This window comes from Convolutriloba macropyga, chromosome 1, assembly GCF_964194025.1.
Source record: "Convolutriloba macropyga chromosome 1, txConMacr16.3, whole genome shotgun sequence".
Taxonomy (NCBI): domain Eukaryota; kingdom Metazoa; phylum Xenacoelomorpha; order Acoela; family Convolutidae; genus Convolutriloba; species Convolutriloba macropyga.
Window position 1 is genome coordinate 59,412,029 of NC_134468.1, and position 144,179 is coordinate 59,556,207.

The window sequence follows — 144,179 nt, forward strand, 5'->3', positions numbered from 1 at the left end:
GAACATAAGAATTGCCTATCTGAAAGACCGCAGTGATTTCGCGATTTGGCAAGACACCTTAAACAACTCCATCACCCCTCACAAAAGAACAAACGACAACAGGCCGTATGATGTAGAGGAGTTGGTTGCCTTTTTACAACGTCATTCGGATAGAATCAAGGCGACAGTTCACTGTCAAAGTTACGGCGCAAAAAAAAAACATTTTAAAACAGCTGTTAAAATCGGGAATTTTAGTGATCCAGTCAACGAAGCATTTGGTGTCAAGACGGAAGCAAATGAAAACCAACATCATCAGCAGATAATTCCAACTATATCAGGACCCCGCAATTGAGCTTAAATCACTGGGGTTAGTTTTGAAATATCAATTTAATCTACGGAAACTGCTGAAAAAGAACAGGGGGAAAAAGAAACTGCGCAAAAATCAACGGAAGGCAAAGAAAAAGCAAATGCTCAGTGGTAAGTGATAGCCTCTCTTGGTGTTTGCTCACTGGAGCTCTTTCACAAACATTCAGCTATGCTTAAACTGCCAAGATATTGGTTGAAAAAAATTTTGCAAAAAAGAGACTGTTGGAAACCATACTTGGACTATGAAAACAATGTGTGTAAGTATAAAAGTAGCAGATGCAGAATAAATTTTCTTAAAAAATACCTTAGCAGAGATATAATACCGGATTTTTCGGAATTTCGTGTTCCGAAAACAGATGTTTTTTCGGATCAAGCGGTGCATAGTTTTCAACTAAAATTGCTAAGGTAGGAAATTTCCATAGCAGCTGACACGCATCATAAATGTGACCAAAAGAGAGCTGCTACTCAAAAAGTTCTCCTTAAGAATTTATATAACCTCCTATTGCCCTCCGTAATTTTTGTTTAGCGCAACTGAGTTTGCAACCATGTAGTTAGTTCTGAACGAAGATTGCAGGGAAAACTTGCCAGACTTTCGGAAAGGCAAGAAAAACCGCTAAGAGCATCTAATGAGAAGACTGTAGCGGTTCTAGATAATATCATTTTGCCGGGATTCGTCAGGGACTTGCTCGTTGTTGGTTCAAAGCATCCAATAAGGGACAAGTTTAAAGAGTTGCATTTTTTGGCGGACATAGACAGTTTGATAAGAAATCTGCGTGAGAACAATCTACCAGGTGAAAAACTGTTCGAAATTGAAGCGGCAGCAAAATGGTACTCAAAAAAAACGTCAGAGAAACACCTTTAGATAGAGCGTTAGCAAAAGTGCAAAAATATCTCCATGACATTGCCCTGATTGCTGTTTGTTTGATAAGGGTGTAGGGTTTTGTGTTATGGAAAAGAGCACGTACGCAGAAGAACTGGAAAAAGTTTTAGATTGCGAACAGTTCAGAAAACTTGAAAAGAGTTGTAATAATATCGTAACGAAAAATGAAAAAGAACTAAACAAAGAACTTTTGGTTATGAGGAAAAAAGGGAAGATACCGATTAAGGTTTACGAAGACTTAAGGTCCACTGGAACACAACCGGCAAGGTTCTATGGATTAGCTGAAGTACACAAAAAAGAAACCCCTCTGAGACCTGCTTTCTCTATCCCGGGAAGTTGTTACCATAAACATAACAAGTTTCCAACACACTTTTTCCAAAAGATTGAAGGAGCAAACATAGAAACTAACATCAAAGACGCACAAAAGACTCTGGAGCAAATAAAATTTGAAAGAGACGAACAAATCCTATCATTAGATGTAAAACGTTTATACACCAACGTTCCCGTAAAGGAAGCCATTAACATTGCCCTGAGATCGCTTTATGCAAGGGACGATAAACCAGACATAACTAAAACAACAATGAAACGTCTGCAACAATTTGCCATCACCGACGTCCATTTCAAATGCAATGAAAGTTGGTACTGTCAGAAATACGGTTTGGCACCTTGTGCGTCCCTGGCGGTGATTTTGGCAAACCATCGGATGAAATCGTGGGAGCAACAAACGAAATTACAGACACCTAAATGTAAAACCAACACACAATCTAGCATTTGTCCCAATTGCGAACACCGTGTGACAGAACGTTCCAGGTGTGTTGAGTGTGAAGTTTGTAATAAATGGTTCCACGCGAAATGTCAGCAAATCAGTAACACAGAATGTGATAGCATGGAAAACCAGTTCTGGATGTGCTCATTCTGTCGTGAAAATGATCAGACTGACATTAACCATTCGTCCGAAATTAAAGTTTCTCTAATATAAGTCGACAATATTGTGAGAACAGTTGGAGGTGACACAAAGGAGCTGTTAGATGCGGTCAATATCCTCCATCCAAATGTCAAATTTACATTAGAAACAACAGAGTATAAAAACAGTTTGCCATTTCTGGCATTGGGTAGGGAATATTGTCATGGTTACAATTAACCAGCTGCGAATGGAAAAACAAAGAAAAGGACATAGATATAACGCGGGTGTAGCCGTAAAACAACCGGAAAATACTGAGAAACAACAATTTGTATTACAGTACAGAGGCAACATCTCTAATGAATTTGTAAAGAAGTTGAACAAAATTCATCATGTACAGACAATCTTCAGCACTCGAATCTTAAGAGCTGTTTACCTAGCCTCAAGTCTAGGTTTGATAAGGATATCAAATCCATGTTATTTATGAACTCCCTTGAAATGGATGCAAATCCATCTATGTAGGGCAGACAAGCCGACATATTACCACAAGGATTGAAGAGCATGCAAAGGTGAACTCACCGATGGGAGCACATGCAATCGAGTGCAACCGTGATAAAACAGCTTTCCAGTGGAAGATATTAGACCAATGCAGCAAGCAATCTAATTTAATGACACTAGAGGCGCTCTATATAGGAACACTGAAACCAGCCGTAAACACGCGCGACGAAAACTGAACACGAGAAATGACACTGAAAGCTTAATTTGGAGATAAAATCCAACTTGAAAGACGCGTTACGAAACGAGAATTTCAACCTTACAATTGAACAAAACCAAAGTAAGTTTAAAGCAATATATATAATTCTTTTAATGAAAAAGTTGTCAATATTGTTGTTGTTGTTGTTGTTGGGGATTTTTTTTACAGAAGGGATTTCTGCAAATCAGAACAGTTATAGAAAATTAGTCCATGTCTCACTGCAATGTTGACAGTCACATCAGATCTGCCGCGTGCAAATGTTTTCTGGTTTGTACCGCATCATGATATCATTCCACATTTGCTTTAGAATTTTGTGTTTTAGGCCGTGTTGACTTCCGAAATCAATGCTGTGATGAAGTCTGTTGGCTATCCTTTGGGTGCGAAAGAAGAATTCGCCGCGAGATTTTTCGAGTAGTTTTTTCGTTAAGTCAAAGTAATCGTCTCTTCTCATTGATCTGTGTCCAGGCAGCACCGGCTGTTTTGTATTTGTCTGTTTATTTTTTTGAAGATTTGATAGTAGTAGAAGATCATTGAGCTGACAGTACATTGGCAAGGGTAGTAGATTTGACAAACGTAGTTGTTCGATGTAACTCAGTGTCTTGCTTTTTGTTATCCAAGACACTACCTTTCGTTGAAACCGTTCCAAATTCGCATATCTCCTCGATTTAAGTTACAGCACGAGGATCCTTACATTAGAACTGGCAGAATCATCGATTTGTAAAGTCCCAGTTTGATGCGCATATTAACTTTAAAGGCTACATTTCTTATCAGGGAAAAGAAGACTCGGTTTGTTTTCTTCATTCTTTCCTCTAAGTGGATTTTCCTAGGCAAATCGGATTGAATCCGAATCCCTAAGTCCTTTACACCAGCTGAGGTTTGGAGGAGACTTCCACACAGGTAAAGGTGTCTTTATGGACCTTTGAACAAAAGTTTGGCACATTTTTCAATAGCTAGAATCATATTGTTTCGGGTTACCCAGTCTTCCAGTGCGTCGAGGTTACTCTGTACTTGGTCTGCTGGTGTTCCAATGTAGAGTATTTTTAGGTCATCCGCGAACATAAAGGGTTGGCCAAATCTGAGGGCATCTGGCAGGTCGTTGATGTATATGCAAAATAGGATCGGCCCGAGCAGTGATCCCTGTTGGACCCCACTTGTCACTGGTAAAGGTTTCGAGGATCTTTTCCGTTTGTGCCCCCCAGTACGTTATGCACCCCCAATTACAAAGCACGTGCCATTACATAGTAAATCATTATGTAAATATATTGCACGTCCGTCTGGGGGTGCAAATAATATGCGCCTACTAAGCTGCGGGGCACAAACGGAAAATATCCGGTTTCGATTTGATGTTGTCCACTCGGACAAATTGTTCTCGTCCGTTGAGATAGTCATATAAGACTTCAAGGAGACAACCTCCAATGCCAATTAGCCCTGCTTTTAATAGAAGTTCGAAGTGGGGTACACGATCGAACGGCTTAGCAAAAGCAGTATAAAATACGACAACTTCTCTCTGCACGTTTTTGTCCAGCGCTTTGTGTATTTTCTTCAAGAATAGCAGCATGTTCGTGTACACTGATCTCTGTGGAACAAAACCGTCTTGTTTCGAGGAAAGAAACTTGGTTAATTGCGCGGACAGTTCTTCGTAGATGCATTTCTCGAATATCTTGCTTTCAATGTTAAGCAACGACACTGGTCTGTAGTTTTAGACAAGTTTCCTTTCACCCTTCTTGTGGATGGGCGAAACAGCTGCTATTTTCAGGCTTTGGGTAGCTTCCTATTCCTGATATTAATCTGCTACATCAAATCGAAAATGTATTTTTACTCAGATGTAAAAATTTTGTAGATAAGATTGTAGATATGTAAAAATTCGTTTTAAATTTCCTTGAATGATTGATTTTAGTGATTTGCATTTTATTTTCTGGCTTTTCATTCTAGCATTTTGTATTGTTTTTAACCTGAAGATTAACTCAGAGTTCGAAAACGTTCGTAAGAAAGTTTTAAATTGACAATCCTTTTCAAATATTTTGAGATAGTTCTAATTTTGTCTTTTATTTCAAATTAAAAACTGATTTTGACAACTGACGAAACAGATTACGTCAGATTTCAATTTACTTGTAACGATAAAAACTTAGGATCTGAAACGATAGACATTGGATAAAAGTTCATACCAATAACAGTGAATGCAAATATCTTGGCATAATAAAAGAAGAAAACTCTCGTAAAGTTAAAAAACCTTGCAAATACTGGTTGTTGGAATGAAAACTAGAGAAACGACAATAATTCAATTTCCAGCAAAACATTTTGTAAACATCGCCAAATTAAGTGTTCCTAAAGACTTGGCGTCTTTTCCATTAATGCCACCCAGGGTGGTGGTCTGTTTACTTATAGCCCCCTCAGATATGAACCCAACATATGATATTATCGTTTAGGCGACGATTAATTTTGGGAGTCTTTCCCATCGTTATGGTATGTTTACCGTGATTATGGGGCTATAGGCGATTTTAACACTAAGCAGCAGGAGTATTAATTGGACATGCAAATTGGCGATCAAAAGCAGATCAAAATATAAAAATTCAAGTCAATGAAAATATTTGGATCTTTTCCGTTTGTGCCCCCCCCCCCCCCCAGTACGTTATGCACCCCCCAGTTACAGAGCACGTGTCATTACGTAGTAAATCGTTATGTAAAATTATTGCACGTGCGTCTGGGGGATGCAAATAATATGCGCCCACTAAGCTGGGGGGGGGGGCACAAACGGAAAAGATCCAAATATTTTAAGCATGCATCAACGATTGGACTCACGCTTAATTGTTTTTTTTTGTATTTTATAACCAACCTATAAAATTTCTTTCCAAAGGAAACTCGAAATTACTGAGTTCAAAATATATTTGAGATGGAGCAAAAATATTTTCCATGATACTCGTGTGGGTCAATAAATATTTTCGATTGGGTCAATAAATAATTGACAAAGCTGAGAACTCAAGTTATTTGTTTTTTTTTAAATCAATTTACTTAACGATTAAAAATTATTTCAAAGTTTTTTGTTAACTATGCCTTTGATTGTATGTATTCATACATTCAACAAAATTCATGAGACTTTTCTTTTTCGTCTTCATCGTCTGCCACAGAGGGTGTAAAAAAATCAAGAAATTTTTTCTCTGCCGTTGTTCACTAGGGTCAGCTGAATGTTTAATGTCTGTTTAGCTTTATAGAGGAAGGGAGGCTGCTGTCCTGTATGTCTATCAATTTATTTGAAATTTTGATTCAAAATCACCTCATCTTATATATTGATTTCTGATTCTCGTATCTATTTTGGGATTCTTTTTCGTTTGTGCTATCCGTACTATGCGACAATCCAGAACTAATAGTCACATGCCAAGTCGGTGATCAGCTCATTAAGAAACTGCCGGATCAGTTCTCTGACCACAAACCTGCTGTAACTGTGATACTGGCTGCTACTAACAGGTGAAAAAATAGATAAATTGAGAAACCACCAATACGTTTTCAAAAGAGTAGATTGAGAGGTTCTTAACGATTCATTAAGAAAATAGTGCCTTACCCCCTGATGCTTCAGCAATTTGAGTGAACTTGTCAGACAATGCTACGACTGGCTGTGGGGAAAATATCGACATTTCTGTACACAGAGTTACTGAACATCGAGCAAAGTTCCCACCCTGGATATCCAGTAGTCATGATGCATCAAAAAATTGCAATCAATGAAGCGCAAACCAAGACGTGACCTGGCTAGCTTGTTGAAAATAAAAGGCTAGAAAAAGAAATCCTGCAAGCATCTGAAGCTAACGTGGGACAATTCGAGAAAACGGTTTTCGAGGGGAAAACTGTTAGCAAAATTCAAAAGTGCGTGAAACGCGTCAACAAGTGGTAACGAAAGCGAACTCAACGAATACTTTGTAGGTGTCGTTGGCAAGAGCCCTGAAAATCATGCGATCTCTTTTGAACCCGGAGTCTTGAATCGAATCACAATAAATCACAGTCAAATCAGCGACATAATGAGACAACTAAATGTGAACAAGTGTACGGCACATTAAAAAATCGAAATCTGGTGCTAAAGGAGTGCTATCAAACACTGAGCAAATCAATGACCCTCAGCTTTGAAACGTGCCTGAACAAAGGGCTCTATCCGGACGCCTGGAAAACCAGCTAAGTGACACCGATTTTTAAGAAGCGTAACAGGGCCGATCTGAGCTGCTACAGACCGATAAGTCTACAGTGCTGCTGTTCGAAGGTTTTAGAGAAATTGATTTTTGACGCCATCTATAGAAACACCAAGGGCAGACTAGTTTACAGTCAATACTCAGCGACAATGCAACTCGTATTTTTTATCAACAGGCTCTTTGAACTATACAAATCAGAGACGGATCAACTGGCAGTCCTGTATTTAGATTTTGCTTAAGCCTTCGATATTGTTCCGCACAACCTGATACCGAAACTCGAGCAATTTGGCAATGGTAGAAACTTTCCCTCCCTTGTGCACTTCTACCTGACATACAGGCATTGAAGACAACTCATCGACCCTGAAAAGGGTGATCAGTGAGGTACCTCAAGGGGCTATGCTGGGCTCTCTTATTTCTACTGTTTATCAACGACCTTCCTGAAACTCTCACTGAAGTTAGCAGTTAACTTCAAACAAAATGCTTCTAAACAAGAAATCAACACTGGGCCTTAGAGGAAACTTACAAGCCTCCTTAATGAAGAAACCCTTGTCGACTGTTGAAAAGGAACGCCATCAGTGGCTCATCGTAACCAATAATCTCAATTAGAACAAAAACTGTGCCCGCCGTGCAAGCAAATCGATAATAGCTCTGTTCAAAATTGAGCCTTCTACAGAAATGGACAATTGAGTTTAAGCTTAATGCCTATATCGGGTATGTAATGCCCATCGCTACATAAGCCTCGCAAACATGGCAACCAAGTATAGCCAGCGCGGAGCAAGTTGAAAGAGTGCATAAGCTAGCAACTCGGTGGATTCTTGGGTCCGAAAAACTTTACTGCCAAAGACTAAAGAATCTGAAACTCCTTGCGCTAAGTCTCTATATTTAGATGCACGACATTCTGATGCTGCTTGACATACTAAACAACAACGATGATGTCCCTTTTGCAAAACTACACGCGATGCGTATAATACCACCAGGTAATTTCAAAGAGGCCAGTTGTACCAACAAGACTGATGAAGACAGACGACAAATACTTCGTGCGTACTAGTAAACTTCACAACTGCTTTATCCGTGCCTGTCTGACAATTCATCAAGGACCAGACAAATCGACTCTAGCTTTCATGTACCAAAGTTTATTCGTGAAAAAGTACAGTGAGACTAACAAATGCACATGGAGACTCTATTGCAGATGGGGAAACTGTAACATCTACTACAAACTACGAATAAGTTAAACATTGAACTGTAAAAGGGGGGAAACCACTAAGAGCTCATGTTCTGAAGTCTACTCTACTACTATACTATTCGGTTCGTAATTCTGCTGTTCACCTTTCTTGCTTTGGATGCTTTAATTTTTTCACTACTCTCACGGTCTATAAATGTATATAGGAGTTGACTTGCCGCCCCCGAGTTGACCGACTACGCTTTTAGGGGAGGAGCTTTCTCTTTATTGACCTTTTTATATATTTTTTTCTGTTATGCGTATATGCTCATTGTTTTATTTTACAATTTGGATTATCTTTTTTACTTTTTTTTACCTTTTTTTTTACCTTGGAGTATAAAGGAGTATCATGGCTTGCTTTGCATTGAGTACTGAACTTTGTCATTAGTTTGGCCTTGGTACAATTTTTTTGCTCAAATCTAGAAGTCAACATTCTCATCGTTTTCAAGTGAAGTTTTTTTCGAAATAGTGTAATTTGACTGAAAAGCCCTCATATCGAATTGATTGATCATGCGGATCTATTCTGTTTTGGCCCCCAGCTTATTGGGCTTATATTTTTATACCCCCAAGCGCACGTGCTATTTTTTTTCATAGTAACGTGCTATATGACAACATATAATTTGCAATTGGAGGCGTAAAAACACTTGGGGGCAATAGATCCGGCAGCTAATGTTACCTTTGAAGTCTATAAAACTATCAAAAAAAATCTCGCATTAGATTTTACTTTAAGTTTTTCTGAACAATGTGAGTTGCGCTTACTAAAATTGTTTGTGCATATAATCTCATGTGCGCTTTTACTCTTAAGATATAATTATTTCAAATATTTGGTGCGTATTGCATTTCCCTCACTTGAATTGCAGCAGTTTAGTTTAATGTGCGTATCTTAAATTATTTGGTAATATTAGATCTTGGCTATTTGACATGTGGATTCGTAGGGCATGCAAAACAAAAGCATCTTTTTTTCTCGAAGTTGGTTCGGAGTAAATATTGATATACAATCTTCGTTTCAGAACTGCATGTAACAGACTCATACATAAAAGTGTGTGTGTGTGTGTCAATGCATGACTCAATTACAGCCGTGGGCACGGAATTTGTAATAGTAACACATGCGCTTTTGCACTGGATTTGAAACCCACTTTTCGAATTCTTTCGAGTTCAGACTGCAGTTCTTCTTTTCCATTACTTTAAATCGCATGTTTACGTCCAATCGCTGATAAAGCGTAAGTTTAACGTCTATTGCTCCTGGCCTCAATGTTGTTTGGCGGTCTTTAAGAAGGTTATAGTCGGCGAATGTTTGAACATGGCCAACAGTGAGAAAACAGACAAGCAAATGACGGAAATTGAATTAGTTCCGGGTGGCATTAGAAGAGCGAGCATTAGCAGTAGTATCAACAGTTCAACAGCCAGCGTCAAGAGACGACTCGCTTTTCTGTGGAGATGCTGCAAGTGTTGTTTTTGTGTGCCTTCTAAGTGTTGCCGATGTTGCTGCTGTCACAAGAATCTCTGTTGTGGCTGCTGTTGTCACGAATACTATCACAGAAAAACTCAGGTGAGCGTTTTCGTTCCGACCATTCTATTTTGTATTCTCTATGCTCTGTGTAATTTTCTGCTGAGTTATTGATCCATATTGAACCTATTTAACATACTATAATGGGTTAGCGCAATCGAAAACTTCAGAAATTAATTAATTCAATTTTAGATTATTCCAGCAGTGTATAAGGTTTTCTTTAAACTTTATTTTCATTCATCGAAACGCAGTTGTTTCGATTGTCTTTATTGCAGACAAATTGTATTGGTAGAATTGAGCACAAAAGTAGCAGGTCTGATGCTTCTCCCTTGGTGAAAAATGGAAGTTCTGAAAATTAAATTTTGACGTACGTAGAGCAATTTAATTGCTCGCCAGCGAAATTTGCAGCTATTATAATAGCCCTGTTGGTATGTTTATGAAATTTTTTGTACAACTGGTTTTTCGTCGGACAATTTGCATTTTGTCAAATGTTAATTGGTTTTGATACTTATCCTTGCATTCTTTCATTGAAAAGCTGGAGTTTGTCTAAATGCGAATTCCAATAAAAACAGCGCAACCTTTAAAATATTTTTTTGTCAATTACCTGATCACTTTGAGTAATGTCTACTCTTTTCTTTTTGGTTTCTACATGCTCTGTTTTTCAGTTCAGGCTTCCATTTGGTTTCTAAAAATGATATTACCTACTACAGATCAATTAGCCTTCGTCCTATCGTTTCACTTATTTTTGATAAAGTTCCTTTCACCATTCTGACCTCATAATTGAAAATATTCGGTCTGAACAATGATTTTATCAGCTTTTTCAATTGTCACTTAGGGTAACGTCACCAATTGGTTACTTTTAACAGTCACTAATCTGCGTTACTGCCAGTTAAAAGTGGCGCACCCCATGTGTATGTCTTAGGCCCCCCGTTCATAATTTTCATTTAAATGACATAGCCTCAATTTTTCTCGATGGAATTCCATGGCTTTTTGCGAATGATCTTAAACTAGTTGTCAACTCTTTAAACTTCGAAAATGGCCTGAGCAGTTACGCTTTGGAACTTGCAAAATGGCTTGATATCGAACGAAATGTCTCTTGATTGATGGAATTTTTTTTGCATAAAATGGCGAAACGATACAATCCAAAATGTGAAAACATAAGATCTTGGAGTCTTTTTTACCTCAAATCTGAAATGAGGTGTGCATTCGCAAGATAATTTAACGAAGGATGGTAGAGCATTCTATCACCTCCAACATCATATTCTATGGAATTCAGCCACAACAAATTTTAATCTGTATCAGTTTAGTTTTATCAGTTTTAACCTACAGTTGACCTGCTGCTTCTCCCAATATAAGTTATTTTCAAATTCGAAAAGTTTCAAATTTAATGTTACTGCTGGATTTTTGGATAAACGAAATCCTATATTGAACAACTTGATTTTAGCAAAATTCTTCCGTTGTGCTACAAATTTGAACTTTTCACCTTGACCCTAGTTATAAACATCTATCCCAGAAACATTTGTCCAAACTCCTCTGGATTGCAAATCTTCAACCAATACTTTCTTGACCTGCGCTCTTACCACGCACAATTATCTTTGCTGGCACAAGTTTAATGAGCCGTTAATCGAATGTGTACTTATTATCAGGAAGTATTTACGACAGAAAACGTTGACAGACACGAGTTGGATAACTTTTGCCCTTTTTTCATACAGATATCAGCATTGAAAATATTTAGCGCGCGTAAATTAATCATGTGTCACTTTATATGCATGTTCTTATTTCGTCTTGGTTTTCGTAAATAATCGGAAACTCACCCCCTCTCTCTCTCTCTCTCTCTCTCTCTCTCTCTCTCTCTCTCTCTCTCTCTCTCTCCCTCTCTCTCTCTCTCTCTCTCTCTCTCTCTGGATTAGATATTTTTCAGGACAACTGACAGTAATCTTTTAATCTTTAGGTTGTAATTGCTCTCAAATAAATTTGGTTGCAATTTTCTTAGTCTTGTGGTCATTTTAAAGTTTGATGCCTTGAAGGGCATTTCTCAGAGGTTGGCCCCCTCTTGTGCCAGGGCCCGCTATTTCTGACCCCACTCCAACTCATTCCACCCGTAACCCAGCAGGCTCACCCCCCCCCCCCCCCCTTGTGCTCACGCGATGGACCTTCAATTAAGCTCAAGCTAGCCTCCGTAAGCCGCAGCTACTGACGAAGCCAAATCGCTCGACCGGCGTTTATGTTTAATTGCTCTCAATAGAAAATTGTAGCAATTATATTAGTACTGTGGTCTTATTTATTCGATTTTTCGCTTGACTGATTTTTGGCCTGAACCTTTTAACTTTTTGTCTGTCCTCAAAAACGGGATAAACAGGCTAAAGGAAGGCAATAAGGATAAAGGCTCGGATAAAGGGTAAAGGCTCGGAAGGCATTAAGTGGCCGAGCAGCTCCCTTAGAGCCTTAACTAGTCTAAGTTAATTCACTAGAACTGTTTTATAGAACGTGAAAAATTGTCCTTTTTAAGCATTGGAATCAATATTTCGGAGCCACTGAATTCCGCTTTCATGCTTTATGACCTTCAACTTCTCACCAAGAAGTCAGATTTTAATTTCAATGCTTTGAAATTCTTTTTCGGACCAAGAAGTCTGAATTTAAATTCAATCTGAAGAAAGTTTTCTATTATTCATTTTACTGTTCTTACTTTACTGTTCTCAGGATTTTTCATCGATGCAATACATATGAAGAACCTCCCCGGGCACCAGTCGTTTGAGAGCAATTTACTCGGAATTAGTTGGTTACGACAAAATTTACCATCCGTTTTTTCCTAATTTATTACAATTTGATAGTATTAGTTAGATTAATAGCCACTTTCAGCCTCAAAGGTAATACCTTAGGCGCTTTCTTTTTTTCACAATCCAAAGAGGGTGCACTGTCATTTTCACTACTCGGCGAGAGTAATCGGCGAAGATTTTTTTTGCTCGCACTCAAAGTTTGTAGCAATTATATTAATCCTGTGGTCTTTTTAATGCAGTTTTTTGCTTGACCAATTTTTGTCTGACTTCAACGCCTCATCACATCACACAATCTTTACCCCTGCACATTGTTCCACTGGTAAACCAACGCGCTCAAACCCCAACCCTCCGACCGCTGTGCTCGCCCCACGCCGTTCAATAAAGCTAGCCTCCACAAACAGTAGCTAGCAACTAACGAAAGCAACTGCTCACCAGAGTAATTCGCCCGACGTTAGTCGGTTATATTTAAATCTGTGACTCTAAATCTTTCGGGGGAGTGGGTAAGTCTTCACAGGATTTTGCTGTTTTAGATATGTTTCCGCCAGTTTTTTTTACGTTGTTTGTTTTAAATGTGTTGTTGTCTTCAGTGTTTTTTGATCGAAAATGGTTTTGTTAGCATTTTTTTTAAATATTGTTTGGTAGATTGATGATAATTAAGATTATGATTATTAACATGGTTTTAATAAAGGAATTTATTTAAATTAAATGTAATTTTTAATTTTAGCCCATTTTTACTGTTTTTTGATGTTTGTTATTATTGTTATTTATGAGAGTTTTCCAAGTTTTTTTCTTATCATTTTTTAAAACTAGTCAAGGGATTATTATGCTGAAGCTGTTGTAAAATGAAATCGAAGAAGGTCTTTTTTGAAGGTTTTGAACGCATATTTGGGCTGTATCTAAAGTTTGCTAGTGTGAAGTTGGCAACAGTACCGAGGTCTTAAGCAAGATATATATCTTTTCTCTTATCTGTTTTGAGGTTATAGTAATGCCAACTTAACACAATAGATTGTAATGATCATTTTTTCGAGTTTTCGAATTATTGTAAAATTTTGAATCTTTTGTTTTAGAGCATAATGCAGCTTTTCGAAAGCTCTTATATTGGTTATTTGCTATAAATAATCAGAACAAATTTGGTTGGGATGGCATTAGCTTCAGGAACGTAAGCAAGTTTCAGCCAATTTTTTTCATTCGATGACAACATTTCTGTACTCGTTTTCTTGAAGTTTTCATCGATGACTTGGTTTTCAACATGCTGGTCATAAACGATATAACTTTTTTCCTCTAAATTTGTTGGCTTTGCTGGCTCTCTCTTCGGCTCGTAATGTTTCATTGATTGGATCTATTCTGTCTTGCCCCCCTCAGCTTAGTGGGCTTATATCTTGTACGCTCCTCAGGCGCACGCGCCATTTACATAGTAACGTGCTATATAACATTTCTTTAATTGGGGTCGTAAAAAAACACTGGGGGGCAAAAGAGAATAGGTGCAATTGATCTGCTTTTCAGTTCAATGAATGTTTTGCTTTTACTTCAATTCTTCTAATTGTATTTCAGGACTTGTCCTCTTATGTTTTTTATTCGTTTTCCTTGATGTCGTTCATGTAAGTAATCAATTTGACTGACTTACCTCACGGTTTGAACTGATTCGAATTTAGATTCCATTCGGCAATTTGACGCATATACGATCAAAGTCAAAGCGCAAAATGAAAACAAACTGAATAAACAATTAAAGCGACTGCACTTAGACTGAATGTTTAAAGAGTTAGTGCGTTGAGTTATCAAAGTTCCTTAGAGCATAATACTAACTGTCTCCAATGATGGTACTTCTAACCGTTCACTGTAAAAGTATGAATCCTCTTCAAGTGAATGACCCAAAGAAAGGCTGACTTATAGGGGCACTCCTCTGCACCTTTGGAACGGGAAGTAGTAATTTGAATGGCTTTGTCGAATTTCTCTTCAAGCTATGCAGCTTGTGCACTTAGGATAAAACATATGTGTCCTAGGTAAATAATTTTTACCATTTTTTTCGAATTCGCCGTTCAATCATTTTTCAAACACAGTTCATACAATTTTTGTGTTCCTATTTTTTACAACTGAGTTAGAATTGTATTGTGGCGCTGTCTTTTACAGCTGGAAGTGAATTTGAGCAAAAAATGAAACCTGTGAAAAAAATTAGAGTCGTTTATATATTGAACAAATTTGGAGAGTGGAGCGAAAAAGGAGGTTTTTTGTTAATACTGCTGTTTTCGAGAGAGCGACATGTTGAGGTATTGGACAATTTTTCTAAGCGAGCGAAATTTTCTGATCGCGTGCGGCATTTTCAGGTTATTTTTTGATAATTATTTAATTGGTTTCAATGGACTATATTAATTGTTCTAAGATTGTTTTGATAGTGTTCTGAAAATTTTTGGTTATTAATAAAGATTTTTAGATAATTTTGAGGCTCATTCGCTGTGTTGCTTCCTTTTAAGCCATTTTGCAACTTTTTGGCCTTTGTTTTGTTTTGATGCATTCTTTGACAATTGGAAAGACGACTATTGTTCAGAGTTACAAATTGATTACACTTCATCTGCAATTTTTTCACTACATTCATGCAATTTTTTGCTTGACCAATTTTTGTCTGGATTCAACGCCTCTTTTCACATCACAATCCCCACCCCTGTACATCATTCGACTGGTAAACCAACGCGCTTAAACTCCGGCCGCCGGGCTCCCCCTACGCACTTCCATAATGCTAGCCTCCACAAACCGTAGCTAGCAACTAACTAAGGCAACTGCTCACCAGTCTTTAGTAATTCGCCCGACGTTAGTCGATTATATTTAAATTTGTTACTCTAAATCTGTGGGTAGAGGGGGTAAGTCTTCACAGGATGTAAAGTCAAGTGCTGCATGTCAAAACAAATATTTAGTGTAGGTCAATTTGAAAAAGAAGGCTCAGAATAGACAAGTTTTACAGCGATTTTTGTTTATTCAATAATCCGAGGGAGAGAGAGAGAGAGAGAGAACAAGGAAAGTTGCCGTGAAAAAATTTTCTGCCAAGCGAGCAATTTTTTTTCTAAGCAGTTTTATCGATCGAAGTCAACTTTTTTAATTATTGTAACCATTTAATTGTATGTTTGGGAGTATTTTTGACCATCTGAAGCAATTATTAGACGTTCATGTGCAATTTTGAGCTATCTTCATCATTTTGCCCTTTTAGATGCGTGTTCACCAGTTTTTGTACCCTTTTTGTCTTTTATGTGTTGTATTTAGTTTGTTCTTTTGATGGAAAATGGTTTTGTAAGCAATTTTTTAAAAATATTTTTTGGTAGATTGATGATAACTAGGATTATGATAATTAACATGTTTTTAATAAAAGAATTTGTTTAAATTAAATGTAATTTTTAATTTTCGGCCTATTTTTACCTTTTCGATGTTTTTTTGTTATTGTTATTTAACAGAGTTTTCCAACATTTTTTCTAATCCTTTTTTTAAAACTAGTCATTGACTGCTGGTAATAAGAGTAAATATTTAATTAATAAATAGGAAAAATAAGCAAAAACGTTTAGTTTTCTATATTGTTTTTTTTGTATGCCTATTTCATTTTTTTAGCGCGTTTGTCTGGGATGTTGATGTTGGGTGGGTTATTGATTGAACATCCATCGGTTGGTTTTTAACGAACGGTTTTTGTGATATTGAGACCAAGTATAGGGAGAACATACAACCATTGTAAAGATTTTCTAGGTTTACACTGTAGGTAGCTTTTATTCTTTTGTCTGTCATTTGTTTGTCGTAAGTGAACCGGAGTTAACTGCGCTTTACGGTCAGTTGAAAATCACTGTTTCGGAATCGCAATTGGTAAAAAGTTTTGGCCAATTTTATCAGATTGTTTTACTATTTTCCCTTGTATAATTGTTAGCATAATTATTGTGAGCATTTCGTTTGAGCATATGAGGTCCTAAGCTGGTGTTTCTAGTTTAGCAAGGGATTATTATGCTGAAGCTGTTGTAAAATGAAATCGAAGAAGGTCTTTTTTGAAGGTTTTGAACGCATATTTGGGCTGTATCTAAAGTTTGCTAGTGTGAAGTTGGCAACAGTACCGAGGTCTTAAGCAAGATATATATCTTTTCTCTTATCTGTTTTGAGGTTATAGTAATGCCAACTTAAACACAATAGATTATAATGTGCATTTTTTCGAGTTTTCGAATTATTGTAATATTTTGAATCTTTTATGTTTTAGAGCGTAATGCAGCTTTTCGAAAGCTCATATATTGTTTATTTGCTATAATTAATCAGAACAAATTTGGTTGGGATGGCATTTGCTTCAGGAACGTAAGCAAGTTTTAGCCAAGTTTTTCCTTCGGTGACAACATTTCTGTACTCGTTTTCTTGAAGTTTTCATCGATAACTTGGTATTCAACATCCTGGTCATAAACGATATTAACTTTTTTCCTCGAAATTTGTTGGCTTTGCTGGCTCTCTGTTTGGCTCGTAATGTTTCATTGATCGGATCTATTCTCCCTCCCCCCCCCCTCCCCCCCCCCCCCTCAGCTTAGTGGGCGTCTTGTACGCTCCTCAGGAGCTCGCCATTTACATAGTAACGTGCTATATACCAACAAATTTTTTTAATTTGGGTCGTAAAAAAGAAATTGGGAGCCAAAAGAGAATAGATGCAATTGATCTGCTTTTCAGTTTAAGGAATTAAGGAATATTTTGCTTTTACTTTAATTCTTTTGATTGTATTTCAGGACTTGTCCGCTTACGTTTTTTATTCGTTTTCCTTGATTTCGTTTATGTAAGTCACCAATTTGACTGACTTACCTCACTGTATGAACTGATTGGATTTTAGATTGCATTCGGCAAATTGAGGCATATACGATCAAAGTCAAAAGGCGACATGAAAACAAATTGGATAATCAATTAAAGCGCCTGCACTTAGACTGAATGTAAAGAGTTAGTGAGTTAAGTTATCAAAGTTCCTTAGAGCATAATGCTAACGGTCTAGATGCTGGTACTTATAACCGTCTACTGTAAAAGTATGAATCGGTCTAAAGTGAATTACCTAAAACAAGCTGACTTATAGGGGCACTCCTCTGTACCTTTGTATCGGGAAGAAATACTTTGAATGGCTTGTCGAATTTCTTTTCAGACTATGCAGCTTGTGCACTTAAGATAATGAAAACATTTGTTTTTCACAGAAAAGAAACATTTCCACTTATTTTGGTATCAGCTTTTTGATTTTATTAAAAGTAAATAATTTATTATCAGCTTTTTCAAATTGGCCATTCGATCATTTTTCAAACAGTTTATACAATTTTTGTGTTCCTATTTTTGACAGTTGAAAGAATTAGAATTGTAGTGTGGCGCTGTCTTTTACGGCTCGAAGAGGAGTATCGGGGAAGTGTCTTTCTAAATAAGTTTGATTGGAGTAAATTTTGAGCAGAAAATGAAACGTGTGAAAAAATTTGAAATTTGGAGTCGTTTGGGTATTGAACAATTTGGAGAGTGGAGCGAAAAGAGGAGTTTTTTAAAACTGCTGTTTTTGGGAGGGCGAGAAATTGATGTGTTGAAAAAATTTTCTAAGCGAGCGAAATTTTTTGGTAACGTGCGGCATTTTCAGGTAGTTTTTTGAAATTTTTTTAATTGGTTTGAATGGACTATATTAATTGTTCTATGATTGATTTGATAGTGTTCTGAATGTTTTTGGTAATTAATAAAAATTTTTTGATAATGTTGAGGCTTATCAGCTATGTTACTGCCTGTTAAGCATTTGCAACTTTGTTTTATGCACTCTTTGAAAATTGGAATGACGACTATTGTTCAGAGTTACAAATTGATTACACTTCATATGGCATAAAACAGTAATTTTGTTGTGAAATTCGACAAAATAGGGCGACTTGTAACTTTTTATAATGTCTTTTTGCACTTTTCAGTTCTTCTTCAGTTAGACAGGTTTGCGAGCCTGTTGTGGCTTTCTTATTTTTTTTTTTGTTGATTAAACACTAAGATTTTTTGTTAGTTTCTGGGGCTAAATATTTTTTTGTCGCTTATTTTCACTGAACGTTTTTTTTGACAGAGAGCGAGGGAAAAAACCCGGAAGTAAATTAAGTTTGAAGAGGGTGTTTTAATGAAAAAAATCGAAGAGCGGAGAGAAGAGGTTTGGTTATTCTGTTCTTTTAACACAGAGTGAAAAATGAAGGTGTGGAAAATCTTGTTCTAAGCGAGTGAATTTTTTTGTGCTGCTGTTCGAAGCTGTTTCTTTTTCAGATTTTCATGGTGGTTGTTTTTTTCAGAGGTTGTTATAGACTATAGTAGTAATGTTCAGGTTGATTTTATTTGCGTTTGAAACTTTTTGTTTAGTAATTTTTGTTTGGCGCTTTTTTGAAGGATTTGAACTAATTCTGTTTTTGATATTGTTTTACGATTTTTGGCCAATGTTTTTATTTTGTTGATTTTGCTGGTAACTGAACTGATGCTGCTAGACACTCTACAAATTGAATACATTAATTATTTCTTATTTCTTATAAAATTTGACAAACAATTAAAAAATCAAAATTTGCAATTTCCGAATTTTTTCATTTCGTGTCGGAATGTCGAAGGGGGGGGGGGGGGGGGGGTATTATTTCTTTCCCATTTTTTTGCGCAAATTTATAGCTTCATTTCCATGAAACAACGTTTTTCTTTTGTTTGTGTGCTGGTACTACATGGAAAATAAGTTGAAGTTTCCTAATTTTTTAGTTTAATATACTTATGACCATTTTTTCCTTTATCTAAAACATAATTGTTATTTTGTCTGGTCTCACGCCTTCTCAGCTGCCGTCAGATACTAACAATTTTAAAGCTTTTTGGGCGAAGACGAATTCGAGTGATGTTTCCGGTATTCTTCCGGCTGTGTTTTAAGATCTGTTCTCACATGTTCATGATTTTTGAAGTCAAATTAGAGAATTGATTTTTGTAACGCCGAAAACAAAAGTGGAGCAAAAAGTGAGTGATTTTGTATCGTGAATGTAGTTTTCACTCCAATTTCAAAGTAGAATGAGAAAAGTTGTTTGAATAAAAATTTGCTTTCTCGATTTTGTCTTTATTTTTGTTCACATAACGGGATAAACCCTCAAAGCCCAATTTTAGAGGCCCGCTACTTAAACTTTGTACTTATAAATATTAGTTACCATCTCTAATGCTTATTGGTTTTGATACTAGCCCTTGTATACTCTCAATAAGAAGCAGGAGCATGTGTTACAGCAAAATGAAATCAAAATAGTTCGCACTTCAAAAATATTTTTGTGAATCAATCATTTTTGCCATTTCTTCTGTCAATCCTAGTCAGGGCTATGGGAATCAATGGAGGCTATTTCCCGGCTATCTGTTTTAAAAAAGATTTGCTTGTGATACCAATTGAAGTTTTTTGTCCTCAGAAAAAATAAATTGGTAAAGCCCGAGGGCATTAAGTCGCTGTGCAGCTTCAGTAGCCTCTCAAGTGTACAGCTCACCGAAGCTGCTGAGGAGGCAAGAATTCAAGATGGGAATGGCGTTTCGGGATGGAATTAAGAAGTTCTAACAAGGTTAATAGTTCATTTTAAGTACATTACAACAGCGACTTTTAAGTACATTACAACAGCGCCATCTAAAGACATAAAATGAGAGGTAGCTAGTGGGGTGAGCCCAGGTAATCTACTACTCATTTCGTTCTGTCTATCTCTGGATTTAATAGAGCTTTTGTAATGTACCTAGAGTCAACTGTCAACCTCGTTAGCACATGCTAAACCTCGTTAGCACTTGCTAATTCTTTTTTTTGCATGCATTATTTCGCATTTAGACCGATGACTTTGGCTCTGGTTCAGTGTACCTGAAAGCGGAGAGTACACCTACACCATTGGAAAATGGGAAAGCTGTTTGTGGTAAGCCGAATGAAGACATATGGTGCCTTATTGTCTCTAATTGCATATCTCCTATGTGGCAGAAGGATGCCAATGATCTGGGCATGGAGAAGTTTCTCAGCAAGTATTCCGATGTCGTCTTGAAACCGAAAAGTCAAGTGCCAGAACCTATGTCAATGCCATACGATGAGATCGAAAGGTTGCTGAATGCTGACAAAAATCAGAAGAAAGAAAAGGGTAATTTTTTTCAATTGCTCTTGCATGCCAGTTTAATTCACTGTCAAATGTATTGACTGGGAGCTCTAATAAACATATAAAAATGTGGTTGTGTTTACAATTAACTGAAGTCAACTTATGTAAGCTCTGGGACGGACGGAATACGGTAACAGAAAGTTAAAAATTAGATCTGGGAACAATTTCATAAAGCTCTTATATTTTAAAACTGAGACAATCTAAGGAATTTTAGAATTGTGTTGATTGCTTACAAAATAGGCTATGCAGACAATTGGCGAACAATGTGAAATGATTTAGGTCCGGGTGATCTTTCTACGTTATATTTTTTTCAATGATCTCACTTTCTTCTAGTAGTTTTCGACATTAATAGGTAATATTTAAGAGGAGTCGTTTACATATTTTTGAACACTGTGTTTAGACATCCAAGTGGTATTGGAGAACCTTGAAAGCAAGTTGTCAGATAAAACATTATCCTCAGAACCTACTGAGGTCAATGAAAATTCTCTCTTAGCGAAAGAGCAAAATACTGTTGAATCGAAAAGATTTGAGCTACCTCTGAACACTAAAGTAAAAAATACAGTTGTGGCGGAAACTAACGCTTCGCCTGCCAGTCCTGAGGAACCTCTCAGCGCCAGTAGCAATAGGAACAGTCGAATATTGAGGAAGGAGTTTTTCGGTCTTGCTGATTCAGATGAGGAAGAATATGATGAAGATATTACAAAGTCTGAAGTTACTAAAACAGAACAACCTTTAACACCTCAAGAATTGCAAGATATTCTGTCCATGGTGCCTGATGATCCAGCTTTTAAAAAATCATCCTTGGAAGAAACCTTCAAAAAGGCAGTCAATTCGCCGGTTGAGGTTTTGAAGATTACAGAAATGCGCGACGATTCGCCTTCAAAAGCAGCTGAACAAAAAGAGGCTGAGCCCGAAACGATATCAAAAATTCCGAGTCAGGAAAGGGTGGCTCCTCGTGCTTCGGAGCCAGCGGAAAGCGAGGACGAAGAAGAAAGCGAGGAGGAGTCAGGGGAAGAAGACGAAGAGACAGATGATGATGATGATGATGATGAGGAAGAAAGTGAGACAATCACGACCAAGAAGATCACGCGTATTATTCGAGTGGATCCGAATGGCGAGAGGAAGGAGTTTGTGTACGAAGGCAGTGAAGTAGCAGACACCGAGAAGCTGATTGAGAAAGCATTGGCTGATTTGCCCAACGGGGCAGGGGAAAAAGCGGAACAGTTGGAGCCGGTTGTGAAGACACGACGCAGGTATTTAACTGCTCTCATTCAAAGTACTGTAATTCTGACTCCTTTTTAATCGATCATTTTTGTTTGAGATTTGGTGTAATCGGGGCATTAAGTCACTGCACAGTTCTGGTAGAGCTTTACCGGTATGTTAAGTGTGGGGTTTCACGGTACATGCTGAAGAGGCATAATTTCATGGTACGAAGGACAGTTTTTAACTGCACTTGTGCGAAGTTTAAAGTAATTATTAATTGCTCCCAAACAAATTTTCTATCATATTAGATCTTTTTTATGCGATTTTTTGTATTATATTTTGTCCGACCATTTGACTTTGCGTCCTCAAAACAGAATAAACCGGTGAAGACCGGAGGGCATTAAGTTCTCTACGGCTCACTAGTCTCATCGCCGAAAGTGTTTAAGGGACATAAATTTATGATATTACGGCCAGTTTCTAGAGTTTGGACCCTCCCACTTAACCCCCCCCCCCCCCCAACCGTGTCATGTCAGTCAGCTGCTATTGCGTTCCAATTATTGTGTCTATAGCTGTAGTGTTATTGTGGTATGCTCGAGAGTGCCTGCTTTAGTTTTCAACAGCCGCAGCATCTCAAACGGCTTTTACGCTCTCTGCTGTTTTCCAAAGTCTTTACACGTTTGAATTCTGGCTTACTACTTTCACTAGTTCAAATGAATTGAATCTAGAACTGGTTCGAAACAACCACGTAAATGCGTTCAAGGACAAAGGGGGAATGAAAAGAAATGTGATGAATCGATAGAGGCCGGTCATGACAATTTCACATCAGAATTAATGCATTAAGATATCACATTCCTCCGTTTCTGGCATTATACCGGCTGTGCATATGCTTTGCAGGTACAACTCCAAAATTCAGTACATGTTGCTATCTATATGCTACGGCGCAAGAGTCTTCGCGATTTGGACTATTCTCTGAGTGTTTTTACCACTTTAATCACGTTGAGTTTCGCTTTTCCTAATTCTGCCGATTTCTCAATATTTTCGCGTTATATCTGTTACAACGTTGAGAGAGAACAACCTAATGTAAGCGTGCTTAAGATAAGTTTGATGTAGCTTGACAAGAAGCTCTACATAATATTTTTGACTTTAAACCGTAATTGCTCGACAGACTAATGTAATGTAAAAACACGATCAATTTCAATTTATTTTCATTGCTTTGTTCTGTCCAAATCTAGCTCATGGAAATCAATTGTGCTATTTTCCAGCAACCTGACGGATATGTTCAATTGCTTTCAAACGAAGTTTGCAGCAATTATATTAGTCCTGTTGGTCTTTTTTATGCCATTTTTCGGTTGACCGATTTTTCGTCCGAACCATTTGACTTTTCGTCCTTAAACACGGGATAAACAGGTAGCGCCCAGCGGGTATTAAGTTTCATTAGAGGCCCTTAGCTGCGTTTAGTAGTCCTCCAAGTGCTTACTGTGGTGAATCTTCTGGGAAGGCCGTAGTTTTAGGTTAAAACTAGGTCATTTTTAGGTGTTTTTGAGCCCAAAATGTTGCAATTTTTTGTATTTTCCTCATTTTTCGAATTTTTTGTTGGACCAGTCTAAAATTCGGCTTGTTAAAGTTGATTAAGGTCTTCTGCAAGACATAAGTACTTTTTATGTCCATTTTAAGAGCTATATGTTTGAATACTCCCAAACAAAAACACGCAAATTTATACTAATTTTCAATTTTTAATTGCTCTCAAACGAAGTTTGTAGCAATTATATTAGTCCTGTCGGTCTTTTTTTAATGCGATTTTTCGCTTGACCGATTTTTTGTCTGACCCATTTGACTTTTCGTCCTCAAAAACGGGATTAACAGGTTGCGCCCAGCGGGCATTATGTGCTCTTAGAGCCTTTCAGCTCTGTTTCAGCTCAAACTGTTTTGGAGATTTAAACTTATGATGTGAAGGGCGGTTCTTAGAGGTTGAAGACACCCCCACTGTTGACCCCCCACTATAATCAAGCTTTTTGAAAATATTTGTCATTTTTTTGAAAATTTTGGGTTCTAGGTGTCAAGGAACCTCCTCTAGAGTTTTATAATAGGTTACTGCATAGCTTCTAGTGGTAGTGGAATGGTTTCAGCATTTTAACATCACGAAATTTAGCATTTTCTTGACAAAACGTGCAATTTTTTTTCAATTTTTTGACATTTATTTTTCATTATTCACGTCTTTCCAGACGCAGGGGCCACAAAACGTCCTTATGGGTTTGATAATAAGTTACTGAAAATTTGTTGGCCATGGTTTAGTCTTCAAGTTTTGAATGACAAACTTTAGCAATTTTTTTGATAAAACTTGCATTTTAAATTTTTTTAAGAATTTTTGTCAGTTTTTAGGTTTCTCTGACGTCACGGGCCGAGAAACCTCATCTAGGGTTTGACAATAGGTAACTGTATAGTTTCTAATTGTAATGGAATGCTTTTCAAGATTCCGAAACCACGAATTTGAGCATTTTTTTTTTACAAAAGTTGCTATTCTTTCGATATTTTGACATTTATTGTCTTTTTTCAGGTTTTCAGCCTAACAGAGAGTCTCCGTTAGGATTTGGTAATAAGTTACGGGAAAGTTTTTTTGGTCATGGACTAGATTTTCAACTTTTATAATCACAATTTTAAGCAGTTTTTTATGCAACTTGCAATTTTTTACAAGTTTTTTTGAAATTTTTGTCATTTTTAGGCTTCTCCAGCCTCAAGAGCCACATAATCTCCTCTAGGAATTGGTTATAGGCTACTTCATGGCTTCTAAATGTAATGGGATGTTTATCAAGATTTTAATATCACCATATTTTAGAAAATGTTAGCAAACTTTTTTTAAGTTTTTTAAATTTTTGTCATTTTTTCTGGCACCAGGGTCCTAGGGATAATAAGCTGTCGCATAGTTTCTAGAACTAATGGAATAGGTATCAATCTTTAACGACTCCAGCTTTAGCAGTTTTTTGATAATTTTTTTTTCAAAATTATTATTATGTTCCAAGTTTATGGTTCTTTATGAGCCAGTGAAACTATTAAATGCTTGAAATAGGGATAATGGATAATCTCTTGAGACAATGAATTGGTTTTGAAGATTTTAATATGTTGAGTTTTGAGCAACATTTTAAAATTTGCAATTGTTTTCAAAATTTTTGACTTTGTCCTTTTCCTAGTTTAACGATCATTACTGGCCAACGAAACTTTTCAAGTCTTTCAGATGGGTTACTTGACATAACTCCAGAGACAAAAAAATTGTTTTGAACATTTTCACTGCAAAATCTGGAACCTTTTTTAAAAAGTTTTTTCAATATTTTGCAAGTAATTATTTTGCAAAATATCAGTTTGATTTATTTGCTGACAAGACTAGAAAACTAAAAGTTGCGGAGTCGAATCAAGCTAGAGCCAACCTCACTGAACCGTGGCTAGCTACTGACAAAGCCAACTGCTCGCCGGTTGTTTGAGAGCATTGAAAATTTTTGTCATTTTTTGAGTTTTTTAGCCTTAGGTGGCAAGGAACCTCCTCTAGGGTTTGATATTAGGTTACTGCATAGTTACTAGTGTTAATGGAATGTTTTGCAACTTTTAACATCTCGAATTTTAGCATTTTTTGACAAAACTTGTAATTTTCAATTTTTTGACATTGTCATTATTCAAGTTTTTGCTGCCCCACGGGCTAGAAAACCTTAAGGGTTTGATAATAAGTTACTGAAAAATTTTTATTGGCCATGGAATAGTTTTCTACTTTCTAGTATCACAAACCGTGGCTAACTAGTGACGGAGCGAACGCTCGCCGGTCGTTCGAGAGCAATTAGCCCGACGTTAGTCGGTTATGTTCAACATTTTTTGTCGTTTAGAGTTGTGCTTAAGAAGGAAGTGGTGAAGAGAACTGTCATTCAGGACGGGGAGCCACCCGAGACTACAGTGGAGACAAAACAGGAACAGTACTCGGATTCCGGACCATCTACTACTTCTAATACTACATCCAATGGCACTGTAGTCACGGGCGAGTCTGGTGACACGGATGTCATGGACGCTTTAAACGCTGAGGACGAACAGCTGATCAAAAAGCTGGAGCAAGAATTTGCTGAATTGTGAACAGAGACATCAAAATGTGGAATCATTGTTCGAACAGAACAGTATCAATAAATCAAATAGTAGATTAATATATTGGAAACGTTTCCTTTTCTCAGCTGGTTCGGGGTTGGTTGTTCGTCAATCATAGATATATCATTTGATATTACCCAGCGTGGTGCAATAAAAATAGTTTTACTCTCAGAGGCACGAGATTCTGCTCATATGAGAAAGGGAAATAGGTCCTTTCCATTTGCTACATTGACGGTCACTGCGTGGCAGAAGTAGAATTTTTCTATCATAATTTATTTTTGATCATCTTACTGGTTTTGAATCTAATTCTAATTTACATCATGAATTTCTCTTTGTACAACTCACTTTATTTTGAATCAGATGTCAAGCATGGTTGTGATGTCATTTCTTACTAGCAGCAACTGCCTAACTTTCATTTTATAATTTTGATAAGTTGAACAAGTAGATTTAATGCTTTTTCATTTTAAGTGCTTTATTATTTATAAATTATTTTGTTTCATGCATAATTCTGAATTTGACCAGAAAGGTTCAAATGGTTTTAGTACAAGTTATGTCCGGGCTTCTTTCAGGTAAAGTGCTGAATCTGAGACTTCATATTTGAGTTCAAATTAGTGCTCCATGTGACAACTATTTGTATTGTTTTAATGGATTTTAGTTACGGGGGCGTTTTGCCTGTCTATTGCTCGTGTACCTTTTCGTGCGTCATCTTTTCGAATATATTTTTCTTACGCTGTCTTTTCTCTCTTCGGGCTTTCAAATTTCATGGGCTATTGAAATGACATTGCATTTATGGGAGCTTCTCAAATAGCGTTTGCTTGCTCAGGGCAAATACAAATCTTAGACTTTCAAACATGCTGTGGTGATTTCAACTAGCCGACACAGCCTAGCCTCAACAATAGAGATTTGAACTAATGTTTTGGTTTCAGATTTAAGTTGCTCTATACATAACAGTGGTTAATGTATTACGTTGGAACTCCTGTGAATTAGATAAGTCAACCTTTGGAAATGGTGAAATAGAATTTGAAACGTGCTAAATTTAACAACGAGTGCTAACTTTACCAGTACCTTAAAATGGATTGGCTAACAGGTGCTAATTCTCAAATCGATATAATTTTAAACAATTTGGAGGGCAAACCAGAAGCTGAAACTCGAGCTGACGATACTTCTGGAAACAAAGTTCGACTTCCAGTCTTTTTAGACGGAGAAACCATCTCAGGAGCAGTTAACATCAACCTGAAAAACAACAAAAAGCTTGAACATAACGGCATCAAAGTTGAATTTATCGGTGACATACAGCTCTTCTTTGACAAAAATAGCACGCACGAATTTCTAAGTATTGTCAAGCAATTGGCAAGACCGGGTGAATTGACGCGGTCAAGTACGTTCAAATTTGAATTCCCCAATACTGAAAAACCGTACGAGACGTACGCGGGCCAGAATGTCAGGTTGCGATACTACCTCCGTGTAACAGTCAATCGCAAGTACAAATTGTCCCCGACGAAGGAGTACCCCATACTTGTTCACGCCCTGAGCTACTTCCCTGAGAGGGTACCGCAAACCCTGAAAATGGAAGTAGGGATTGAAGACGCTTTGCACATTGAGTTTGAGTTCAACAAGGCCAAGTATCACTTAAAAGACGTGATTGTGGGAAAGATTTACTTTATCTTGGTTCGACTTAAGCTGAGAGTTATGGAGCTGCAACTGCTGAGGAAAGAAGTCACAGGTAGGTGAAAACTGTTCAAGTCTCAGTTGGTTTTGCTCTAGTTATTGTGATAGTAGAGTTATTGTATGTTGTTCTGTTTTAATGTCATGCACAGTGATGAATTAATCCGTTGTCTTGTAACGTTGGTACAATTGCGTGTTAGAGCTTGAGGGCATTAAATTTCGCATCGAAAATAGTAGATCGGTGACTACTTTTATCAAGAGAAAATTTCGATAATCGTGGTTATTTTGATAACCATTTATTATTGTACGCTTGTTCATCATTTTGCTTTTTAACACGGAGAACTATCCCTATCTTCAACTAACCCTCAATTTCAGAGAAGAAGAAAGAGTATCCAGGTAATCCAGGATATATTTATATTGTGCCTGATGACAGAAACTGTCGTTCGCTGCTTTACTACCAGTAGTGTTTGTTGCAAGCTTCCTTTCGCTTTTTAATCATCAATGTAATGTGAAATCTTTTTGGTTTTCCTCAACTCGTAATTTTGTTCCTTTTCTCTACTTGTAGTTGTTCTTATATTGGTATCTTGGAGCTTTTCGCATTCGTAATTAGATGGCCTGATTTTCAACTTTATGTAGTAGCGTTAAGTTTTGATTTGTTGCCTTTACATGTTTAATAAAGTCATTTGGGATTAAAAGGCTATATTTTTTATGTGGGGCTTTTCAAATAGAATTATCGCCCTCTATGTAAATGTAGCTTAAGTGTTGTAGGTTTGCTATGGGATTGTTGTTCGGATACAATCGATGAAGTTTAAGGAATAAAATCGGGGTTGGCAAGTCAAGTAAATCCCCTTAACGAACGCTCTATTTACATGAATGAGCGCTTATCTCATCAGCTCGCAAGTAAGAAGAAAGCTCAAACATATGGTTTTATTTTCAACAAAAAATTGTAGCGTCAAAGTCTTTACAAAACGAGGTGATAATTTTAGCTCAGTTGTGGTAAATTCCCTTAAAGCAGTTGATGATATTTAGGATGTTGCAAATAAGTAACAGCAGCCAACGAATCGTGAAAATTTATACACTCCTGGTGGTAAAAAATTCCAGGCGCCCTCGAAGATCACCCGGTATCGGCCGATGATGAGGAAATGTTCTATAGCAATGACAGAAACTTTGATTGCGGTCAAACTTAATCTTTTAAAAATTGATTGCAATAGGAAACAACAACACAAGCATTTACAAAATCAATTAATTTTTCATAATAAAGCTTGATTGCAATCGGAACCCTCACAGAGGATTACGAACTCAATTTCTTTGATTTAAATTGTTATTTTTAATGCTTGAAAACTTCACAACTGATAACAAACGGTTTCTCAGTTGTAGGGAGTCATTTTTTTTTGCATAATATTAGGTCACTTTGGAAAAACCATGACCAGCTGACGTACTTGGTAAATAATTTGCAACTTAAACCCAAAATACTGTGTCTCTGCGAGACTTGGCTCAAAGATAATGACGCAAATGAGGTGTATAAGATAATCGGATACTGTCCCGCACAAATTTTGAACAGACGACATAAAAAAGGTTGAGGGCTTGCAATTTTTGTGTGGGAAAACTGCAGTTCCGAAGTTATAAAAACTGAGCAAAAAATAGAGAACTTGCTTGTTAGAGTTCAAGATAACAACAAAAATTGCATACTCTTGTATGCTGCCCTCCAAATACAAAACTGTCAGTATTCTTAGAAGAAACTGAAAAACTAATTGAAGTAACGATCAACTTTAACGGACATTGAATTGTCTGCGGAGATTTTAATCTTAGCACACTAAATGTTACAGCTGAAGTTGTCAGTCATCAGGAAATCATCGAATCATACAGATTATACCAGTGCAATTTTGGTCCAACAAGAGTGCGGCCAACTTCCTCAAGTTGCGTAGATCTAGTATTTGCTCCTAACAAGTTGTACAGTCGTAACTATAATCACGGATATAAGCGATCACTATCCCGTCTTAATAGAGCTCCCAAGTACAAAAAGGAAGAACCAAGATGACCTGATAACTGGATCCAACACCTGAGAATTTTGGATGATCCAAGTGCTGCCATAAAATTTTCATTAAATCATCAAATCGCTAATTTGCAAGCAGGTGATCTCCTTACAAAAATAGAAGATATGTCCTAACTTGTAATGCAACGTCTTGGTGATGTGGTGCCAATGAAACCTTCCGTATCAAACAAGATAGTACCATGGTCAGATGTAACACTAAAAAAATTTTGATGATCGAAACAAGAATTACCAGCTATAACGAGTTGTAAAAAATAAATGCAGACAAAAAGCCAAAAAAAAATGAATGCAGACAAACTGAATGACTTGTTTGCAAACGTGGGACCCTCTTTGGCCGCAAATTTTCCTGACACAAAATCGCTCCCTTTTTCTGGCCGCGAAATTAGTCATTATTTTTTTATATCCAATACAACACCTGATGAGGTGATGAAAATGATAAAAATCTTACCAAATAAAACGTCGACTGGTCATGAAAACAGAGTTTGTAAAGTATAGCCTTTAGCTGATATATTTAACCAATGCATTAAAGAGGATACTTCTTACTTTTTGAAAATTTGCAAAGGTCGTTGATATTATAAAAGTGGTGACACTTCTGTGCTAGAAAACTATCGACCAATAAGTTTGCTAAGTACATTAAGCAAAATTTATGAAAAAGGTACAGACGAATGTTAAATTTAGTTAAAAGACATTTTTAACCCAAATCAATTTGTTTTTCAGCCGAGTTCGAATTGTGTTGACCTGGCAGATGAAATCCGAAAAGTAAAAGTGCAAAAGTTTAGGACATTTATGTTTGCTTAATTTGAAAAAGCTTTTAACACAGAAGATAATCAAATTCTCAAAAAATTTTCTGATGCTTTTGTGATAAAATAAACAGTCTAATTAAACGCTATCTGAGTTACAGAAAGCAATAGGTTCTATGTGATAACTCGAAATCAATGTAAAAGTCGATAACCTATGGAGTGCCGAAGAGCTCAATTTTGAGGCCCTTTTGCTCATTATTTTACGTTAGTGATCTGCCTAGTGCCGCAACGGATAGCAAAATTGTTGTTTATGCCGATGATACTAGTCTATTTTGTTCCTGGAAAACATCTGGAGTAGTCTTAGAGAAAAATGTTAAAGGAGTATCCCAATGGCTCTCCTTAAATAAACTTACTTTGAATGCAGACAAATGTGAAATCATTTGCTTAGGAGCCAGCAATGATACAAAACTATCCTAATTTGTTCAAAACAATTGATGCAAATATCTTGGTATATATCTTTATAAAAATTTAAATTTAGACATCATATAAACCAGCTTAGGCGAAAATTGACGCGTTTCTGTGGAATGATTTATTAGATACGTAAGTTTTTTATAACGCAAACACCTTATGATTTTCTACGAAGCATATGCAAAATCAATCATCAACTTCGGCGTTCTAATTTATGGCTGTACTTATAGGTCTTATGTACAAGATTTTTCAAATATTCAAAAACCAATAGTGAGGGCAATAGTTTTTATAAAGAAATTCAATTTTGTATCAAATTTTCCTTAAGAACAAGATCTCTTCAGTATTCGAACTACACGTTTCAGCGGCTTTCTGTGAGTTATTCAAAAGAATCAGAGACGGCAGCTAGGATAATGTTCATCTAAACGCTCAAGTTTCAAGTAGAATATGCACTAGAAGAGCATCTCAAGGGCCACTAAACCCACCACGAACGCGGAAAAATTTTCAAGATGATTATCTTAGTAATAAGTTAATTAAAGCCTTCAATATCCTGCAATATATTAAAATACAGCCAGTGTACATTAAAACTTTAACAAAGCCAGCGTTCAAAAATTTTTGCAAAAATTTCAGTGAAACACATGTTTGATAACGCATAATTTTTTGACGTTTTTCCCATTGAGAAACGGTCCAAGTTAAAGATTTTTGTTAAGTTTTTATTTGAGCAACCTTTCGAAGAGAAATGAATTTCTCATTGGTGGTCCCTGTTGGAATATTTTGCTTTCAAAATAAATACTTCAGCTTGTACCTGCAACTAATCCAACTAAATTCAATTCATTGTACTTGTTCTATCAACTGATTCCGAACTTCATTAACAGACGCTGCAGCCTTTCAGCGGCCTTTGATTGAGCTTCATTTGCGAACTATTTGTTCCGACTCCACCTTAGGGTGGAGCTATATGCTTCACTGGTTTTCTGTCAATTTTGGGCGATGGATGTATTCATCGTGGAGTTGTGAGTGGTATCATTAGAAAGCCCGTCAAGCGTAGAATACCAAAGTAATGAGATATTTTTGTGAAGAGTTGAGAGGTTTAAAGTTTTGTGAGCATTCGGCTTATTTGCGTTATCCTTGTTTACATTTTCCTTAGTTTTTTGCTCAACTTATCATTTTTGCTAAATTTATGTTAGAATTGTTAAAGTGCTGTTGGTTTTACATTTAAATATAGCAGAGGGGTGCTTAACTGTTTGATCCATCTTTTTTTGGCTAAATTGTTGAAAAATTAGCTTTTTAAAAAAAAAATAGCACCAATTATGCTTCTTCTAGCCCAATTTGATCAAGTTTGCTAAAGGTTCAGGCCTTAAAACTGCTGACACAATTTTGATTACTCATTTGAGGGCTAGTTTTACTTTTGCTTCATAGGATATTGTTCTGGATTTAAAAACTGGAGTAAATCTTTTGCTTATTTAAATCGTTATTCAACTTGCTTTATTTGTTTTTAATTGCTCTTGAACGCAGTTCATAGCAATTATTGTAAACGTGTGTGTCTTGCTTTATTTGTTTTTAATTGCTCTTGAACGCAGTTCATAGCAATTATTGTAAACGTGTGTGTCTTTTTTATGCAAATTTTTCGCTTGACAGTTTTGCGCTTTTCTTCTAGAACATTCTTTGACTTCTCAAGTGACTTTTTCACGCTTTTGTTCTTCATTTTTGAGTGATCTCTATTGCTCTGAAGTAAAGTTAATATAAATTCTGTTGCAGAATAAGAGAGGTATGTGATCTGTAGCGCAGTGGTTAGTAGTTGTGGCTGTGGATCGGGAGGGCAGTGGTTCAAATCCCGGCGGGGGAAAAATTTTTTGCACCCATAATTTGATCTAGGCTACAGCCCCTGAATAAAATTGCCTCGCCTGTCGTTCAAGAGCAATTCTTCCGACATTTGTCGGTTTATGTTTTAATGTTTAAATTTGCTTTAGCCAAATTATGCAGTACGCTTAGATTTGGAACAGAAAGGTGCTGTTAATCGACGCGCAGTGGTGGCAAAGCCAGTTTTCGTTCTCATCGAGGATTTTTACAATACAGAGAATTCAGTTGGATTGGGGTGCTTCTCAAAACCCTTGTACTTCTTATGCATTTTGTTTGGTCCCAATTACAGACAGCTCTGTTTTGAATTACGGTTTTAAATGCTAAGCGACTCCTCCGTTAACAATCAAATGGGGCCGAATAAATCGATGTAATTTTTTTCTGAGGAAAGGTTAATTGTTTTTCGGACTCCGACAATGTTTTCTCAATCTTGTGAATTTGTCTGATAAATCAAAGGTCAAATTCGCTATCTTAAGGAAGTATGAGCAAAGCTGTCTAATGCTTTGAGTTGACAATTATTGGCTCTTGTAACACTCGTCATATTTGTTTAAAAAATTCTGCGTTTTTGAAAGTCATCACTTCGTTTTATTTTTCAGTAAAGCTGTAGCTTGTTGTCATTAACGACAAGCGCCATCTTCATTGTGAAAATTGGATCCGTGTGGCGGTTTTATGTTTCAACTAATTTTTTGTGACCTTCACATGCTGCGTGGTTTTATACAAAATTGTTCGGATGTTTGCTAATATTTGTAGTTCTTTTTCGGTCTTTTGTCACAAATATCACATTAACGACAGTTACCATTGTCGTTGAAAATATGCCCAATTAAACATTTCAATTGATTTCGCTGAAGAGAATACGGTTTTAATGCGTTCTACAATTCTCTCACAATTTTTTTTATTGTTGCTCATTTTTGCCTGTATTTGGTGTTCTGTTTGTACGACATACTCCGAAATTTGACAGGTTTCGACGGCTTCCTATGGAGATAGAAAACAACTTGTTTAATGCCTCCAGTTTACAGCTGATTTTTTAAAGGGATTTTTTTAAATATGATTAATGTTATTTTGAGGGTTGCCCTCGTTCTTTTTGTCAATTTGTATCTTAGTCTCATACTAACAGGCCCCATCTACTTTCTTGTGGAACATTAATTAATTTCTACTGGTTTTGTGTTTTAACCGATGCTGTTATTACTTTGACACTAAATTTTCTTGAAAAATGTGAGTTTTTGATACTGATTAAAATTTTGTGTTTTTTGTTTTCCTTGCACAGTTCCTTTTTAAAGCATGCCCTATTGATGTTTAAATGTTGACCAAGTGAACATATTCAATCCCTAATGAATAGCCTATGATTTTAATGGCTTCAACACTGTTTGTTATCGTAAACAATTAGTTTTTTTTCAAATCCTCTTTTATTTGTTAGTTTGTAGTCTTTTGACTTATCTCACTAATGACAGTGACAGGTGTCATACTCTCACATGACAGGTCTCGTTGGATTCTCAAGCACTTACATGTTAATCCTATGTATTCTTTACTTATCTTTTTTCATTGAAAGCTTATGGTTGTGGCTTTTGAAGTAATTTGGTTTCAATCAATTCAATTCCCTTCATATTATTCTTTTGTAGACTTACCGAGTCTCGTTAATGACCGGTTAGATCTGTTTCGTAGTAAAATACGGGTCGATTTGTTTGCTCTAAGTTTAATATGATGCTGTTTTGTCTTTTTTACTAAAGGTTTTAATAAAACAGGTTTTGAGTTTTGCCTTCCATTATTGTTTTTTTTTCTGTTGATTGCTTGTCTCGTAGTCTCATTAATTGTGGGTCTCATCAGTCACCTAATTTACCATTATTCAATTCATTTAGCGGTTTTGAGTTTATAACAGTTTTTTAACCTATACAGCAATTGTCTTCGAACACTTAGGAAGTTTTTGGAAGTTTCGTCTCCTCCTCGTTTGGTTGACAATCACGTCAACATGTGGATTAGCGAAGTTGGAACATAATGAGCAAACTTACAGTACCGGGCCTCCTTGATATATTTCTGTTTTAATTTTTTGCTATTCTAATCGTGCTAATTGCTCTAATTGCATGGCGTGGTTTTTACGACTTGAAAAAAAAAGAAATTATACTTTAGTTAATTGCTCTCAAACGAGGTTTTTACCAATTATGTTAGTCCTGTGGTCTTTTTCAATTCCATTTTTTGATTGATCTATTTTTTGTGTGACCCTTTTGACTGACTGTTTGTCCTTAAAAACGGGATAAACAGGTAACTCCCGAATGGCTTTTCGGCTTAATAGACTCTATGTCTGGGATTCAAGGAAACTGTTTTGGAGACAAATTCATGGTGTGAAAGGCAGTTCTTTGAGTTTCACTTGTTCCCATTCAGAAATCAATTTGCTTTTTAAATCAACGAAGTGTTCCATAGAAACTCCGATACCTTCATTTGAAATTGGAGGCCGCTGAAATATAGTATATGACGAATAGCTCAATGAACCGAGATTGTGAAGCCCCTAACTCTTTGTTTGAAAGCCAGTGGGCCGACGTCGTTGCGAATCTTTCATGTCCGAACTCGAGGCATGTAAAAACTCACTAAGCCAGCAAAAGCTTTTTCACATGAAGCAGTTATAGAACCGATGAAGGATATAATTGAGTTGGCGCAGAAGGTAATGGAAATGAAAACCTGTGTCGAGGTATTAAAGGTTTGTTTGAGTTTGTATTTGTCTATTTTCCCTAGCTGGAATGATAACCACGCGCGATTGTTGACCTCAATTGTTTTTTCTTTCTGGCGAAAACCTCATAACTTCGATCTGACATGAAATTTTTCTGACGTGGCATTCTTCTATAGAATTTGTGCGTGACTTGTATCACTTGGTGGGGAGCTGCTGGTCTTTTAATGCAATTTGTAATGTGACCTATTTGACTTAAGCGTCTGATAAGTTGTGTATTGATGTGAGAGAGAGAATTATTAATCAATGTTTCAATTGGCGGCAAGATTTGTTACAAATCAGTCGGTTTATATAGCATTATGTTCCCGCAATCATAGCTTAATGGATGTGACATTCTCAACTCGAAGTGTAACTTTTAAATCAAAAATGGGAAAGTATCGGAAGTCATTCTTGACTTCCTTCACCCCTCCTTTCGGGTTGGGTGTCACCTAAGAGAGCCGCGCAAAACCTGGCGTGTTTTGTTTTGCCTAACCCCTTGGTGAGGACATCTGCGATCATGAGGTCAGTTTGCAAGTATTTCAATTCTAGCTCTCCCCTTTCTACAAGCTCCCTTATGAAATGAAGTTCAAGTGCAAAGTGTTTTGTTTTTCCATAGTGAGTGGACTGCTTGCTGAGCGCTATGCATGCCTGGTTGTCAACGAAAATCTCAATAGGTTTTTGCACCTCAACGCTTAAGTCCTGAAGCAGATCTCTCAAGTGAATGGCCTCCTTTGTTGCCTCTACTAAGGAATTCATTTCGGCTTCTGCCGTTGATGTAGCAACACATCTTTGAACCTTTGTTGACCAGCTGACAACGGCTGAGGTACTGCTAAGTTTGAAGCAATATCCTGAAGTGCTTTTCCTATGGTCTAAATTTCCCGCCCAATCGGCATCGGAGAAAGACTCTAAGGTTAACTTGTCTCCCCTCCTAAAAACTAAACTCTTTGACTTAGAACCTTTGAGGTATCTCAAAACTCTTTTTCCGGCTTTCCAGTGCTTTTCCCCTGGGTTCTCAACAAAAGAACTTAAGAAATTTGCTGCAAAAGCAATGTCTGGTCTACTTGAGCAAGCTAAATAATTCAAGCAACCCACTAAATTTCTATAATCAAAATTTTTCATGCGCTCTTGCTCTTCACTCCCCTCCTGAGGGCAGTCTTCTTTTGTAAGTTTTATGTCTGCAAGTGGTGTTTCTACTGATTTGCAGTTTTCTAGTCCAAATCTCTCTAACAACTTTTCAATATACTGTTCTTGGTTGATTTCAATTGAATTTTCCTTTTTCACAATTTTCATTCCAAGAAACCAACAAAGATCCCTACAATCACTTATTTTGAAGTCCTTAGACAGCTCACTTTCAAACCAAGCCGAGAAGTTTTCCTGAAATTCACAGCTTATTATATCATCTACCCACAAACAAACTGCGCCTTGAAGTTGTCTTTCACTTTTCTTTACGAACAAACAATTATCATGAACCGAAGATTCAAAACCTTTAGCTACCAAAAAGTTCCTAAATGCCTGATACCAATTCCTTCCTGACTGCTTAAGACCGTAAAGACTTTTCTTCATTAAACAAATAAGAGGTTTTCCTTTGTTGTCTAATTGCTCAAAACCTTCTGCTTGCTTCATGTAAATTTCTTCAGCTATAGGTGCATTAAGATATGCCGTTTTTATATCCATTTGTCTTATTTTCGACCCTTTTTGAACAGACAAGCTCACAATTAAACGAATTGTTGATAACCTAGTCGTTGGTGAGTATGTCTCATGAAAATCCTTCCCTAAGACTTGGCTGTAACCTTTGGCCACGAACCTTGCTTTGAATCTACTTATCTCCCCCGTCGGACCATATTTAACTCCAAAATGCCATCTACTACCCACTACTTTTGCTCCATTATCCTCAACTAGATCCCAAACTTTATTTTCGCTCAGTGAGTTATATTCGTCCTGCATTGCCTTCCTCCAGTTTTCATTGTTGAGCGCCTCTTTTGCGTTTTTAGGTAACAAATTTTGATCAACAATTTCACTTAAAAAAACTATTTCACTCATCTCTTTGTTTACCTCATGTTCTAGATTTATCTGTTCATTCACTCCGAAGTAATAGTTGTTCTCGTCGAACCTTGCAGTCCTTGTTTTTTGAACCTTAAGCTCACCGCGATCATTTTCTATTCCTATCAGAAAAGATTACTATCGAGTGCATGACCTAAAAAAAATCCCGTCTTCGCTTTTCTGTATTTTGTTTCTGAACTGTTTCTCTATGAAAGAGTAAGCAACACAACCGAACACTTTCATGAAACTAAGATTTGGTTTCTCGCCATACATGGCTTCATGAGGGGTTTTCTTTATTGCCGAATGATAGCAAAAATTTTTCAAATAGAACGCCATGTTGAGCGAATAAGTCCAATACTTTTTCTCTAAAGAAGCCTGATCTCCTAAACATCTAGCAGTTCCTACAGTGACGTCCCAAAGTTTTTCAATTTTACCATTCTCTTGTGGCGTGTACGCCGCAGAATTCTCAAGCCTGATTCCTTTTAGCCGGGCAAACTTTTTAAATTCGCTAGATATGTACTCTTTTGCACCGTCTGATACTAAAGTTAAAGGTTGGCCTACATCTGCACAAAATTGTTGAAATTTCTCTAGAGTCTCGTCCCTTGATTTCATAAAGTAAACCCTACAATATCTACTGAAGCTATCAACAAATCTTATCGCGTACTTGTGGCCATCTACAGCCTCGGGGGTAATAGGCCCTAAGATGTCTGTGTGCACAATGTCCAACACTGCTTGAGCTCTTGTCGTGCAATCTTTTGCTATTGGTTGTTTCTTAGCCTTATTCAACTCACAAATCTCACATAAATCTACCGAATTGTCGCTGATACGCATTCCTTCAACGTGTTCAACTAGTATGCTAAGGTCCGTAAAATTGTTTTTTAAGCTACTGGACAGTAGGCAATTTTCTTTGCAAGTTTTATCAATCTCACTAAAGTCCCAAATGAACAAATTTTTCTCCTGCCTAAATGGGTACTCTAGACCGCTTTTGTCAATTATGCTTAGTTCTGGTCCTATCAAAACTTCAGCTCCTGCTTCTCTAAGTTTACTAATTGACACTAGACTGTGTGAGTTTTCAGGTATAAACAAGGCGTTCTCTAAGATAATTTTTCTATTAACCTGATTACTATCCTTAACTAAAAATGCAACTGTACCTCGGCCACAAATTTCAGACTCTGTTTTGTTTGCGTTCTGTACTTTGCCCGAGAAACTATCATCGATATCGATAAACATTTCCCTGTTGTTTATCATGTGACTTGTTGCCCCCGAATCTAGCACTAGTCCTACTCCCTCATCATCAACTGGGCATAAAAAGAAACTGAAGTATTCTTCATCCTTTGCTAAATTCTGTTTCTCATTTCTAACGCTTCGCCTGGCATGACTCTCAAACTTTTTATTCCTACACTCTGTAGCTTTGTGTCCAAACTTATTGCAATTGTAGCATTGAATTATTTTGCTGGTATTAGGCTGTGGGTTATGAGGCTTATTATTTGAGCGACAGAATTTTGCAATATGTCCAAACTTGTTACAGTTATGGCACCTCTTTGCTTTGTTAGGAAGACACTTTCACTTGCGTTTTTCCTATCACTCTCTATTCTTCGCTCAGTGTCGAAGTTGATCAGATCTCGCTTCAACTCATCAAGTGATTTATCCTCACTACCGTACTTAACAAGTGTGACAAAATTATCAATTTCGTTCGGCAGACCTTTCAGTAGAATTGATGTAAACATTTTTTCACTCAAACCCTCGTTAACTTGGTTAAGGTTAAATTGTAGTTCCTCTGCTCTTGTTATATACTCGATTAAACTCTCGTCGTCTCTTTTAACAAGGCTAGTGAGTTCGCTTACTAACTTTTGTAATCTAGGTCTCTCAAAGCTACGGAATCTCTTAGTTAACACATCCCATGCTTGAGCCCCATCTCCTTTATATGGCCTAAGATAAAGAACTGACTGCTTGTCTAGCGCCGAAACAAGCTCATACCATATTTGCATTTGTTTTTCTTTAAAAATTTCTCTCCCTTTATCTATAGCTGCGTCTTTTTCGGCTCGTGAAGCGTTAGGGCGTGTAGATGGGACATAAGCTTCAAATGTACTACTACCATCAAGTACCTTGTACAACTTAAGGACAAAAATGCGAGCTTCAAATTGCTCCGAAAAGTACAAAAAGTCTTCCTCTTTCCCGCTGAATCGGACACGTTCGTTCTTATCACTCATCTCTTGTCTAACCAGTCTATCAATTCAAAGCAAAAATTAGTCTCTCTAATCAATTTATCAATTCAACACTTTTTCACTCGTTACTTTCATACAAAAACCAACTCTTTGGAGAACTAGGATTAAAAGGTCGGCAAACAAAAGGTCCTACACGCACACACTACCCTCTTGTCTATGTCATTACTGGTCACTGAGAAACGGCCAGGCCACGTCCTTACAAGGTTCGACTGTAAAAGGATCCTCTAGGTCGGGTGTTATCCTTAGCGGAACCCAGGTTGCAATAACTTCACAGACTCAAGGGCAGTCTCTACATGTATCGCCCCTTATTAGCATGATTATTTCTCCAAAGTTATTATCATTTTTCAATCAAGTTCAACCATATTTGTAGAGTGTTTAAGTTTTGCGCTGCTCTACAGGTTTATTACAATGTTTTAAAATCAAAATCTGAACGATGTTCAGCAAATCAACGCTTTTTCAAAAAAATGAACGGTGTTCGATTAGGTTGCGCTTTTTCAAAAAAAAATGTCCGAACGGTATCCGGAAATGCAAGCGCGTCACATCCAATAAGCTACCTTTTAGGAAAGTAATTTTTTACAAATTTAGAACAATTAATGTTTCAATCTTGGTTTGGCACTTTGCCGGCACTCAAACAGACTCCTTCAAAACTAGGGCCTGGAACTTCACCCTGTTGATCCTTGCTAGCTACTCTTTTCGGACTCTTTGCTCTCTCGTTTTGGCTTTTGTCTCTTTGGCCCTTTCTGGTCTCTTTGACAGTGTCTTGTCCCTTTGCTGTTTTGTCTCTGTTTTTGTTTGGCCGCCTTGCAGAAAAATTTTTATGTGCAGCTGTGCGTTTGGCTGGGCAGAGTAACCTGATAAGTTGTGTATTGATGTGAGAGAGAATTATTAATCAATGTTTCAATTGGCGGCAAGATTTGTTACAAATCAGTCGGTTTATAAAGCATTATGTTCCCGCAATCATAGCTTAATGGATGTGACATTCTCAACTCGAAGTGTAACTTTTAAATCAAAAATCGGAAAGTATCGGAAGTCATTCTTGACTTCCTTCAGCGTCGAAAGAAACGTAATAAATTAATAAAGAGGGTGGCCGCCGTATTGGCCGACAGGGCGTTTAGCCGATAACCAAAAAATGAGAAATTTAGCCGACAATTTAAGTAAAATGAGCAATAAAACTTATTCTAAAGCTGTGATTGGCCAATTTAAAACACTATTTCGTAAGCGGACAAATATACCGCAGTTTTTTCATCGACTAGTGTAACGAAGGTCTATCAACTAGCGCATCAAAGGTATTTTACCGCATCTGGCCATGCCTCGCGGGCCATGGCCATGCCTCAGCGGCCCGTGGGACTTGATATGAATCTATCACAACCGAACTACTGATTTATGGACCAATTATGGACTTTTATTACCAATTATGATAAAACTGTCGGCTAAATTTCTCATTTTTTTCTTGTCGGCTAAACGCCCTGTCGGCCAATTTTCCTGGCACCAATAAAGAGTGATATCTAGCTAAAATTTTTAGAACATTACTATTCTAGCAACTTTACTTTGCATCTGAGTTGGCAGACTGAAATATCGTAAATAACGCAAAGAAATGCATGACGTGAATAACTTTTTTGAATTATTGGACAGTTCTCAGGTTTTTTAAATTTTTTTGGCTCCTTAAAAAATAATCCCAGCCTCCCTAATAGTACACTATTGCCAAAACCAGCCATTAATTAGGGAGTCGGTGTGCTGGTTATTGTTGGAGCGTCTTTTTCATCCCTGTGAATTTTCATTTCCTAACAACTTAACTGAACCTCCAAATGAATTTACCTTATTCCAATTTCTACTTTGAAAGTTTATAGGAGACCAAAATATAGCCGAGAACAAACTATAATTGAATGTAAAATAACCCCACCGGTTTCGCGCGTCATTGCTCAACTGGCTATTTTCGTTTTTACGATTTTCGACTGACACTAGTCGAAATTAACTGACAAAGGTATAGAAAGCTTTGTTTTTGTTGCAATAGCTACTTCTTTCACTGCTTCCAAATGAATTTCGCAGAAATCATAGAAAACCTGGCTGTGCTTTCTTCCTAATGCAATTGACAAGTTAATGTGACTTTTTTAGCCAAACTAACAGGGCTAGAATCTAAAACTGCTCACCTCCATTTGTCCACTGAGGGGAAATAATCTCAGTCGCTTCTCTTTGTTTTGTTGTGGAGTGGCTTAAGAATAGTAGTTCAATTTGCAGCTTAAAAATTTGCAGCTAGTCCTTAAAAATTGAGGAAAATAAAAAATCTTTCGAGTGTTAGCTTTAATTTCAGTTCGGTCAACAGCTGCTATGAAGTATTTGATTATGAGACTATCATAATCAAATTTAGAGGGTTTCTGCTTTGTGGCTCAGTCCGAACCACTGAATTGTCTGATTTGTTAACTGGTTGTTCATCTATGTGTTTTTAAATTTTTGTGTTCTGTTCCCACCGTGTTAACCAAATTGATGATGGTTCATTTCGAGTCTTCGGTTATTTTTGAGTGAAGAAACACGTTCTGCTGTTTTGTTGTATTTCAACTGATTCTATTAGGTCAAATTAACCTTTTTTCCAAGGTGCAATAAGGAACGTTGGAAAGAAATAGAATGGGTACATCCAACAATGTTTATTATTTATTATTTGGTTTTGTTTTAAGTTTTCAATGTATTAAGTTTTGTTTTAAGTATTCAAATATTTTGTCGATCAAATTAGGGGAATAAGTCTTGGAAGTTTTTGAACTAACTTTTCTTCTCACTTTTCCTTACTGTAGCTTTTCGATTGGTATGTTCAGAATCTCAGCCTTGTTTGGCCCATAAAATGCACTGAGCCGCTGAAATTCAATATTTTATGCAATTTGACAACTTGTTTCTCTCATATTTGGACTTTTGAAATTCACTTCTAGATTTTGAAAATTGTATACCTTGACAGTATGGCGAGAACAGGAGTGACTTACCATTTGTCTGTTTTTAACAGCTGCGATAAGGAGCTATTATTGGTATTTTCTTAGTTTTTGCGATTCAAAGAATTTGACATGTATTGGTTCACACATTCATGATAAGCTATGTTATGCAATCACTATTTCATTTTTTCAAAATTCTTAAAAGATATCTTTATTTTTATTGCAAAATAAGAAAAAAACTCTTTCCAAGTATGGATTTTTTTTTACAAGTTTGAGTGTCATGTTCGAATATTCTGCTGTGCAAAGACTCGAATTGAAATATCAATTCATTTAAAAAATTGTCTGAAATTGGCCTTGATTATTGTTTCAAGATAGTTTGGGCTTATTTAATCGTTCAAGTTACTTATTCCTTCAATTTCCATGTTAATTTTAATCTAATTTTCGTTTCCCAAAATTGATGAAAATATCTAGTAAGGGATAACTCTCAAAATTTGATGATATAATGAACACGAATTGATGAATTCATTACTTACTAGTTGAATTATCGCCAAAAAATATGTCAGCATTTTTTGTCCTGTCTCAATTAACTTCAATGTTATATGTGATCATTCCTTTGCTTGTCATTCGTTGCACGAGTCTTGTCAATTGCCGTCGCTTTCCACAATATAATTAACGGTCAGATTTTGAGTTTTGTAGGTCACGATATTGTGTTGTTTGCAGGTCAAGGAACAACACGCGTGGAAGAAGAAGAGGTCGTAGTGAAGTATGAGTTGATGGACGGTTCTCCAGTTAAAGGCGAAACAATCCCAATCAGACTTTTCCTGATAGCTCTGGGCCTCACCCCCACATTCCGCGATATCTGCAAGAAATTCTCTGTTTCCTATTACATCAACCTAGTGCTTATAGACGAGGACGAGAGGCGCTACTTCAAACAGCAGGAGATCACGCTCTACAGGAAGACAGACAAACAGTTCTCTCATCTGACCACATTCTCAGAGCAACCTCAGGCCTACAACCAGCATGTTGCCTCAATGTCCCATTCTCCCCAGCCCTACCTGCCGACCAGTGCTAGCGGTAATTCTCTTGACCCCAATCAGCAACAAGCACAACATAACCCAAACTCGAGCGCCTCCTATTTACCCAGCTATCAGTCCAACGGCAGTGTAGGAGGCAACACACCCTCCATTCCCGACTACTCCTCGCCGCCGCCCTCTTATGACAGCATTGCGGGCCCTGACGCTGGCGAGAAAAATGCTATTCCCAATGGCAATAGTTCAGTTACAAAGAAGGGCGATGATGGGGATCTCTGAAAGATGTCTAATAGTGAACTCGGGTGACATGTAGTGAACTCAATTAGTTTGTTAAGTTACTCACCTAAGTAGTAGTGCTTATCCTGTATGAATTATATTTGATTTCTCTCGAGCTAGAACTGGACCTGCTAGCTGCCGTTCGCTTCAACTTTGTTCCACCTCTTCAAAATGAGAAATTATTGTGAAAACACGAAAATTTTCTCGTTCCTCAAAAACATCCTTTGTCTCAAACTTTGAGCATAATATTTAAATGTCAAATCTTACCTCTAAAAATTTTGAATTTGAGAAGAAGCAAGCTTTCGATTGAATTTTTAAGTTGAAGATATTCAAGAAATGGGAAATCAATCTTAAGAAACGTTTTGTGGAAGTTAAGTTGAAACGGAGTGGACTGCCTTGAAATGGCAAAAGAACCCTTGCCTGCCCAGCCATTATATTGGAAGTGCTTTCAGTCTCTTTCTCTCTTCAATTTCAAAGCTCTCATATCAAATTAAATTAAAGTGACAGATGGAAACGTGTCCCCTCCTGTTGTACTCTTCAATTGTTAATGATCTCTTCTCTTGTTCATAAAGTCTATTTTATTTAAGTAATACCATTTGCAGACAAAGTTAACTTTCTGTATACACAATACAATCTCTTCGCCTAAGAGTAGACCACAGCAAATGTAATGGTTGTCAGTGAAAAGGAATTCCATATTAGCAAACAGAAAGAACTACCAATACGTGCTGAGAAACTTGAAAAGTGCAACTCATCAGAATTATCGGTTCAGGCAAATCTGGAATAAATAAAACAAATTTTATTTGAAATGCCATGTCTATGTAAGACTGAATGTTAATTGCACTTATACATTTTTTAAAGCATTTTTTGTCAATTTTTTGTCCGAGCATACCCGGGTCGCCGCTTCCTTGGTTCCATACAAGGATCATATATGATGTCATACAAATCATAACGTATTTCCTAGTACGATCCTTGCACGGAACCAAGGAAATCATATATGATCCTTGCATGGAATCAAGGGAATCATATATAATCCTTGCATGAAACCGAGGAAATCATATATGGTTCTTGCATGAAACCTGTGAAATCATATATGATTCTTGAATGAAATCCGGGAAACCATATATGATCCTTGCACGAAATCGAGCAAATCATTAATGATCCTTATGGAAAATCAAGGATTTAAATCTTGAATAACCTCTCACATTACCTCAAAAAACGCGGAAAAGCAATTTATGTAGAAATATCAGAGCCAGAAAACACATGGTTTTTTTTTACTAAAAGAGCGTTATAGCTGTTACGATTGGAGTCGTTAACTCATTTACAACTAATTTTTTTTTATGAAACTTGCATGATTACCGGGAAATCATACAAAACATATATGACCTTGTATGATTACCGGGAAAAATGAATCTCAAGAACTCATCGTTGAGTTAGTCTGGTGTATTTCTTACCGAATGAGCGTTATAGCTGTTTCGATTAAAGTGGTTTACAACTATTTTTTCATATGAAAATTGTATGATTACGGGGAAATCATACAAGTCATATATGACCTTGTATGATTTCCGGGAAAAATGAATCTCAAGAACTCAGCGTTGAGTTAGTCTGGTGTATTTCTTACCGAATGAGCGTTATAGCTGTTACGATTAGAGTGGTTTAGAACTATTTTTATTTTTTTGTATGAAAATTGTATGATTACGGGGAAATCATACAAGTCATATATGACCTTGTATGATTTCCGGGAAAAATGAATCTCAAGAACTCAGCGTTGAGTTAGTCTGGTGTATTTCTTACCGAATGAGCGTTATAGCTGTTACGATTAGAGTGGTTTAGAACTATTTTTATTTTTTTGTATGAAAATTGTATGATTACGGGGAAATCATACAAATCATATATGACCTTGTATGATTACCGGGGATCATATATGCCCTTGTATGAAATCAAGGAACTTATTTTTGCACATTCTAATATTATTAAGCTTACCGTTTGTTAATAGGACAACTTAGTGTGCAAAATTGGGAATAGGAAGTACTTTTTGAAATATAACCACAAATCGGCCACTGTCTTAGCGAGAATAGACTATTGCCCCAATGTAGTTCGAGAGCAATTACGGTATTAGTCGCTTACTTTCCTGCGTTATGCTTGTGAAAGATGTAAGAATTAACAAGCACTATAAATCTTTTTGATTTGTTTGTACATACATCAACGCTATTGAAAAGATATGCACATTAATTGTATTGGAGAAAATATAGGCAGGCTATTGCGAATGAAGTAATAGTTAGTTTGAATAGGCAGCGGCAAAGTTAAAAGCTTAAAGTGTAGTAAATCATGACAATCACAAATACAACAATGTGTATAATGAAGAAGAATCTATCGAGAACTGCTGCAAAGTATTTCCACCAAGCTTCATTGTCTGTCCCTGAACTTTCCTCCACTGCGTCAAGACATTTCTGCACCTCGGCAACTGCGTCTTTGCTGTCGTTATCTATTGTAAGCAGCTGCACTTGTTGTGACTTGGTGAACTCTGGAGGTGGGTGAAGGAGAACGAGAGTTTTGATTCTACCCGAGATGAATTTCTTAATTGGTAGAGGCATATGCTTGCGTCCCCAGCAATGTACCATTCGAGAAACTTAAAAAAATGAAACTAACAAAATATCAGTATTGTTGCCCATCTCAGTAGTCAATTATTAACAATTTGTAATTCAAGGTCGAGTATAGTCACCTGGGCAAGATTCCAATTGGAAAAAGCAAAATTCATTAGGCACCAAAAGGAGCCTTATATACGCGAAAAATTTTTAAATCGAGTTTCCTTTAAAGATTCGTGCAAAAATCCACGTGAACACATTTTCAGGAGTGTCACAGAATATTTATATTTGATTTGTTTTGAAAACCCGTAACAAATGATTTTGCGCCAGAATCTTCGTTTTTTTCGGCTCGTGGCATTAGGGTTGGCATAGAGCTGATGGCAAAATTTTAGATTTTTCCCATTATATTCACCCCCCCCCCCCCCTTATAGATCTGTGGTCATATAACGTATTGCCCCACTTTTGTAGACCATAATTGGGGAAGACTATAAATTGTTCCTATTGTTGACTATAAATTTTATTAACAATTTGAGCTCAAAGATTTATTGGCATATTGATTTCTCACCAAGAAATTAACATGCCGATAAATTTTGATTTCTTGTTGATGGCATGTTGTTCTTCACTTCTGAATTTTGAAATTGCTCCTCAGACTAATGTTTTCCGGTCTGTGAGCGTCTCTGTAAATTGAAAAATTAAAATGTTTATTGATTGTTAAAGTCCCCATATAAAATACAATAGCATTTTTGAAAGATGTGGGAAATTTTCCTTTTTAAATTCACAAAAAAAAATTATTTAAACTTTCTATTTTGAGAAAAATTTGAATAGAAAAATTTGAAGAGAAAAATTTGAAGGATAGCATTTAAAATTCCCCCACACGTTACTCACAAGCTCATAAGGAGTGCAAAGTACTAGAGTGCGAAGAGTGTCAGAAATCTTAAAATAACTATTAACAAAATTTAAAATTTTTGCAACAAATTGCGGTTTTTAATGCTTCGCAGCCAAATTTTGCTAATTAAATCTATCTGGTAACACAATTACGAGCTTTCAAAAACGAATGGACCCCTTAGGCACAATAATTTCAATAAGTAATTGTGGAAAATCCAAAAAAAAATCAATTTAAATTTTAAAATCAATTTTAAAACAGCGATACAAATTCGTCAAGAAGTCCATACCTAGTTTTCCAGAAGACACAAATAAAACTTAAATCAAACGCAACGAAACGAGTACAGATCAACTGCCAAAATGAAAATTTTAGGCAACAATATACGATTTTGGTGTTTGTATTTGTGTTTGTTTGTTTGTGTGGGTGTGTGTGCGCATGTGTATGTGTTTGTGCGTGCGTGTGTGTGTGTGTGTGTGTGTGCGTGGGGGGCTTGAGTGGGTGTATGTATGGGAATGAGTGTTTGTGTAATGTGTTTGGTATGTGCCTGTAAGTGACAGAAAGAGAGTTAGTCTGAGAAGAAATCATAACGCATGGAAAAATTTCTCATTTTTGCAAATTGCGGCTTTATGTCCAAGTTTGCATTTTGTCCAAATTCAAAACAATTTTCAAATTTTGCTAGTAACACGTCCGCGAAATTTCAAAAAAAATTGTTTCGTTATGTTCACGAGAAATCAAAACTTTTTCAAGGTTTAGTGCCAATATTACAATCACCGATAAATTACCTCAACAAATTCACGCCTATATTTTTTGTAAAAACAAAGAAGACCTAAATAAACGGTGACAAAGATTGCGTAAAGATCAGTGGCCGAAAAAATGTTTAATGTTTTGTTTTGGGGTTCGGGCTTATTTGTGTGTTTCTTTTTATGTGTTGTGTCTGTTTGTAATGGTTTTCTTTCTCTGTATTTTACAATTTGTACTACAAACATTTTTCTAGAATGTGTTAAATAGTTTTTGTTTTTGTCTACTGAAAAAGACGGCATGTTTTTTTGGTTCAAACAGTGTAAGTAATGTTCTCATATGCATACAACTTGCTTTTGGATACTCACAATTGTTTCTGTGACAGAAAACAGTGGTTGTTTTTGTAACCTTGAGAGCTTTGTTGGAACATTATGTGCTTCGCACAGACTCGCACGAGCCGTCTTGTTAGTATTGAAATTTGAAATAAGTTTTAATTTGGTCATTGTTACCTATTAAACTCGTCTATTAGCTAACCACTTTTATCGAGCTAACTAAAATTAATGATATCGACCAAAAAACTTTTGATTAGCTTAAGACATGACATTTGGTCCCGAAATTCAAACGTTTTGCTTTTAATCTCAGAAAAATTGGAAATTAATTGTGAAAAAAAGAATTTAATTTGGTGTTGAATAAACTGCAGTCAAGAATTCAGAAGTTCACACAACTTCAAAGGCTTGTTATGCGTAATTCTAGTGCTAGGAGATGCCCTAAAAATCCTATTAGCCTCTGTTCTTTGAAATTAGTCTCTTTTTAATCAGAACTTTGATACTGATGTTAACTTTTTTTCCCAGAAAGCCTTGTTATTTTTATTGCCGAAATCAAATTGAATTTGGCATACGTTATTGTACAATTTAACCAAGAAATGAAACTTGCCATTAAATTTCAGATATTTAAATAAGTTCTGCAAAGTGAGTATCAGAGTATCAATTGATCAAAGGACGAAAATATTTGTGTTAGAGGTGGCGTACTTTACTTTGATTGTCAAAATTGTTGGCATATTTTTATCTTTTAAATTTGGTCATTTTTTGTCGAACAGATTGAGAGGGGTTTCCATGTAGCCCTCAACTTCTCATGATGTTAAAAAACGGTGTTCAAATTGATTTTTAAATACCGATATCACTAAACATTACATTCTGGCCCCCTCTTATTTATGCAATTATGAAACGTACGAAGAGAAGTTCATTCAACTAAAACTTGAACAGTTTAATTTTTAAAGCTGACGAGCTATACAAAAATGGATGATATAATTTAGTTGCCGACAGTTGAACAGTCTTTTAACGAAGTTTTATTGTCTTTATATGATCGAGAAAATGGTTTAAAAACATCTGAACAAATCATTGCTTGGCTCGTAGTGGCTGTGTAAGATAAAAACTAAAAATCAAGGTGAAAACTGACGTAGAAAATTGGATAACTGGATTTGTGGTCCTGAGCCAATGATTTTGTTTGATAGAACATCGTTTGACCATCTGCGATTTCGCTATGAAGCAAAGATTCCATATTTTTTTTCAAAATTGCTACTGAAAGCGATAGCCGATTTTAATAAAAACTCCCGAACAAGGGGAACAAAAATATTCCTTGCGGCAATACAATTCATAAGCGATATAAAAGTTGAAAAAAATAGTCTGAGGAGGAGCTCCAACAAGAAAAAAAAACAGTTCTGGTTGCACTTATCTTTAGTTTTTATATGAATGGTATTAACAGTGACGTAAACCACCATACACAACTCTATCAATACGAGATGGATACTATAATATCTTATTTAACTAAAAATAAAATGTAGCTTTATGCTTGTTCCAAAAAGTTTATCCATTGTTTTCAATGACAAAGAATATCCGCAGACTCAACAAAAGAAACATCAAATGAAATAAAAATTAAACCGCAAGAAAACTTTTTAATAGAAAAATGGCGCTTTTATGGTCATTTATAGTGCTCAGTTGTATGACTCAAAGCAATTAAAAAGAATATTGACTTCATCTGAAAAAAAAGCAAATACGGGAAATTTGAGCAACTTTTAACGGGAAAAACATTATGTTAGTGAATTAAAGAATGGCAACATTAAATACAGTTTTATGTAGAGACTAAAATTATTTTGTTTTTGATCCCGAATTGTAAACAATTTTTGAGTCCAACATTTTTAGTCCAAACAAATTTGTGAGAGAAAAGTCAGTCCAAAAAATTGCTGTTTTTCTTATCTGTAGCACAATTACTAAATTAAATTAACAATTTCTGAAAATTAACAGCATTGCAGAAGTGGATGCCAGACGAGCTCCATTGCACTTTTCGACTGATACCCATGTTACAATGCATCAACATCGAGATGCAAAAAATATTAAAAAGGGACAATACAAAATTGGACGATGTGTTATCTTAAATGGTAATAATATTGCTATGAAAAAATTTCAATATATAACAGCACCAATATTATCACAACGTATGGGGGAAGTTTATAGTGTGTTACAATCCATGTGACTGCTTCTTATACCTTAAAAGAAAGTGGCAAAAAGTTGTACAAAAAGCTGTTTAAAAATCGGATTCTTTAAACCAGTTTGATCAATACTTTCGGAAGCCAACAAAAGGGTTCCCTGCCAACATATAAATACGATGGGCACCCCGAATAACCGACGAGGAGTTAGAGGGATGCTCGAATTGCTTAACTCGGCACACGAGTCAGGGCCTAAAATTAAAATTAATCGCCTCAAATCTTTTAACTCGCATTATTATTACTCGAAAAATGACCAGATGCAACGTATTTTGAAAGCTTCAAAAAAGGTAGAACTTTGGTGTAAAATTGAAACAGCTGATTATAAACGTAAACTTACACGAGCCGCATGCTTAGTCTCATGGGCGCACCAAGATTAGACTAATCATTGTAAGCTTAATTAATCGTGGGCTAATAAATTGACAGTTTTATTCTCTGTTGAAACATCTGACAATAAATGAACAATCACATGAAGTTACCCGACAATTTACCTTTTTGATATTATGCTAAATAGTGTTCTAACAATAGGAACAATTATTGGCTATTTTGTCATAGTGGGCTTTTTGGCATTGGGTATTTTGGCCTGACACCTACTAATCTTACCTAATGCAGACAGTATGCATATGACACACATCTGAAGGCACTGAACAATTATGAATTTGGAGATGACAGGGAGAGTGTGGGTGCTAGCTGGGAGGTAGTCAGCCAACACTCCGAAGTTGATTATCTCGGCCAGCAAGATGGTCACTGCAAAAGATATCTTCTCTCCTGACTCTGCTGGGATTATGAAGGACAGTCCAGAAATGAGGTGAAGAGTTGTACTTGGTGCAATTAAAAAGACGGCGTAGAATTGAGGTCTATTTGTGTTTTCCGATTTACCACTTTCCTCTGTTAATTGAATCAGTAATGTTTTAAAATAGCAAAAAAATTTTTGTGTTGTTCTTCAAGTTTTGTTGGTTTTCCTGTCGATTAAAATTGAAGCAAAATTTTTTTAAAATTGGCAATTCTACTGGATCATTTCAATTTCTTAGTGAAAGTTTTCGTGCATAATTATGTCACGGGGTGTTTGGAAACGTAGTTCTTAAAGTCCAATCGCACAATTTTCAATAAATTCCTCGATCCGAGGTTAAAAACAGACAATAAGATAAGATTAGTAGCATTAGTCAACTCTGATTAGACTGCTCTCATAACTGAACATTTTCTCGCAATGGTGTTTTCGTTTATTTTATTTTGCGTTTTAATTTAAAATATTCTCCTTCAACAAGCAATGTAACTTTTCTCGGAAATTATACGGCCTAGGGTAGCTACGGCCTAGGGTAGAAATTATTTTCACTAGGGTAGCTAAAGTTTTCATCATACGAATATATCAAATTTCACGAATTTTTATGCATGTTGTGTCATGGGCAACTGGATTTTCCAGGCGTCGATACCAGAATAATTGAAACTTCGGGCTTGGTCTTCAACAAATTTTGTTGGTCTTCACCACTCGATGGACATAATATCAAAACCCGTGTTGAAGTTTCGCTGATTTAAAGATTACATATCGTTTAATGACCGTCCATACTCAATTTCTAATTACAATCCTGGTATCAAAAACAAAGAAATCTTACATGGTCCGAAGTTTTCATGTATGACTCCTAGATGAGGTCAAATAATTCATGCATAAAAAAGGTTTATAGCCCTTTTATGAGATCAAAAATCTCACATATGATCAAATTAAATTATTGCTGAGGAAATTAGTGAAAAATTGAGGAGGATGCGTGCCTTCTTTGGAGGACAAAGTTGATTTGCAAAGAGTGAGGTGTAAAGGAGCTCTGTTGATTGTCACTGTAGTCACTGCTGTTGTCTGCGAAGGTGTAGTCTGTGAACATATCACTCACCCACACCTGTATTGGTTTCTTCACAGTCCACTGATCATTGTCCTCGTATTGCAGCAGAACCTCGTCAGTTGTCAAACTCTCGCCTAAATACCAAGCCCTTTGTTCAACCCCTGAATGAAGTTTGTTGAGGTGTTATAAAACTTAACACAATTGCCGATCTTTAAAGTTAGAAAATATTTCATTACCTCTCTACATTGACAGATTTTCTATAGTTCTCAAGAACGTAATAACCAATTAAATTAAGTAATGACTCCAAAAATGGGAACAAAACCAGGCTCTCGATTAAACTAATCAATTACTTCATCAACCAACATACTTTAACAGGTTTGCAGATTGCGTGAAGAACTCATCGGTGTTCACTCCACAACCTAACCAGACCAGTATTAACCCAATTGAAGAGAATGCTAAGCCATTGCCTATCCGGTACTTAAGGTTACTGCAGAACTTGGAGTGTCAACTTAGTCCACCCCTCCATACTACATGGGTTAACCTAGCTTGCCAAGTCTTTTACGAGCAAGCAAACCTATCCTCAGATAGGTTTCACTTATTTGTTTCCCGAAAGGAGCGCGGGCGGTTAATACTCTGAGGATCCCGTAGCCTTGGTGATGTCCATAGCCGTCACTTGTCTCCCCGTTGTCATTGTACCGGCTCAACCTCGTAACTGTTTTAACATAACCTGCTTATTGATTGGTTGATCTTAATAAATGAAATGTCACCCAACAAAATACTTGTTAGAGAAACTGATCCTTATTATTACTGATTCTGTTTTAGTTTCATGTGAAGTTACCGATTACCCCTTTCGTACCTTAATTGCTTTATAGCGTGCAACAATCTTCTAAGTTCCCATCGTTTTTTAAAATAAAATTAATCTTATGTTCCAGCGCCTTGGAAACAATCAATTGAAGTTTTTATACTGAAATAAAAACTATAGTAAAACCTAACTCTAAAATACGCAATTAAACATTTGCAAAAAATTATTTCAATATACGAAATGGAAAATTCCACCGACGTTTTACAAAAACGAGAATAATTAATCTTAATACACTTTCTGTAACAAAAAATATGATAGTTGTACAATATAATGTACAACTAATAACAAATATCACCACGAGATCAGTTAACTCAATTGTCACCACGAAATTATAAATTATGTTTAAGAGTGGCCTGAAAAACCTGCTAAAATTTATCTGTATGTGTATTGCTAATCTTTGCGAGATTATGTTAATTCAGTCCGAGTATTGCCAAAAAATAAAAGTATCTTATGGTATAAGCGTTCTTTTGGGGGAAATTAAAGGGAGATCAATCACAACTTTGTATCATTAGCCCTGAAATGGACTTATAAGCCTTTTATTCTTGGGTGAGATTTTGAATTCAGATCTAGAAATGAGCATTTATCTCAATCAATATGTACCAAGTTAACCTTTCGGGTCAGTTTAAACTATTTCGGGATTATTTTTGAACTTATAATTCACTTTTGTGTTAGTATTAGTTCAAGGTCAAAATAAATTTTGTTCCTTTCCGAAGAAAAAAACTTTAGTTAAAATCTCCGTTCATAGATAATCAACTATATTATTGCATTTCTTCATTCTTATTTCACGTTCAAGCTTCATTAGCAACCTACCTCATTAAAATTTGGGTTAAAAGTTTAGTTCGAAAACACCACTGATATTCAAAATATCAACAAGAACACAGGTCCATTGAAAATGACGTGAGTTGTTCTCACGTTAACTAATTTATTGTCAAACCTCACTTGGAGTGATATGCTCCATATTCCTATCATTATTCAAATTTAAACAAATGGTCCGTTCCATCGTTCACTCAATGTTTGCAAATATTGCCAGATTAACCTCAAAATGTGGTTTTTTGCATGACTTTAAGTTAGCTGGCTTTGTCGAGGCAAAGTTTCATGGTGGTAACGACCTGCTTAGATCAGGGCACTCGGGACATTCGTCAGACGTCTAGAGTTTATCATGGCTTCGATTTCGGCCATTATGATATGATTTGATACACGGTTGATGCGTTATGAAAGCAAATTTTTAGGAGTAAAACAAATTAATTTGCAATGGGTTCCTTTTTTGTGCTATGGGTTTTTTTTTTACCAGAGGTCGATGTTTTTAATGTTTAATTGGTCTTTTTTGTTGATTTCCAATCGTTCCGATCTCACCATGAAGCTGTTTTAGAAGCACTTTTAGACGCAGAACACGACACGTTATAAAATGATCAAATAATCTCATAATAGAAGTCGAGTCTGGTAATCTCGACATCGTTTCAAAATATACGGAGAATCTGCTCCTGTTCTAGCTTTGAAATAGTTAAGCAACTGTAACTGGGCGTTTGCTTTTTTCAGCCATGTGGTTTTACGGCACCTTATATCTTGCCTTGTATCAGATCTAGACCAGGAAAATGATTTGGATCAGATTTCCGATTCTTTGCAGTCAGCAATTTCTCATCATTTTAATATTCTTGAAGCCCTTGAATTGTTTGAAAGCCAAAAAGTTTAAGCCTTTTTCGCCAAATCGACCATTTGCTCATTTGCAATTGAAGAATCACGAACATGACGGCCTATTCTGATGGAACTGCAATATTGTTCACATTCGAGTTGCTTTAATGTTGTCGTGGTCTCGAGCACGAGTAACAAGAATTTTATTATTTTAATAATTGAATTCAAAATGGCCTAAATGTACAAAATTCCACAGTTATTTATAGTCCGTATCAGTATGAAAATTTACAGATCCGTCTAGATATAGATAAACTGATATGGGATAATTTACACCTGAGTTGAGAACAAGTTTTTCCCCTTGCCGTATATGGCAAGAACTAGTGCAGTTTTTTGCCCTTAAAACATTGTTCTCCCTACCTGAGAACACGTCACTTCTATCTAGTAGGAGGATCGGAGAGTTGGTTTCTGATCATATCTGGTGATGGGAAGGTCGAATCTATCACACAAAATGATGGTTTATGTAAACTAATAAAATTGTGGTATGAACAATTTTGAATCAACGATTCGGTTCAAATTAGAAGCCATTATTCAATTTTACTTCAACAAACATCAGGTAATAAAGTTTACTTTATATATCGAAGTTTTAACTTAAGTTGCTAAGTTCGCCACTTCTCGATATATCACATCCTCCCTTCTTTTTTAAGCAAGTTTGTAGGGATAGCTTCTCCAAATCTTTCTGGTGGTTTTTTATTTCTGCTTGAAGTTCTCGTGGCCACTGAAGATTGTTCCCCTTCAACTACTGAGGATTCTTCAGTAGAGTTGGGTGATGCCACGTCTATGTCGTCCCTACTGCTCTCAGACTGTGAGTCAGTAGATTCAGTCTTGATTTCGTCAGGTTCCAGCCGTGCAATTTGGTTGTCACTAACAAGCACTGTCTTGTATGAATTCTCTGGCTGAATGAACGAAGTGTTCATTCCTTTACGGATAATGAAAGTAGCTGGAACCGTTGGTGAACTATTTGTCGGTTTAAAGAGAACTCGTTCACACAGATCAAAATCAGTGACTGCTGGAAGTCGTACTTTGCGTCCCAGTAGCAGTTCAAAAGGAGTTTTGCCCCGCATCTTGGAAGTGTTCCGATGTGCCATCAAAGCCCGCTGTAGGAGAGCGCCATGTGACACATTCAGTATTGGGCTCCAGGCTTGAATAGCCCGTTCCACTGTTTGGACCGCTCGTTCAGCAATCCCATTTGCCCTTGGATGGTAGATGGGAGTTTCCATCTTTTTAATCCCCAGTGATTCACACCATTGCTTTAGCTCACTGCTCACAAACTCAGGACCAATGTCTGATACTAATACTCTTTGTATCCCAAATCTTGCAAAGATTTGACTCAAATGCACCTTCACTGTTTGTGAGGTTTTATTTCCCGCAGGGACGGCTTGTATCCAACCTGATCCCGAGTCTCCTATCTCTAAGATATTACCTTGATCCTTAACGTAGCCCCAGTCCATGTGGAGTCTTTCCCAAACTTCATCTTCCGGCTAAGTAGATACTGTTTTCCCCAGGCTAAGCCTGTTTTCTTGGCATTCCTTAAATTTATTAACATATCGAAGAACATCTTGACTGATGCCGGGCCACCAAGCCATCATTCGAACTGCTGTTTCAATTGCATTTTTGCCTGGGTGAGTCTCATGAGCTTTGGCCATCACCATGGGTCTTAATTTGGTTGGAATGAAAGACAAAACTCCTCGAAAGATGATTCCATTGTGAATGGTCAAGGCGTCTTTCGGTTGTTCAAATCCTTTCTCTGCTTCTGAGCACTGTTTCCAGATGCCGCTTTTCATTCGTTTGATGACATCTTGAAAGAGTCGATTCGATCCCAGCTCAGTTTTGATGTCTGACTGGGTCACCAGGTCGGATTGGACGAAGTAGATATTGTCAAGAGCAAAGCAGACTCGATCATTGTCATCATCGTCGTCAAAGTCTAGTCTGCTCAAAGCATCAGCGTGGGGGGATCTGTTCTCCGAGTGTATATTTCAGTTCGAAGTCAAATTCCATCAGCGCTATCGCCCATCTCGTAATTCTTGCTGATGCTGTTTTCGGAATTTCTTCGTCTGGGGCGAAGAGATATTTGAGAGGTTTGCGGTCAGTCTGTAGAGTGAACCTTCTTCCGAGTAGGAATTGTTTCAATCTTGTGACCACAAAGACGATTGCAAGTGCTTCTCGCTCAATATTGGTGTAATTTTGTTCGGATTGTGACAACTTCCTCGAGACTTAGATCACAGGATGTCCTTCTTGTGAGAGTACCCCGCCTATGGCTTTCTCTGAGGCGTATGTTGTCACGGTTGCTTCCTTCATCAAGCTGTAAGGCTGTACAAGAGGGTTAGCACATAACTCGTTTTTTGTGGTTTCAAAAGCATTTTGCTCTTCCGTTTCCCGTCTGAATTCTTCTCTTCGAATTTCGTTTAGGGGTAGCATTTTTGTTGCAAAATCCGGTATCATTCGACTATAAAAGTTTGCTAAGCCGACAAAGGACTCGAGTTGTTTCATATTCAATGGCGGTTTTGCAATTTTGATTTTGTCAACATGTTTAGGATCGGGTGCTGTTCCTTCTTTGGAAACAGAGTAACCAAGAAAACTTACGCTTGAAACTTGTGTTGAGTTGGATTTCTTCCCATTGATTGTGAAACTTTTTTTAAATAGCCGACTCTTGACTGCAAGCATTCGTTTTTCGTATTGGTCTTTTGTTGTTACATGTACCAGGATGTCGTCTTGGAAGATAAACACACCCTTGATTCCTTTGAGAGTTGACTCAATGCAATTCTGGAAAATTGATGAAGAGTTCTTTAGGCCCTGAGGAAGCCTGCACATCTTGAACAATCCTTGCGATGTGTTGATTGTGCATATTTTTTTTGCATCCTCGTCCAGCTCAATTTGATAGTATGCGTCTGATAAGTCAATTTGTCCAAAGTAGGAGGCCCCATGGAGATTATGGAAAATGGTCTCCATGTCTGGGATTGAATAATCCTCGTCCATAACTCTGCCATTGATGTGAACTTTCAGGTCCACGCATAGTCTCAGAGCTCCATTTTTCTTCTGCTGCCACACTACTGGTGATGCATTTGTGAGCCCACCAGGTTTTACTGGCTCCAGGATGCCCTGTCGTACCATTGTCTCAAGCTTCTTTTTGACCCTGTCTTGGAGAGGTAGAGGTATCTTTCTTGCTTTGCTGAACATTGGCTGCGATCCCGGCATGAGTTTCACATGCGCTTTGTATCCCTTGACTGAAGGTAGTCTTTCATCACTCACTGCATTGATGCCTTCTTGGGGTAGTATGTCTCTCCCAAGTAGCCCAAATTTTTTGTCGGATTACACAACTGCTAGTTGTTGTTGCCTATACTTGCTTCACTCAACATCACATGTTAGTGATCCCAGAAGCGTCATTTGATGACCGTCATAGGCCTCAAGACGTCTGACTTTCCCATTTAACTGAGGTTTACCAAGCTCAGTCCAGATTAATGATGATATCACGAAGCTATCAGCACCGGTATCAACTTGCATTTTTATTTTATGGTCTTTTACTGTAATGTACTCCCATGTCACCGACATGTTAAACACGTTTTCCCGTGTATAGTTCATTCCCATTTCCATTTCGGATGATGTTTGACCAGACAACTTACCCTCTTCCTCGCAGAAATTGTTGTGCTGGTCAGACTTACCTGATTTAGGCTGGGTTTTACTTCTGCACATTTTTGAAAAATGCCGCACATTTTCACAGGTGTTACATTTCTTGTTCAAAGCCGGACACGGCTTGCTACTGTGTGGCTTAACTCCACATCTATTACACAAGTTACCATTGTTTTTATCACCAGTGAACTTTTCACTAGGTTTTCTGAAGGTCTTTTTGACGTTACATCTCACTTCTTCTTTTAATACAAATGATCTATTTCCTGTTGAAGAACTCGCCAAAGCCATTGCTTGACTTCTGAACTGTAAGCTTTGCGTCATTTCAGACAGAGACATCGTTAGCTTAGTTTTAATGCCGTCTAAAAGTCTTAATTTGGCCTCAGGGTCTCTCAAACCTGAGAAATATTTAATTTTTACCAACTCTTCCTCAGGGTTAGTTACTGTTTTAAGTTTTTCGAAGTCACAATAACGTGCTTCTTCTCTGAGGCCCGCTAGAAAATCGTCGTTAGATTCTCCAACGCCTTGGACAACGGACAGAAATTTAGCCCTTTCTGCCGTTTCTACTCTCTCTTTATGGGAAATATAGTTTTGAATAGCTTGTCTGATCTCTTTAAAAGGCGTATCAAACAATTTTTAGGGCTCATAAGGCTCCTCAGTGTAGGAAGTGCGCCCTGGCTGCAAATACTAAGAAAGAGATTAGTTACCTGTAGGTCCACGATCGTACCGTCGTTGTTGACTTTATCTTCGTTCTTCCCGGCATGAGTTTCACATGCGCTTTGTATCCTTTGACTGCAGGTAGTCTTTCATAACTCACTGCATTGATGCCTTCTTGGGGTAGTATGTCTCTCCCAAGTAGCCCAAATTTTTTGTCGGATTGCACAACTGCTAGTTGTTGTTGCCTATACTTGCTTCACTCAACATCACATGTTAGTGATCCCAGAAGCGTCATTTGATGACCGTCATAGGCCTCAAGACGTCTGACTTTCTCATTTAACTGAGGTTTACCAAGCTCAGTCCAGATTAATGATGATATCACGAAGCTATCAGCACCGGTATCAACTTGCATTTTTATTTTATGGTCTTTTACTGTAATGTACTCCCATGTCACCGACATGTTAAACACGTTTTCCCGTGTATAGTTCATTCCCATTTCCATTTCGGTTGATGTTTGACCAGACAACTTACCCTCTTCCTCGCAGAAATTGTTGTGCTGGTCAGACTTACCTGATTTAGGCTGGGTTTTACTTCTGCACATTTTTGAAAAATGCCGCACATTTTCACAGGTGTTACATTTCTTGTTCACAGCCGGACACGGCTTGCTACTGTGTGGCTTAACTCCACATCTATTACACAAGTTACCATTGCCTTTATCACCAGTGAACTTTTCACTAGGTTTTCTGAAGGTCTTTTTGACGTTATATCTCACTTCTTCTTTTAATACAAATGGTCTATTTCCTGTTGAAGAACTCGCCAAAGCCATTGCTTGACTTCTGAACTGTAAGCTTTGCGTCATTTCAGACAGAGACATCGTTGGCTTAGTTTTAATGCCGTCTAAAAGTCTTAATTTGGCCTCAGGGTCTCTCAAACCTGAGAAATATTTCATTTTTACCAGCTCTTCCTCAGGGTTAGTTACTGTTTTAAGTTTTTCGAAGTCACAATAACGTGCTTCTTCTCTGAGGCCCGCTAGAAAATCGTCGTTAGATTCTCCAACGCCTTGGACAACGGACAGAAATTTAGCCCTTTCTGCCGTTTCTACTCTCTCTTTAGGGGAAATATAGTTTTGAATAGCTTGTCTGATCTCTTTAAAAGGCGTATCAAACAATTTTTAGGGCTCATAAGGCTCCTCAGTGTAGGAAGTGCGCCCTGGCTGCAAATACTAAGAAAGAGATTAGTTACCTGTAGGTCCACGATCGTACCGTCGTTGTTGACTTTATCTTCGTTCTTCCCGGCATGAGTTTCACATGCGCTTTGTATCCTTTGACTGCAGGTAGTCTTTCATAACTCACTGCATTGATGCCTTCTTGGGGTAGTATGTCTCTCCCAAGTAGCCCAAATTTTTTGTCGGATTGCACAACTGCTAGTTGTTGTTGCCTATACTTGCTTCACTCAACATCACATGTTAGTGATCCCAGAAGCGTCATTTGATGACCGTCATAGGCCTCAAGACGTCTGACTTTCCCATTTAACTGAGGTTTACCAAGCTCAGTCCAGATTAATGATGATATCACGAAGCTATCAGCACCGGTATCAACTTGCATTTTTATTTTATGGTCTTTTACTCTAATTTACTCCCATGTCACCGACATGTTAAACACGTTTTCCCGTGTATAGTTCATTCCCATTTCCATTTCGGATGATGTTTGACCAGACAACTTACCCTCTTCCTCGCAGAAATTGTTGTGCTGGTCAGACTTACCTGATTTAGGCTGGGTTTTACTTCTGCACATTTTTGAAAAATGCCGCACATTTTCACAGGTGTTACATTTCTTGTTCAAAGCCGGACACGGCTTGCTACTGTGTGGCTTAACTCCACATCTATTACACAAGTTACCATTGCCTTTATCACCAGTGAACTTTTCACTAGGTTTTCTGAAGGTCTTTTTGACGTTATATCTCACTTTTTCTTTTAATACCAATGGTCTATTTCCTGTTGAAGAACTCGCCAAAGCCATTGCTTGACTTCTGAACTGTAAGCTTTCCGTCATTTCAGACAGAGACATCGTTGGCTTAGATTTAATGCCGTCTAAAAGTCTTAATTTGGCCTCAGGGTCTCTCAAACCTGAGAAATATTTAATTTTTACCAACTCTTCCTCAGGGTTAGTTACTGTTTTAAGTTTTTCGAAGTCACAATAACGTGCTTCTTCTCTGAGGCCCGCTAGAAAATCGTCGTTAGATTCTCCAACGCCTTGGACAACGGACAGAAATTTAGCCCTTTCTGCCGTTTCTACTCTCTCTTTATGGGAAATATAGTTTTGAATAGCTTGTCTGATCTCTTTAAAAGGCGTATCAAACAATTTTTAGGGCTCATAAGGCTCCTCAGTGTAGGAAGTGCGCCCTGGCTGCAAATACTAAGAAAGAGATTAGTTACCTGTAGGTCCACGATCGTACCGTCGTTGTTGACTTTATCTTCGTTCTTCCCGGCATGAGTTTCACATGCGCTTTGTATCCTTTGACTGCAGGTAGTCTTTCATAACTCACTGCATTGATGCCTTCTTGGGGTAGTATGTCTCTCCCAAGTAGCCCAAATTTTTTGTCGGATTGCACAACTGCTAGTTGTTGTTGCCTATACTTGCTTCCGTTCCACTCAACATCACATGTTTGTGATCCCAGTAGCGTCCGTTGATGACCGTCATAGGCCTCAAGACGTCTGACTTTCCCATTTAACTGAGGTTTACCAAGCTCAGTCCAGATTAATGATGACATCACGAAGCTATCAGCACTGGTATCAACTTGCATTCTTATTTTATGGTCTTTTACTGTAATGTACTCCCATGTCACCGACATGTTAAACACGTTTTCCCGTGTATAGTACATTCACATTTCCCTTTCGGATGATGTTTGACCAGACAACTTACCCTCTTCCTCGCAGAAAGTGTTCTGCTGGTCAGACTTACCTGATTTAGGCTGTGTTTTACTTCTGCACATTTTTGAAAAGTGCCGCACCTTTTCACAGGTGTTACATTTTTTGTTCAAAGCCGGACACGGCTTGCTACTGTGTGGCTTAACTCCACATCTATTACACAAGTTACTATTGCCTTTATCACCAGTGAACTTTTCACTAGGTTTTCTGAAGGTCTTTTTGAAGTTGTATCTCACTTCTTCTTCTAATACAAATGGTCTATTTCCTGTTGAAGAACTCGCCAAAGCCATTGCTTGACTTCTGAACTGTAAGCTTTCCGTCATTTCAGACAGAGACATCGTTGGCTTAGTTTTAATGCCGTCTAAAAGTCTTAATTTGGCCTCAGGGTCTCTCAAACCTGAGAAATATTTAATTTTTACCAACTCTTCCTCAGGGTTGGTTACTGTTTTAAGTTTTTCGAAGTCACAATAACGTGCTTCTTCTCTGAGGCCCGCTAGAAAATCGTCGTTAGATTCTCCAACGCCTTGGACAACGGACAGAAATTTAGCCCTTTCTGCCGTTTCTACTCTCTCTTTAGGGGAAATATAGTTTTGAATAGCTTGTCTGATCTCTTTAAAAGGAGTATCTAACCATTTTTTAGGGCTCATAAGGCTCCTCAGTATAGGAAGTGCGCCCTGGCTGCATATACTAAGAAAGAGATTAGTTACCTGTAGGTCCACGATCGTACCGTCGTTGTTGACTTTATCTTCGTTCTTCCCGGCATGAGTTTCACATGCGCTTTGTATCCTTTGACTGCAGGTAGTCTTTCATAACTCACTGCATTGATGCCTTCTTGGGGTAGTATGTCTCTCCCAAGTAGCCCAAATTTTTTGTCGGATTGCACAACTGCTAGTTGTTGTTGCCTATACTTGCTTCCGTTCCACTCAACATCACATGTTAGTGATCCCAGTAGCGTCCGTTGATGACCGTCATAGGCCTCAAGACGTCTGACTTTCCCATTTAACTGAGGTTTACCAAGCTCAGTCCAGATTAATGATGACATCACGAAGCTATCAGCACTGGTATCAACTTACACTTTTGTTTTATGGTCTTTTACTGTAATGTACTCCCATGTCACCGACATGTTAAACACGTTTTCCCGTGTATAGTACATTCACATTTCCCTTTCGGATGATGTTTGACCAGACAACTTACCCTCTTCCTCGCAGAAAGTGTTCTGCTGGTCAGACTTACCTGATTTAGGCTGTGTTTTACTTCTGCACATTTTTGAAAAGTGCCGCACCTTTTCACAGGTGTTACATTTCTTGTTCAAAGCCGGACACGGCTTGCTACTGTGTGGCTTAACTCCACATCTATTACACAAGTTACTATTGCCTTTATCACCAGTGAACTTTTCACTAGGTTTTCTGAAGGTCTTTTTGAAGTTGTATCTCACTTCTTCTTCTAATACAAATGGTCTATTTCCTGTTGAAGAACTCGCCAAAGCCATTGCTTGACTTCTGAACTGTAAGCTTTCCGTCATTTCAGACAGAGACATCGTTGGCTTAGTTTTAATGCCGTCTAAAAGTCTTAATTTGGCCTCAGGGTCTCTCAAACCTGAGAAATATTTAATTTTTACCAACTCTTCCTCAGGGTTGGTTACTGTTTTAAAATTTTCGAAGTCACAATAACGTGCTTCTTCTCTGAGGCCCGCTAGAAAATCGTCGTTAGATTCTCCAACGCCTTGGACAACGGACAGAAATTTAGCCCTTTCTGCCGTTTCTACTCTCTCTTTAGGGGAAATATAGTTTTGAATAGCTTGTCTGATCTCTTTAAAAGGAGTATCTAACCATTTTTTAGGGCTCATAAGGCTCCTCAGTATAGGAAGTGCGCCCTGGCTGCATATACTAAGAAAGAGATTAGTTACCTGTAGGTCCACGATCGTACCGTCGTTGTTGACTTTATCTTCGTTCTTCTCTGCGCGACATTTCGCCACAAAAGACATGATCCAAGCAGTACAGGTTTCGGCATTCTGCAGATCCAAGGTTTGTCGGTAGTTTGGTGGTCTGGACACCATTGTCGTGGTCTCGAGCACGAATAAGAAGAATTTTATTATTTTAATAATTGAATTCAAAATGGCCTAAATGTACAAAATTTCACAGTTATTTATAGTCCGTATCTGTATGAAAATTTACGGATCCGTCTAAATATAGATAAACTGATATGGGATAATTTACACCTTAGTTGTGAACAAGTTTTTCCCCTCGCCGTATATGGCAAGTACTAGTGCAGTTTTTTGCACTTAACACATTGTTCTCCCTGCCTGAGAACATGTCATTTCTATCTAGTAGGAGGATCGGAGAGTTGGTTTCTGATCATATCTGGTGGTGGGAAGGTCGAATCTGTCACACAAATTTATGGTTTATTTACACTGATAAACTTGTGGTATGAACAATTTTGAATCGACGATTCGGTTCAAATTAGAAGCCATTATTCAATTTTACTTCATCAAACAAGTTTTCTTTATATATCGAAGTTTTAACTTAAATTGCTAAGTTTGCTGCTACTTTGCTGCATTTCATTACCATTTGGATCCAAAGAATGACACAACGTCGAATTTTTTCTTTAATGAATAATCCTTTACCAATTGGGTAGAAAAACCTGTAGGGCCTCAGCTTTAAATCTATTCTATTCAAATTCTCACCATAAATTCATCAATTTTTGTTTGCATCTAATTCAGCTTTTACTTAAATTCGAATTCCGCTGGTTTTAAGGATCAAATGCGAGATAGCCGAGTCGAGGCTGGATGGTTCATTTACAATAACTTCAAAGTTTCTTACATATCGGTACAAGGCTATTCACAGCCTTACAAGTTTTTTTTGCCAAAAACTTGCAAGTTTTTAAAAGTTATACATGCAAGTTCTTATATGTCATTTTTTTTGGGTGGGGGAGACTATACAGACCATTGAGTGTCCAATTAGGCTTGAGTGGTGAACCAAACTTGACTGGACATGTGTGTTGGTCGTATGGGAATTTGATCATATTCAGTTTGCAGGTCAGTGTCACTGTCATCTGACTGGTGAAAGCATACACTGTACCACTATAGCCCACCCTCTGCTTCTCAAAACTCTTGAACTGCACGTCTTCTGCATTGAAGAGCACTGAAAGAAAACGCAAATAAAAGCAATACCAAGAATTCATATATACATAGTTTTACGCACATGGATAGTTTTACTCATCAGTAAGGACGTCAATTCAACTCAGACGGGCACGATTACAAAAATGAAGGGTTCAAAAATTGTTGTGATGTCGTTTGTGGGTACTGTTGTTCAACAAAAATCATCTGATGGTGAAATTACATTTCGTTATTTTTGTGGCGGATCTTTGTTATATTTGTTGCTGATCGTTATATTTGTTGCTGATCGTTATTTTGTATCACCGCTAAAAATCGCAAATCTTACAAAAACTCAACGCTCATGTTTTGCAGAAAGAAGAGTGAATTTGACTTATTACTGCTGATCTCACTCATAATTTGGACACTTTTTCAGAGCGCTGAATTTATGTAAATTCGCTGTTTTAAAACATATCTCTAGTCTAATCATTTGTTAAAAGAGCACGTCTAAGTTTCACGTTGTTGGACAAAAGAGTCAAGTTTTTGTTGCAATTTTGGCGGTTTTTGAATCATCTTGAAAGTTGCAATAACATTGGCAACATGCTGCAAGGGCACAAAGGGGGCATCAAGGGTTTTCGGAGGCATCAATTGATTGAAGTCTTTTGTCATCTTCTTTGAAATTGGCTCTGAAACTGTAGGCTGAAATGTTGTCAATATGGTCAGTACATCAATTTGTGGGAAAGGGGTAACTCACGTTGCCTAAAACCGGAGCGAGAAAAATCGAAAACAAAACTACGGAGAAAAAACCGGAAACGGGGCGAACGAACGTGCCGTAAGCCGTTTTTACCTTTACGACTCGTGTTTCTCCATCTCGTCCTGGCGTTGTCTCCATGACTCTTCCCAGTGGCCAAATGCCTCTTGGTGTTTGGTCTTTCAACACCCAAACAATGTCGTCCACTTTGAGAGGTCGATCGTTGCTGTTTGACCATTTCGACAGTCGGCTAAGCGTTGGCAGATACTCTTTCACCAAGCGTCGCCATATATGGTTCCTCAGCTTCTGCTTGTTCTTCCATGTCTTCAAGCTTGCAGGTTGCTGGTCTCCGAATTGTCCTGGTGGCAAGCTATTGAAGGGACGCTGGATAAGAAAGTGGTTTGGAATCAAAGGTTCCTCGTTGTCAGGCTGCTCAGCAACGTTAGTCAGTGGTCTGGAGTTGAGGATTGATTCTGTTTCCACCATAATTGTTAGGAAAGTGTCAAAAGAGAGTCTTCTGGATCCTAGAATGAGGAGGAGCGTTCTTTTGGCGCTCTGGATCAAACGCTCCCAGACACCGCCAAAATGAGGGCCGTATGGGGGATTGAATTTCCACGTTGTATTGGCTACTGCTAAAGCTTTGTAGATCCTGTCATTGTCCAAGGCTTCAACAGTTTTCTTCAGTTCTTCAGAAGCGCCAACGAAAGTTTTCCCGTTGTCGCTGTAGAGAAGTTGGGGCTGGCATCGACGACTGCAAAATCTTCTGAAGGCATTGAGAAACGTATTTTTATTGAGGTCTGGACACGTTTCTAAGTGAACTGCTCGCGTCACCATGCATGTAAATATTAGACCATAATGTTTTTCTAAAATGCCTTTGGAATCTTCGATGTAGAAGTGTCCAAAGTAATCTACACCAGAATTAGCAAAGGGGAACTGTGTTTTTGCTGTTGGAAAACGAAAACTAGGTAATGGTGCCATAATTGGTTGAATGTTTTTCGTGTCAAATCGTCGACATAACAAACAATGAAACCGTACGCTTGCTAACGCCTTCCGAAGGCCAATCACATGGTAACGTTGTTGAATGAATGCTTTTGTTGGTTCTGTGGACTGGTGAATACATATTTGATGGGCATGTTCCAAGTACAAACGAACAATTTTGTCCTTGGCGTGCAAAATTATTGGACGTTTTTCCAAATCCAGTTGTGTTGGTGCATACTGCAATCCACCACAAGATCTGAGTAATCCGTCTTCATCCAACAGCGGATTTAAGCATCGTATTTTGCACTTAGAATCTAGTTTGATTCCACGTTGTAAGGAATTAACGGTCGAATGGAAAAAACTGTCCTGAGATAATTTCAGGAGATAATTTATTGATAATTGAATGTCTTCAGTTGTGTATTGGTGATTGTTCGTTCGCATTTTCTTTGCACGATTAATTAGGTGAAAACTGTTGCAACTGTCAGAAGAAGTTTGTTCCATGTTGAGAATTTACTCGGATCGACTATAGGTTTAATTGTCTTGGGACTTCTCGTGACTGCCGCACATGTTGCGCGTGGTTTGTTTATCTCATTCTAGGTCGACCCGCTTTGGCAAAAAAAATTGGGGTGGATCTAACCACTTCTGCAAAATTTCGCTTGTCTCAAGACCGCGAGTTCCGTGATCGGCGGGATTGAGATAAGTTGAGATGTGATGCTATTGCTGGGGTGAAGAACTTTTATGAATTTCTTGCAATCTGTTTGAAACAAAAACATTTTGCTTCTTATTTGAGGCTACCCAGTCCAAAACTAATTGACTGTCGGACCAGAGAAAAATTTGGTCGAATGTCAGTGTCCTTTCTCTTTGGATCAGTTGTAGAAGGCGCACTCCTCTAACAGCGGCTTCTAGTTCCATTTTTGGCACACTTATTTGTTTAATGGGAGCAACTTTGCATTTTCCCACGAGAAAACATGTTTGTGGCCGAGTGGTTTGACTATTGGTTGTACGGAGGTAAGCAACGGCTGCCATAGCTGCCATTGAGGCATCCACAAATATATGAAGTTGGCTGCTTGTGATTTTACTGAAATTGTAAACAGTTCTTGGTATTCGGATTTCGGGCATGGCAAAGTAGCTGTTTAGAACCTTCTGGAGGTCATGGTGTAGTTCATGTGGTATCAAATCATCCCATTTTCTTCCAAGTTTCCAAATCTGCTGCAAAACCATTTTGATTCTAATTGTCAGGGGAGACAACAGACCGAAGCGATCGAAGATTGAAGATACCAAACTGAATATTTTCCTTTGTGTGTACACTGTTGCATCTTTAGGAAATTGTTGTAGGGGAAACATGACAAAATCGTCAGTTGTTATGTTCCATTTTTGACCAAGGACTCTTATGATCTCTTTTGTTGCGTCTTTGTCGTTGGAAGAGATTTCAGCGAGTACATCTGGTTCGTTCGAAACAATTTTTGTCAACCTGAAGCTACCATTTTTCAGGCATCTTGTTGTCTGTGATATGACTTTTTTAGCTTCTGAAATTGTTGGCAGGGACTGCATGTAGTCATCCATATAAAAGTGGTGTTTAATAGCGTTCAAGGCGGCTGGAAATTCACTTTTGTTGTCTTCTGCACATTTATTGAGCACATAAATTGCGCAAAATGGCAAACATGTTGCGCCAAAGATTAATCTAGTGAATTGGAATTGTCGAATGGAGTTGTCTATCATCCAAAGGAAACGAAGAGCAGACTGGTCTTCTTGTCTCACGGCAATCTGCATAAACATTCCTTCGATGTCTGACAAAACAGCAACCGGGTGTTCTCTGAATCTCAACAGCACTCCAACTAAGTTATTTAGCAAATCAGGACCAGTTAGAAGATTTGAGTTCAGTGATTCACCGCGGAATTTTGATGCTGCGTTAGCGACTCTTCTCACTTTTCCGGGTTTGTTTGGATTAGTGACTGGATGATGAGGTAAGTACCACATTGACTCTGGAGGTGGTGCTTGCATTTCGACTGCCTTGACAAAATTTTTATCCAAGTCTGTCTGGAGTGTCTGGTTGTACTTCTGATTGAGACCGGGATCGTTTTGTAGTCGTTTTGGTAGATTTTTTAGTTGACTGACTGCTGAGAAATAGTTATTCTGGAGTTTCTTTACAGGTTTCCAAGGAAGGCCAATCTGATATCTTTCACCGTTGTGACAGATTGAGTTTTCCATTGTTTGCACTGCTAATTGGTCTAGTGAAGTGTCTTCATTCTGTTCGGGTAATGTACCTTCAGCTTCAATTTTCCAGAATCTTTGAACCAATTCGTCCAATGGTTCTTCTTCAATGTCTTTCCGGCAGACATGGTTAATGAATGGTTGGCGAGGGGGCTTGTTTGCGTTCATTGTTTTATGAGATAGCTTGTACTCTCCAGCGAGAGTCCAACAAAACTTTGTTTTTACGCCGAATGGAAAATTTTTGCTACCTTGGATTACGTCGACTGGATATGTATGCACAGTTAGCTATATCAGGGAAATAAATGTGACTAAGTTCCTTGAAGGTGTCGCATAATTGATTGAGTTCAAGAACGTTAGCGGGTGATACATTGAGACATGGCATGCTATAGGCTCTTGCAATGCTGAAGTCTTGATTGATTTTGTCATAAGGCGTTACTGTCACTGTTTCACTAATTTTGGACAGTGGCATTTCATGTTCAGTGTTTAGGTACTGCAGAGTTGTTGATGCTTGTGCTGGGAAGCTCAAGAAAGCTAGTAACTTTATCCAGCAGGAAGGTGAACTGGCTTCCGGGGTCAATCAAGGCGTAGGTATCAAACACTCTACTTCCGTTTACAAACGAAACTGGTATTATTTGTAGTTGTTCATACCATTCAGGAGGAGGAATTGTATTTCGGTTGATACTGAAGTTTTGGGTCGGATTTGAAGCATTCAAACGGGCGCCTTGAATATTTTGTTGTTGTGATTGTCTTTTACCAGAAAACGATTGACCGTATCTTGTCTGCTGGCTTTTTGTACTGCTGACAGTGTCAGTACTTTTGTTTTGATTTTGTTGTTGAAAGGATGGCTAATGGATGCACTAATCGTTTGAGAAAAGAAGCAAAAGATACGAAACTCTGTTTGTTGTAGTCATTGTTCTGACGCCAGGCTTCCAGTTGGTTGATGAAAGCATTCACAACAATGCTGGCATCTCCAAAGTGATCCATGATTTCTTTCAAAGCAATCGCGTAGTAAGCTGGGTCACACGAGTAGGCTTGAATTTTTCTTTGGCTTTTCCTACAACCGAGTTCTGTAAGTATGTTATACGGTGTGTATCCGTAAGGCTAGTATTATTGTAAACTAGGTTGAAAAAATTGTTTATCCACTCATGGTATTTCAGTGGGTTACCATTGAAATTTGATATTGTTATTGGTGGAAGTTTAATGGAATTTTTGTTTATGGTTTGTAAATTAAAATTATTTTCAAACGGGATTGTTTTTGTTTGTATTTCAGTTCGTGACTGAAACAGTTGCTTTCCAGAAAAAGACCAATTTGGAATTTGTTTTGAACTTCCCGAAATGTTTGGTTGGCTAAAATGTTGAGTAATGGGGGGAAGAATGGTTGTTTGGTAGTTTGTAAAGGGATTTTCCTGAGTAAGCGGACAATTAGGTGACTGAGATGATGTACAGCAAACAAGGTTGGTACCTTGGTTGTTGAGTGTTGTATTGGTGGGGAAAATAATTCCATCGTTTGGTTCTTCCTTTCGATTTCCATTGCTAAAATGAACTCCAGTTGGGTAAAGTGGGTTCTGAAATTGTTGGGAAACGTTTGTTTGCGCTACTGTTGGTAACGAAATTGCTGATGCCAATTTTCCGCTGTTCTGGTTTTCACTTATTGGACCAGCTGGAAATTGAGTGTTTGAAGCAGTTTGAGCAGTTGCACTTTGAATGTTGTCAAAATGTAGGGGATTGTGACGACTATCTTCGTAACAATATGGATTTGGCGTGGTCTCATTTGTCACTCTATTTGTTCCCTTTTTTTGTATGAAATTGACGCTGAAACATTTGCTCATTCAAATTGCATGAACTTGATTTTTGGTATGTATTGGTTTTGTTAACTGAGCAGTTATGTCGAAGTGAGTTTTGTAAATCTAATGCAAGACGTTGTATGCTTTGATCTTCTCTTTTGTTATTTAAGAGAAGACCTTTTTTTGGTCTAACTGTGGCATTTGTTGGTTGATTCATTGGCATTTCGGGCAATGTGATCAGCTTTGAACTAGAGAACTGGTTCAATTCTCCAATTGATGAGTGAATTAATTCCGGCTGGTTATCAATAGATTCAACAGGAAATAAGACTGCAGTTTGATTCATTGGAATGGAGGGTTGTTGAATTGAAGCAAACTGGTTGAAAGTGTTCTCTTGATCTCTGAGAACAACGTTGTGTTCTGGGGATTGAGGATTACTCAAGACAAATCTGTCCTGAATGTTTGCTCTGGATAATAGGGTTGATGCTGGTGTTGGGGCTGCTAACAACGACATTGATTGATTTGATGTGTTCAATCGTCGTAAAATTTATTACTGATTCTTCAGTCAATTCTCTAGTATCCTGCGCAAATTGTCTGTTGCTCTGAAGGAATTTGGAGAGAAGGTTGGGTTTATTTTCTCCTTGCGGAAGGAAAAACGATGGTTTCGCCGGTCTTGGGGGCACTGGAGGGGAGACAACGCTGGCAGCGTTCTTTAATGTCATGTTGTTTTGCTCTGAGTTTTGGGAAACCGATGTCAATCGATGCGACTCGAGCTGTCTTTTTGAGGACTGTGAGACGCAGCTGATGTCATCGCGCACTCGAGTTGATGATTGACTCAATTGACCATCATCGTCTAGACTGTTGACTTCTAGTTCCAATTTTTCTAGACGAGAGTTCAAGTTCGATTGACGTTTCATTACTGAGTTTATGCTACTAGAGCATACTTTTTCCATCATGATGCTGTCAAGTTTGTCTTTAGCTCTTCAACGCTCTCCTTGATTTTGTTGATCAACAAAGAAAGAGTGCGGAATTTTTGCAGCTTCTGGCTGTTTTCTTTTTTCATCTTGACGAACCGGCTGTAGTCAACTCGTAATGGTTCTGTCGTATTTGAAGTAAAGGTAAAGAACGGCTCGAAATTTACGGAGCGACGACTTTTTTGGTAAATTAAAAACCTCTTAAGTTTATGTAGGCTAATCAGCCTAGCTCTTTTCGTTCAAAAGTAGCGACGCAACTTTTCACAAAGACAGGAATCCTAAAGGTGTTTTTTTGGTGCTAAATCTAGCTAAAATTTTGCTTAAAAAAGGAAAAACTAAGCGTTCGCGCGTGTGTACCGTTGATTTGTTGAACAGGACCAAATAATTGCTTTCAATTTGTTTTAACATATATGACTTCGCAACGATTCTCCTTTAAATTTTAGTTCTCCTTTAATGACAATCAAGGTACCAGAAAAAATTTTACTGAAGTGTTTTCTTTTTTTTTTTTGTGTGTGGAGTTTTAGGAACAAATAAAATCTAAAACCAAACAAACTAAATCTATATTAATACTTCTTCAAAATAATTTAATTTTTTTTATGATTTAAAATGCGGTGCGACCAGGCAACGTGAGCTACAGACAAGCAGAGGAAACTGGTTGCTTAAAAGCTGGGTCTACTTTGAAGCTCTTTTCCAAGAAATTCTGTTTTGCGATTTTTATGATGTTAAGGACAACTGCTACCATTAAACTGCTTGTATTTGTTTCTGGATATTATTTGCCACCTATGAATTGCTCATCTTTACTTTGGTGACTACTGCGACCAACGGAAACACACTCCTCTTCAGTTGGTGACTACTGAGACCAAAGGGGGAAAAGGGGACTTCTTTCGGCAACTTCTGAGACCGCGGACAGAAAAGAAGAGACGTTTGAGTTTTCCAACTTAAGGGGACTATATGTGTGAATAAATTTGAGTGGGGAATTATTCGAGAGCTTTTGATTTACATCTTTTTGAGAAAAAATGAAACTAGATTTTATCCTCTCTTTTTATTTCTCTTGAGAAGGTCTTTTCAGTGTATACTAATCAATTAACTAGATGCGCGGCTAGTAGTATGCAAAATGAAAACAAAACAAGTGTAAATGTCGGGTTTTCTTAGGAAAAGCATACTACCCCATTAACTAGGCTCGCGGCTAGTAGTATGCAATTAAGATCAAAGAAAACACAAACCTCTCTGTAGGTTTTTTTTGTCAGAAGCTTTTCAGTAATTTTCTGTCTGTTCTTTACGGTTTTGCAGAATGGCTATATAGTTTTTCAGCTTGTTTTGTAATGAACTGCGGAGGTATATAAAATAGTTCTTTTTTTGAAAATTGATTGATTTTTTCTTTAATAAGAAAAAAAACGTTAGAAAAAACGTTTTTTGATTTTTATATAACAGAGAAACAATTTTGCCACTTTTCTGTTGCTTCTTTGCAATTTTGCAAGGAGATGAAATAAATTTTCATATTGTTTTCAAACAAACAGAAGGAGCTATTTCGAACGCTTTCTTGTTATCTACTGAAAATTTCCGATAAACATTAGAAAAATGTTTTTTGAGTTTTTTAAGTAAAAGAAGCAAATTTGCAAATTTCAAGTTGCCTCTTTATAAGTTTGCATATTCAATCAACTGAATTTTAAGCTTGTTTTCCAACAAAACCAGGGGGGCTAATCAATGGGTTTCAGTGGAACTATTAAATGTTTTATTCAAAACGTTAGGAAAACGATTTTTGAATTTTTCGATTCAAAGAAGCAATTTTTGTCAAAATTGAGTTGCTTCTTTACAAAATTGTGAAATCGATAAACTGATTTTGAAGGTTGTTTTCCAACAAACCCAGGGCGGCTAATCAATGGGTTTTTTGGATTTATTAAAAGGTTTTCCCTAAAACGTTAGAAAAACGTTTTTTGATTTTTTGTAGTCAAGGAAGCAAAATTTGTCAAAATTGAGTTGCTTCTTTACAAAATTGCAAAATCGATAAATTGATTTTGAAGCTTCTTTTCCAACGAACCCAGGGGGCTAATCAATGGGTTTTTGGATTTAATAAAAAGTTTTCATTAAAACGTCAGAAAAACGTTTTTTGATTTTTGACGCTCAAAAAAGCACTTTTGCGACTTTCTCATTTTTTGAGCTAAATTTTACATAAGTTGTTCAATCAAAACAAAATTGATTTTAAGTCCAACTGAAGTGTTCTATTAAAATAAAAATTTTACTTTCATGTAGATTTTTTGCGACAAATTGAGAAAATTGTTTTTGAGTTTTTCCGATGCAAAAAACGCTATATCGTTTTTTCGGGCAAACTGTGTTTTTTTTTCGTTAATTGCTGACTTGTAGTTGCTCACGGCTATTTCTTTCGTAAACCATCTACCAAAAGCTCGTTGGGGGACAATTTTTGTGTATTTGAGATTCTATGTCGCAAAAAAAATCACGTTTTTTTTTGGATACGTCTAACCGGGGAAAGGACTTCTAAGGTGACGTCTGGAACCTCGGGTGATCATCTCTTGGTGACGTCTGTAACCAAAAAAATGTCAGGCCTACTGGGTCGGGTGACGTGTGAAAACCCTTGGAAAAAACTCTTCGTCTTTGGTTGGCTCGTCTGCAATAAGAAACTCTTCCTCTGTCGTAGTCTTGGAAATTAGTCTTGGGGTGTGCTCATGCCCCCTCTTTGTTTCAAAAAAAAATTAAATTGAATTCAGAATTATGTCCTTTTTATCAAGGCGGATGGTCGCCAAAATTATGTTTTAAAACATATCTCTAGTCTAATCATTTGTTAAAAGAGCACGTCTAAGTTTCACGTTGTTGGACAAAAGAGTCAAGTTTTTGTTGCAATTTTGGCGGTTTTTGAATCATCTTGAAAGTTGCAATAACATTGGCGACATTCGCCAATAAAATCAGCGGTGAAATTAAGTAATTTCAACGCTACCAGGCGATAAAGTTTTTTTCACCGCATTCACCGCCTGATTTCGCCGGCTTTCGTTATATTCGTTGCTGATCACAACTTATCTCACATTATTTGGACACTTTTTTCAGAGCGCTGAATTTATGTAAATTCACCACTAAAATCAGCGGTGAAATAATCAAGCGGTGAATGCTGTGCAAAAAAAAACTTTATCGCCTGGTAGCGTTGAAATTACTTAATTTCACCGATGATTTTAGTGGTGAATTTACATAAATTCACCGCATAAAAAAGTGTTATAATTGTGTGAGATGAGCAGTGAATGCGGCGAAATTGATGGGCAGTAAAGGAGGAATTGTTAGATTTAAGCCCCCCCCCCTAAAATACATTTTTTTGAGCGGTGAACTTATGTAATTTCACCACTAGAGTAAGCGGTGAATTTACAAAAAGTCACGACATTTCACCGCTAAAATATGTAATTTCACCGCTAAAAATCTCAAATCTTACAAAAATTCACCTCGCATTTTTTACAGAAAGTAGAGTGAAATTGATTTATATTCAAAACAAAAAGATAGCGCAGTGGAGGAAAAAGTGCGTGACATACAGGAGGTGAGAGGTTCGAACCCTTGTAAAGAATGTGAAATGCGGTGACTTTTTGTAAGTTCACGGCTTACTATAGCGGTGAAATTACATAATGTCCGAAAATTATGTACGAAATTTGCGGTGAAAAAAAAACAACTTTTCACCGCTTATCTTGCATATTTTTCGGATTTTGAAAAAGCTATATGTGAACCGTGGACATCAATGACGGAAAAAGCATTGTTTTCTTCGCTCGTACAGGTGGGTAATGGAATCATTGTCTTAAATTTTATTAATAATAACTTGAGACCCAGTTCAAAGACTGAATGATTCTGGTGAACAGTGATATAGGTAGTTGCAATTAGTGTCTACCTAATTAGTCTCTACCGAATCCGCACATAAAATTGCGATTTCTGAAATTATTTATCAATTGGGCTTTCTTCCATTTTGGTCTAATTGACACTACCGTAGTTATTAGATACCTTAAACACGCAACACAATGACGTGTGTGGCGTTGGGTGTGGACAAAATTGTGTAAAAGATGTCCATGTTTGCACAAAAACAGGCATCGTGGACAATTGTGACTGGTATTTTTAAAGTTATTTGGGTTTGTGTTAAAGGTGAGACCAAAAGGCTCTCAAACTTGCGTTCGTGGGAAAGCTTTTAAAAACCTCAAAATGGCATCTTGTCCGGAATAATATATACGATAGTGAAATAACATCCGTACACAAATAACAAGGAATGAACTAATAACTTTTACAGCTATATATATAAATGGTGATGAAAGATGACATAATAATCTTTCAAAAAGTACAAAAATTTTTGCCAAATGTCATGTCATCCTGTGTATTTACAAGGAAAAGAACGTACATAATTCAGGAGTCCAGAAGGTGTTGGCAGGCGTCGTAACATGTTCCACGCCCCCATACTCTTCGGGTGACCATGCACTGCTGTTGGATTTGTAGAATACATACAGGTCAACTATTGCAGTCCACAGTTGCTGTTTGTCATCCACGTGCAGGATTTTCTTCAGGTAAAACAGTAAATTGACCTGATTCGATTCCAAGTCACGTGGGGGTTGAAAAGTGGGCAAATTGCTGTGCAAAAATTGCATCAAATTCTTCTCATCTTCAACTCCATTTCCGGCGCGAACAACGCTATTTAATAAACAGAGTAAACAAATTGAAAGGCAACATTTCGATTGAAAAACTAGAATCATTCTTCTTGTAACAAATATTTAACTATAACTTCGGTAATTTTTTTCAAAACTTTAAAATATGTACTATAACGACGCTAGTTTAAATTGTTCAATTTTCGCAATTATTATTCATCCCTCTACAGCTAATAAAAATAATCCTATCTTACTATCATATATTGGGCAATGTAAGTTAATACGGGAAGCAAAAACACCGGTAGAGCAGTAACAAAACTTCCAATTCAAATTTCCGTAATTTCTCTATAAAATTTCAGGTCCAACGGCTTTTATGAACCGTAGCATAACGGCTACAGTTTTCCAACTGGTCGCTTTACTTTATTTGATACTAATTTTGGTTTGGAATTTTGCTAAATTTGCATGGACTCGAAGCGAGCTACTAACTTTGCTATAGTCTAAATTCGAAACCCTATAAAAATAGTAAACTGGCAATACGCGGGCTCAAAATTTGCTCTGGATTGTCTAGAATTCTTCGTCAATCGTATGGCGAAATATTTTACGCAAATAGGTTTTAAAAGCGATTTCAAAGCCATAATTTGTTGCACCGGGGAAAAGTTGAACTTAATTTATCTGTCTAGCCCGAGGCAAGGTAGCAATAACATCGAGCAAATTCTAGCAGCATGCTGAAACTTTAAGGCAATGAATGTGGCTGTGCAATTGTGTCAATGCATTTGCAACTGCAAATTTAAGCTTGACTCAACCAAAATCACCGCAAATTCCTGTAAATTTATGAAATAAAAACGCAATATATGCTGGATTGAAGCATTTTTTGAGGTTCGAGTTAACGCATACGTTGTAAAAAATAATTGAGTACGTAACAAAATGGCAAAATGCTGCCGTGTAAGCAATCAGAAACAATATAGTGAAACTACTTATTGATTTTAAAAAGCAACAAATTTGTAAACAAGTAACATGGAGGAAGCCGGCAGAGCCGAACGGGCGGAGAGCAGAATGTCATAACATGATATTTAGAGCCAAATATATCCCGAGCTATGATTGGTCGATCATAATCTCTGTACTTTCATGGTAATTATCTCAGTTCTCACCTTTCAAGGATTCGGCTTTGATTCTCATTGGGGATCTTTTCTGTTTTTGGATTGCCTTTATGGCACTATTTTTGCCGGCAATTTATTATGACTAAAATAAGTACCAAAAAGTAGATATTTGGAGGGTGCAAACAGACTGGTCATATAGGACGGGGGGGGGCAACAACAGAAAAGATCCCCCATTCGGATCTCAGCCCACGTATGGCTCTGATTACTAGCTCCAAGTGCTACTCTGCAACATTATTAACCACATAAATAATTCATTTGTTTTCAGATTGCCTAGGAACAGTTATAGGATACGATTATTTAATATTTCTCAAGCACCACATAGGCCGCGATTAGATGGGCTATTTAAGGTTTTTATTTTTCTAAAACAAACAAAATCCTCTAAATCAAATGTTTTTGCAGTTAGAACTAGCAATTGTATAGTTTCTGCAGTGATTTCAGGCAAATCTTATACAAACTAACTGTTTTAATGGTTAATCTCAGCATAGTATTGAAGTGCATGCATGAAAAATGCTAGGTTAAACAGTAAACGCAGCATTACATTATACATACACATTACTTCATATCATGTAAGGAATACTAAGGAAATGTAGTAACATTGGATCTTAACCATTGTAGTGCTATAACAAACAATTTTTACGTCTTGTGAAATTGTTAGCCAAACGTAGTGAACAAATCAACAGTAGAAACGATAAAGAAACTAGTTCAAGCAATTCTGACTCCTGAAAAACCTAATAACTCATAAAAAGAAATAAAACACGATCTAAACTATGGAGTAATTTTTTAGTGGCAGTCTATTTTATTCTTTCTCTGACCTGGAGATATAATGTTTTAGAAAAGGAAACAATTCTGTCTAACTTGAATTGCAATTAGGCAGTTGTCACAAACCATAGACATTGAAGTATGATAGAGGGGCAACTTTATAAAGTAGGTAACCACACCTGAACTTGTTCAGGTGAAAATTTACCTGAAATTCAGTTCAGGTGTATTTCAGGTGCTTTTACACCTGAACTTCACCTGAACTTCTAGTTACCTGAACTTGGTTCAGGTAAATTTACCTGAACTTTTTTAAGTGTGTAGGCCTACTTTTCCGGATTGTTTGGTGAAGTTTGAGGGATTTTGCACGAACTATAAATTTTGCACAAAACAATTCTTGTAACCATATTGGTCGGCAATAAGAAACTTGGGGTTCAAAACTATTGAAATAAATTTTTCTGGCTTTCGACCCATGTTTTCAAATTACACAAAAATTTGCGTGAAAAATTAACACACGAGTTATTTTTTCTCGTGTTAAAACACACGACTTGCGACTAATACACAAAAAATCGTGTAAATCAATGCTCACACGAGAAAAATTGGGGGGTTATCCCGTACGTGAAACATTTAGAGTGAACTTTGAAAAAACTTACAACTCTTGCTGGTAGAAAAATAAAATTTAAACCGGAGAGTAAAAGGACAATTTAGAAACTGACATGAAAATTTGGAAATAGGTAAAGTGCACCACGTGCTCCAAAACTTAGATTTATTGTTTTGAACCAACTTGTGCGGGGGAACTATATAGTCAAATGGGTTTTTTGTTCCGTCAATTTTGACCGATCAATATATTCATCGTAGAGATTTGTGATTGGAATTATTAAAAAGCTCGTCCAGCGTTGAATTTTAAATTAAAAAGGTTTTTTAATTCGTCTTAATCGAGGAGTTATCGAGGTTTAAAATTTTAGCACGGGGTATTTTGTATGATATTTGGGATATTTAGAATAATTTTGTTCCCTTAAAGCGTAATTTTTTAAAAAAAATAAAGTTTTTCTATAAAAATACTAATTCAAGATAACATTTCGCGCTAAAGAATGAATCATTTTTGCGTTCTTAATCGACGAAAGGTTTTAAAAAGTCTAGCTCTGGTCTCATAGGGAAGTTTACTGTCAAAAAATTCGAATTCTATTTGAGAGCTGTTTTTTAGAAAAATTTTAGTCCTATTTTGTTTTTTATGTCACTTGGAGACTAGTTACTTTTTATTTCGTAGTTCCGTTAATGACAAACTTCTTTTACAATCCAACAACGCCCAATTAACAAAACACTGTTTCTGCTTGGACTCTGAGTTTTCGTAATTTTTAATGAATTTTTGACATTTTTTTGAGATTTCACTAACTTTTTTATTCCTTTGGCATTGACACGTTGACTAAAAGTGCAATAGGCTCCCTAATGAGCGTTAACCAAACCTATCCTGCGCTTTGAGTGGACAGATAACGGCTGCTAAGACTTTAAAAAAAATTCAAACTATTTTTTTGATTATTAAATAATCTTAAATTTATTTTGAAACCAACATTAATCTGATTAGTGGTTTTATCTTCTAGTTATTTATTTACGACTTCAGTTTCACAAGTTTAACCTTTTTTTTGCACAAATTTTTCAATTTTGGTTCTTTTTGAAATCTTTTCATGTTATCCTAATACTGATAATTCACATTGGCTTAGCAAAGACGTTCAATGGATCGTAGAATTTGTTGTCAGAGAAACGCTTATGTTTAAATGTCTTCGAGTTTTTCTTTTCCCACTTTTCTTGTGAATTTTTGGTTTTTGACAGTATTGTTTGTTGTTTTCATAGTCAAAAGACTTATTGTGATGTATTATTGATGACTTATAAACGATAAACATCATTTTCTTCATTGAGGAAAAACTTAGCGTGTCTTTTGACTTCCGTTGAAATCTATTGAATTTAATGGCGTTGCTACTAACAGTTTTTTCTAAATAATCCTGGTTTTAATATATTTGCTCATATTTGATAATTTTCTGAACTCATTTTGTTTATTGAATAAAAAATACAATTGCTATTAAAAAATTATTTTAATAAAAAGTTTTTTTCTGCTGAAGAGCTCATTTTCAATGGCTCCGACACATTTCTCTGAAAGATCTCAATGAGTTTCCAATGAGGCCAAAGTGCATTTATTTAATTTTTGATTATAATTTTATAATTTTAGCTGAATTAGTATAAAAAACAATTGAAAAAAAAATTTATTTAATAGCTAATGCTTTTAATGGCTTCAATTTTGTGTGCTTTGGCAAATTGTTGGTAATATTTTGAGTTTTTCTTTATCTTTAGTCCATTATTTTGGCTCAGTCTAACCAAATGCAGATGCTATCGGTTTTGTGGTGATTTCGTTTTAAATTTATCGAAAAATGTTTTAACAAAAGCTAGGATTTTTCAGATGTTTGAAATTGTTTGGTTTAGAAAATAAAGATTGATTTTTGAATTTTGTATAATTTTTTCTTCATTCAGTCTACCTTTTGTTGCTACCTGGACTTGATAAGGAAAAACCCAATCTGCAGTTTTGCGGAGAAAAATTAATTTTTTGAAGTTGTAGTTTTACTTGATTGGGTTTTGACGTTGTTACTAGGTGCTTTTAATTTCAGATTATTTTTTTGTTTTTTTTCTCGTATTCTTTTAATGGCAGATCTCGAGAGATTTATAGTGAGGCAATTTTTTATATAACTCAATTAGTAATTTTGGAGTAACGATTTCTTTGAGCCCAAACTTCTTTTTTTTGGAAATCCCTTCAATTGGTTGACAATTAAGTCAACATTGCAGATAAGCTAGAGTCGGAAATGCACATCAACGAGCCACTTTGTAAAATATTTAAATTATTTAACATGCACTATTGTATCTATATTTTGGGAAAAAAAGTTAAACAACAAATTCTGAGCTTTGATATATCAATTTAAAATGATTAAATGACAAAAAACAGGTTTGTTTCTGTTTGTGGATGCTGAATTTATCTTATAACTATAAAACATCATTTACGGATCCGCACATTACGAGAGATTACTTACTGTATTTTAAAGGCAATTCACAATATAAAACTTCAAATGCCTCCTACATCGTTGAGTCCTATGGATCGTTCTGAGATGCTAATAGAGAAAATAAATAATCTTAGAGCTCATCCCTTTCTGGAGAGATGAAACAAAAAATGTGTTGTCAATACGGAATAACCAAAAACATAAACGGCAGTTTTGAATCCTACGAGGCTCAGTTAACTGATATTGATTTTTATGTCCAGAGAACCAATGACACAGTTTCTCAGATAAGCCATAGCAAATTATTTTGCTTATCTACTATTCATTGTTCTAAAATTTGAAAGTAATGCGCAATAGTTAAAAAGCAGGTGAATGGTTCCCTTAGATTGACTGTGATTTAAAATTGAGTGTTAAGAAACGATTGCAAAAATGTTTATTTTCGCTTCTTATTGAGTCAGTTTTTATCGAGATCGCTTTGATTTAAACACTCCTGAAGGTCGTTAATTTTACACTCATTTATCAGTGCTTTCATCAGTAATTTCGCTGATGATCATAGACAACAGCTAAGTACATAAAACTGTTCAGTTTTCAAGTGGCGCACGTGTTTTTGAGAAATTGCTAATCTTCGTGCTTTGCTTTTTCACTGATCATAATCCGTGAATTTTGTAATTTCAAGGCTTGTTTTGCTATTTTCCTATAACCAACATGAGGCTTTATTTATACCCAGTTGTTAGTTGTTATCTGATGTTGTTTTTGCACTCTTGGTTTTTATAGCTCAATCGCTATATAGCTTGCTCTACAGCTTGGCAAAGAGATGCTCAATTATTTCTCAATGTTTAAATTAGATGTTATTAGCGTACAGAAGGAATAGCATCGATCATGGAGTGGAACCTTGAGCAAAACTATAGTTTTTGGACTCGAAAGCTTTTTTAGGTCTGAGAACCCTATTTTGATGGTACTAGAACTTTTCTCTATCCTCACTTATATCTTCCAAAAGAGTCAAAATGGCGTCAGTAGAGTAAGGCAGACCCGATATGGGCTCCTTTTACAGCCTTAAAGTATAAAGAGCTAGGGCTACTTATTTCTGCGCGCGAAGTAGACTTACCTCTATCTCTAAGACTAACTGACTCTATAAAACACTGAGAGTAAACTTCTATTATTACGGTGTTTAAGAAGTATAGCACCGGAGTCAATGGTATACACATGGTGTATCTAACTAAAAGACTGACTATAGTTAGTTCAGTTCTTTCTATATAAAAGAGAATAGTGTCTTCTCAGTCTCTGATTGGTTGAAGGTGCACATTCAATATTTCCACTGCTACATCCATCTGGGGTTGAGAGTTTCAAATCCAAATTTGTGAAGTGTAGCAGAAATACGTTGAATGTGTCATCCTCGTTGAAAGGTAGGGCGATGTAAGTGATGAGTTGTGTCCTCTCTGAAGTGGTTTGTGACTTGTGTCGTCGTCTAGAATCCCTGTCAGTGAAGTAGTGACTATTGTCGTCAGTGAAGAGTTTCGTCTTTATTGTGGAATCAGTAAGGGTGCTAGTTACAGGGTGTGTTGGCCAGGAACGTCAGTCCTGCTGAGAGTATGCGCAACTGCTCTCACTGTCTTGTAGTGAGGACGTATTTCCAGTTGGAGGTTGGTTTGTAGTCCGTAGACTCTGTCTGGTTTGCATGTGGAGGTTTCTGTTTATCTCCACCTGGTCTGAACCGGTCGGATTTACTTTACCAGCTTACCTTCTGGTGGAAATCCATCAGTTAGCTACTGTGTTCGCTACTTTCCCTATTAAATCTATTAGTTAAATTTAATAACTTCTTTCGTAAGTCCCGACCGGGAGGAAGAAGAAAAGAACTGATCCTAATCTTCAGTCGTGTGGAAAAAGAGAAGAATATTGGTCGATATATAATTTTTACGAACAAGAAATTAAAGATAGGGAAAAAGTAAAGATAGAAGAAAAAAGAAAAGACTTTCAGGTGAGTTTTGAGAACAGTGGGTCTTTGTGGGTCTGTGAGCCCAAGGTGGTGCTGTAGGTCTGTGGCCTATGTCCGATATTCGAACTCGAAGTCCGGAGCTCGATTGTCTGGATCACGGAAGAAGGTGAGGAGTTCCGGATCACGTGCCAGAAAAGCAGCGAGGGCACGAGGACACAGATCAACGTTACAGTGTGGTTGTAAGGCGATGAGGTGATTGAAGATCTGTGTTTCTTCTTGTGATGGCTGCCTATTGTCTAGCTTATCAATCGTCCAGTCCCTGTAGAGGAGGTTGAAAGTGTGGCCATAGGCACACCTCGTGGCGCCTCCTTCTACACATTGTAGATATTCGGTCGGGACGAGGATGGGGCAATTAGCCTTGGCATAGAGTGGAGAGAAGATGAAATAATTTTTGATAGGATCAAAATTACGGAGGGTGCCTTCACAATAGTTGGGTTGGATGATGTAACTATAATTCATGTAGTAGGGTGAAGTCAGCTTAGTATTAGCGTACTGAAGACGAGAATTCATGTGGATAATCGGATTAGTGTGCTGAAAGTGATGTTGCACAAATAAGTAGTTGTGCATCGTATGAAGCATCTTCACTCGATTTACTTTGTGGGTAGTGTTGTTTACATCCATCTGTGTGGGATGCAAAAAACCGAATTGCAAGTAGAAGGGGTCGTATTTAGCATAAATTTTGTAGGGTGCAGTGTCGCGTGTGAAGAAAGTATCGAGGTAGTCGTTTGGGCGATCTGTAAGTGCAAAGAAGTACTTAGACAGATGACAAAATCGTTCCGCGAAGTGAGGGTTTAGAGGAAAGTGGAGACATTCCAAGAGAACATTGTCAAGGAAACAGGAACTGACTGTGGAGACATTGTCCAAGGGAACAGGAACTGGTTGTGGGCTTCAGTGTGTGTTGAGGTGGGGTGGAAGTGTAATTGAGTCTCTCTGGCACATGTATACCCTGTATTGTTTTGATGCCGAGCGGGTTTGTAAATTCATGAAATCGGAAATTCGGTCCCTGTGACCGGTGTGGAATTCCCTGTGTTGGTGCAGAAGGGTTAGGTCTCCCGTGAGAAGATGAGGGCTGTGGGCCTCGTGAAGGGCTCTCTGTGTGACGCGCAGGCGACTGTGAAGCCTGTATTGGTGTGGAACAAACTGGGTAGATTTCGTGTGCTGTGGCTCGTGGACGCCTCCTAGTTGAGGGGTCAGTACACGGGTAGTTGTCTGTTGACGTGGGTCGATCGTAGGGGGCTGTTTGAGGGAAAAGCTGTTGTGGCCTGAGATGTGGTATAGTCGGACCGTACCGCTGTGAGGGTACCGTTGGGCGTTGCGTGTGCGGTGTTGGCATTACTTGCGGTGGGTAGACCAGTGGTTGTGATCGTGGTCGGTGGTCGTGCTCCACGGATCCTACCGGAGTACGCCCAATTAGGGACGACTGTTTCTGGTGTGGAGCGGCCAGACTGCTCCGCTATGGCTACTTCATCAGCCCAAGAGGGAATGCTCGTAGGCTGGGGTGATGGTTATGATGCAGATACTGCCATGTGTGCAGTAGAGAAGAGTGGAGGTGGCTGTGGCACCTGGCTGGTTTCCCGGAGGAGCAGCTCATGTGACGAGCTTTGTGGTGCTACAGGAACTGAAGGTGAGCTCGTGTCACTGTCTATGTACAGGTGAAGTTCACCTGAGCTCAAGGAAGAGGTGGCAGGTGAAGGCAGTGGGTTCTTCCGCGCATAATTGGCCGTGTCCACAGACATCGTGAAGAGGGCTGGTGTTTGCATTTCGCAAACTGTCTTGGGTACTGTGGGTGCCAGTACTAGTGGAGTGAGGGGTGAGGGCAGAATGTCATCAACCTCCAGCATGATGAGGTCGTATGCCGTAAGATCGACATTTGGGGTAATTGGTGAGCCTCCTTCCTGGTGGGTGGGAACTGCAGTGGAGTAAACAAAACAAAAAGAGTGTTAAAGGCGAGTGCTTGGAAGATTAAAAAAGAGTTCTTCTGGAATTTCCTGATAGTCAGGATCTTTTTCAATAGAGTCTCGCGAAAGAAAAATTCCACGTGAGTGTTTACGCAAATTAGGTCGAAAAGTGTGTGGGTGTAGAGATTGAAAATCTGGTTTCCTGCGAGAGTCAGTTGGTGTTTCATAGCATTGATAAATAGAAACTGGTAAAGTGGAAGTGTGTCGTTCATTTGAATTATTGTGTACAGGAGAAGAGAATTTCTTCAAACTTTTTGTGTAACAGATTCAATTCATGTTGACGGTGTGGAGTGCAACTGTCAATTGAATGTCTACGTCGTTTTTTAGGTGATGGTGGTTTATATTGCGTGGAGTGGGATTGTAGCACATGGAATATTGTTTGTAAAAATACTCCAAAAAACCTTGAGGTTATAAACATAGCCAATGTGATATTGGGTCCTAAAAGTGATTTTAAAGTATAGGTATTAAATGCACTACGAAATAGGCCGAATGTAAAGGATTAAAAACGGTCCATATTATGGCTATTTCTTTTAAAACGTAACAAGTGTATCCAAAGATTCCTATGAGGGATTTTTTAAATAGTTGCCGTTAATCAAGTCACGCCAATCAAGTTGGCAGTGGGTGAATTCTTTGCCGTTGATAAAGAGTTTGTTGTTAAAGTAATCATTATATTCTGTGCGTATTTTTGAGAATTGTGCTTGTAATTGTGCATGTTTTGCACGATCTGCAAAATTTACTGCTCCTGCTACTTCAAATTTTTCTGCTGCGTCATCGACTAATTGGTTAAATTTCATCTTATCTATTAACTTAGTCCAGTCCTGTTGACTGTATATTCCAAAGTAAAATCTGCATGAGTGAAGCGGTTTTCAACTTCGTCAGGCGTGAAATTTTTAACGGGGTTTCGCTTCTTAATTGGATAGTGTGTTAAGCGATATGTGTCATCGCCGTCTGCGTTGAGCGAAATTTGTTGGTCAAAGTTTTCGGATTTACATGGTGCTTTAATAGACCAGAGGAAGGTCTTCCGGGTGACTTCGTCTATAAATTGTAATTTGTTTTGGTAGTATATAGGAATACCTTCGAAGCATTGATTTTCTAATACATAAAGGGGTGATGAAACGACTTTACATTGAAAGAGTGAAATTACATTTTGACTTTTAAGTGTAGCGAATGTGTGTCGCTGTCCTGTAATGATATACCCAACTAAAGGAAATTTCTTTGTTAGTAAAATGAAAGCGGTTTGTTTCAAATCGCGATCTAAGTCACAGAGTTTTTTATAAATGTTTAAACTTGTTTGATCCATTTCGATTAAGACTAGACTGATCATGTAATCGAGTTTTGCATCGATTTGAACATTAGGGTGAACTGCATCAAACCAACTTTGTTTTCTGAATAACTCATATTTTTCTGATTTGTGGTATAATTGTGATTCTTGTGGAATGACACATCCATCACGGATATTTGCTTTTGTGTAAGGTGTTAAAGAGGGCGGTCCGTTAGGGACTGTTACGTGTGTATCATCAAAATCAGGCTACGATTTTCCTGAGACTAAATAAAACCTTCTTTGTATTGTATAAAAATGTCTTGATACTGAGTGGCATAATATGGGCGATCTTCATTACATTTATAGAGAGGTTTTGTGAGAACTTCAAAACGTGAGAATGCAGATTCATCATAAAGGTGTTCTTGAAAACAACTAGAATAGATGTGTGGCATGTTTATGTGACCAGAATTAGTTTCATTATTTTCAAGTGTTTCAATGAGGTATCTTTTTTGAAATTTAATCATACGTGCGTGCGATCTTCCAACATCAAAAATACGGCAGTGGTTTTCGGGTTCCCAAATTACTGTAGCTTTAATAGCGTGATTTGGAGGACAGTGGCCTTTATCTAAATCGCACTTGATGCGAACTCTGCCATAGTACATGTGTTCTGAGGCAACATCAAAAGTGCTGTGTGGATATTAGTTAATTGAAATGACCATCCTTGTGTGTGGATGACATGATAGTCGTGTTCTGAGTCTTTACCGGACAGTTAGCCCAGGGATTATCTGTGGCATTTAGGAATTCAATTATGATCGCGTGCGTTATAGACCATGTTTCCGTGTTGGAAGGCAAAAGGTCTATTAAGGTCTAGGCGAAAACAGCCTTGTTTTGCTTCTATATTTCCTTGCAAGCGGGGGTCGTCTAATACATCAAACTGTATCATTTGAGGGCGATAGTGGTGTTTACTTATGAGACAGACGCGTGCAAGTTCTCAACGAGCTTCATTTTCTGCGGGAAAGAAAGGTCGTTCCATATTGTCAACATACCAATTATCGTGATCAAACCGAAAACCTTTTTGAGTGCGGTTTTGTGGCAAAAACTTTCCTTGTCGCTAAGTTTAGCGTGTATGGCGTAAGGGCGTACTTTTAGTGTTCAAATTTGTGAAAAGATTCGTACTTGGGCGGGGAGAATTTGAAAATCGGCCGGCTTAATCTTACATTCGCCAATTTTGTTTCGCTTATAATACTGCATATTTGTGATATGCTTTGGGGAACAATCACAGTGTGTGACGATACGATCTTGTATGCCTGTTTTGGGTGTGGAAATGTTATGTTGGTCAACTTTAATTGGTTGTTTTATTGGAAGTGGATATGAAAACAATAAATTAAGTAATATGAAAATTAAATTTGTACTGGACATGTGTAAGAAAGTCCAGAGTGTGGATCATGGAAGACAAAATATCCTGCGGTGTTTTTCGTGTATCTATCAAATTTTTAGTGTATTTCCTGACAAATAAAAGGTGATGGATTAGTTTTAACTCTAAAGTTGGTGCTGCAACTTGTGGGTGAAAAACAAGTTTATCTTGTTCAACAACAATTTCAACAGAGAAAGTGATCTTTGATTGTTTTAATAATTCGTGAGCTTTTTGTTTTTTAACGGATGTTGTTTTTATATGACTGAGATATTTTTTGTTTAGCCCAACTATGTAATTGTTCACCGTTGTTATGGTCTTCAAAGAGGGCGGGTGGGGGAACAATAAACTTAGGATCTAATTTTAGAGGTAGAGTTGGGTAAGTTCGTGTCGTATCGGGTTGTTTCCCAAAACAGTGGTGAGAATGTTTATCAAGGTCTGGCGTAGGAGAATTTGAGCTCAGAGTGATATTGGATGGTGTACCCGGGAAGCTGAGTGGTAATGAGCATTGAAATGAAGATGAGGAATTGGAATTGAGTGATTCCAATGTGCTTGTGACAACAAGCGTTCAAGATTTGTTATTGGTCCTTGTGGCGGATTAAAAGAATTTTTTGAAATTTGTGATGCAGTAGGTGAAGAAAAGTGAGAACTAATTGGATCAAGATTAGAAGTGTCAGACAAAAGTCTAATATCATGTGTGTCGTTAATATTTGAGACAGTGTGAATTGGGTGTGGCAATTTTGAAATACTAGTTTTATCTGTGTTTGCAAAATTTATTGGTTGAATGGAGTATTTCAGTAATTAAGTAATTCAAGTTGTGGTGCTCGTGGAGGAGCTGCTATAAGTATGGGTGGAGGGAGTGCTGTATTTGGGAGTAAACAAGAGTATGACAATAAACTCGGTTATTTGTTGTGCTTGCGTTTGGTGTATTTGCGTTTGAATTTGATGGGGGATATGGGATTACCGATTGTGGGGTAAAGTGGGGGGAGTGTCCGGTAGGACAAGGTCTGACATTATGGCGATAGATGAGATCTAAAAAATCAGCAGCGAAAACTGTTGATAATTCAGCAACTGTATAGTCTTTTCGTTCAAATGAAAAGATAACGCGTAGACGTATAATCTCATTTGTTGTGCTGTTGTTGTTTGACAATTTTTTGGTATTGTCCATCCAATCTTAGGAATTTCTTAATATTTTTTATATCAAATGAGGCTGGGACAGCGTGAAGATTAAAGGTGTAGACAATATCGGTATAAAGAATTTCGGAAAGCTCGGTGTTGCTTCTGGTAGAAAAATTGGAAGTTAGAAAAAGAGCAATGTGTTCTTTATTAAATTCTCTGATATAAAAACCTATTCACAACAAGCGTGTGAATATAGAATGTGATCAAGTCTGTAGAACATATCTTCAAAGCGGACTTGTTTAGGTTCAAAGTTTTGAATATATCTAAATGTGTCCGCGTAGGGTGTTGTTTTAAACAATGCTTCTAGATTGTGTTGAGAAGTTATTTACATACCTGTTGAAGTTCGTCGGGAATGATTCTTTCAGTACTGTGAGACTGAAAGTTTGCAATTTGAGCATTGGGTTTGCTTCCGTGAGCAGAATTTGAGCTTCTGTGAGCTGTTGTGTTGATATCAGCGAAGTCAAGGAAGTTAGAAGTCAAAGAAGGCAAAGAACTGTACTGTGAGACAGTTCTTTTTTGTTAGATAGAAAAAGGTGAAATATTAAATTTAGAATTTAGAAAAAGACGAGATTTTCCTCAGTTTAAAAATAGAAAACTGGAGAAGAGAAGTTTGATAGAGTGAAGTTAGGGTGATGTTGAGAAAGAAGAAAGAAGAGAGAAGCAACTAAGTTTTGAGAGCGGTGGACTAAAAAGTGATTTTAAACAATATGATTTTGCCTGACCACGACTTTCTATTCGGGTACAAAAAAGTTACCGCGTCATATCTTGGCAAATAAATGAGATTAGGGAATTGTTCCCGGACCGAGATGTGGGTCGGTTATTAACTTAATTTTTAGTTAATTTCCTTTGTTATTATTATCGTGGGGAATATCCTGTAATTCCCCTATTTTCATTTCCTGATGGAGGGGTTTTTGTGGTTCTGCTAGGGTAGCAGGTGAAGAGATAGTCCGTGTTCTTTGTTTGCTGTGCTAAGGGGTTTAATTAACTTTCTCAGTGAAAGTAATTGTATTACGGGGGAGAGGGTTGAAGGTACTATCCGAATTTTCCCTCTCGTGTTAGAGAACGAGGGAATTGTATTTTTATTTAAATTTTATTTAGTAGCTATTTAGCGTGTTATGCTAAATTGAGTTCGGCTATTTAAATCGAGGAGAGAGATCTAACGTGTATTCTGATAGTGAAGTGTGAATGTTTTTAAATGTGCGTTGTTCGTGAAGCCGAAATTTTTGATTATGTTATAAAGACTCTGTAGTATTTATTGGCTGTCTTTGAAGACGCTTGCTTCTTGTAGTGTATCTTTCCGAAGTGTGTTCGGGTATTTCAGACGGGTTACAAGGTAACTGAGGGGGGAGTTTATCTGTGGATGGTACATTTAGATTCTCTAGACTGAACGAGACAGACTTCGACTTGGTAGTGGTGGCTTTTTGGGATGGAGTTTTAAAAGCGAATTATCCGAAAAGTTTTTATCAATTTGTTCTTGAACGAAGAGTTCTTTGTGATAATATGGTACTATATTACTTCTATGACGGGTGATTTGTTTACCAGAGAAATTTTCTAGTTTATAAGTAACCAATTTAGGAGTATCAATTATTTTGTAGGGTCCAACTTTTGTGGTTGGATCTTTTTCAATACTCCGATTTGTGTGGTTATATTTACAACTAAAACATAAGTATTAATTTTAAGTGGTTGCGCCGTTCCGAAAGGCGATTTATAAATGTGCGTAAATGTTTATTTTGGTTTAAATAATTGTGTACTTCATTATAAACTTCTGAGTGTACCTTTTGACAATTGAGAAACCAATGAGCAGAGGTTCTTTTCTGTAACTTTTTAACTTGAGGCTGGTGACTTAAGTGGTCGGTGTGTGTATGGTTAGGTAAAGGATTACAGGGTTAATTTTCTGTGGGTTTAGAGTTACCTAAGCTATTTGTAGTGGAAGATAGGTTGAACATTAAGGGTTTCATTGGTTTTTGACCAAATACAAGTTCACATGGTGAAAGGTTCATATTGCTCCTATCTTCTGAATTGAATGCAAATGGAAATACTTTTGCTTTCTGTGACCACGTGTCATATTGTGAGTCTAAGACTGTACGAGGAAATGTGTATAATTGGCGGTTACTGTTTTCAAAGAGTCCATTTGACCACGATGCATATGGCGTACGTGGTTTGAATTGTACATTATATGTACGGCAGAAATGTGTGAATTCTCCGTTAATGTTTTCATTTCTATTATCTGTTACCAAAATATCTGGTATTCTGAATTTGACAATCCAATGGTCAAATAATACTGTGAGTGCGTGAGTGGCATCATTTTTGGATGAAGGCTCAAGTACAACATAATGTGTAAATGCGTCTACAATAACAAAGACGTAAGAGTTCCCATCAGAAGACGATGAGATTGAACTTTTTGTATCCATTGAAAAACGGTGATTGAAGTATGGTGAAACTTCTAAAAATATTTGTTGTGGTGCCATCAAAAAGGTTTGGCATGGATTCGCTAGTTTGGCAATTCAAGCAATCTTGTATAAGTATTGCTATCCATGTACTAATGTTCGGAAAACAGTAATTTTCCGTTATTGCTGCGTGTGTTTTTTCACGACCAGGGTGTTCTGAAAGATCATGAGAGTGTGCTTTGTAAAAGATGACTAGAAGAAGTGAGGATGGTAGACAAATTTTTGGTGACGTTGTTTCTTGTATGTAATACAAGAGATTGTTGCTTTCATTAATACTTAATTTTTGGAAACGTCTATAATAGTGTAGTAGTCCTTTATTCGCTCGTATAGTTAGTGACGAGGTTGGGGGAAATTTTTTTAGTGTTTCCAAAGTAGAAGTTGTCTGAGAACTGGGTCTTGTTGTTGTGTTTCATAGAGAAGCGTATCATTTATTTCAGTTTGTTCTTCGTAGAAGTAATTATAGAGGGTTGGGGATTTTGATATAAAGTCATCCATTGCTGGGAGTGAAAGTTTTTCTACTATTTATTAATTCGGCATAATTTGCGTCGTGATTAAACTGTGTGAAAAATTCTGTTTACTTGTGTTTAGTGCAGCATCCGTGTGTTGTATGATAGGTTAAAATTCTGGGAGTGAGTAGTTATTTTTAAATTGTTGTAATGTTTGTTGGTGCATATTCTCTAAATGTTGTTCTTTGGTTTTAAATTCATAATAAGAAACTGGGAGGTAAAGATTATTTTCCTATTGTACTTTGAAATAGTTATCTTTAATCTGTAAATAGATTGGAAAGTGTGGCGATTCTACATGAGTGTCTGTAGATATTGAATTAATGTATTTTTTTGATACAGCGTAGTGACACTGTATAGGTTGTGTGTTTTGATTATGTGTCATAAAGATTTTAATCGAATCAGGTATTTCAACTGTACAAAGACGGTGTTCGTCTTGTGTTGTAGTCGTTAGTGAGCAACTTAGTAAATCTGAAAGTGAAATGTTTTTTCTTTCCGTCCAAACTATATGTAAGTTCGGAAATTTCATTATAATTAATTGCAATTTGTAAACTCTGTGGTTTGGTTTATTCTTTTGTGTGAATAAGAATAAAATTGGTTTATGGTCAGTGTATAATATTATTTGGTGTTTAGATCCTTGGATAAGGAATTCGTATTTGGAAAGTGCATAGATGATAGCTGAACATTCGCGAAGAATGGTGGAAAGTCTAAGTCATGTGGTTGAAAATATACGAGAGTTTGCTGATACTAATTCCATTTTTCCAAATTGCTTTTTTTGGAGGAGTGCAGCTCCAATGCCATAGTTAGAGGCATTGCAGAGAATATAAAAGCATTTTCTGAATTAGGGATTGCGAGGCGGAGTGTTCCGTCCGTAAGTTTTTTTTTCACTCTATGAAATGTTTGTTGTAATTCGGGAGTCCATTTGAAATCTGTTGTATCTCGGAGTTGGAGACAAAAGGGTCGAAGAATGACTTGTAGGTTGTATATATATTTTGAAATAAAAGTGACTATTCCTACACAGTTTTGAATTTCGTTTTTTTGGGTGGATTGTAGTTTCAGAAACCCGTCTATTTTTGATTTGAGTGGATGTATGTGTTTATTTTGAATTTGGTGTCCTAAAAATTTAAGTGAGTCTACGGAAAAAAAAGATTTATCTGGGCTGCTTCGAGGTTCTCATTCTCTAGAATAGTGTTATATTGAGTAAGTGTTTGCAACATTGTGTCTGTTGTTGTATCGTGGATGCAAACATTAACAAGATAAGTAATTATTTAGTTTTTTCTAATTACTGTTTTAAAAATATTGCTCATAAAGAATGAGAAAGCTTCTGGGCCAATAGAAATACCATAGAATAGGCGTTTAAAACAGTACCGTTGTCCTGCAATCACAAAATTCGTGGGTCTTTGTGATGGTTTATCAAGTGGCATTTGGTTGTATGCGCTATTCATTTAAGCTATAGAGAAAATTGGTCCCTTAATCCGTGCTAAAAAAATTTGGTTTGGTTCTATGGGCCAACTACATTGTGCTTCATCGATCATTGTGTTTAATTGACGAGCTTCTAGGACAATTTTTTGTAATTCTCCTTTTTTAAGGATGATTACTGGGTTATTAAATGTGTTTCCGGTAGTTAAAGAGTGTTATGATGTCAAAATGTGTTGGGATGTCGAGTAAGTGTTGTACTCTTTCTTGTAGTTGGAGTGGAATACGGGCAGCTCTTTGCTTTTTAAAGATAGCTGTTGTTTTTAGGGGAAGGTTTAGTTCTACCTTAATTTTTCCAACATCGAATTTGGAGGTTGCACAACATTCATTAAATTGTGTGAGAAGTTGTGCTAATTTATCAAACTGTGTTTGTGTTAGTTTTGTATGTTCAAAATTAAACATGGTAGGAAATTCTTTATCTGTTTCAGTGAATTTTGAGACATCAAAAGTTATGGTGAATTTTTTCTGTTGTAATTTATATTTGCGTTCTTGTTGTTTACTAAGATTTAAGCAATAGAGTTTTTTAAGTGTTTCTGACGTACCTTGGGTGAGGTTATTTAAAGTATAAGCATCCAAGAATTCTGTGAGTTCATTTATGCGATTTTTTATGGTTTGATAGTCGTTAAGTGAAACATCTTGTTGTGCATAGCCAATTATTCCTTTTACGATTGTTAGTGGGTGATTCAAAGGTATTGGTATTATTATTTGGATGAATGACTGATAGGGGTATTCGAGATTATTTGTATCCATTATAGAGAAAAACATACTGTTGCGGAGTGCTATGAATGAAAAGTTAGATACATAAAGATTAGTACCACTGGCATTTTTAGTCTTACGTACATAAGCGGTTAGAGAATAATTTAAAATTCGGTGTTCAGAGGGTGTAAAATATACTGAATGATCTCCAATTACTGGAAATAATCGTGAATAATACGGGGGTGGTTTAGTTGATGAATCGTAAAATTTTAGTGATTTTATATCATTATTATGTTTGATCTCTAGTGTATGAGATGAACATTTTTTGAATCTGCGTATTTTTCTAGGAAAGGTGTGGCTAGAATATTAAATTGGGTGTTTGATAGGTGAAAAGTGAGTGTAAAGGAAGTGTTTTTGAGAGTTCGACTCTCAGTTACATCTTGGTATAATGTAAGTTTTATTGCACCGTTTGACTGTAATTTAGAATTTTTTGTTGCTGAGAGAACAAATGTTGATGCTTTTAGCTGTAAATTTTGGTACTCTTTTATTTCACTCCAGTGTCAGTGTTTAATTAACTGTTCCACCAGAGTCTATTAAAAAATCTATTTCTAGATGCGGTGGAGAGATTGTTTTCTTATGATCAAGTGTTTGTTGTGTATATATTGTAAGTGGAAGTACCCATATATTGTTTTTACAAGAAGTAGAAATAAAGTATTCTTCTGTGAGAGTAGTACATTCCTCTTGGCAGTTGAAATACTTATCTTGGGTGTGTTGATTTAGTTCTAAAAGTTAATCATTAAGTTGTTGTTCGAGGAGTGTTTCCCCGGAGAAATTTGATGTGTCTTTATTTTCAGTGTTTGACGTAGTGTTATCTGATTTTTTGCAACATTTTAGTAAGAGTGGTTTTCCTTTAAAGTTAGGATCATTTGAGTATTTTTGTCGTACTACATTTATTCCGTGAGCAATATCTTGTTCCATTGCGTGGATATCATCTACTGTGAGGTTATCTATCTCAAGGGAGAAATTATTAATTGAGGGTGAAAGAGTGCAATTTGTATTTAGATTGTGTCGATCAATATTTGTTCGTGTAATATCTTCTTGGTGTGTTTTTTTCGAAAAGTTGTGCAAATGGAAGTTGTGCATACAGTGCCGTTGATTTGCGATTTGCAATCTTTTTAAGTGCTATTCTGGCCGGATGTGGATCGAGTGCTTTGACAAGTGCGTCATTCATTTTTGCATTTCGCATATCTGGGGCATTGTTAACATATGCTTTTCGAGTCAATTGTTCTATTCTAAGTGCTAGCTTTTTAATTTGTTCACCAGAAGCACGTGTTATGCTTTCTAGCAAAAATTTCGCTTGTGTTTTTGCGATTGTTGGTTATCAAATGTTTTCCGAAATTTACGGCAAAACGCTTGCCATTTCTTTTTAATGTCTAGTTGAAGATGTGAATACTATTGTCGTGCTGGTCCTATTAGGGCCATTTGGATCATGGTAATTTGTTTCAAAATCCAGGCCTCATGAAATGGTGAATCAACCTGCTCTGGTCCTGCTGTCTTTACCATATTTGCTGTGATAGCATTTTAAAAATCTTCTGTTGTATAGGTGGGATCAGTACCATCAAACGGTCTCAAAGATTGTTGCATTGGCACCGAGCCGCCTAGATAGGGATACATCATTTGTGTATTCCTACGGACTACAAGTGATGGCGTTTGTGTAGACGCCGCTTGTAAATAATAAGGAGTCGGTGAGTTTGTATTTTGTTGTGTACTTTGTGAATTTAGTTGTCTAACAGTTTTTACTAATTGTTGTGGAGTGATTTGGATTTTTTGGTTAAACCCTTAGTGTAGGTTGGGTTGAGTTATTGAGAATAATGGGTTCAGTATTACAGTGTACGGAATTCTGTCTGTGTAGACGTGGTAAAGGTGTGTTTACATACGGTAATATTGGTATAGTTGTATTTAATGGATCTGAATCTTGTATCAATTCAGTCGATTTCACAGGTTGTCTGTGTTGATGATTTTAGTAAATATTGATGCTATCAGTGGTATTAGTAGTAGAATTATTATCATTGTTATTATTGTTGTTTTGGTTATTATTTTGATCATTGTCTCCACGATCAATTAATGTGTTTACCGTGTGTGATGAAAAAAGTGTTCCGTCATCTAACAATTTTGAATTACAGTCTGTTTCAGTAGTTTCATTCATACGGTTTTCCGATTGTTGAGAATGAATTATTGTATCCATATTTTCAATGGGTGAAACTTCTAGAGAAGTATTTGTGTTTTCTGGAGCATTTGTGCAAGTAAATGATTGTGTTTCCGCGTTATAGTTCCTAATTTCTATATTATGGTGGTTAATAGTTAATTTTTGAATGATTTCGGATGGTATTACCGGAATGTTTAAAAAATTTTGTGAAAAGCAGTTTGGGTCATATATATAATGAAGTGTTTCTGGTAATTTGGTTAATATTCGTGGATAAGTTTCTGCTATTAATTTTGTGGCTGGAAAGATGTGTCTTACCAGACTTTTCCAAAATCTATATATATATATATATATATATATATACCAAGATAGGAGTGTAAGAGAATCAAAAACCTCTTCTTCGTTTAAATTTTCATCTGTAACAGAGCTTATATATATCTTTAGAAGGTGAGTGAATCCTTCTATTTCCTGTCGAGCGATTTTGTGTACGCTTTCTTTTCGAGAGTGTGAAGCATTGGCATTAAGTGTAGGTGCAAAGCGTTTAAGAAATTCGAAAGAAGATTTTCTGAAAATCCCTTCTATATCCGAGGGTTGTATTTCGGACAATATTCCGATAAAGAGTTCAAATAATGTGTCATAATGGGTGAAATAGAGTATCGTATATTAACGAGATATAATTGTTTGTGAATGGATCACAAATGAAAAGAACTGAACCTTTTGTGAGTTGAGTTCCGTAAATTTCAACTTAATTTGAAAGGAAGGCGGTTCGTGAAAACTGTGATGCTTTTTCTGGTAAAGAGAGATGATGTTGTTGTTCTATTGCAAAATATTGATATTTGAGCTGTTTTGCTGTGTTAAAGAGTATATTTAACTCATCTTGGTGTTGATAATGGTTAATTTCAAAGGGTAGAATTTCGCGTATTAGACGCTTGTTCTGTTGTGTAAGAACAGCTAGTTGTAATTCCCCCAAGTGTGTCGGTACGTGGGAAAAGGGTTGATCAATGTGATTATCCATTTTGGTTATTTCTTTTGTTTAAATATTGGTAATTTCTGTTTTGTTGGGACTTTGTTCCCCTTTTTCTTAAATTTTAAGTAGATAAAGAGTAAAAAGCTATGTTATCTAGTTCTAAGACTCCTTCTCGAGAGAAAAAGGGGGTGTTTTCAGTTCTCTCTATATAAAAGAGAATAGTGTCCTCTCAATCTCTGATTGGTTGAAGGTGCACATTAAGTATTTCTACAGCTACAAGAGTTATGATTTGTTTGGAAACCAAATTGTTTATATTTTAAAATTTTGTTTTTGTTCCAATAACTTTCTTTACGTAATTTCGTAATTTCTTCCAATAACTGGCGGAAGTGATTTTGGTCTGTGATCGTGATCTCCATGGTTATTTTGTCGCCAATTTTATTAATTGCCTTTATTGACGCTATTCTCCAGTCCAACCATACCGTCCTCAAGACATTTCTTGATTATCAACGTTATGACCGGTGAAAGAGTACTTGTAACGCAATTAAGAAGAATACTTTTAACTATTAACTCCAATCCAATTAAAAACAATTAACTTGGTTAACAAAACAGTGGTTGTCAATACAACAGATCAACAGTTTATGAATCTCATTTCATCGGAATTTTTTATTTTTCACATGTAAAATATATGTTTTTATTCTCCCCACGTTGGTCAGGTAAGAATAAAAATACTAGAACTGCACATTATTAAGGCTCCCGTTTGTTGCAATCGTTTTGACGTCTCATCATTAAAGGACCAATCTGGAATCTTCTTATTCTGAATTGGTTAAATCTGGCCAAAAAGAGCGTGTCAAAATCATTGAGGCAGACTCTTTAATCATATATGTCGACAAAGATTGCAACCGTACTGGATCAACCATCTCCCCTCCGAGCGGTCGAGCACCCAAAAAGCAAAATAGTCTACTAGGGAGCCCGTGCCAGCAACATTTCCGCTGATCCCCGAATAGCGGTGATTGACAAGGATTTCATTAGATTACAGAAAGCTACAGACAACCCCTGCGCTTGGAAGGAACGATTGTCACTTAACACAGCCAACCTCTTGAGTGTTTTCTTGAAGGTTGCCGATATCCCGCCAAGGGCTTCAATTGCAAGGGGAACAAATGTGATTCCCATTTTTGCGCAGTTATCGTCGTGGAGACAATATTTTCTTTCATCTGCTGCATCAAGTGCGTATCCTGCCTTTGTAGCCGCATTAGTGAGGGAGTTGGATTGCAGCGACGAAGTAACAGTTAAATCAAATGCAGCAGGTTTCCCCGCTTTCCAAGTCGGGACAAAGATGTCTCCGGGGCGTGACTGGCTTTCTGGAATTAGGTTTTTTTTTCCAATACTAGTGAGAGATTCGCAGATGAGCAAGCAGACACTATTTTATCTCGAATCCGGTCATGCCTTGCAATTACGTCTCCTCAACCGTGACACGCAATGGCATGATCCCCATAGATGTCAAGAACTCCTGCTTTACAGAACGGGCTCTAAGAAGACATAAATTAAGATAAAGCACTCTTTGTTGCATATTTCAAAATTGAGAAGACATAAATTAAGATAAAGCATTCTGTTGCATATTTTTCTTTGCTTTTGCAATCGCCCCAATGACCCTCTTCTTCATGTACCTTCAGCTCTTCAAATTTTTTATAGGAGAGCTCTTAAACTCACCACAAAAAGTTCGACATTTATTTTCATCCGCCGCCTGACAAAAGTTGTGATGGTTTCAACAGTTTTGCTAACGAAATCAAAATAGACCGTTACTGTATAAAGGCCGCTAACTTTTTTTCTCAAACAAAACGCTTTGAATTGAAAAATATGGATCAAATTGTTTCCTGCGTTGCTGTTTGAAGACTCAGGAGAACTATGCACTCCAACTTCTTATGAAAATTAAACGTAATTGATGTTGACCATTGTCTGTTGAATTACTGTTAGAGAGCGCGAACTACCTGTGAGGTGTCAGGCAATACAATTAAATCTTTAAATCGCAAAAATTTGACAAAAACTTCTGGATCTTGGAGTAACGTAAACTTCAAGAATTTGGAGGAAGATAAACTGAAGAGTTTTGAAGAAATTAAGCTCATATGCCATAGCAGTTTTTACCATTTGAAAAGTTTTGAACTCATGGCTTGTAAATTGTTTCTTTCAGTTGATGCTTTGTTGGTTTTTGATACTTTTTTTGATATTTGAGGACCCAGGACACGTAAGCGCTTAATTTAAATGAGAAAGTGTAATGTAAAAGATTCTGACAAATGTCCTGTTAATCAAAAATTAAATCACCGCGAATTAACAGCAAGGCGTCAAGCAATACATTCAAATATTTGAATCACCAATGCACAAAAAAAAATCGAGAGTTCGGAGTAACATGAACACTGAAAATTTGGAGGAAGATAAACTGAAGAGCTTCCAAGTGACAGTGCAGTTTTTAACATTTAAAAGTTTTAAACTGATTTCATGTAAACTGTGTGTTTCAGTTGACGCTTTGTTGGTCTTTGGAACAATCTTTCGGCTTTTGATGACACAAGAAACCTATACGCTGCTTTTGTATGCAAAATTGAAACGTAAATGATGTTGAGGATTGTCCCATTAAATTATTAATAACCGGATTACCTGCAAGGTGCCAGGCAATACATTTAAATATTCAAATATCCAATGTGCGAAAAAACTTTTGGAGTTTGGAGCAACATAAACTTTAACAGTGTGAAGGAAGGTAAACTCATGTTTTTGGAGGAACTTAAACGTATGTGGCATAACAGTTTTTACCATTTAAAAATTTTCATACTGATTTCATGTAAACTGTGTGTTTCAGTTGACCCTTTGTTGGTCTTTGGAACAATCTTTTGGTTTTTGATGACACAAGAAACCTATACGCTTCTTTTGTATGCAAAATTGAAACGTAAATGATGATGAGGATTGTCCCATTAAATTATAAATAACCGGATTACCTGCAAGGTGCCCGGCTATACATTTAAATATTCAAATATCCAATGTGCAAAAAACTTTTTGAGTTTGGAGCAACATCAACTTTAACAGTGTGAAGGAAATTAAACTCATGACTTTGGAGGACCTTAAACGTATGTGGTATAACAGTTTTTACCATTTAAAAATTTTCAAACTGATTTCATGTAAACTGTGTGTTTCAGTTGACGCTTTGTTGGTCTTTGGAACAATTTTTTGGTTTTTGATGACCCAGGAAACCTATACGCTTTTTGCATTTGAAATTGAAACGTAACGGATGTTGAGGATTGTCCCATTAAATTAGTATTAACGGATTAACTGCAAGGTGTCAAGCGATGAGTTTAAATATTCAAATCACCAATGTACGATAAAACTTTTGGAGTTTGGAGCAACATAAACTTTAACAGTGTGAAGGAAGATAAACTCAAGTTTTTGGAGGAACTTAAACGTATGTGGCATAACAGTTTTTACCATTTAAAAATTTTCATACTGATTTCATGTAAACTGTGTGTCTCAGTTGACCCTTTGTTGGTCTTTGGAACAATCTTTTGGTTTTTGATGACACAAGAAACCTATACGCTTCTTTTGTATGCAAAATTGAAACGTAAATGATGTTGAGGATTGTCCCATTAAATTATTAATAACCGGATTACCTGCAAGGTGCCAGGCTATACATTTAAATATTCAAATATCCAATGTGCGAAAAAACTTTTTGAGTTTGGAGCAACATCAACTTTAACAGTGTGGAGGACGATAAACTCAAGACTTTGGAGGACCTTAAACGTATGTGGTTTAACAGTTTTACCATTTAAAATTTTTCAAAACTGATTTCATGTAAACTGTGTGTTTCAGTTGACGCTTTGTTGGTCTTTGGAACAATTTTTTGGTTTTTGATGACCCAGGAAACCTATACGCTTTTTGCATTTGAAATTGAAACGTAACGGATGTTGAGGATTGTCCCATTAAATTAGTTCTAACGGATTACCTGCAAGGTGTCAACCGATGAGTTTAAATATTCAAATCACCAATGTACGATAAAACTTTTGGAGTTTGGAGCAACATAAACTTTAACAGTGTGAATGAAGATAAACTCAAGTTTTTGGAGGAACTTAAACGTATATGGCATAACAGTTTTTACCATTTAAAAATTTTCAAACTGATTTCATGTAAACTGTGTGTTTCAGTTGACGCTTTGTTGGTATTTGGAACAATCTTTTGGTTTTTGATGACACAAGAAACCTATACGCTTCTTTTGTATGCAAAATTGAAACGTAATTGATGATGAGGATTGTCCCATTAAATTATTAATAACCGGATTACCTGCAAGATGCCAGGCTATACATTTAAATATTCAAATATCCAATGTGCGGAAAAACTTTTTGAGTTTGGAGCAACATCAACTTTAACAGTGTGAAGGAAGATAAATTCAAGACTTTGGAGGACCTTAAACGTATGTGGCATAACAGTTTTTACCATTTAAAAATTTTCAAACTGACTTCATGTAAACTGTGTGTTTCAGTTGACGCTTTGTTGGTCTTCGGAACAATCTTTTGGTTTTTGATGACACAAGAAACCTATACGCTTCTTTTGTATGCAAAATTGAAACTTAAATGATGATGAGGATTGTCCCATTAAATTATTAATAACCGGATTACCTGCAAGGTGCCAGGCTATACATTTAAATATTCAAATATTCAATGTGCGAAAAAAGTTTTTGAGTTTGGAGCAACATCAACTTTAACAGTGTGGAGGAAGATAAACTAAAGACTTTGGAGGACCTTAAACGTATGAGGCATAACAGTTTTTACCATTTAAAATATTTTAAACTGATTTCATGTAAACTGTTTGTTTCAGTTGACGCTTTGTTGGTCTTTGGAACAATTTTTTGGTTTTTGATGACCCAGGAAACCTATACGCTTTTTGCATGTGAAATTGAAACGTAACGGATGTTGAGGATTGTCCCATTAAATTAGTATTAACGGATTACCTGCAAGGTGTCAAGCGATGAGTTTAAACATTCAAATCACCAATGTACGTTAAAACTTCTGGAGTTTGGAGTAACATAAACTTTAACAGTGTGGAAAAAGATAAACTCAAGACTTTGTAGGAACTTAAACGTATGCGGCAAAACAGTTTCTACCATTTAAAATTTTTTAAACTGATTTCATGTAAACTGTTTGTTTCAGTTGACGCTTTGTTGGTCTTTGGAACAATTTTTTGGTTTTTGATGACCCAGGAAACCTATACGCTTTTTGCATGTGAAATTGAGACATAACGGATGTTGAGGATTGTCCCATTAAATTAGTATTAACGGATTACCTGCAAGGTGTCAAGCGATGAGTTTAAACATTCAAATCACCAATGTACGTTAAAACTTCTGGAGTTTGGGGTAACATAAACTTTAACAGTGTGGAAAATGATAAACTCAAGACTTTGCGAACTACCTGTGAGATGTCAAGCAATACAATTAAATCTTTAAATCGCAAAATTTTGAGGAAAACTTCTGGATCTTGAAGTAACGTAAACTTCAAGAATTTGGAGGAAGATAAACTGAAGAGTTTTGAAGAACTTAAGCTCATATGCCATAGCAGTTTTTACCATTTGAAAAGTTTTGAACTCATGGCTTGTGAACTGTTTGTTTCAGTTGATGCTTTGTTGGTTTTTGAAACTTTTTTGATATTTGATGACCCAGGACACCTAAGCGTTTAATTTAAATGCGAAAGTGTAACGTAAAACATTCTGACGATTGTCCTGTTAATCAAAAATTAAATCACCGCGAATTAACTGCAAGGAGTCAAGCAATAGATTTAAATATTTGAATCACCAATGCACAAAAAAATCGATAGATTGGAGTAACATGAACAATGAAAAATTGGAGGAAGATAAACTGAAGAGCTTACAGGTGACAGTGCAGTTTTTAACATTTAAAAGTTTTAAACTGATTTGATGTAAACTGATGGTTTCAGTTGACACTTCGTTGGTTTTTGGAACATTTGTTTTTGGTTTTTGAGGACCCAAGAGACCTATACGCTTCTTTTGCATGTGAAAATGAATCGTAACTGATGTTGAGGATTGTCCCATTAAATTATTAATAACCGGATTACCTGCAAGGTGTCAAGCGATAGGTTTAAATATTCAAATCACCAATGTGCAAAAAAACTTCTGGTGTTTGGAGTAACATAAACTTTAACAGTGTGAAGGAAGATAAACTCAAGACTTTGGAGGAACTTGAATGTATGTGGCATAACAGTTTTTACCATTTCAAAAGTTTCGAACTGATTTCGTGTAAACTGTTTGTTTCAGTTGACGCTTTGTTGGTCTTTGGAACAATTTTTTGGTTTTGGATAAACCAGGAAACCTATACGTTTTTTTGCATGAGAAAATGAAACGTAACTGATGTTGACGATTGTCCCATTAAAATAATATTAACGGATTACCAGCAAGGTGTCATGCGATAAGTTCAAATATTCAAATCACCAATAGGCGAAAAAATTTCTGGAGTTTGGAGTAACATAAACTTTAACAGTGTGGAAAAAGATAAACTGAAGACTTTGGAGGAACTTAAACGTATGTGGCAAAACAGTTTCTACCATTTAAAATATTTTAAACTGATTTCATGTAAACTGTTTGTTTCAGTTGACGCTTTGTTGGTCTTTGGAACAATTTTTTGGTTTTTGATGACCCAGGAAGCCTATACGCTTTTTTGCATGTGAAAATGAAACGTAATTGATGTTGAGGATTGTCCCACTAATTTAATATTAACGGATTACCTGCAGGGTGTCAAGCGATAAGTTTAAATATTCAAAAGACCAATGTACGATAAAACTTTTGGAGTTTGGAGCAACATAAACTTTAACAGTGTAAAGGAAGATAAACTCAAGTTTTTGGAGGAACTTAAACGTATGTGGCATAAAAGCTTTTACCATTTAAAAAGTTTCAAACTGGTTTCATGTAAACTGATTGTTTCAGTTGACGCTTTGTTGGTCTTTGGAACAATTATTCGGTTCTGGATGACCGAGGAAACCAATGCGCTTTTTTGCATGAGAAAATGAAACATAACTGATGTTGAGGATTGTCCCACTAATTTAATATTAACGGATTGCCTGCAGGGTGTCAAGCGATAAGTTTAAATATTCAAAAGACCAATGTACGATAAAACTTTTGGAGTTTGGAGCAACATAAACTTTAACAGTGTGAAGGAAGACAAACTCAAGTTTTTGGAGGAACTTAAACGTATGTGGCATAAAAGCTTTTACCATTTAAAAAGTTTCAAACTGGTTTCATGTAAACTGATTGTTTCAGTTGACGCCTTGTTGGTCTTTGGAACAATTATTTGGTTCTGGATGACCGAGGAAACCAATGCGCTTTTTTGCATGAGAAAATGAAACGTAACTGATGTTGAGGTTTGTCCCATTAATTTAATATTAACGGATTACCTGCAGGGTGTCAAGCGATAAGTTTAAATATTCAAATAACCAAAGTACGATAAAACTTCTGGAGTTTGGAGTAACATAAACTTTAACAGTGTGGAAAAAGATAAACTCAAGGCTTTGGAGGAACTTAAACGTATGTGGCAAAACAGTTTCTACCATTTAAAATATTTTAAACTGATTTCATGTAAACTGTTTGTTTCAGTTGACGCTTTGTTGGTCTTTGGAACAATTTTTTGGTTTTTGATGACCCAGGAAGCCTATACGCTTTTTTGCATGTGAAAATGAAACGTAATTGATGTTGAGGATTGTCCCATTAATTTAATATTAACGGATTACCTGCAGGGTGTCAAGCGATAAGTTTAAATATTCAAATCATCAATGTACGATAAAACTTCTGGAGTTTTGAGTAACATAAACTTTAACAGTTTTGAGGAAGATTTACTCAAGAGTTTGGACGAACTTAAACGTATGTGACACATCAATTTTTACCAGTTATAAAATTTGAACTGATGGCATGTAAATTGTTTGTCTCGGTGTAAGCTTTGTTGGTTTTCGGAACCTAAGCGCTTCAGTTTCATGTGAAATTGTAACGTAATTGGTGTTGACGATTGTCTCTTTAAATAAATATTATATCACCGCGAACTGAATCAAGGTAACGAGCGGTACAATCAAATTTGTAGGAACACTAACTTTAACAGTTTTGAGGAAGATACACTCACAATTATTTGTACGAACAAAACCCATGTGACATTGCAGTTTTTTCTATTAAAAAAGTTTTAAACTGACGGCGTTTAAACTGTTTGTTTCAGTTGATGTGTTTTGTTTCTTGTACACACCACAGCCCACATTTTTTTCTGTTTCTTGTTTAAATGTTGGAGTAGTTTTTCAAAGCAAATTGTTTTTAGTTAAGAACCATTTTCCAACTACGTTCCTATTACACAAATAACCATGGGTTTAACTTTTCTCAACCTCTGTAGACTGCGGAGATTGTAGAGTAATTGGGAAAAACCAGAGGATATTACTGTAGTTTTATCGCAGTTTCAATTAATTTTTATCGTCCTTCAAAAATAAAGTAATATTTTTTTAATTCAAAGAAATAGGTAACAAGGCAGGATCGAAGCCGAGGAACGTCTGATCAAATTGGTTGTGCTCCCACCAAAAGAGCCGTGGTTATTGTTTTTTTTAATATTCTGTCAAAACAATGACTTTTTTTTGAGGCGACCATTTTTCTCCGTTTTCCTGCTCGTTTGAATATCAATTTAACAGCTTTAAAAATGTAGAAATGCTTGATATTACTTAATTATACTTATCTGATGCTATGTATTACATCATAACACACAGTTGTTGTCAATAGTAAGAATCTTTTTTGTGCGCCTCATTTTGAACTTTCTGTTCACATAGCGGCAGGGACTCATGTATATACATCAAAATACATGTTTAGAAATACAAGTTCAAACCAATCCTAAATTTTGTTTTTTTTTTGTAGATTTCAATTTCTTCTTGAACGAAGATGAAATAGCATATAACAGTCAATATAGTTTTTGTAATTTTTCTAAATATTAGATTACAAGCTTATATCCCACTCTAATCATTTTTCATTTCTAACTAGTTTGGAAACAACTTCAACGCACCCGAGTACCATCAAGTGATAACTTTTTCGTTCCTCAAACGGTGGGTCGAAAAAAGAATACGTTCTTTCCGACAATTCTTTTCCCGTGATCGTAATCTGTGATTATTATTTTTTGATTTTGCTGCAATTTTGCTAATTCTAGCTCTTGTTCCGTTTTTGGTCGTATCAAGAGAACCTCATTGGTCAATTGCTCACCTCATCGTTTTTGTAAAGATAACTCATAGTAACCTCGTCACATGTGAAGATGATGTTGCTTCCATGTAGATACACAATAAATAAAATAAGATGGCGGAGAAATAGAAGATATGAGCGATAGAAATATTGCTTCCTTCGATATCTTTTCACTCTAATTATGTTTCTAGTAAGATTCATTTTTTTCCAATCTTTATAAACGTTCACATAAAAGCGGATTTTTTCAAGTCCAAAAGTTGCATGCTTTAACTAAAAAACGCAGAGTGTTTTTACAGCAAAAACAGAAAGGTCAGCATCTAAATTAATAGAAAATGCGCCATTCTTACAGATTTGTGAGAGGTGTGACTATATGACTGTGAAATTGACAATTAACTGGTTATGATAGTGACTGACTTTTATCTGTTATTCTTTTTCTATCTAAGTTTGATAGGTATCACAAAAACTTCACTATTAAAGCCATTGATTTGATTACAAGGCTTCTCGAGTAAAGTGCACCAATATGCTTAACTGGTACGACTAAAAAATATAATCTTTGATTCAAAAGTGTCGGGGAAAGCATGTCGGAGAAACCAATAGATAACAATAGCACAAATTTTGATACAGCAGGATTCCACTAACAAAAAATTAAACAGTATATAACCATTTACTGCTTACTCTTCTTTTTTTAGGACTTTTTTGTTGAGTTGCAAATGGCTTTTGAATTATGTGCACTTTTCGCAAAGTATTTTTCGACTAAAACTACCTTGTTAAAAAAAGTCTACAGAACAATTATCGAGACGTCTTAGAAAACTTTAGCAATAAAACTTCATGAACTCTCAGTACGTGACAAGCTAAATATCTCAGTACGTGACAACCTAAATAAAAACGATAATCTGTAATCTAAATGATAGCTATTCATCGTTTTCTATAACCAAAAAAAATTGATGAGTCAAAATCTTCAGGATACGTAAAAAAATATAACAAGTGACGGAACGGTTTTGTCCAAAGCAATCATTTTTTAGTTACCGATAGATATGCTCAGATTTAGTCAAAACTATTTTATGTATGAATCCATTTTGTGTTTGAATCAAAACTATTTTATCTAAGTGATAATAAGAATCTTTCCAAAGCAATTTATTAGAAAATATTGGGCTAAATATTACGCTTTGAATGTCGAGCCATTATTACTGAGCAAATTTTGGTTGTACCTTAAAGCAAGTGGCAATTTTGATGGGAAAAGAACTTTGAATAGGAATATTTTATATAACAGGAAAACCATTCTTTATAATACGCAATTTTCGTTAAAATCACCCCAAGATAAGAAAGTAACTATAGAAATAATTCAATTGATATTGTTTTCTATTAAATTCAATTGTCTTCGAAAGGGCAATTTTTAACAGATCAATTATATCAAGATAAAAAATGCTTACAATTCTATCAGTTTATGCACATGAAAAAGATTTTATATATAACTGTCTGTGATTTCAAGAAAAAAAGTTGTATCTAAAATTGGAATATTAAGTGATTACAAAAATTTCAGCCAAAACGTTTAATGCAACGTTTTATAATACTGGGTTGCGTGAAAAAGTGTCATTCAACATTTTTTATTCAGTTTTCCCCCCAAAAAGGGTTAAAAATGTTGCACTTTGCCAAAAGTTCAAATTATTTTCAAGAAATTTTCAATATTCTGCTTATGAAATATGATCTTCTCATAAGAAAATGACAATTTTCTACAACTATTAGCAATTCCAAAATTTTAATAGTAGTCTTTTTTGTTTAATTTATAGGGTAACATATTTTTAAGCTGTTTATAAGTGCAATTTTCAATATGTTTGGACAGCTTATTTTTTGAAGACTATTGATAGACATTTTTTGCTTGTACTGCTGTATTATCGGAGGCTAAATTACGTTCGTCTGTGAACTCCTCTTCATAATGACGAGAAGACAAATGCAATAATCTTTGCTCTTTTTCGCGATTGCAGCGTCATTACTGAGATAAAGAGGACTCGCGCAGATGTATTTCATCCACTTCATACTTCACTTCTAAAAGAGATCATCAAATGTAATGGGTCGAACCTTTGAAGAAATTCCCCGATATTCCTTAAACAACTCATTTTAAGAAATGTTTTCTGCTTTAATTTTGAAAAACTGTCAAAAGCGTCCCACGTATTTTTTAACATTTGATTTTATTATTTACAATACTTATTTTTTATAGTAAGTAACGAAAATGGTAAGATTTTCTGTGATTTAAAAAACTAATCAAATCTATGGTACCTTCCCTGTGAAGGTACTTCCCACAGCTGCTCTGCTCAAATTAGCAAGTCTCCTTCAATATAATCACATATAAACTCAAAATGATTTGGAAAAAGATTTACGACCTAAATCTAATAATAATAATAACTTACATTTAAGATCATAATTTTTTTTAGTCCGCAGCCTTTTTTTCACTCCTGCTACTTTTGTTATTACTCCCAACATTTCGGTCTGTTCCTTTCAAACGCCGCATTGCTCCTTTTTCGATCACTTCCAAGTTGAGGTCCCAGACTGTAAGTGCTGATGTCAAGACCGAAATGAGCGGACCAGGGCGGGGGGGGGGGCGTAATGCGTCCAAAATCACACGGTGTGTAAAAAAAATTGTACGCAAAATTATCTGGAGATTAAAATTCTGGAAAGTCAGGCAGGGAAGTATGGAAATAGGCTATTTTGAGTGTACGAACATTACGTGGACAGTATCCGAAAAAACAAATTTCAATAAACTTTGCGTTTTATGGAAACAAAACCATTTTGAGCAAGTAATTAGCCTAAAACGTTATTGCCCGAACTTTATTAGTAATTACTAGAGACCCAATTCAAAGACTTAATAGTTCTTGTGAACAGGTCTATGGGTAATTTCAAAACAACTAAATATCTTCTTAGTCTAAAAGTAGTATCGAGAGTGAAATTGCTGAAAACATAGCTGGCAGATTGCCAGAAAATAGCCGCAATAGCTTTGTAGATCTGCAGACCAATAAAATTCATTTTTTCCAATGAAGTCTGATATGTTATATTTTGATAAAAATCTATGTTTTTGCTGCCTCTATTAGCTGCTCTCTAATAAACTTCAGTTAGAGTGACACACACCTATTTGACCTTATCTCTTTGAACTAAAATAAATAAAAGTCAATTTCAAAGTGAGGAAGTCATTTTCGAGAGTGAGGTAAGTCAAGTCTGACCAAAAATTGAATCGCGCTAATGGACAAAAAACCCGCTCCACTAAAAGCCAAAAATGACGTCAGTCACGCAGTTCAGTTGAAATTACATGAACGAATGAACAAAGCAGACTTGAATTGGTTGCGACTTCATCCGTCAAAACGCAAAAGTTAGACCGAAAAACAGCAAAAATACATGAAAAACTTTTGAATTAGCATAAAATTCATATGAATTTCCAGAAACATTCAAACCACTACCAAAACCAGCCTAAAAACAAAATCGTAACCAAACCTATTAAACAAAAAAAAAATGAAAAAACTGCTTTAAAAAGCCAAACGTTAACAAAAAATTTTGCTCGTGTTTCATTTCTGCTTCAAAATTTACTCCAAAAAATTGATTTAAAAAAAGGACTTCTCCGATACTTTTCTTCGAGTTGTAAAATTACAGACGAAAAAGAAACTTACTCTTTTCATAAAGGGCTTGAAATGTTATATTTTGATTAAGAATCTGTATAAGTTATTGCTGCCTCTATTAGCTGCTCTCAAATAACCTTCATTTAGAGTGACACACACATTCGCTCGACTTTATCTTTTTGAATTAAAGTAATTAAAAGTCAAATTCAAAGTGAGGAAGTCATTTTTGGGATTGAGGTAAGTCAAGTGTGACCAAAAATTTAATCACGCAAATGAAAAAAAAAACTCGCTCAACTAAGAGCCAAAAACGATGTCACGCACGCACTCCAGTTGAAAATGCATGAACGAATGAAGAAAAGCAGATTTGAAGTGGTTGTGACGTCATATGGTCGTAACAAAAATAGCGCGAAATAAAAAACATAACAGCACAAGTCCTGAAGTACAATTCAAAGAATTTTCATTGGTTAAACAGAAAACTAGACCTAGAAGGCACTATGACAGGACTGGGAAAACGATTTGAAAAAAAAGAATCCTATCCAAAAAATTGAAAAAACATTAAAAATCAAAGTGAAATTGACGCATGTGAACAAAAACCACAGCGAGAAAGCGAATTTTTGTTCAAACTCCGTTTTCTCACTCCTTTAAGATTAGAGTGAAAAAAATTTCACGCCGCAAAACCACTCGTTTTTTTTCCACATCCTGTTTCGGCGTGACCAAAATGACTACTCCTATTTGAATTCAAAAATCTTGAAAATGTGTGAACAGATCTTAAAAAAACATAGCAGCACAAGTCCTGAAGTACAATTCAAAGAATTTTCATTGACTAAACAACAAACTAGACCTGGAACGGATTATGAATGGATTGGGAAAACGATTTGAAAAAAAATATCCTATCCAAAAAATTGAAAAAACAGTAAAAATCAAAGTGAAATGGACGCATGTGAACAAAAAACCACAGCGAGAAAGCGAATTTTTGTTCAAACACCGTTTTCTCACTCCACTTTAAGTTTAGAGCAAAAAAAATTTCACGCCGCAAAACCACTCGCTTTTTCGCTCCAATTTCTGTTTCGGCGTGACCAAAATCACTACTCCGATTTGACTTCAAAAATCATGAAAATGTGTGAACATATTTTAAAAAAAAAACATAGCAGGACAAGTCCTGAAGTACAATTCAAAATATTTTCATGGACTAAAAACAGAAAACTAGACCTAGAACGGACTATGAATGGATTGGGAAAACCATTTAGATAAAAATCCGATGCAAAAAATTGAAAAAACAGTAAAAATCAAAATGAAATTGCCGCATGTGAACAAAAAAACCCCTAGCCAGTTGAAAATGCATGAACGAATGAAGAAAAGCAGATTTGAAGTGGTTGTGACGTCATATGGTCGTAACAAAAATAGCGCGAAATAAAAAACATAACAGCACAAGTCCTGAAGTACAATTCAAAGAATTTTCATTGGTTAAACAAAAAACTAGACCTAGAAGGCACTATGACAGGATTGGGAAAACGATTTGAAAAAAAGATTCCTATCCAAAAAATTGAAAAAACATTAAAAATCAAAGTGAAATTGACGCATGTGAACAAAAACCACAGCGAGAAAGCGAATTTTTGTTCAAACTCTGTTTTCTCACTCCTTTAAGATTAGAGTGAAAAAAATTTCACGCCGCAAAACCACTCGTTTTTTTTTCTCCACATCCTGTTTCGGCGTGACCAAAATGACTACTCCTATTTGAATTCAAAAATCTTGAAAATGTGTGAACGGATCTTAAAAAAACATAGCAGCACAAGTCCTGAAGTACAATGCAAAGAAATTTCATTGACTAAACAACAAACTAGACCTGGAACGGATTATGAATGGATTGGGAAAACGATTTGAAAAAAAATATCCTATCCAAAAAATTGAAAAACAGTAAAAATCAAAGTGAAATTGACGCATGTGAACAAAAAACCACAGCGAGAAAGCGAATTTTTGTTCAAACACCGTTTTCTCACTCCGATTTAAATCTAGAGCGAAAAAAATTTGCGCGGCAAAACAACTCGTTTTTTCGCTCCACTTCTTGTTTCGGCGTGACCAAAATGACTACTCCTATTTGACTTCAAAAATCTTGAAAATGTGTGAACAGATCTTAAAAAAAACATAGCAGCACAAGTCCTGAAGTACAATTCAAAGAAATTTCATTGACTAAACAACAAACTAGACCTGGAACGGATTATGAATGGATTTGTAAAACCATTTAGAAAAAAATCCGATCCAACAAAACGAAAAAAAAGTAAAAATTGAAGTGAAATTGACGCATGTGAACAAAAACCACAGCTAGAAAGCGAATTTTTGTTCAAACACCGTTTTCTCACTCCACTTTAAGTTTAGAGCAACAAAAATTTCACGCCGCAAAACCACTCGCTTTTTCGCTCCAATTTCTGTTTCGGCGTGACCAAAATCACTACTCCGATTTGACTTCAAAAATCATGAAAATGTGTGAACAGATTTTAAAAAAAAACATAGCAGGACAAGTCCTGAAGTACAATTCAAAATATTTTCATGGACTAAAAACAGAAAACTAGACCTAGAACGGACTATGAATGGATTGGGAAAACCATTTAGATAAAAATCCGATGCAAAAAATTGAAAAAACAGTAAAAATCAAAATGAAATTGCCGCATGTGAACAAAAAACAATTAGCGAGAAACCAAATTTTTGTTCAAACACCATTTTCTCACTCTACTTTAAAATTAGAGCGAAAAAATTTCACGCCGCGAAACCACCCGCTTTTTCGCTCCACTTCCTGTTTCGGCGTGACCAAAATCACTACTCCGATTTGACTTCAAAAATCATGAAAACGTGTGAACAGATCTTAAAAAAACATAGCAGCACAAGTCCTGAAGTACAATTCAAAGAATTTTCATTGACTAAACAACAAACTAGACCTGGAACGGATTATGAATGGATTGGTAAAACCATTTAGAAAAAAAATCCGATCCAACAAAACGAAAAAAAAGTAAAAATTGAAGTGAAATTGACGCATGTGAACAAAAACCACAGCTAGAAAGCGAATTTTTGTTCAAACACCGTTTTCTCACTCTACTTTAAGTTTAGAGCAAAAAAAAATTTCACGCCGCAAAACCACTCGCTTTTTCGCTCCAATTTCTGTTTCGGCGTGACCAAAATCACTACTCCGATTTGACTTCAAAAATCATGAAAATGTGTGAACAGATATTAAAAAAAAAACATAGCAGGACAAGTCCTGAAGTACAATTCAAAATATTTTCATGGACTAAAAACAGAAAACTAGACCTAGAACGGACTATGAATGGATTGGGAAAACCATTTAGATAAAAATCCGATGCAAAAAATTGAAAAAACAGTAAAAATCAAAATGAAATTGCCGCATGTGAACAAAAAACAATTAGCGAGAAACCAAATTTTTGTTCAAACACCATTTTCTCACTCTACTTTAAAATTAGAGCGAAAAAATTTCACGCCGCGAAACCACCCGCTTTTTCGCTCCACTTCCTGTTTCGGCGTGACCAAAATCACTACTCTAATTTGACTTCAAAAATCATGAAAATGTTTGAACAGGTCTTTAAAAAAAACAAAGCAGGACAAGTCCTGAAGTACAACTCAAAAAAATTTCATGGACTAAAAACAGAAAACTAGACCTAGAACGGACTATGAATGGATTGGGAAAACCATTTAGAAAAAAATCCGATGCAAAAAATTGAAAAAACAGTAAAAATCAAAATGAAATTGCCGCATGTGAACAAAAAACCCCTAGCCAGAAACCGAATTTTTGTTCGAACACCATTTTCTCACTCTACTTTAAAATTAGAGCGAAAAAATTTCACGCGGCGAAAGCACTCGCTTTTTCGCTCCACTTCCTGTTTCGGCGTGACCAAAATCACTACTCCAATTTGACTTCAAAAATCATGAAAATGTTTGAACAGATCTTTAAAAAAAAGACAGCGCCCCAATAAAATTCAAATTCTTTGCATTGTAAAAAACTAAGAGAAGGCCAATAATAGCCCCAGCTATCGCTGTTCGGCTATTAATTAATCATAAATTAGTCTTTCCTTCATTTCGGTAATTAGATACGGTATCCGTGGGAGAGGGCTATATTCAAGCAAACGGACTATGACAGGATTGGGAAAACCATTTAGAAAAACATCCTATCCAAAAAATTGAAAAAAAACATTAAAAATCAAATTGAAATTGACGCATGTGAGCAAAAGCCACAGCGAGAAAGCGAATTTTTGTTAAAACACCGTTTTCTCACTCCACTTTGAGTTTAGAGCGAAAAAAATTTCACGCCGCAAAATCACTCGCTTTCTCTCTCCAATTCTTGTTTCGGCGTGACCAAAATCACTACTCCAATTTGACTTCAAAAATCAAGAAAACGTGTGAACAGATCAAAAAAAAACATAGCAGGACAAGTCCTGAAGTACAATTCAAAAAATTTTAATGGACTAAAAACAGAAAACTAGACCTAGAACGGACTGTGAATGGATTGGGAAAACCATTTAGAAAAAAAAAATCCGATGCAAAAAATTGACAAAAACAGTAAAAATCAAAATGAAATTGCCGCTTGTGAACAAAAAACCACTAGCGAGATACCGAATTTTTGTTCAAACACCATTTTCTCACTCTACTTTAAAATTAGAGCGAAAAAATTTCACGCCGCGAAACCACTCGCTTTTTCGCTCCACTTCCTGTTTCGGCGTGACCAAAATCACTACTCTAATTTGACTTCAAAAATCATGAAAATGTTTGAACAGGTCTTTAAAAAAACATAGCAGGACAAGTCCTGAAGTACAATTCAAAAAATTTTCATGGACTGAAAACAGAAAACTAGACCTAGAACGGACTATGAATGGATTGGGAAAACCATTTAGAAAAAATCCGATGCAAAAAACTAAAAAAACAGTAAAAATCAAAATGAAATTGCCGCATGTGAACAAAAAACCACTAGCGAGAAACCGAATTTTTGTTCAAACACCATTTTCTCACTCTACTTTAAAATTAGAGCAAAAAAATTTCACGCCGCGAAACCACTCGCTTTTTCGCTCCACTTCCTGTTTCGGCGTGACCAAAATCACTACTCTAATTTGACTTCAAAAATCATGAAAATGTTTGAACAGGTCTTTAAAAAAAACATAGCAGGACAAGTCCTGAAGTACAATTCAAAAAATTTTCATGGAATAAAAACAGAAAACTAGACCTGAAACGGATTATGAATGGATTGGGAAAACCGTTTAGAAAAAAATCCGATGCAAAAAATTGAAAAAACAGTAAAAATCAAAATGAAATTGCCGCGTGTGAACAAAAAAACCACTAGCGAGAAACCGAATTTTTGTTCAAACACCATTTTCTCACTCTACTTTAAAATTAGAGCGAAAAAATTTCACGCCGCGAAACCACTCGCTTTTTCGCTCCACTTCCTGTTTCGGCGTGACTAAAATCACTATTCTAATTTGACTTCAAAAATCATTAAAATGTTTGAACAGGTCTTTAAAAAAAACATAGCAGGACAAGTCCTGAAGTACAATTCAAAAAATTTTCATGGACTAAAAACAGAAAACTAGACCTAGAACGGACTATGAATGGATTGGGAAAACCATTTAGAAAAAAATCCGATGCAAAAAATTGAAAAAACAGTAAAAATCAAAATGAAATTGCCGCGTGTGAACAAAAAACCACTAGCGAGAAACCGAATTTTTGTTCAAACACCATTTTCTCACTCTACTTTAAAATTAGAGCGAAAAAATTTCACGCCGCGAAACCACTCGCTTTTTCGCTCCACTTCCTGTTTCGGCGTGACTAAAATCACTATTCTAATTTGACTTCAAAAATCATGAAAATGTTTGAACAGGTCTTTAAAAAAAACATAGCAGGACAAGTCCTGAAGTACAATTCAAAAAATTTTCATGGACTAAAAACAGAAAACTAGACCTAGAACGGACTATGATTGGATTGGGAAAACCATTTAGAAAAAAATCCGATGCAAAAAACTGAAAAAACAGTAAAAATCAAAATGAAATTGCCGCATGTGAACAAAAAACCACTAGCGAGAAACCGAATTTTTGTTCAAACACCATTTTCTCACTCTACTTTAAAATTAGAGCAAAAAAATATCACGCCGCGAAACCACTCGCTTTTTCGCTCCACTTCCTGTTTCGGCGTGACCAAAATCACTACTCTAATTTGACTTCAAAAATCATGAAAATGTTTGAACAGGTCTTTAAAAAAAACATAGCAGGACAAGTCCTGAAGTACAATTCAAAAAATTTTCATGAAATAAAAACAGAAAACTAGACCTGGAACGGACTATGAATGGATTGGGAAAACCATTTAGAAAAAAATCCGATGCAGAAAATTGAAAAAACAGTAAAAATCAAAATGAAATTGCCGCATGTGAACAAAAAACCACTAGCGAGAAACCGAATTTTTGTTCAAACACCATTTTCTCACTCTACTTTAAAATTAGAGCGAAAAAATTTTACGCCGCGAAACCACTCGCTTTTTCGCTCCACTTCCTGTTTCGGCGTGACTAAAATCACTATTCTAATTTGACTTCAAAAATCATGAAAATGTTTGAACAGGTCTTTAAAAAAAACATAGCAGGACAAGTCCTGAAGTACAATTCAAAAAATTTTCATGGACTAAAAACAGAAAACTAGACCTAGAACGGACTATGAATGGATTGGGAAAACCATTTAGAAAAAAATCCGATGCAAAAAACTGAAAAAACAGTAAAAATCAAAATGAAATTGCCGCATGTGAACAAAAAACCACTAGCGAGAAACCGAATTTTTGTTCAAACACCATTTTCTCACTCTACTTTAAAATTAGAGCAAAAAACTTTCACGCCGCGAAACCACTCGCTTTTTCGCTCCACTTCCTGTTTCGGCGTGACCAAAATCACTACTCTAATTTGACTTCAAAAATCATGAAAATGTTTGAACAGGTCTTTAAAAAAAACATAGCAGGACAAGTCCTGAAGTACAATTCAAAAAATTTTCATGGACTAAAAACAAAAAACTAGACCTAGAACGGACTATGAATGGATTGGGAAAACCATTTAGAAAAAAATCCGATGCGATAAACTGAAAAAACAGTAAAAATCAAAATGAAATTGCCGCATGTGAACAAAAAACCACTAGCGAGAAACCGAATTTTTGTTCAAACACATTTTCTCACTCTACTTTAAAATTACAGCGAAAAAGTTTCACGCCGCGAAACCACTCGCTTTTTCGCTCCACTTCCTGTTTCGGCGTGACCAAAATCACTACACTAATTTGACTTCAAAAATCATGAAAATGTTTGAACAGTTCTTTAAAAAAAACATAGCAGGACAAGTCCTGAAGTACAATTCAAAAAATTTTCATGGAATAAAAACGGAAAACTAGACCTGGAACGGACTATGAATGGATTGGGAAAACCATTTAGAAAAAAATCCGATGCAGAAAATTGAAAAAACAGTAAAAATCAAAATGAAATTGCCGCATGTGAACAAAAAACCACTAGCGAGAAACCGAATTTTTGTTCAAACACAATTTTCTCACTCTACTTTAAAACTAGAGCGAAAAAATTTCACGCCGCGAAACCACTCGCTTTTTCGCTCCACTTCCTGTTTCGGCGTGACCAAAATCACTTCTCTAATTTGACTTCAAAAACCATGAAAATGTTTGAACAGGTCATTAAAAAAAACATAGCAGGACAAGTCCTGAAGTACAATTCAAAAAATTTTCATGGACTAAAAACAGAAAACTAGACCTAGAACGGACTATGAATGGATTGGGAAAACCATTTAGAAAAAAATCCGATGCAAAAAATTGAAAAAACAGTAAAAATCAAAATGAAATTGCCGCATGTGAACAAAAAACCACTAGCGAGAAACCGAATTTTTGTTCAAACACCATTTTCTCACTCTACTTTAAAATTACAGCGAAAAAGTTTCACGCCGCGAAACCACTCGCTTTTTCGCTCCACTTCCTGTTTCGGCGTGACCAAAATCACTACACTAATTTGACTTCAAAAATCATGAAAATGTTTGAACAGGTCTTTAAAAAAAACATAGCAGGACAAGTCCTGAAGTACAATTCAAAAAATTTTCAAGGAATAAAAACAGAAAACTAGACCTGGAACGGACTATGAATGGATTGGGAAAACCATTTAGAAAAAAATCCGATGCAAAAAATTGAAAAAACAGTAAAAATCAAAATGAAATTGCCGCATGTGAACAAAAAACCACTAGCGAGAAACCGAATTTTTGTTCAAACACCATTTTCTCACTCTACTTTAAAATTACAGCGAAAAACTTTCAAGCCGCGAAACCACTCGCTTTTTCGCTCCACTTCCTGTTTCGGCGTGACCAAAATCACTACACTAATTTGACTTCAAAAATCATGAAAATGTTTGAACAGGTCTTTAAAAAAAACATAGCAGGACAAGTCCTGAAGTACAATTCAAAAAATTTTCATGGAATAAAAACAGAAAACTAGACCTGGAACGGACTATGAATGGATTGGGAAAACCATTTAGAAAAAAATCCGATGCAAAAAATTGAAAAAACAGTAAAAATCAAAATGAAATTGCCGCATGTGAACAAAAAACCACTAGCGAGAAACCGAATTTTTGTTCAAACACCATTTTCTCACTCTACTTTAAAACTAGAGCGAAAAAATTTCACGCCGCGAAACCACTCGCTTTTTCGCTCCACTTCCTGTTTCGGCGTGACCAAAATCACTACTCTAATTTGACTTCAAAAATCATGAAAATGTTTGAACAGGTCTTTAAAAAAAACATAGCAGGACAAGTCCTGAAGTACAATTCAAAAAATTTTCATGGACTAAAAACAGAAAACTAGACCTAGAACGGACTCGGACTATGAATGGATTGGGAAAACCATTTAGAAAAAAATCCGATGCAAAAAATTGAAAAAACAGTAAAAATCAAAATGAAATTGCCGCATGTGAACAAAAAACCACTACCGAGAAACCGAATTTTTGTTCAAACACCATTTTCTCACTCTACTTTTAAACTAGAGCGAAAAAATTTCACGTCGCGAAACCACTCGCTTTTTCGCTCCACTTCCTGTTTCGGCGTGACCAAAATCACTACTCTAATTTGACTTCAAAAATCATGAAAATGTTTGAACAGGTCTTTAAAAAAAACATAGCAGGACAAGTCCTGAAGTACAATTCAAAAAATTTTCATGGACTAAAAACAGAAAACTAGACCTAGAACGGACTATGAATGGATTGGGAAAACCATTTAGAAAAAAATCCGATGTAAAAAATTGAAAAAACAGTAAAAATCAAAATGAAATTGCCGCATGTGAACAAAAAACCACTAGCGAGAAACCGAATTTTTGTTCAAACACCAATTTCTCACTCTACTTTAAAACTATAGCGAAAAAATTTCACGCCGCGAAACCACTCACTTTTTCGTTCCACTTCCTGTTTCGGCGTGACCAAAATCACTACTCTAATTTGACTTCAAAAATCATGAAAATTTTTGAACAGGTCTTTAAAAAAACATAGCAGGAAAAGTCCTGAAGTACAATTCGAAAAATTTTTATGGACTAAAAACAGAAAACTAGACCTAGAACGGACTATGAATGGATTGGGAAAACCATTTAGAAAAAAATCCGATGCAAAAAACTGAAAAAACAGTAAAAATCAAAATGAAATTGCCGCATGTGAACAAAAAACCACTAGCGAGAAACCGAATTTTTGTTCAAACACCATTTTCTCACTCTATTTTAAAATTAGAGCAAAAAAATTTCACGCCGCGAAACCACTCGCTTTTTCGCTCCACTTCCTGTTTCGGCGTGACCAAAATCACTACTCTAATTTGACTTCAAAAATCATGAAAATGTTTGAACAGGTCTTTAAAAAAACATAGCAGGAAAAGTCCTGAAGTACAATTCGAAAAATTTTCATGGACTAAAAACAGAAAACTAGACCTGGAACGGACTATGAATGGATTGGGAAAACCATTTAGAAAGAAAACCGATGCAAAAAATTGAAAAAACAGTAAAAATCAAAATGAAATTGCCGCATGTGAACAAAAAACCACTAGCGAGAAACCGAATTTTTGTTCAAACACCATTTTCTCACTCTACTTTAAAACTAGAGCGAAAAAATTTCACGCCGCGAAACCACTCGCTTTTTCGCTCCACTTCCTGTTTCGGCGTGACCAAAATCACTACTCTAATTTGACTTCAAAAATCATGAAAATGTTTGAACAGGTCTTTAAAAAAAACATAGCAGGACAAGTCCTGAAGTACAATTCAAAAAATTTTCATGGACTAAAAACAGAAAACTAGACCTAGAACGGACTATGAATGGATTGGGAAAACCATTTAGAAAAAAATCCGATGCAAAAAATTGAAAAAACAGTAAAAATCAAAATGAAATTGCCGCATGTGAACAAAAAACCACTAGCGAGAAACCGAATTTTTGTTCAAACACCATTTTCTCACTCTACTTTAAAACTAGAGCGAAAAAATTTCCCGCGAAACCACTCGCTTTTTCGCTCCACTTCCTGTTTCGGCGTGACCAAAATCACTACTCTAATTTGACTTCAAAAATCATGAAAATGTTTGAACAGGTCTTTAAAAAAACATAGCAGGACAAGTCCTGAAGTACAATTCAAAAAATTTTCATGGACTAAAAACAGAAAACTAGACCTAGAACGGACTATGAATGGATTGGGAAAACCATTTAGAAAAAAATCCGATGCAAAAAATTGAAAAAACAGTAAAAATCAAATTGAAATTGCCGCATGTGAACAAAAAACCACTAGCGAGAAACCGAATTTTTGTTCAAACACCATTTTCTCACTCTACTTTAAAACTAGAGCGAAAAAATTTCACGTCGCGAAACCACTCGCTTTTTCGCTCCACTTCCTGTTTCGGCGTGACCAAAATCACTACTCTAATTTGACTTCAAAAATCATGAAAATGTTTGAACAGGTCTTTAAAAAAAACATAGCAGGACAAGTCCTGAAGTACAATTCAAAAAATTTTCATGGACTAAAAACAGAAAACTAGAACTAGAACGGACTATGAATGGATTGGGAAAACCATTTAGAAAAAAATCCGATGCAAAAAATTGAAAAAACAGTAAAAATCAAAATGAAATTGCCGCATGTGAACAAAAAACCACTAGCGAGAAACCGAATTTTTGTTCAAACACCATTTTCTCACTCTACTTTAAAACTAGAGTGAAAAAATTTCACGCTGCGAAACCACTCACTTTTTCGCTCCACTTCCTGTTTCGGCGTGACCAAAATCACTACTCTAATTTGACTTCAAAAATCATGAAAATGTTTGAACAGGTCTTTAAAAAAACATAGCAGGAAAAGTCCTGAAGTACAATTCGAAAAATTTTTATGGAATAAAAACAGAAATATAGACCTAGAACGGACTATGAATGGATTGGGAAAACCATTTAGAAAAAAATCCGATGCAAAAAACAGAAAAAAAATTAAAATCAAAATGAAATTGCCGCATGTGAACAAAAAACCACTAGCGAGAAACCGAATTTTTGTTCAAACACCATTTTCTCACTCTACTTCAAAATTAGAGCAAAAAATTTCACGCCGCGAAACCACTCGCTTTTTCGCTCCACTTCCTGTTTCGGCGTGACCAAAATCACTACTCTAATTTGACTTCAAAAATCATGAAAATGTTTGAACAGGTCTTTAAAAAAACATAGCAGGACAAGTCCTGAAGTACAATTCAAAAAATTTTCATGGAATAAAAACAGAAAACTAGACCTGGAACGGACTATGAATGGACTGGGAAAACCATTTAGAAAAAAATCCGATGCAGAAAATTGAAAAAACAGTAAAAATCAAAATGAAATTGCCGCATGTGAACAAAAAACCTCTAGCGAGAAAGCGAATTTTTGTTCAAACACCATTTTCTCACTCTACTTTAAAATTAGAGCAAAAAAATTTCACGCCGCGAAACCACTCGCTTTTTCGCTCCACTTCCTGTTTCGGCGTGACCAAAATCACTACTCTAATTTGACTTCAAAAATCATTTAAAAAATCATAAAAATGTTTGAACAGGTCTTTAAAAAAACATAGCAGGAAAAGTCCTGAAGTACAATTCGAAAAATTTTCATGGACTAAAAACAAAAAACTAGACCTAGAACGGACTATGAATGGATTGGGAAAACCATTTAGAAAAAAAACCCGATGCAAAAAATTGAAAAAACAGTAAAAATCAAAATGAAATTGCCGCATGTGAACAAAAAACCACTAGCGAGAAACCGAATTTTTGTTCAAACACCATTTTCTCACTCTATTTTAAAATTAGAGCAAAAAAATTTCACGCCGCAAAACCACTCGCTTTTTCGCTCCACTTCCTGTTTCGGCGTGACCAAAATCACTACTCTAATTTGACTTCAAAAATCATGAAAATGTTTGAACAGGTCTTTAAAAAAACATAGCAGGAAAAGTCCTGAAGTACAATTCGAAAAATTTTCATGGACTAAAAACAGAAAACTAGACCTAGAACGGACTATGAATGGATTGGGAAAACCATTAGAAAAAAATCCGATGCAAAAAATTGAAAAAACAGTAAAAATCAAAATGAAATTGCTGCATGTGAACAAAAAACCACTAGCGAGAAACCGAATTTTTGTTCAAACACCATTTTCTCACTCTACTTTAAAATTAGAGCGAAAAAGTTTCACGCCGCGAAACCACTCGCTTTTTCGCTCCACTTCCTGTTTCGGCGTGACCAAAATCACTACTCTAATTTGACTTCAAAAATCATGAAAATGTTTGAACAGGTCTTTAAAAAAACATAGCAGGACAAGTCCTGAAGTACAATTCAAAAAATTTTCATGGAATAAAAACAGAAAACTAGACCTGGAACGGACTATGAATGGACTGGGAAAACCATTTAGAAAAAAATCCGATGCAGAAAATTGAAAAAACAGTAAAAATCAAAATGAAATTGCCGCATGTGAACAAAAAACCACTAGCGAGAAACCGAATTTTTGTTCAAACACCATTTTCTCACTCTACTTTAAAATTAGAGCAAAAAAATTTCACGCCGCGAAACCACTCGCTTTTTCGCTCCACTTCCTGTTTCGGCGTGACCAAAATCACTACTCTAATTTGACTTCAAAAATCATTTAAAAAATCATAAAAATGTTTGAACAGGTCTTTAAAAAAACATAGCAGGAAAAGTCCTGAAGTACAATTCGAAAAATTTTCATGGACTAAAAACAAAAAACTAGACCTAGAACGGACTATGAATGGATTGGGAAAACCATTTAGAAAAAAACCCGATGCAAAAAATTGAAAAAACAGTAAAAATCAAAATGAAATTGCCGCATGTGAACAAAAAACCACTAGCGAGAAACCGAATTTTTGTTCAAACACCATTTTCTCACTCTATTTTAAAATTAGAGCAAAAAAATTTCACGCCGCAAAACCACTCGCTTTTTCGCTCCACTTCCTGTTTCGGCGTGACCAAAATCACTACTCTAATTTGACTTCAAAAATCATGAAAATGTTTGAACAGGTCTTTAAAAAAACATAGCAGGAAAAGTCCTGAAGTACAATTCGAAAAATTTTCATGGACTAAAAACAGAAAACTAGACCTAGAACGGACTATGAATGGATTGGGAAAACCATTAGAAAAAAATCCGATGCAAAAAATTGAAAAAACAGTAAAAATCAAAATGAAATTGCTGCATGTGAACAAAAAACCACTAGCGAGAAACCGAATTTTTGTTCAAACACCATTTTCTCACTCTACTTTAAAATTAGAGCGAAAAAGTTTCACGCCGCGAAACCACTCGCTTTTTCGCTCCACTTCCTGTTTCGGCGTGACCAAAATCACTACTCTAATTTGACTTCAAAAATCATGAAAATGTTTGAACAGGTCTTTAAAAAAACATAGCAGGACAAGTCCTGAAGTACAATTCAAAAAATTTTCATGGACTAAAAACAGAAAACTAGACCTAGAACGGACTATGAATGGATTGGGAAAACCATTTAGAAAAAAATCCGATGCAAAAAATTGAAAAAACAGTAAAAATCAAAATGAAATTGCCGCATGTGAACGAAAAACCACTAGCGAGAAACCGAATTTTTGTTCAAACACCATTTTCTCACTCTACTTTAAAATTAGAGCGAAAAAAATTCACGCCGCGAAACCACTCGCTTTTTCGCTCCACTTCCTGTTTCAGCGTGACCAAAATCACTACTCTAATTTGACTTCAAAAATCATGAAAATGTTTGAACAGGTCTTTAAACAAAACATAGCAGGACAAGTCCTGAAGTACAATTCAAAAAATTTTCATGGACTAAAAAAAGAAAACTAGACCTAGAAAGGACTATGAATGGATTGGGAAAACCATTTAGAAAAAAATCCGATGCAAAAAATTGAAAAAACAGTAAAAATCAAAATGAAATTGCCGCATGTGAACAAAAAACCACTACCGAGATACCGAATTTTTGTTCAAACACCATTTTCTCACTCTGCTTTAAATTTAGAGCTAAAAAGTTTCACGCCGCGAAACCACTCGCTTTTTCGCTCCACTTCCTGTTTCGGCGTGACCAAAATCACTACTCTAATTTGACTTCAAAAATCATGAAAATGTTTGAACAGATCTTTAAAAAAAACAGCGCCCCAATACAATTCAAATTCTTTTAATTGTAAAAAACCAAGAGAAGGCCAATAATAGCCCCAGCTATCGCTGTGCGGTTATTAATTAATCATAAATTAGTCTTTCCTTCATTTCGGTAATTAGATACGGTATCCGTGGGAGAGGGCTATATTCAAGCAAACGGACTATGACAGGATTGGGAAAACCATTTAGAAAAACATCCTATCCAAAAAATTGAAAAAACATTAAAAATCAAAGTGAAATTGACGCATGTGAACGAAACCCACAGCGAGAAAACGAATTTTTGTTAAAACACCATTTTCTCACTCTACTTTAAAACTAGAGCGAAAAAATTTCACGTCGCAAAATCACTCGCTTTCTCTCTCCAATTCCTGCTTCGGCGTGACCAAAATCACTACTGCGATTTGACTTCAAAAATCATGAAAACCTGTGAACAGATCAAAAAAAACATAGCAGGACAAGTCCTGAAGTACAATTCAAAAAATTTTCTTGGACTAAAAACAGAAAACTAGACCTAGAACGGACTATGAATGGATTGGGAAAACCATTTAGAAAAAAATCCGATGCAAAAAATTGAAAAAACAGTAAAAATCAAAATGAAATTGCCGCATGTGAACAAAAAACCACTAGCGAGAAACCCAATTTTTGTTCAAACACCATTTTCTCACTCTACTTTAAAATTAGAGCGAAAAAATTTCACGCCGCGAAACCACTCGCTTTTTCGCTCCACTTCCTGTTTCAGCGTGACCAAAATCACTACTCTAATTTGACTTCAAAAATCATGAAAATGTTTGAACAGGTCTTTAAACAAAACATAGCAGGACAAGTCCTGAAGTACAATTCAAAAAATTTTCATGGACTAAAAAAGAAAACTAGACCTAGAAAGGACTATGAATGGATTGGGAAAACCATTTAGAAAAAAATCCGATGCAAAAAATTGAAAAAACAGTAAAACTCAAAATGAAATTGCCGCATGTGAACAAAAAACCATTACCGAGATACCGAATTTTTGTTCAAACACCATTTTCTCACTCTACTTTAAATTTAGAGCTAAAAAGTTTCACGCCGCGAAACCACTCGCTTTTTCGCTCCACTTCCTGTTTCGGCGTGACCAAAATCACTACTCTAATTTGACTTCAAAAATCATGAAAATGTTTGAACAGATCTTTAAAAAAAACAGCGCCCCAATACAATTCAAATTCTTTTAATTGTAAAAAACCAAGAGAAGGCCAATAATAGCCCCAGCTATCGCTGTGCGGTTATTAATTAATCATAAATTAGTCTTTCCTTCATTTCGGTAATTAGATACGGTATCCGTGGGAGAGGGCTATATTCAAGCAAACGGACTATGACAGGATTGGGAAAACCATTTAGAAAAACATCCTATCCAAAAAATTGAAAAAACATTAAAAATCAAAGTGAAATTGACGCATGTGAACAAAACCCACAGCGAGAAAACGAATTTTTGTTAAAACACCGTTTTCTCACTCCACTTTGAGTTTAGAGCTAAAAAAATTTCACGCCGCAAAATCACTCGCTTTCTCTCTCCAATTCCTGCTTCGGCGTGACCAAAATCACTACTCCGATTTGACTTCAAAAATCATGAAAACCTGTGAACAGATCAAAAAAAACATAGCAGGACAAGTCCTGAAGTACAATTCAAAAAATTTTCTTGGACTAAAAACAGAAACTAGACCTAGAACGGACTATGAATGGATTGGGAAAACCATTTAGAAAAAAATCCGATGCAAAAAATTGAAAAAACAGTAAAAATCAAAATGAAATTGCCGCATGTGAACAAAAAACCACTAGCGAGAAACCGAATTTTTGTTTAAACACCATTTTCTCACTCTACTTTAAAATTAGAGCGAAAAAACTTCACGCCGCGAAACCACTCGATTTTTCGCTCCACTTCCTGTTTCGGCGTGACCAAACTCACTACTCTAATTTGACTTCAAAAATCATGAAAATGTTTGAACAGGTCTTTAAAAAAAACATAGCAGGACAAGTCCTGAAGTACAATTCAAAAAATTTTCATGGACTAAAAACAGAAAACTAGACCTAGAACGGACTATGAATGGATTGGGAAAACCATTTAGAAAAAAATCCGATGCAAAAAATTGAAAAAACAGTAAAAATCAAAATCAAATTGCCGCATGTGAACAAAAAAACCACTAGCGAGAAACCGAATTTTTGTTCAAACACCATTTTCTCATTCTACTTTAAAATTAGCGAAAAAGTTTCACGCCGCGAAACCACTCGCTTTTTCGCTCCACTTCCTATTTCGGCGTGACCAAAATCACTACTCTTATTTGACTTCAAAAATCATGAAAATGGTTGAACAGATCTTTAAAAAAAGACAGCGCCCCAATACAATTCAAATTCTTTGAATTGTAAAAAACCAAGAGAAGGCCAATAATAGCCCCAGCTATCGCTGTGCAGTTATTAATTAATCATAAATTAGTCTTTCCTTCATTTCGGTAATTAGATACGGTATCCGTGGGAGAGGGCTATATTCAAGCAAACGGACTATGACAGGATTGGGAAAACCATTTAGAAAAACATCCTATCCAAAAAATTGAAAAAACATTAAAAATCAAAGTGAAATTGACGCATGTGAACAAAACCCACAGCGAGAAAACGAATTTTTGTTAAAACACCGTTTTCTCACTCCACTTTGAGTTTAGAGCGATAAAAATTTCACGCCGCAAAATCACTCGCTTTCTCTCTCCAATTCCTGCTTCGGCGTGACCAAAATCACTACTGCGATTTGACTTCAAAAATCATGAAAACCTGTGAACAGATCAAAAAAAACATAGCAGGACAAGTCCTGAAGTACAATTCAAAAAATTTTCTTGGACTAAAAACAGAAAACTAGACCTAGAACGGACTATGAATGGATTGGGAAAACCATTTAGAAAAAAATCCGATGCAAAAAATTGAAAAAACAGTAAAAATCAAAATGAAATTGCCGCATGTGAACAAAAAACCACTAGCGAGAAACCGAATTTTTGTTTAAACACCATTTTCTCACTCTACTTTAAAATTAGAGCGAAAAAATTTCACGCCGCGAAACCACTCGCTTTTTCGCTCCACTTTCTGTTTCAGCGTGACCAAAATCACTACTCTAATTTGACTTCAAAAATCATGAAAATGTTTGAACAGGTCTTTAAACAAAACATAGCAGGACAAGTCCTGAAGTACAATTCAAAAAATTTTCATGGACTAAAAACAGAAAACTAGACCTGGAACGGACTATGAATGGATTGGGAAAACCATTTAGAAAAAAATCCGATGCAAAAAATTGAAAAAACAGTAAAAATCAAAATGAAATTGCCGCATGTGAACAAAAAACCACTAGCGAGAAACCGAATTTTTGTTTAAACACCATTTTCTCACTCTACTTTAAAATTAGAGCGAAAAAATTTCACGCCGCGAAACCACTCGCTTTTTCGCTCCACTTTCTGTTTCAGCGTGACCAAAATCACTACTCTAATTTGACTTCAAAAATCATGAAAATGTTTGAACAGGTCTTTAAACAAAACATAGCAGGACAAGTCCTGAAGTACAATTCAAAAAATTTTCATGGACTAAAAACAGAAAACTAGACCTGGAACGGACTATGAATGGATTGGGAAAACCATTTAGAAAAAAATCCGATGCAAAAAATTGAAAAAACAGTAAAAATCAAAATGAAATTGCCGCATGTGAACAAAAAACCACTAGCGAGAAACCGAATTTTTGTTTAAACACCATTTTCTCACTCTACTTTAAAATTAGAGCGAAAAAATTTCACGCCGCGAAACCACTCGCTTTTTCGCTCCACTTTCTGTTTCAGCGTGACCAAAATCACTACTCTAATTTGACTTCAAAAATCATGAAAATGTTTGAACAGATCTTTAAAAAAAACAGCGCCCCAATACAATTCAAATTCTTTTAATTGTAAAAAACCAAGAGAAGGCCAATAATAGCCCCAGCTATCGCTGTGCGGTTATTAATTAATCATAAATTAGTCTTTCCTTCATTTCGGTAATTAGATACGGTATCCGTGGGAGAGGGCTATATTCAAGCAAACGGACTATGACAGGATTGGGAAAACCATTTAGAAAAACATCCTATCCAAAAAATTGAAAAAACATTAAAAATCAAAGTGAAATTGACGCATGTGAACAAAACCCACAGCGAGAAAACGAATTTTTGTTAAAACACCGTTTTCTCACTCCACTTTGAGTTTAGAGCGATAAAAATTTCACGCCGCAAAATCACTCGCTTTCTCTCTCCAATTCCTGCTTCGGCGTGACCAAAATCACTACTGCGATTTGACTTCAAAAATCATGAAAACCTGTGAACAGATCAAAAAAAACATAGCAGGACAAGTCCTGAAGTACAATTCAAAAAATTTTCTTGGACTAAAAACAGAAAACTAGACCTAGAACGGACTATGAATGGATTGGGAAAACCATTTAGAAAAAAATCCGATGCAAAAAATTGAAAAAACAGTAAAAATCAAAATGAAATTGCCGCATGTGAACAAAAAACCACTAGCGAGAAACCGAATTTTTGTTTAAACACCATTTTCTCACTCTACTTTAAAATTAGAGCGAAAAAATTTCACGCCGCGAAACCACTCGCTTTTTCGCTCCACTTTCTGTTTCAGCGTGACCAAAATCACTACTCTAATTTGACTTCAAAAATCATGAAAATGTTTGAACAGGTCTTTAAACAAAACATAGCAGGACAAGTCCTGAAGTACAATTCAAAAAATTTTCATGGACTAAAAACAGAAAACTAGACCTGGAACGGACTATGAATGGATTGGGAAAACCATTTAGAAAAAAATCCGATGCAAAAAATTGAAAAAACAGTAAAAATCAAAATGAAATTGCCGCATGTGAACAAAAAACCACTAGCGAGAAACCGAATTTTTGTTTAAACACCATTTTCTCACTCTACTTTAAAATTAGAGCGAAAAAATTTCACGCCGCGAAACCACTCGCTTTTTCGCTCCACTTCCTGTTTCGGCGTGACCAAAATCACTACTCTAATTTGACTTCAAAAATCATGAAAATGGTTGAACAGATCTTTAAAAAAAAGACAGCGCCCCAATACAATTCAAATTCTTTGAATTGTAAAAAACCAAGAGAAGGCCAATAATAGCCCCAGCTATCGCTGTGCGGTTATTAATTAATCATAAATTAGTCTTTCCTTCATTTCGGTAATTAGATACGGTATCCGTGGGAGAGGGCTATATTCAAGCAAAATTGAAATAAGTTAGCTTACTGACACTCGTTTCCAGACATGCTTACAACTCTAATCTTAAAACATCATGGATCGTGAAAAATCCCGACAAAATGGAATATGTATGCTCAATTTATTGGACATTGTCCACATGATGAAAGTCTGGACATAATAACTTTGAACACACAATATTCTGATCAAGAACGCACGAAAAATATATGGGTACTTTTAGCGCCTGAAACGTTATGTCAACCTGAAGCTATGGTTACGTGTGAGCTCATTCTCATACAGACAGCTTCATAGAGGAGGGGTTTGAACTGTTAAACATTGAATCATTCACACAAACTAACTGTGGACTATCATGAGCCACATTTATTAGTTGGTTTTTACTATTAGTTTTCTATCTAAAATATAGTATCCAGAAACTTTATTCGAAGTAAGCAGTACTGATAAGACAAAATATATGAGTCTGAGAAGCTTTAGTTTTTAATTTTATTTGTGCTAGGCATAATTAGTGGATCGTTTAATGCCGTTCACTTTAATGAAATTAATGATATGAATAGGAGTCTGTATAATCGTAGTACTTTGACTTAATGTGAAAATAGTCAGTGATCGTTGCTTTTTTGTGTAGCAGTACTAGGGTGGTTTTATTTAGTGGGGCTGTTGTTATCGGGAGCAACAACCTCTTCATTGTTGTCCTGACTGTCAGAAGAGCCGTCATCTATCTCTAGAGTGACCTCCACTCGACCACTGTTGGGCTTCTCAAATGAAGGGTGGAAGTTACTAAAATTAGAAATAGCAATGGCATGTGTATATAATAATAAATATTTTACGGAGCCGCAAATCACAAATGATCATTAGCATATTTTATAAACAAATATTTTAAAATGTCAAAAGCGCATCGAAGGGACGCCATTGACCCCCAGTGGATTGTTTTTAGGTGCCTTTGTGGGGAAAGTGAAAAGCATTAGTTTTTTCATTCAAAAGAGAACGAATCTGAGGAAAAAAAACATACGTATCCCTCTCTCAAAAAAAAGAAATGTTACGCTACTGTTTTTCAAAATGTCGAGTTACTGATTCAAACGAGGCATCTAGGGGTAGAAGAATCACAGATGTTCTCGAAGCATTTGTTTGATGTAAGTTTTGTAATGCTGGAAAATTATGGCATGACAAGACCCGATTTTCTGGGGAACCATCATTTCTCGACCCAGATTAGTTGACCCTAAGATTTTAGTCACACGGTACTAAACAGCTGACCCATGTTCAGCTATTTGCACAGAACGCACAAACTCGGGAATTTTTCATTGGGCCTGGTATAATTGACTGATAAAAGAAAATACTTCTATTAGAAGCTCAATTACGAATTTTCATAGAATTAATTTTTGCGAGTAGAAAATTTAGTTGCAGAATTTATCAATTCGTGGATTTTACGTTGGTTAACGCGTGTTAATGGCATACTTCACTACACTAAACTGTGGATTATACTCACTCGGCATAAGCTTTGCATTCGATTCGGATTTTCTTGTTAAATCCTTCGGGCAGAAGCTTCACTTTGGCAGCTACTATTGGCTTCCTGTAGTTCTCCCCTCCCTTCCAAGGGAAGTAGTCCCTCTTGATACCCTGCTGGGGGAACACTTTGATCTCATCTATCACAGCCTTGTCCTTGTCTTTCTGAAAATGGGGGAAAAGTCAGAGAATGCCCTGAATTAAAACTGAGATTGAACCAGATGCAAAGCTCGCACGTATCTGCGCGTGGCAGAAATGGTTCCAATAGATTATATTCCAGGATTGATTAATCCTCGAAAGGCTCTTAAGATGTTTTTGGTCTTCTATAAAAAATAGATTTTCAATAAAAAATAGATAAAAAATGCAGGTTTCATCAAATAAGAAATAGAAATCAGCAATGCTCCAGGTTCTATTGCAAGCGTTGTATACAATTAAAACTTTCGTTCTCTGGAGTTGCATACGTTTTCAGATGATCGCAATGTTTCAACCTACAAGAAAAAGAAAAAAAGTCACCTGTCAAAGTTTTGATGATTAAGACTGAAGAAGAAATTATGTGCAAAAATTATTCCGAAAAGGAAATGGTGATAAACCTTGAGGAAACAACTTCCAGAATGAAACACAAAAATCAATATTTTATCCAACTCGACCAATTTTTTCTAGTTTCTATATGGAATTAGTTATCAAATCAGATATACTTTATTGATTTACTATTGTGTATGTGTAACGATGCGTAGGTTAGAACGAGAGCAGAGCAAAGACAACAGTTTATCATAAAATTCAATCTTAAAACGCCAGTTGTCACAGAGAATAACTAACGAATAGTGTTAAAAAAACTAGAGAGCGCGACTAATGAAGCGCCGTTTTCAAAAAATCGATCCTACTTTTTTGCCTGGTTTTTCATTATTATGGAAAATGAAGCACATAGGTCAAAAGACATTGGCGGAAGAGAAAAAAAATCACAGCAGAATTAATGTCTTAGAGTATAAACTCTAGTAAGTAAGTTGTGATCAAAACATGGAGCAGGAAATGATATCTCAAATAAGAGAGCATAGTACAACTCTCGCAGTGTGGGCCAGCTGGCTAAGTAGAGCACACAGGAATGCAATTGATGGCCCGAAAAAAAATGTTCCGAATTTACACTCACCCTAATGGTGTTGACATAGAATCAATTTAACAAGCTAGTAGTGGCTCCAATTTTGTGGGAGATTTTGTCCTTTTTTTGAAGACAAAAATGTCAATGCTTTTTCATTAAGATAGAAACTTCACTCCAAACAGCAAAATATTCTCAAATTGGGAATGAAATTCTTTTGATTGTTAACCCAAGTTTTTTCAAAGAATGCATGCAGCAGACAAATAAAACTGGCCTATAGAAAATTTCGCTAAATTGAACTCTTTCTCAATTGATCATCACCGAGATAAAGTTTCTCGATCAGTTTTAAGGTTCAATATAAAGTTAAAAACTTCTGAGCATATAATTGCAATTATTAATAAGAATGAGATAGGACTTTTAATTTGTTAATTGGGACTAAGAGTTCTGTATTTTATAAGTAATTTAGTAATTTTAGGGTGGTAGGGAGCTAAATCAAACATATTTGTATGCCTAGAAAGAAAAAAAATGGATTTTGTATTGATAAAAGATTCTATTCAGGTTGTTGAAAATATTAATAAAACCCAATAAATGAATTGATTCATTGACTTACTTTTATCAAATAAAACAAAAACTCAAAACTCCAGGCCCTATTTTAAGGTAAAAATTTTCGTCAGCACTTTTTGAGTCAGATGGTACAACCGCATTATTGTTCGAAAAAGGTTACGAACTACTATATTTAAGGTCTTGCTGCATTTTTAAAAAAACCCAAAAACCAAAAATGTAGTTTGACGCCAGAGCAAAACGTGTTTGCATTAATTGATTTGAACACGCTCAAATTTGCCTGAGAAAACAAATTACAATGCAAAAAAAACAAAGGAAAAACGGATTTTGCGTACCACAACTGAAAAAGCCTACAAAAACACAAAACTAAAAACTTTTGCAACAAAATTTAGAACTCGTTAAATAAACCCCTTAAAAATTATTTGATTTATAAGTTACCTTACAGAGAAAGATAAGTTACCTTATCTTTGTTGACAAAATTCATTTTAAGTAAAAACTGTTGTTACATTGAAAAAGATAAATTCGCCAACCTCAACTTCAAGATCAAAACAAGAATTTTGGATCTAGAAACTGTCAAGCCTCACGTGCTGTCAAGTCTTACTTGAATTTTCAAGTGTCCATTTAAAAGTTGAAATAAATTAATTAACAATATGTATTAATTAAATTTCAAAAAGGTTCTGACTCTGAAATTATCTCAACTATTCGTCCTTCGCGATAGTTGAGAAAATGTCAGCAATTTTGAGCTAGAATTATTTCTCAACTCTAGAAAAGTTAGTTCGTGATATCTCACTTTTGTTTTCTTACTTTTGCAGTCGTTGTATTTTTTGCTTTGGTACATATAGTGTTTATTTAGGGATAATTTCGTTCACATTGAATTGCTGCAGCAAAATTCTTCGCTGCTGTCTAAACGGCAAAGAGTACAACGGTAAAATGTCCACTAGACGTTTTACACAATCTGAATGGCTTATCTAATTGCGTCATTCTGTTTCTAGAATCAAGTTGAATACTTAGCTAGTTTATCTTAGTATTCCAATATCTAGTATAAGGTATATAAGTTTGCTTCAGAACAACATTCATGGAGTAACTGAAATTTTACGCAGTAAAGTGCTGGAAAATAAGAACAAACATAGCTGGCAGATTGCCAGAAGATAGCCGCAATAGATTCGTAGATCGGCAGTCTAAAAAAAATTAAAAAAGACAGACCAAAAAAAATCGTCTTTTCATTGAAGGCTGATCTGTTATATTTTGATTAAAAATATGTATAAGTTATTGCTGCCTCTATTAGCTGATCTCAAATAAACTTCATTTGGAGTGACACATACCCATTTGACCATATCGCTTTGAATTAAAGTAAATATAAGTCAATTTCAAAGTGATGAAGTCATTTTTGAGAGTGACGTAAGTCAAGTGTGACCAAAATTTAATCACGCGCATGAACAAAAAAACTCGCTCCACTAAGAGCGAAAAATGACGTCACACATGCAATTCAGTTGAAATTGCATGAACGAATGAACAAAAAGTGGCCGTGACGTCATATGGTCGTAACAAAAATCATGACGTCGAAATAAAAAAAACATAGCAGGACAAGTCCTGACGTACAATTCAAAGAATTTTCATTGACTAAACAGAAAAACTAGACCTAGAATGGACTATGAGTGAATTGAGAAAACCATTTTTAAAAAATCAGATCAAAAAATAAGAAAAAAAAAACAGTAAAAATCAAAGTCAAAGTGAACAAAAAACCACTAGCGAGAAAGCGAATTTTTGTTCAAACACCATTTTCTCACTCTACTTTAAAATTAGAGCGAAAAAATTTCACGCCGCGAAACCACTCGCTTTTTCGCTCCACTTCCTGTTTCGGCGTGACCAAAATCACTACTCCAATTTGACTTCAAAAATCATGAAAATGTTTGAACAGATCTTTATAAAAAAAAGACAGCGCCCCAATACAATTCAAATTCTTTGAATTGTAAAAAACCAAGAGAAGGCCAATAATAGCCCCAGCTATCGCTGTGCGGCTATTAAAAAATATTTTACGGACTTGCACTTATCTAAAGCTAAATTTAAATAAAAAATTGATGCGTTCCTTTGTAGCGGTCTATACTGGCGGGACATTTAATTTTAAAAATGGAAAAATCAAACATCTTACCAAAAATATCAATCTTTAAAAGAAAGCCATAGTTTTTAAGCTTCTGAAAGCAAGACATGATAGACTATAGGGTAAAGTGTACTAACGTATCCTTGGCACACAAATGGCATGAATTCGGCACTGGTATCCATCTCGGCTAACTCCTCGTGTTCTTCCTTCCTTTCAGCACTCAGCTCTGTTGGCACCCACCCAAAAGCCTGCAAACAACAAATACTATTTCATGTATGCCATTCAGCTTTTCATCTCCACCGCAAGCGCCACATGTGAACAGATCACCATTTGGGTATAAATTATATGGGATTCGAAATCTTGAAAGATTCTTCTTAGATGCAGTAGTCATTTCATAAAGGTGTAAAATGTAATTTCCTCGGGGCAATTTAAATGTTGATTGAAATCATAAATTTGAAAACTTGGCAAAACAACAAAAACTGTACTATCGTCAAGAGAAGGCATGTTTTGTTGGCATGCGTTAGGTCTCCTCCAATATACTTCTGGGCCTTCCTTTCGACGAGACAAAAGTCTCTTAGGGACGCATTATTTAATATTTTCCATATTTTTTGTTGCTGTTCTGGTGAAATTCAAAATTCAATTCAAAAGAAGAGGGCTAACATTGTTGACGGTGAAAAACAGACAGGGCTCCCCTTCGTTGTACCCAAAGTCCTCATCTGAATAACACTCTCCTAGATTCATGAGATTGAACAGTTTAATCTTCTCGGGGCCATCGTCATCCTCTTCCTCAGTCTCACCTTCAGCTGTCTCATTTGATTCCTGTCTCTTCACTCTTCGTCTCAGCCTCGTGTCTTCCGGTTCGTCGTCATCGCTGTCGCCTCCTGAAATCGTAATGAAACAGGAGATAAGTTCACTATCGATGACGAAATATTATTCTTACCAATTCAATGATAGACTGGATGGGCAACTATTATAATCATGTGTTTTAAGAAATTTTATATATATATATATATATATATATATATATGCTTTTTAAAAATCGTGATTTATAAATCATGATTTTTAAAAAGCATTTATATATATATATATATATATATATATATATATATATATATATATATATATATATGCTTTTTAAAAATCGTGATTTATAAATCATGATTTTTAAAAAGCATTTATATATATATATATATATATATATATATATAATTTCTTAAAACACATCCACAGATCTCCAGAGCTTGCGTTTATTTCAATTCTTTGTTGCAATACACCATGGCATTATATATTGGTACGATACATTGCCTTTTACTACATTTCAAGAAAATCAAGTTTGTTTGATCACTTGCAGCATCAGGTCACAACTAGTAGTGAATAGGGTTATTTATACGATACCTTCTTCGGGCGAGTCTTCTTCCTCAGCTGCTTCAGAATAGTTCAGCTCAATTGTGATCGCGTCTAGGTAAATGGACCCACCATTGTCTGAGCAGTCACCATCTCCTTCGCATTTTTTGAAGTCAGCAGACATGTCAATGCCGTCGATCGTAGTGTAATCTAAAAGTAAAATCTCAATCTTACAAAACCCCACAAAGTCTTAATGGACGATTCGGTTTCAGATCGCGCCTTAAATGCTAAAAAAGATTTCGCTTTAAACAAAACTTTTAAAATAATTCTGCTATGACCTCCTCCAGGGCCCTTTACAATTTCATTTTCATGTTGTGTATCTATATCACACGTTGCTATGAATACAAAATATAATGTACAGTTGATGGAGGGGGTGAGGGGTTACGGGTATACAACGGTTCATAAAAGAATGGCATTTTTTTCCTTTCAGTATTAGTCAGATTTTAAAATAGCAACCTGGAAAAATTGTGTTAGTTTTCTGATTTCTATGTTCAATCATGTTCAAAAGCCATGCTCGGATCCCTTTAGTTATAATTATACATAATGTTTATTGCTTTCAATTCAGTTGTCCAGATTCTAGAGATTGTCAGATTTTGCAACATGCGGTGCTAGTTCTTAAACCGTTTGACGCGTTTCATACAAGGTTAAATTACTCCGTTTGACGAAGGCAAGATTTTTTCTCAATGAAGTCATGAGATTCACATGACTTATACGTGTGTTTGTGGCGGTATTTCGGCAAAGCATTAAAACAATGTTTTATTAACAATGAATCAACAATCTAAATACGAAATAATTTTAACAAAGAAGAAGTGACCTTTGAAGAATTGCTGGATGCTCTTTACATAGTCACTGCAGCAGTTGTCGGCGTTCTTGTTGAATTCGATGTCTCGTGCCATGTTTGCACCAGTCGGCACAAGAGTCATTCCTGAAAAGATGGAACAATCAGATTAACACTGATAAGTTCACACTGATTAACAATTTAAGTCCAGCTGATATTGAAGCGCTCGATACATTCGATTCAATCATTTTTTAAAATACTCATTAAAGCAGACCCCATTCGGGCTCTTTACACTATTTACAAACTATAAGTGTTTTTTAGACCACTGTTTTGTTCTCAGAGTTATTGTCTTTTTGTTCCAACAATTTTTAAAATGGAGGGAAAACCCGGCTTTCTTTTTCCAGTCAAATTTTCTTTTTTTTTGTTTACGCACCGGAGCGAAAAAAAGAAACACCAATTCATGGCCCTTGGAGGCTTCTTTTTATTCTTATAAAGCTATAAAATTCATCGCAGGGTGAAGAGGGGTGTTGCTTGAAATTTGAAGGAAAAGGAAAAAAAGAATTGAAAGCGGAAGGTGGAATAAATTATTTCAATAATTTATTTGTAATTATAAAATTGTCAATATAATAATATTAAAAACATACCTTTACACATACACATACACACATATATATACATACATACATACATATATATATATATATATATATATATATATATATATATATATATATATATATATATATAAAATTCTGAATTAAAATAAATTCTGAATATAAATATAAACTCTGAATACAAGATACTCAAAAACAAACCAAAACGAAAAATTCGTTCTAACATGTAAAAAACAAATATTTTGACTCCATGTTGAATTAAAAAATTTTTTAAAAAAACAGTCCTTCTTACTTTTCACTGGCTTTTCTCATCCCCTTTGGCTAATACTGAAAAAAGTTACAGATTTGCCATGGAGCCAGAGAAAAAATCGTTACAATACCTGGGACTCAAAAGGAAATTAAGCAAAAGCTAAATATTAATTAAAAGCAAAAAATTGCATTCACGAAGTTGAAACATATTTAGCAACTGACATGCTCCTAATGTACACAACAGCAAACACAATTTTCGAGAGAACGACGAAAAGACAACGACGAAAATTGAAAATCTTCGTTCATAATTTTGATGGTTCTACTGGCCTCTTGGAGAACATACTTGATGTTTAAGTTAGACTCTTTTTTATGGATTAATTCATTAACACAAAAGCCGTTTTTGTTCACTTTCAATCTCTTCGATCTACGAGAAAGATTAATAAAAATTAATGAACTTTATGTTTTTGGTCAATTCCTGCGGGCACTTAACCCAAGAAACAAATAACAGACTTTATTGGAGAAATAATTTTATCGGAAATCTACAGAACTCGACAAACATTGGACGCTTTGAATTATTGAAAACATTTTCAGATTTTTAAAAAAGAAAGTCCTTTCATTCAATTTTACTGTTGATAATTCTCGATGTTTCAACTGACCTTTTAATTTAAGATCTCAATTGGCTTACAGTTCATTGATATGTTTATTCTGAAATCTGAATTGTAGAGCAGTCAATAATTTATCTCTGCTTTCATTCAGAGAAGACTTAAATCTGCATTTTTTTCGGAACAGCAGAAAATCATAACTTTATTGCTAGCCCTACGTATTTTGTTTGGCAGTGTGGATCTATGAGGGTCATTCAAATATAAAACAGGAAAAATGTCAACTTAAGAGATCCAAAAATATTCATATTTCTTAGATTTTTCAATTCTTATCAGACTTCGATTGTTTTCAACCCTTGTGCTCTCGAAATGGACACAATCATTAATAATCCCTCAATTTTTATTCCTTTAGTGCCAGCAATTCAAATAAAAACAAAAAAGAACATATTTAGAGAAGTAGAAAAAAAATTTTTATTACTTTAAAATGATTTCCAGAACTATGTCTTCATTATAACTATGGAATCCATTTGACTGTTAGCTTAATTATGGGAGATTTGTAAAAATATCTAAAATTAATTTCGGAAAAACTGAAGAAAAACTGTTTTTCAACACCACCTCGTTCTTCTCAATCGATTTTTGTTTACTTTGAAACAATCTTCTTCCATCGATCTGAAAATTAATTTAACATGAAACCTCTCTTCGATTTGTAAAGTAAACATTGGAAGGAAGGAAAATCTTTGATTAATTCAAAATTTATTAACTTCAAAATCGTCCGATTGAAGGTCACATGAAGTAAAAAATATTTGAAATAATTTTTTGCCAAGGAACCAAGCTTGCCATAATAATTGACCCCAATTTTCTTTTTCATCTTATACGTTAGCTAAAAGTGTTCAACTAGCGTTTTTTTATAATTGAGGTTTCTGTAAAAAAATTTGCTTTCGTAACAGAAAAATTGATAATCTAATTGAATCATTATCTGGTTGAATTAAATCGACATCGGAATTCCCAATCGGCTTTGTCAAAATAAAGTAAATTGTACTCAAAATTGCTACGAATAAATGCTTCAGTTTGAGTTTTCAAAAACCGATAGTCAAATTTGTGTGTATTGTGGCAATCCTACTCAGGATTCAAGTTTCATAAGTTAGGGAATCATATTACCTTGGTCCTATGGTCTGCAACAAGTTTTTTGTGCTAGAATTCAAGAAATTTTTCATTCTATAGGCTTGATTAGTGACATCAATTGGTTTTAGAAAATAATGAACTGGTTCTGGGTTTCTTTAAATCATGTGATTGATTGCAGAACACTACCAGAGTAAAAAAAAATGTGTTGTTACAAATTTATTATGAAGTATTTGTTTGTTAACGAGAAATTAGTTAGTTTAATGGGATAAAAAGTTTTGCGCGCTTTTACTGAAATTATATACTAAATGACGAATGCTAAAACAATATAGCTAAGAGTAATAAATACATTTGACAAAACAACCCTGAATTTAAAAATAAAATAATTTTAAAGTAGCATCAAAATTTGTCAGTTAACAAAATTTCCTAATTTCTGAGTTATTAAGCTTTTGTGATTCTCCGCTATTTTGATTACGGCAGCTGTAATCAAAATAGCGGAGAACCACAAAAGCTTAATAACTCAGAAATTAGGAAATTTTGTTAACTGACAAATTTTGATGCTACTTTAAAATTATTTAATTTTTAATTTCAGGGTTGTTTTGTCAAATGTATTTATTACTCTTAGCTGTATTGTTTTAGCATTCGTCATTTAGTATATAATTTCAGTAAAAGCGTGCAAAACTTTTTTATCCCATTAAAATTGCTTCTCTTATAGGTTCTTAAGAAATTTTGGTTAACTTTTTTAAATGCTGTGTGACATTTCACATTCAGTTGGACTCCACAATTGCAAGTTTGTCATAATTGGTTCTCATAAATGATTAAAAACTTGTCAGTTAAAAATTTTTTAGTTCAAATAATGAAAAAAAATCTAGTCGATCCATGGGTTTAAATTTTGTCGCTTTTATCGTACGACCCCCCTGTCTGCGAACCAAGTCCTTCTGGCCCATACGTCTGTTAAGTCGAGGGTCGCATCTTGAGATTTAAGGTTTTTTCACATTTCAATGCTTTTTGTATTGGGCTGGATAAGCTGTGTAGACATTATTACGTGTACAATATGATATTACTATGTTCGATTGCTTGTACGAACCTGGTCCCCTATGAGAAATGTAATCCGTGTGGAATGGTCCATCTTCTATCTCTGGGAGGAAAGACACTCTAGTGTAGAGTAGGGCACCCCACCAACACGCCAGCAGACCATAGAAGAAGACGTAGAACACAAAGATCTCACACCAGCTGCCCGCTGTTCGACCACAGAACTCCTACACGTCAATTAACCAAATTCAACCCTCGTCTCCTTTATAACCCTCATTTGCTCTTCATCATTTATCCCCCTCCTCAAGTTACTTTTTTCAACGGTTCAAACATGAGCCCCCCCCCATGCACTCTTTTTCTCCGATATTTGATTTTTATTTTTGCATTTTCCTCTGAAAACTCCGCCTAATTTGACACCTTAACTGTTAGATAATTGTAAAAACAGAAACTATATCAGACAGCGAAAATTATTCAAATTTAAATTGCATTGCCCACACTATTCAGGTTATGTAATTTACTTCATGTGTTTCAAAAGCTGCGTGACAAATAGGTCGTTGTTTTACAAAGTTTGAATCGGTTAAGCTATATTTGAAAGAATGGGTCGGTCATAAAAGAAATTGATAAAGGAAACAAGTGTTATTTTTGGTTCTATCCTTAGTTCGCGGGTTCCAGAGAAACGCGCCGAAGTCCCGCTTGTTCTTGGCAATGGCATTCTGCAAGTTGCTGCAACACCCCATTCTGACTTCTACTAACTTTGGTTAATACAAAACTTGTAAAATTAACCGCGTACAAAAATTGTGAAAAATAAAAGTATAAATAACTAAATCACAGAAACCATTTAAGATGAGAGAAGTTCGAGAATAACTTTTCACGCCGGTCAGTAAGCGTACATTGAAGTTTTAGTTGTTATAATTAAGCAAAAAATATGAACAAAAGTTATGAACTTAGCTGTCTTATAAGTAACGATTTTTAAAATAAATTTTTCTGGATAATAAACGTTTAATGCTAGTATTACTTGTGTAAAATGAATACATGTTCTCGATATTAATATTATGGTTATGATTGCTAGCTATTTTACGTGCATTTTCTCGTGAATTGTTTTTGTTCAATTGGTGCAAATCTTGTCGAGTACTTTCTCATATGCACTATATGTAGAAGCAAAATACGTATTAATATTTGTTTACTTTTTTCTGGAAATCAGCGCTAGAATGTTTACCTGTTACTGTTCTCGAATCAATTCAACTCATTAATAAAGCGATTATTGAATTTTCGTGAAGTCTTTTATTATGAGAGCAGTAATAGAAAAAGGAAGCATGTTTTCTTTATGTCAGTTCACGGACCATAGAAACGTTAGCGCTGAATCAGGACATCTCAAGTGATCAAAGTATCTCAAATTGTATCTTTCGTATGAATACATTCTGATGATGACACTTTTTACTATAAAAAGACTAATTTCGGACAAGCTAAAATATGATTAACCTAAAAATTAATCAGCTAAATATTATGAGCTGAGCAAATCTATCGCTTTGTGTCCATTAGCGCAACCAATAAGACATGAAAAGGAAAAACAGCTTATTAAGAGACATAATTTGCTAACAGGATCTATGTAGGGATGCTCAAATTGTTCACTACTAGCTAGAAATGGTAGTTTGCTAGCATAGAAGTTTGCTCGCTATGCAACTATTAACGTCATTGAATTTTCAAAGAACTTATATTTTTTCAAAATGTTTTTCTAAAGCCACAAGCTTGTGATTAACATTTTATTTTTGGTCTGTTAATCACGAGTGTAAAAGGGCATAAAAAGTGTCTTCAGAAATTCTTTAATAACGTCACGAACTATTAACAATTATTTTTTCGGATATACAAAAAGTACCAGTTTAGAAAAAACAAGGAGGATCGGTAATGTGCGTTTGCATATAATGTTCCGACTCCACTCATCCACAACTTTGGCTCAATTTTCTACCAAATGAGGAAGAAAAATTTTTTTCAAAAACTCAAAATATTTGGTGAAAGATTAAAAAAATTGCTCCCAACTGAAATAAAAAATATTTAATAATAAAGTCCAAATAGAGTCAAACTAAACCTAAAGGTAACAAACTAAAATTTATTTCACAATAAAAACATGACACCAGTCCTTAATAAGACTCGGTACCAAGTAGAAAAAAAAAGAATAAAAACGACAAAGTTAAGTGTTTATAATTTTTGAAAACAAATAATTTTATAATGAAAACCATTACATATCAACTGAAATGTTTAAAGAAGTTTATGGTCATCAGCACTTCCATATGAGATCTGTCATTATTAGGAATAAGCCACACGTCTACAAAAATAAACGACTAACAAAGACGAAAAAATTTCAATCAATTTTTGCGAGAAAACGATGTCGAAGCCCTTAAAACCATAATCAATTCCGTTAAAAACATGTAATCATTTGCACGGTCCTTCAACACGAATAATATGATATGTCACCTCTCAATAAGAGACTGAGCAACAAGAAAAAAAAAGAAAAAGGGCAAAGTGAAAGAATTTTTTATTTTTCTAAAACAAATCATTACCAAGAAAAAAAAATTAACTACAATAGGTTCACTTGTTTCACAAAGAAAGCAATTGATATCTGTGGTTATCCAGAATGAGTCACGCGTCTTATAAAAACGGCAAATACAGACAAAAAAATTTAATTAAATTTTGCGGAAAAAACGGTGTCGCAG

General features: G+C 36.0%; 4 protein-coding genes and 1 long non-coding RNA gene across 7 annotated transcripts; 3 read left to right on the forward strand and 2 right to left on the reverse strand.

Moving 5' to 3' along the window:
• Positions 1–6,096: 6,096 nt before the first annotated feature.
• LOC142350236 (uncharacterized) lies at positions 6,097–8,576 on the forward strand. Its single transcript, XR_012760866.1, has 2 exons — positions 6,097–6,342; positions 6,452–8,576. It is a non-coding gene; the product is annotated as an uncharacterized LOC142350236 (long non-coding RNA).
• A 685-nt stretch (positions 8,577–9,261) lies between these two features.
• On the forward strand, positions 9,262–26,712 carry LOC142341019 (uncharacterized). Its single transcript, XM_075391843.1, has 4 exons — positions 9,262–9,820; positions 20,348–20,645; positions 21,061–21,913; positions 25,730–26,712. Exons 1-4 carry the CDS (start codon positions 9,572–9,574, stop codon positions 25,968–25,970), a joined length of 1,641 nt encoding a protein of 546 aa, XP_075247958.1. The 5' UTR covers positions 9,262–9,571; the 3' UTR covers positions 25,971–26,712.
• Positions 26,713–26,826: 114 nt separating this feature from the next.
• On the forward strand, positions 26,827–44,149 carry LOC142341026 (vacuolar protein sorting-associated protein 26B-like). 2 transcript variants are annotated; one of them, XM_075391856.1, is made up of 3 exons: positions 26,827–27,702; positions 28,020–28,040; positions 43,343–44,149. In XM_075391856.1, exons 1-3 carry the CDS (start codon positions 27,051–27,053, stop codon positions 43,930–43,932), a joined length of 1,263 nt encoding a protein of 420 aa, XP_075247971.1. In that variant the 5' UTR covers positions 26,827–27,050; the 3' UTR covers positions 43,933–44,149. The 2 variants fall into 2 exon arrangements, with proteins under 2 accessions (XP_075247971.1, XP_075247980.1); XM_075391865.1 differs by lacking the exon at positions 28,020–28,040 and having other exon boundaries at positions 26,829–27,702; positions 43,343–44,144.
• A 1,988-nt stretch (positions 44,150–46,137) lies between these two features.
• On the reverse strand, positions 46,138–78,363 carry LOC142350239 (neuronal acetylcholine receptor subunit beta-3-like). Of its 2 annotated transcripts, none has more exons than XM_075402022.1 (6): positions 78,271–78,363; positions 76,414–77,446; positions 65,198–65,395; positions 52,436–52,634; positions 51,275–51,528; positions 46,138–46,555 (listed from the first exon to the last, which is right to left on the reverse strand). In XM_075402022.1, the coding sequence occupies exons 2-6, from the start codon at positions 76,760–76,762 to the stop codon at positions 46,230–46,232; spliced, it is 1,326 nt and encodes a 441-aa protein (XP_075258137.1). In that variant the 5' UTR covers positions 76,763–77,446; positions 78,271–78,363; the 3' UTR covers positions 46,138–46,229. The 2 variants fall into 2 exon arrangements, with proteins under 2 accessions (XP_075258137.1, XP_075258128.1); XM_075402013.1 differs by lacking the exon at positions 78,271–78,363 and adding an exon at positions 78,051–78,102 and having other exon boundaries at positions 76,414–77,627.
• A 52,470-nt stretch (positions 78,364–130,833) lies between these two features.
• Positions 130,834–142,449, reverse strand: LOC142350254 (sodium/potassium-transporting ATPase subunit beta-1-like). Its single transcript, XM_075402032.1, has 8 exons — positions 142,123–142,449; positions 141,527–141,696; positions 137,895–138,005; positions 137,072–137,230; positions 136,337–136,557; positions 135,814–135,924; positions 131,911–132,092; positions 130,834–131,204 (listed from the first exon to the last, which is right to left on the reverse strand). The coding sequence occupies exons 1-8, from the start codon at positions 142,206–142,208 to the stop codon at positions 131,069–131,071; spliced, it is 1,176 nt and encodes a 391-aa protein (XP_075258147.1). The 5' UTR covers positions 142,209–142,449; the 3' UTR covers positions 130,834–131,068.
• Positions 142,450–144,179: the final 1,730 nt, after the last annotated feature.

Bases quoted from the DNA above. Each gene is read 5' to 3' on its own strand.
- LOC142341019 (XM_075391843.1), top strand. From the start codon at position 9,572: ATGGCCAACAGTGAGAAAACAGACAAGCAAATGACGGAAATTGAATTA. The intron at 9,821-20,347 runs GTGAGCGTTTTC...TTTCGCATTTAG, and splicing joins ACTATCACAGAAAAACTCAG to ACCGATGACTTTGGCTCTGG. The intron at 20,646-21,060 runs GTAATTTTTTTC...CACTGTGTTTAG, and splicing joins AAATCAGAAGAAAGAAAAGG to ACATCCAAGTGGTATTGGAG.
- LOC142341026 (XM_075391856.1), top strand. From the start codon at position 27,051: ATGGATTGGCTAACAGGTGCTAATTCTCAAATCGATATAATTTTAAAC. The intron at 27,703-28,019 runs GTAGGTGAAAAC...CCTCAATTTCAG, and splicing joins GCTGAGGAAAGAAGTCACAG to AGAAGAAGAAAGAGTATCCA. The intron at 28,041-43,342 runs GTAATCCAGGAT...TGTTGTTTGCAG, and splicing joins GAAGAAGAAAGAGTATCCAG to GTCAAGGAACAACACGCGTG.
- LOC142350239 (XM_075402022.1), bottom strand. From the start codon at position 76,762: ATGATTCTAGTTTTTCAATCGAAATGTTGCCTTTCAATTTGTTTACTC. The intron at 65,396-76,413 runs GTACGTTCTTTT...GTTTTCTTTCAG, and splicing joins CTTCTGGACTCCTGAATTAT to TGCTCTTCAATGCAGAAGAC. The intron at 46,556-51,274 runs GTAAGATTAGTA...CATTTTTTTAAG, and splicing joins ATGCATACTGTCTGCATTAG to TTTCTCGAATGGTACATTGC.
- LOC142350254 (XM_075402032.1), bottom strand. From the start codon at position 142,208: ATGGGGTGTTGCAGCAACTTGCAGAATGCCATTGCCAAGAACAAGCGG. The intron at 137,231-137,894 runs GTCACTTCTTCT...TTTTACTTTTAG, and splicing joins CATCCAGCAATTCTTCAAAG to ATTACACTACGATCGACGGC. The intron at 132,093-135,813 runs GTTAGTACACTT...CCCCATTTTCAG, and splicing joins CATTTGTGTGCCAAGGATAC to AAAGACAAGGACAAGGCTGT.